At 34.2% G+C, this 134,943-nt stretch overlaps 13 protein-coding genes and 1 long non-coding RNA gene across 28 annotated transcripts; 10 read left to right on the top strand and 4 right to left on the bottom strand.

Moving 5' to 3' along the window:
* Positions 1 to 3,523: 3,523 nt before the first annotated feature.
* LOC140955286 (uncharacterized) lies at positions 3,524 to 4,431 on the bottom strand. The gene is made up of 2 exons (XR_012169215.1): positions 4,120 to 4,431; positions 3,524 to 3,788 (listed from the first exon to the last, which is right to left on the bottom strand). It is a non-coding gene; the product is annotated as an uncharacterized lncRNA (long non-coding RNA).
* Positions 4,432 to 4,702: 271 nt separating this feature from the next.
* On the top strand, positions 4,703 to 8,964 carry LOC118056200 (uncharacterized). Its single transcript, XM_035068348.2, has 5 exons — positions 4,703 to 4,957; positions 5,259 to 5,320; positions 5,400 to 7,730; positions 7,874 to 7,973; positions 8,212 to 8,964. Exons 1-5 carry the CDS (start codon positions 4,849 to 4,851, stop codon positions 8,820 to 8,822), a joined length of 3,213 nt encoding a protein of 1,070 aa, XP_034924239.1. The 5' UTR covers positions 4,703 to 4,848; the 3' UTR covers positions 8,823 to 8,964.
* A 1,514-nt stretch (positions 8,965 to 10,478) lies between these two features.
* LOC118056201 (glucan endo-1,3-beta-glucosidase 7) lies at positions 10,479 to 12,792 on the top strand. The gene is made up of 5 exons (XM_035068349.2): positions 10,479 to 10,637; positions 10,741 to 11,405; positions 11,497 to 11,820; positions 12,075 to 12,363; positions 12,477 to 12,792. Exons 1-5 carry the CDS (start codon positions 10,568 to 10,570, stop codon positions 12,518 to 12,520), a joined length of 1,392 nt encoding a protein of 463 aa, XP_034924240.1. The 5' UTR covers positions 10,479 to 10,567; the 3' UTR covers positions 12,521 to 12,792.
* LOC118056202 (deoxyuridine 5'-triphosphate nucleotidohydrolase) lies at positions 12,763 to 13,853 on the bottom strand. The gene is made up of 3 exons (XM_035068351.2): positions 13,429 to 13,853; positions 13,241 to 13,332; positions 12,763 to 13,150 (listed from the first exon to the last, which is right to left on the bottom strand). Exons 1-3 carry the CDS (start codon positions 13,740 to 13,742, stop codon positions 12,906 to 12,908), a joined length of 651 nt encoding a protein of 216 aa, XP_034924242.1. The 5' UTR covers positions 13,743 to 13,853; the 3' UTR covers positions 12,763 to 12,905.
* Positions 13,854 to 23,997: 10,144 nt separating this feature from the next.
* LOC118056198 (protein ESSENTIAL FOR POTEXVIRUS ACCUMULATION 1) lies at positions 23,998 to 33,413 on the top strand. Its single transcript, XM_035068346.2, has 10 exons — positions 23,998 to 24,162; positions 25,402 to 25,490; positions 25,699 to 26,586; positions 26,665 to 26,785; positions 26,879 to 27,070; positions 27,408 to 28,178; positions 28,329 to 31,077; positions 31,973 to 32,166; positions 32,242 to 32,301; positions 32,686 to 33,413. Exons 1-10 carry the CDS (start codon positions 24,093 to 24,095, stop codon positions 33,057 to 33,059), a joined length of 5,508 nt encoding a protein of 1,835 aa, XP_034924237.1. The 5' UTR covers positions 23,998 to 24,092; the 3' UTR covers positions 33,060 to 33,413.
* A 646-nt stretch (positions 33,414 to 34,059) lies between these two features.
* LOC118056199 (uncharacterized) lies at positions 34,060 to 36,347 on the bottom strand. The gene is made up of 3 exons (XM_035068347.2): positions 35,744 to 36,347; positions 34,850 to 35,188; positions 34,060 to 34,720 (listed from the first exon to the last, which is right to left on the bottom strand). Exons 1-3 carry the CDS (start codon positions 36,029 to 36,031, stop codon positions 34,223 to 34,225), a joined length of 1,125 nt encoding a protein of 374 aa, XP_034924238.1. The 5' UTR covers positions 36,032 to 36,347; the 3' UTR covers positions 34,060 to 34,222.
* Positions 36,348 to 43,462: 7,115 nt separating this feature from the next.
* Positions 43,463 to 45,610, top strand: LOC118056197 (outer envelope pore protein 24A, chloroplastic). Its single transcript, XM_035068345.2, has 3 exons — positions 43,463 to 43,767; positions 44,129 to 44,488; positions 45,268 to 45,610. The coding sequence occupies exons 1-3, from the start codon at positions 43,570 to 43,572 to the stop codon at positions 45,346 to 45,348; spliced, it is 639 nt and encodes a 212-aa protein (XP_034924236.1). The 5' UTR covers positions 43,463 to 43,569; the 3' UTR covers positions 45,349 to 45,610.
* A 3,809-nt stretch (positions 45,611 to 49,419) lies between these two features.
* LOC118056196 (uncharacterized) lies at positions 49,420 to 53,964 on the top strand. Its single transcript, XM_035068344.2, has 11 exons — positions 49,420 to 50,154; positions 50,247 to 50,301; positions 50,408 to 50,507; positions 50,610 to 50,850; positions 50,979 to 51,032; positions 51,116 to 51,255; positions 51,584 to 52,184; positions 52,368 to 52,482; positions 52,740 to 52,789; positions 52,985 to 53,128; positions 53,470 to 53,964. Exons 1-11 carry the CDS (start codon positions 49,564 to 49,566, stop codon positions 53,743 to 53,745), a joined length of 2,367 nt encoding a protein of 788 aa, XP_034924235.1. The 5' UTR covers positions 49,420 to 49,563; the 3' UTR covers positions 53,746 to 53,964.
* An 8,408-nt stretch (positions 53,965 to 62,372) lies between these two features.
* LOC118056195 (uncharacterized membrane protein At1g75140) lies at positions 62,373 to 64,847 on the top strand. Its single transcript, XM_035068343.2, has one exon. The coding sequence runs from the start codon at positions 62,696 to 62,698 to the stop codon at positions 64,661 to 64,663; it is 1,968 nt and encodes a 655-aa protein (XP_034924234.1). The 5' UTR covers positions 62,373 to 62,695; the 3' UTR covers positions 64,664 to 64,847.
* Positions 64,848 to 68,012: 3,165 nt separating this feature from the next.
* On the top strand, positions 68,013 to 78,946 carry LOC118056191 (probable serine/threonine protein kinase IRE4). Of its 7 annotated transcripts, none has more exons than XM_073407469.1 (18): positions 68,013 to 68,164; positions 68,480 to 68,786; positions 69,969 to 70,063; positions 70,173 to 70,388; positions 70,786 to 72,069; positions 72,759 to 72,931; positions 73,024 to 73,276; positions 73,991 to 74,083; positions 74,289 to 74,429; positions 74,513 to 74,605; positions 75,096 to 75,288; positions 75,369 to 75,454; positions 75,590 to 75,678; positions 76,499 to 76,550; positions 76,679 to 76,735; positions 77,506 to 77,655; positions 78,170 to 78,244; positions 78,367 to 78,624. In XM_073407469.1, exons 1-18 carry the CDS (start codon positions 68,162 to 68,164, stop codon positions 78,388 to 78,390), a joined length of 3,384 nt encoding a protein of 1,127 aa, XP_073263570.1. In that variant the 5' UTR covers positions 68,013 to 68,161; the 3' UTR covers positions 78,391 to 78,624. The 7 variants fall into 7 exon arrangements, 5 of the variants coding, with proteins under 5 accessions (XP_073263570.1, XP_073263572.1, XP_034924227.1 ...); XM_035068336.2 differs by lacking the exon at positions 78,367 to 78,624 and adding an exon at positions 78,631 to 78,946 and having other exon boundaries at positions 68,023 to 68,164; XM_073407470.1 differs by lacking the exons at positions 68,013 to 68,164; positions 78,367 to 78,624 and adding an exon at positions 78,631 to 78,946 and having other exon boundaries at positions 68,192 to 68,786.
* Positions 78,947 to 79,097: 151 nt separating this feature from the next.
* Positions 79,098 to 83,390, top strand: LOC140954147 (uncharacterized). 2 transcript variants are annotated; one of them, XM_035068340.2, is made up of 4 exons: positions 79,098 to 79,912; positions 80,941 to 81,043; positions 81,160 to 81,232; positions 83,145 to 83,390. In XM_035068340.2, the coding sequence occupies exons 2-4, from the start codon at positions 80,959 to 80,961 to the stop codon at positions 83,155 to 83,157; spliced, it is 171 nt and encodes a 56-aa protein (XP_034924231.1). In that variant the 5' UTR covers positions 79,098 to 79,912; positions 80,941 to 80,958; the 3' UTR covers positions 83,158 to 83,390. The 2 variants fall into 2 exon arrangements, with proteins under 2 accessions (XP_034924231.1, XP_073263575.1); XM_073407474.1 differs by having other exon boundaries at positions 79,098 to 80,547.
* Positions 83,391 to 83,746: 356 nt separating this feature from the next.
* On the bottom strand, positions 83,747 to 88,061 carry LOC118056192 (COP9 signalosome complex subunit 4). Its single transcript, XM_035068337.2, has 14 exons — positions 87,892 to 88,061; positions 87,653 to 87,804; positions 87,359 to 87,462; positions 87,184 to 87,244; positions 86,646 to 86,738; positions 86,450 to 86,550; positions 85,752 to 85,860; positions 85,622 to 85,666; positions 85,408 to 85,476; positions 85,230 to 85,321; positions 85,093 to 85,135; positions 84,612 to 84,671; positions 84,171 to 84,230; positions 83,747 to 84,049 (listed from the first exon to the last, which is right to left on the bottom strand). The coding sequence occupies exons 1-14, from the start codon at positions 88,019 to 88,021 to the stop codon at positions 83,975 to 83,977; spliced, it is 1,194 nt and encodes a 397-aa protein (XP_034924228.1). The 5' UTR covers positions 88,022 to 88,061; the 3' UTR covers positions 83,747 to 83,974.
* A 646-nt stretch (positions 88,062 to 88,707) lies between these two features.
* Positions 88,708 to 102,612, top strand: LOC118056194 (uncharacterized). Of its 8 annotated transcripts, XR_012169165.1 has the most exons (8): positions 88,708 to 88,974; positions 89,160 to 89,232; positions 90,245 to 90,332; positions 90,697 to 90,799; positions 91,494 to 91,566; positions 100,351 to 100,967; positions 101,235 to 101,950; positions 102,047 to 102,612. XR_012169165.1 is itself a non-coding variant. In XM_073407473.1 (7 exons), exons 3-6 carry the CDS (start codon positions 90,321 to 90,323, stop codon positions 100,385 to 100,387), a joined length of 225 nt encoding a protein of 74 aa, XP_073263574.1. In that variant the 5' UTR covers positions 88,708 to 88,974; positions 89,160 to 89,232; positions 90,245 to 90,320; the 3' UTR covers positions 100,388 to 100,967; positions 101,235 to 102,612. The 8 variants fall into 8 exon arrangements, 1 of the variants encoding a protein (XP_073263574.1); XR_012169161.1 differs by having other exon boundaries at positions 100,875 to 100,967; positions 101,235 to 102,612; XR_012169162.1 differs by having other exon boundaries at positions 91,482 to 91,566; positions 100,875 to 100,967; positions 101,235 to 102,612.
* A 9,412-nt stretch (positions 102,613 to 112,024) lies between these two features.
* LOC118056190 (zinc finger protein GAI-ASSOCIATED FACTOR 1) lies at positions 112,025 to 115,368 on the top strand. The gene is made up of 4 exons (XM_035068335.2): positions 112,025 to 112,761; positions 112,866 to 113,262; positions 113,362 to 113,555; positions 114,312 to 115,368. Exons 1-4 carry the CDS (start codon positions 112,608 to 112,610, stop codon positions 115,070 to 115,072), a joined length of 1,506 nt encoding a protein of 501 aa, XP_034924226.1. The 5' UTR covers positions 112,025 to 112,607; the 3' UTR covers positions 115,073 to 115,368.
* Positions 115,369 to 134,943: the final 19,575 nt, after the last annotated feature.

The following is a 134,943-nucleotide window of genomic DNA, read 5'->3' as shown; positions in this document are numbered from 1 at the left end:
GTAAGTTAACCCGAGTTAACTAGAGTTATTTTTTGATTTGTTTTCTACAAGTTATCCTGGTTTTATGAACCTGTGAGCCATGATTTGGTGGATTAACTCATGTTATCTGTTTTGACCTTTTTTTAATTTATTTTTTTAAAAAATTTTATCATTCAACATTGGGTTAATTAAGAATTGGATTTCATAATTTTTTTTATTTACTTTTTATGATGTTATCCTGATCTCATGATCTGGGATGTGGTTTTAGCAGGTCAATCTAGATTGACCATGTTTTTTTTAATATATTTTTTTTTAATTTCATCATTCAATGTTAGGTTGATTGAAAATTAAACTTCAAAATTTCTTACAATTTACTTTTTTGATGGGTTGTCATGATTTTGTGATTAGGATTGTAAATTTAACAAGTTAACTAAAGTTGATATGCATCGATCAATCTACTATGTTTCTGGCTTAATATCTTTAAAAATAAGACATCATTTTGAATTTTGTTTTTCTCAAACTACTTTTTGACTAATCCTTTAGTTTGTCATTAGACTCATCGAGTTGTCATGATCTTGTAACTAGGATTGTAAATTTAACAAATTAACCAAAGTTGATACGAATAGATCAATTTAATATGTTTTCGTTTTAATATCTTTTAAAAAAAGACATTGTTTTGAATTTTATTTTTCTCAAACTACCAATCTTCTGGTTTGTCATTGGACTCACCACATCAACCAAGTCATATTAGGTCAACCTCTATATAGTTTAATTTATTTTCAATAAAAAAACATTAGCAACACATAAATATTTTTTGACATTAAAATAAAATTGATCTCACATGTGACGTAGCCCAAACCAATGATCTAATTTTTCCTAACACAATTAAAAAAGTCACACGGTGTTTTAAGATCCTATTAAATTAAGGGATGTGTTATTTGATTTGTTTTTAGATATTGACTAGATTGGTGGCCCGTGCAACGTTGCAGGCCAGAAAAACAATTTTAACTCAAAAAAAGAGAAGACAATCATTTTTAAAAGAAGTAAGAGAAATTCAATGATTGATTTAAATTTTAAATAATTTGATAATACAATAAAAACAAGGTATCAACAACAACAAAAATAAATGAAAAAAAATATTGCTATGGATAAATTTAGGTTAACACGTGAAATCCATGACCTGAAGATGAGATAAGTCAAGATTACATATTTATTGTGCATAATTCGATAGAAAAGGAAATTGATGATTAAAAAAATGAAATTGCAATAATTAAAAAAATATATAAATCAAGATATTTAATAGCGCAACACGGGTCATTTACCCGATTATGTTTAATGAATTTGTTAACTAAAATCAATTTGTAATAAAAATTGATAAACATGTGAAATTTATTGAATAAAATATAAGGAAAAAAAAATATTATGTAAGGTTGCACATGTTAAAAATATCAAGAAAAATAAATACTTGTAATTTATAAAAATAAATTTGATATATATATATATATATAAGTTACAGATAAATTGTATTAATCTTATAAGAGATTAAAGACACCCAATATAATTAATAAATAATCGCTATTTAAAAAAAAGGCTAGATAAGCAAACAAAACTTAAAAAATATTTTAAAAAGACATTAAAAAAGTTATTAATTAAACAAAAAGGAAAAAAAGTACCAAAAAAGGAAAAGCTTAGGCTCGCACTCCTGCGCTTGTCTTTTTACCTATTATTTTTGTTACGGGTGAGCAAAAAAAAAAAAACTGATTAAACCAAGAAAACTGGAAAAACAATAATAAAAAAAAACCAAACTATGAAAAAAAAAACAATTTAAAATTTTGAAAAAAACCAATCGGTTCGTTCGGTTTTATAAGCATAAAACATAAAAAACTGACCGAAAAAAAAACAAAAAACAAACCGAGCCAAACCGGGAAAAAACCAAGGCAAACTGGTTTGAACCAGTTTTTGTACTAAAAAACCAAATCGAACTGAAATCGGTTTTGGTTTTTTTTTTTAATTTGGTTTGGTTACTTTTTTTTTTATAAAAACCGAACCGAGCTGAAAATGATCACCCATAATTTTTGTAAAAAAAAAAATAGGTAGATGACATGTCATCCATTATGGCAACCGACATGTCGTTTGTCAGCCTAGATTTTGATCATATCACCATGGTAGCAAAAAAATCAGGCCAATGATTTTTAAAAAAAAAAAAAACTTATTTTTAACTAATTTTAACAACAAAACACTCTAAAACACCTCTGGAACACAGAGAAACCAACTTATTAATCTTTTAAACTCAAAAACAGCCTAAACCACTAAATCAAATTGGAAAAAAAATTGTATCCTTTACCTAAATATGGCTTTTTAGGCTATATTAAGGCTTAAAATAACAACCATAAGACTCCTCTCGCTTAGTGAAACCCGTTTACACTAATTTTAATGTTTTTGGTGGTCAAAATTGTCACGAACAAAGAGCTTTCTTTATCTTCACCAGAATTCGATGATTCTGTCTCTCCTCCCATGAAAAAAAAGACTTGAAATAAAGATTGATATCAAAATTCATATTTTATATAAATTAAAGAGACTAGTCACCTTATAGGAAAAAAAAAAACCTATTAAACTTAAATATTCTTCATAAACAAATTTGAAAGCGCCCCTTATATCACATGTGTTTTTCATTTCAGTTCCCTTGTTTTTCAAACTCAACCTTCCCTCTTTAAAATAATAATAAAAAAAAAAACATGCAACTAGGTGTTAATTTTTGTTTAAAATGACTCAATCATGTAAAAAAAAAATAAATTCAAAGATCAAATTGAAACTTTTCAAGAAATCATTGCTCCAATCCATAGTAATTTTTGAGATAGCGAGTAGTGATTTTATGTATAGTAAAAACACCACAAGCTTTAGTTTTTTGTTAATATTCAAATTGCTTCTATCTTAAAAAAAATGATAAAATTGATATTTTTTAAAGGTTTTGATATACTATTATAAAAAAATTTAAAAAATGATACAATTCAATCAAAAAATATTTTTAAAAAGCACCCTACACTATCTTACTAGACACATTAGTTTTAATTTTTTTTAAAAAAAACAACATATTTTTTTTATTGATCTAAATTAATTTATCTAACTTATAAACTAAGAGTATGTTTGGTAGTGCGGTAGTGGTTGCTTTTCAAATAACTTTTCGTGCCGAAATACATGTCAATGATTTTTTTTATTTTTTAAAAATCATTTTTAACATCAGCACATCAAAACAATCCAAAATGTACAAACCGTATTAAATTTTAGCAAAAAAAAATTAAATTTTATAGGAACGCGGTTTCAACCGGGTTTCCAAACGCACTCCAAGTTTTGTATAGGTTTTGGATAAGGCTGGATTTAATAAACTATGTTTATGCTTCTACCATGTATATAAAACAAAAATACTGAAATACCTCTACTCAAACCCATTTATTTGTTTTTACATTTTAAGGTATTTTGATTACTTTACTGTTTTGAATTGACTAAAATATTTAAAAGAAATCCATAATATTTAACTAACCGTATAGAATGACAAAAATATCTATAATTTAAAGGAAGTAAATTTTCATACAAGGGGGGAAATCACCACACTACATTGGTGAATAGAAAACCACGAGGCCCATCAATTTTAATGTATTTATTGCAAAGAAGAGTTTCATTTGTGAAAGTAATTGCTACAATCGCCCAGGTAACGCTTTAGCTGGAGGATGACCGATTTACCAAATCGGGCTGTCGTGTAATCCCTTTGAATGGTTGATCTGATCTCCATGATACTCCCTCCGCACCATCTCCTTAGAAATAAAAGTGAGGAAAAAAATTAAGAAATTAAAAAAATCAAGAAAATAAAAAAAATAATTAAAACAATCAAATTATGAAAAAAACCAATACAATTGTTTAAAATTTTAAAAAACTAGCCAGTTTGGTATCGGTTTTATAAATCTAAAATCAAAAAAACCAAACCGAACCAAAAAACAAGAAAAATCCGAGCCTAAAATTAAAAAAACCAAGTCAAACAAATTTAAATCTATTTCAGGTTTTTTTTAAAAAAAAAATTTAATTTAATTATTTTTTTAATAAAAATCAAACCAAACCGAAAATAATAATTTTCCAAACCGTACGTACAAGGGTGGATGCAACAAATCCATAACGTTTGTATTTCCACGGCTCCACAATCACATGTTGCTTGCCCATACCTTGCATGATTCCTGACAAGCATATATTCCAAGTCACTCAACGCACTCTAAAATGGAAGATGCCGATTTCGTCTTCATGAATGTGATATCCATGTCATGTGCCATGGCCATGCTCCCATGCCACTTTTAGACACATCATCTCTTGCTTTAACCCGAAGCACATGGACAAAAAGGTACACAGTAGCTTCTCTCTCAAAATATACAAACACACCCCTTTGTCCCTTCAATTGACAGGAACGAATCATCCTGAACTATATGAATAAATCGAAATATAATTACTGCATTTTTCCAAGAAGCGAGCATATCAAAAATGGAAAAAAAATAATGAAGAAAAGAACACGCAGTGAATGCTCGAAAGAGAAGCCCTTTGAAACCTCTGCCATTGCTTGGATTAGAATCAAAGTCAGAGAGGGTTGGGGGGAGAGAGCTAACGTTCATGTCAAACTTTCAGGGTAGAAATTCAAAACTCCATTCCATTGCTTTCCACTGGACATCCCACCTCACCCACCTCCGAAAGAGGCCTCTCAACTAGAAAAGAAACAGGGGAACATCCTCTTCTGTGTAAGAAAAACTACACAACAGTGTAAGGAGACTCTTAAACTTCTCTATCTGAAGAGTTTGAGGGCACTGGAACTTGGTTCCAGCGCAGAGGAACAGTATGGCTAAGAGGTCGGAATTTGCACAGAAGCTGTTAGACGATCTCCGGTTGAGGAAGGAACGAATGGCTGTGTCTCAGAGCTCAAAACGTTCGAAATCAGCTGCTCCAGGTTAGCATTCCATCAAATTTCACTGTCCACTAGTTTTGTTTAATGTGCAAATTGAACATTTAGAAGGCTTAAACAAGTGAAAAATTGTGGTCTAAACAATTCAGAATACTGGGTGCTTCTATATTTAACTTGTGAATTAGAAATGATCATCTAAAACTAGGCAGTGGCATCCAGTCTTGTAGAATACAAAATTCCTGCCTATTTTCAAGATCAAAGGACAGTATATGCGTTGTAGTAGGATTAGGTGCTTGGATAGTTTGAAGAGTGATTGTTGTTTTCTCTGCATCATGTGCTTGTGCAGATGTATACGCCAATTCCAAGCAAACTCACAGAGGATCCATGGAAATGAAGGCCCATAAAAGTGTGAGTATCATGGCTCAATCTCATGACAGTGGTAGTTATTATGGATTTCCAATTTACTCAAACTGCTCCATGACCACAGAATGGCATTAGGAGTGGAAGCGCGCACAATAGAACTAGTGGAAGCAATAGAACACTCTCCCATGGAGAAGCTTCAACAGAGATTGTTCCTTATGGGAAAGGTCGAAGCTCGAAGCAAATAGGAGATCTGTCCATGGCACTGGCTTTTGCCCTTGAGAATGGTGGAAAACTCAGAAGAATGGATTCGTCTGGCAATGGTTCAATGCTAGGTTTCCTGCATCAAATTGGCAGAAGATCAGTGGAAGTGGGGAGGATGGAAAGAAGTGGTATTGATAGACATGACTCTTCAAACAACCGTTTCCCTACCCTCTCCCATATCCACATCAAAGAAATATCAAAAGGTGCACAGAAGTTGCATCAGATCCTGAGAGCTTGTTCAAATGGCCTTAACTTTGAATCATATTCAATAGAAATTGGCAAGGAACTACTCAAAGGGGCCATGGATTTGGAAGAGTCTTTGAGGATGCTTGTAAACCTGCAAGAAGCTTCAGAATATATGATCACCCCACAGAGCAAAACTCGTATCACGTTGCTTGATGAGGATGACGACGACGACGAAGACAACTTCGTCAGAACAGCTGAGCATAAACAACTTGCTCTGCCAAGGTTCTCCTTTGACAAGCCCTCAAGAAATTCTCATCACTTTCAGGAAGTTGCAGGGACTGATCTCAGGCAGAGGCTAATGGCTCTGACTTATTCATCAGAAGCTACAAATTTCAACCATGATAAAAACATTTTACGCACCTCAAATTCAGCTTCTCACAAGAAATCATCTAGCCATGGCTCCACGTCAAAGACTTCAGCAGCATTATCTGAACAGAAGAACCAGTCGAGTTCATCAAAATCCAAACCAGAAAAGGTGAGAATTCCAAATGTAATTGCAAAACTAATGGGCCTGGAGGAGGTTCCAGAAAATGCAGATTCAAAGCACGCAAAGAAAGAGCCAAGTCCCAAGCAGAAAACTGAAAGGAATGTCACAAATAAATCTGTAGAAGGGAGCACCACACGAGAACGCGGGACAAAAGATGCTGAGAATTCAGTGTTCACAATAAGAAAACAAAAACAGATGCAGCCCAACCAAATTAAGATGCTCCAGGACCCAAAAAATGCCTTGCAAGCAGAAAAGAACCTGCCAAATCACCATGCTAGCTTTGAAATGATTATGCATGATGGAAAGCCACCCAAGAAAGAGGTGGAGGGGATGAAATCAGAGAGAGGCTCGAATAAAGCTAATGTGAAAATGGATAGGCACCAAAGCAACAACATCCAAACGAGCCAAAGCACAGGAAAGCGAAAAACTGTTCAGGATAATACTAAGACCAGAGAGCAGAAAGGGAAAGATCGAGGTGAAACAAGAGAATTAATCCGAAAGCCTGAGCTGCATCAGATGGCATCACTGGCACAAAATGGAGCGGGATCTGCACTTACAATGCAATGGCAAATAGAGCACAACGCAAGTATTCTTGAAACAGAAAAGAGAGATGAAAACAGGTACATTTACAACGATCAACCGAAGTCCTCCAATGATACTGGATCCCGACAGCCTCAAACATTCCAGAACTTTGAACAACGAGACATAAAACATCATGCTGGAGAGAGAGAGTGGCAGATTGCTAGACAGAAGATTCAAGATAAAACTCAAAAGGCAAGCACTGAAGTAGTGTCCAAGAACACGACTGCCCCCATGAATGATATTGTGAGTTTCCAAAAAAGGCATTCACAGGCAAACCAGGCAACTCCTAGCAGTAGAAGTTCTAAAGAATCAGTTGATGGAGTGCCATCCAAAGGGTTTCCAACTGGCAGGCAACATGAAGATCTTGTCTACGGAATAAGTTCTAATAATAACCAGGCTAGCTTGAAAGATTCAAAGACCATGAACTTGAATCAACATTGCTCCCCAATCGATCTGAAACATGATATGATGAAGAAAATCAGCAATCCAACTATGCAAGAAAAGCAAGCTCATCCACCAGCCACGCAGAATGTGATGAATACCAAGGGACCAAAAGCTAAGACTCCTCGAAGGATTGATGAACTAGTGACAAGAAAAGGCGGAAACCCACACAGCTTGGCAAGGCCACAAAAACATCAGACTTCTGCATCGCAAGATGGTAAACAGAAAAGGCGCGAAAAACTTGGTGGATCCAAAGTTGAACAAGTGAGAGCCATCAGGTCTAGAGAAGCAGAGGCACGCATTGTTAAATCCAGCAAATCAATGGAAATCATCCAGCAATCGGATGTGTTGGAAGATCTGCATAGTAAAGTTGAACAAGCATCCAACTATTACAGCCAAATCCTCGAAGGACCAAATATGCTAGTTCAAACTGACAGTGTAAGCGCATTTGTTACTGCAATCTAAGAAAATATTCTCAGAATACCCTTTAAATTCACACAAACTATAAGCCACTTCTTCACAGGGGACAATTCTTGCTGCTTGGTAGTGAGCTAACACAAGCTCTTTTCGGTCTGATGCAGTGTCAAAGCACAATCTCAACGGTGACAAATGAGCAACAAGGTCAGAAATTGGGCAGGGATCAACAGCAATCTCACAACTTTGTTTTGGATTCACTTAATGGTAGGTACAACTTTGCCTCTTGAGTTTCACTACCCAGAGTACTGCTTTCCTCATTTGCATCATTCCCCAGATCCTACCTCATGTTAATCTACCACGTAGAATTAGGTTTTCCATGTAAAATCTACCTGTAAATCCTTGTTTGCTCTCAAACCAACTTCTATCATTAAGAGCATGAAAAACAGACACCCCACTATATTATATTATATCATTCATTCTTCGTTGTTGGAAATGTATGCAGGAACTCGTCAAAACAGCAAAGATATTGCTGACCCCTCACAAATGGAGAAGCAAAAAGCATCGAAATTGGTGGCACCAGAGCCACTAAGTGAAAGTGAAAACCACCTGAAGCAGATCCTGATAAGAAGTCAACTATTCCTTAACACAGCAGAGGCACTGTTCAAACTCAACATCCCTCTGGGCATTCTCCGTGCTGGTAGTGAAGAGTATCACGACGAAGAAAGCAAGCTCATATTAGACTGTGGATACGAGATAATGAAAAGGAAAGGAAAAAGGGAAGAGCTCAGTGTCCATCCATTGATGGAAATATCTACAACCTGTGTTAAGGTGAAATCTTTGGAAAAGTTGATCAAGGAATTGCACAAAGACTTGGAGAAGTTGAAATTCTACGGTAGAAACGGTAATGCAGAGTGTCTTGTTGAAGATTACCTGCCAAAAATGGTGGAATGTGATGTGTACAGCTGGGATTTAGATGTGAACTGCATGTGGGACTTCGGTTGGGACAAGATGTTTGGATTTCTTGAAAAAGATGATGTTGCAAGGGATGTTGAGAAGTCCATGCTCAATGCCCTACTTGATGAAGTTACCAGAGACCTTCTGCCAGTATTTTGATTGGACTGAAGAATAATTATTTCTCTATAAAAGAGAGGGGAGAGGGGACGCATTTTCTACTGATTTTTTTGGTTCAAATGTAATGCTTATATGCAGGATTTTGTGTGAATAATACATTTCTACTGCCAGAATTCTGTTCTCAGAGTAAGCTCGTTAGTTATCCATTAAAAATTGTTGGCAGATGACATCAATTCATCATTTAATGAATTGGAAAGTAGATAGATATTAACAAAAGTAAAGCACGCCTGTTGAAGTTTCCTTTTCTTTTCTTGTTTTTATTAATATTAGTATCCACATATAATTTTTCGTATATTATGATTAATTCTGCTAACTCTAAAATTAATATCTAAATAAGCTTTTACCTATACTTTGATTAATTCTACAGGCTCTAAAATTAACAATCATGTAAATTTTTTTAATAATTTTAAAAAACCTCAATCTTGTAATTATTAAAACCTAATTAGTTAAGTTATCTTTCAAAGTTTCCTTCATTTATTTTTAAAGATAGCATATAGTTCTTTTCTTTTCTTTTCTCAGGCTACATAAAGGGGCACAAGAGTTAAGAGGAAAACAATCAGCCTCCCCACTTGTTTTTGTCATTCACGTGTATTTTAATTAATTCTACATGCTCTAAAATCCATGTAAATCTTTTCAGTATCCTTAAAAGAACTCAAATTTATTATTATTAAAAATTAAATTTAAAATTTAATTAGTTGAGCTATCTTTCAGTATTATTATTGAAGTTTCCTTCGATGTTTTTATTGGTAGCATATAGTTTTTTTATTTTCTTTTCTTGGGTACATGAAGGGGCTAAAGGGTTAGGAGCCCAGGAAAACAATCGGCCTCGCCACTTGGTTAGCAAGAAATGAAGCTTTTTCAAAGCTTTGCTTTAGCATTGCATTATTCTAAGCATTCTTGTGCCACCAATTATACACGCATTTGCCAAAGTAAACCCACCTTCTTTAACTTGAATATGCTTTACTTTTCTTCACTGGGAAAATATGCTTTCCGTTGTGAAAAAAGAGGCACGTTGTTTCGTAATAGCTAAGTTTTCCTCCGGTAAGGTGATTTGCCGACACGGGCATATCCTTTTTCACAAGGGCACTGGTTTCTAGACCAATGTCACATAAGTTTTCTTCCTTGATTTGTTAAAATTTATGTTCATTTATCATATATCATATAGTTATATCAATAAATAAATATATAAATTTGGGAGTCGAGCTAAAAAAAAACTATATTTCTGTTTAATTTATCAAAAATAATGATGTTTAACTTAATCAAATAATATCTTATAAACAATATGTTCCTTGTACCTAGTTTTTAAATTATTGATTAATTGATGGATCTAGTGTGTTCTATGTTGTAAATTTAGAATGTGTTTAGGAGTGCGGTTTAAATTTTATTTTTAAATTGTTTTGATAATGATTAATAAATTAAAATAATTTTTAAAAATAAAAAAAAATAAAAAATATTTTAATATATTTAAAAAGTATATTTTAAAAAGTTGTAATTACAAATATACTGTTAGAATATCATGCAATTAAAATAAATAACATTAAGCGAAGCTAAGTAATTAGCAGCCCCACCGCTCCAAGTGAAAAACATACGAAGTTTCAGCTTCACACCGAAAGTTGTTTTTACGGTTCTACCATCGACCTTAGCATATTCTTCTTCTATATTTATCGCCCCCCGCTCCACTTTCTTCAAAATATGCAAAACAGAGAGACATAAGCTCCTCCTCAGTCATGGCGGTGCTTCCTTCTGCTGTTGCTTTCCTCCTCCTCGTTTCCTTCTCACTGACTGTAAATATTGCAAGTGAGTTTAAATTACGTCTCTTTCCATTTTTAGTAAGCTTGAAATATTATATATTAATTAACTGTTTGATTCGATCACCTGCTTTTAAATATCTTGGTGCTAGACTCGCAATCATTTATCGGTGTAAACTACGGCCAAGTTGCTGACAACCTTCCACCACCATCAGACACCGCAAAGCTTCTCCAATCCACTTCAATCCAAAAGGTTCGATTATATGGATCGGACCCGGCCATCATAAAAGCCTTAGCCAACACCGGAATTGGAATTGTTATCGGCACTGCAAATGGTGACATTCCAGCACTAGCCTCTGATCCCAGTTTTGCCAAGAACTGGATCAGCACGAACGTGCTCCCCTTCTATCCAGCTTCCAAAATCATCCTCATCAATGTTGGAAACGAGGTGATGACTTCCGGTGACCAGAATCTCATGAACAAGCTCTTACCAGCCATGCAAAATGTACAGAATGCTCTAAACGATGTGTCGCTCGGGGGGGAAATTAAGGTCTCTACTGTTCACTCGATGGGAGTGCTTAAGCATTCGGAGCCGCCTTCTTCTGGAAGGTTTGATCCAAGCTATGAGGATTTGATGAAGGGCTTGTTGGGGTTTAACAATGCGACTGCTTCGCCTTTTGCCATCAATCCCTACCCTTACTTTGCTTACAGAAGCGATACAAGGCCCGAGACTCTTGCTTTTTGCCTTTTCCAGCAGAATGCGGGACGGGTGGACGGAAACACTAGGATTAAGTACATGAACATGTTTGATGCTCAGGTGAGATGGAGCAAATCAAATTGCAACTCAACTACTGTCTTTTTGAAAAAAAAATTGTTGCTTAGAAGCAGTGGTTGTTTTTGAATTGCAGGTTGATGCAGTTTTTTCCGCACTGAATTCTATTGGATTTAAGAATGTAGAGATTGTGGTGGCTGAGACTGGATGGCCATACAAAGGAGATGACAACGAAATAGGGCCAAGTATTGAGAATGCCAAGGCTTATAATGGCAATTTGATTGCACACCTCCGATCCATGGAGGGCACTCCTCTCATGCCAGGAAAATCAGTGGATACATACCTTTTTGCTCTATATGATGAAGACTTGAAACCTGGACCTGGTTCTGAGCGATCATTTGGACTCTTCAAGCCTGATCTCACCATGGCTTATAATGTTGGGCTCTCTAAAAGTAGCCAGGTAATTAAGAGCCAAATTTTATTATATTTCAATAATATTTATAATTCAACTCCAAGCGTTTATAGATTCTACTGTTTTGATTGTTAAAAAGAATGGGCAGTTCCCTTTCAAGGTTTATGAGCTAGTTCATGCATGTGGATCAGCTAATTTACAGTTTTCATGGTGCATTCTTTCCTTAATGCAATGGAATGAGGGAGGGTGTACTGTAATAGTAGTTTATGGAGTTTTATTAACTTGAGCTGTTGTGCTTTAAGACTCCGGCTACACCAAAAACTCCGACGAACCCATTTCCAACGTCGAACAAAGCAACATGGTGTGTGCCTAAGTCTGGTGTATCGGATGCCCAATTGCAGGCTAATCTGGATTATGCTTGTGGACGAGGGATTGACTGTAGTCCGATCGAACCAGGCGGGGCTTGCTTTGAACCAAACACACTAGCATCACATGCTGCTTATGCCATGAATCTCTTCTATCAAGCTTCTGATAAAAATCCTTTGAACTGTGATTTCTCACAATCAGCCACTCTCTCGTCCAACAACCCCAGTAAGTTCCCTCAGAATACTTTTACTTGCTGGACTTGCTAACCCCTCAGCATTTTACTGCATTTACGCGTAAACTACAGTCTCTGTAACGTTCCTTTATTCTTTGTTCTACAGGTTATAATGCTTGCACCTACCCCAGTGGCAGTGGAAGCAACTGAATAGTAAGCCTTTTAGGGTGATGGCGCTTTATGGTTTGTGCTGTTCTTATCCCCACTTAAAGTGGAGAAGGCATTATCTTTTTTTAGTAAATTATGGGATATTATATATATGAGAGGAGCATTTCATGCCAGGAACACCAATTCTCCATGTATTTGTGGAATTAGCCAGTTCAATTTCTAACACCTGAGTAATTTTAGAGGTTATGGAGCAAGATAAATCTCCATAGCCTTGTTGCTAAAGGTGAATAAAAATACCATGTTTTCATTGCAAACCAAGGTTCGTTACCAAACCTAAAACATTAACCACTAATCCGACAATCTGTTCACTAGATTTACCAGCTAAGAAACATGAGTTTTCAAGAAAGTCTTATGAGGCACGGGAAGCTCACACGCCAGTGGATCCAAACCCTCCAGCACCTCTCACAGTTGCGTCCAGATCCTCGACTTCCATAACATTCGGAGTCACGATCTTCTCGATGATTAACTGCGCAATCCTATCGCCAACCTTGACCTCAAAATCAACATCAGAATGATTAAACAAGATAACCCCAACTGGGCCTCTGTAGTCTGCGTCTATGACACCAGCACCCACGTCAATTGAGTGCTTCCATGTCAGTCCCGATCTGGGTGCTAAATCAACAAAACCCGGCTTCAGAAACAAAATCAAACCGTATGTAAAACAAACATATATAACATTTAAAAATACAGGGTGAGATTTACCAATGCGAGCATAAGTTCCTTCAGGTATTGCAATGCTCAAATCTGTAGGGATAAGGGCCTTTCCTCTAGCTGGTACCTTTGCCTTTGAGGCACTGAAAAACATTTAAATAAAAAACCATAAATTTGCTGATAATCCTGCGCTGACCTTGTGAAAAATGAAAGGACTGGAAGAGGGTTTTGCTACATACCTGGAGAGATCATAGCCAGCGGAAAGGGGAGAGCCTCTAGAGGGCAAAACAGCATTTTCAGAGAGTTTTTTCACTCTTAGGAGATATGACGCGATGCCATCATGTTGGAGCTTGGGGACTTTAGGAGAAGGCTCTTTGATATCAGGGCTGTGGTTTTGTAGATCTGCTGGAGGCATTTTGAGGACTCGAGGGTTTCGACTGTGACAAAAACGGGAGTTGAGAAGACGGAGGGGAGCAGGGATATGGTGATTAAGTAGAGAGAGGCTCGCCAGTGGCGGGAATTTCGAATTGATGGCGCTAAATGTTCCCGCCATGATTTTGGGGCGCAATCTCGAAGCACCTCTGGGATTTTGACTCCGACTGCTCTGCTCTTCCAGATCTTCTTCCTGCTGTAAATGGGCCTATGGGTTAGGTGGTAGTCTAGTTGCGAGTGGTGACTGGAATTGATATCAGGGCTGTGGTTTTGTAGATCTTCTTGTTGTTGTAAATGGGCCTATGGACGGGTATTATGGCCCATTAAAACGAGCCCATATTATTGGTCGTTCGGGCTTTCAATAGGCTGGTGTTCTGGTCCATGGAGTCTTGCATATTTGGGCTTAATGTTTCGCATGATGGTCTAGGTTAAAAAAATACAAGTGAATCATTAGACAAGTGATTATTATAAAAATATTTTTCAAGAAAGAAATGTAAAAGATGTTTAATATGTTTATAAATTGAAAGGTTTGTTGAGCGTTTGTTTTTGGCGTTCCAAATGTTTTTTCAAATGTATTTTAAATTATTTTTTACTAGAAAAAATATCTAATTAATGGTGTTGCTAATAATAAAAATAGCTAAAAATATTATTTTATTATATATTTTAATTAAAAATTATTTTTTAAAAAAACAAACATGATGTACTCACTTGATATTAGGCCCCGTTTGTTTGTTGAAAAGTGAATTACGGGGAAAGTGAATTCCGATATTTGATAGTGTAATGGAAAATAGATTGGAAAACACTTTCTAGTGTTTGGTTATGTTATGGAAAATGAGCTCGAAAATAACTTATTAATATTTTATTTTTCTCAAGTTTGTTAAAATAATGAGAAACAAATCTTACAAATTAAAAGGTTGAATGAGAATGAAATTGAAAAAAAAATATAATTTCATAAATTATCTCAAATAAAATAAATAATAATCAAAATAATAGAGATCAAATCTAAAAAATTAAAAAAATAAAAGATGAAGAAATTAAAATAATAATAATCAACATTTCATAAATTATTTCAAATGAAATAAGTAACAATCAAAATAATGAGGATCAAATTTGATAAATAAAAAATTTCAATAAAAAAATGATAAGAAAAAAGCAAATAGCAATTATAAAAATAAAGACCAAAGTTAATATAAAATAAAATTTTAAGAAATAAAATTAAAAAATAAATATTCAAAACAAAATATAAAAAGTAATAAAAAGTTTGAGGATCAAATTTGATATAATCAGCAAATAATGACATTTCTAAATTTTTCACAACTTCTAAAAAGTGTTTTCCCCCCAAATTTTTCAGGAAAACACTTTCCTGAAAACCAAGCCAAATTTTTCTTTTACTGGAAAGTATTTTCCGTTGATCAACTATCCTACTGGCAAACAAACACAATAAAGTTTGGAAAGTGATTTTCCGGAAACCACTTTCCAAAAAATAAACACAGTAAAGGAAAAACACTTTTCTAAAAACCAAGCCAAATTTTTCTTTGGCTAAAAAGTGTTTTTCATTGACCGAAAAGTATTTTTCGTTGACTAGAAAGTGTTTTCCGTTGACCAACTTTTCTAATGGCAAACAAACACAAAAAAGCTTGGAAAATGGTTTCCCGGAAACTACTTTCCAGGAAACAAACATGACCTTAGTCATGTTTGTTACTTCCTATTAGCAATGGTAACATGACAATCCTCCCGTGATTATTTATTTATACTCCTAAGTACGTATAAACATTCAACAATAAAACAATCATAATTTAACTTTTAGGGACATAGCTCAACTGATCAGGTCCTAAATTTATTTCTTAGAGATCATTAGTTCGAGTCTCGTAGACCTAAAAGTCGCTGGAAGCTTACATGGTCTTAACTTCAAGGCCCTTGGGATTAGTCAAAGTGCACATAAACTGATAGGAATACTCATATTAATATATAAAAAAAAAAAACATCAGAATTCAAAGGAAGAGCTACCATTATGATAAATGGATATAGCCATGTATACGATGGATCAAATTACTTGCAAGTTATATGATATCACATGTACAGAAACTATATAATAAGATGTCATTTTATCTATGTACGAAAAAAAATTAAAACATCAACAAAGTATGCAACTTTTATTGCTTAGTATATAAAAATTAGCTTATTGTACGTGCTTCGCCAGATGTCGAGCTAATTTTTTCATAACATAAAGAATGAATATTAAGAGTTTGTTTGTTTTTAAGGTAGTTTTTATGGTTGTGATTTTTTAAAAAAATTAAGTTTTAAAAAAGTGTGATTAGTTACATTTAGATACGTATTTAATAAAAATTATAATTGAAATTTATGTGTAACAAAAAACATGTATAATATACTTGGTAGTTGTATTTAGATGTGTGGTTGCGGTTGCTTTTCAAAGTGCCTTTTACTTGTAAATGTATCAAAATATTTTTTATTTTTTAAAAATTATTTTTGATATAAGCACAATAAAATGATCTAAAAGCATAAAAAATATTAATTTGAAATAACAAAAAAATAAAAAAAATTCAATTTTTTTCAAAATCACTTTTGAAACTAAAAAACAAAAAGGGTTTTATGAAACTCAATTTAAAAACATGTAAAAACTACTTCACAAAAACTGCATTTAACACTTAATTTTATAGAGGGCCCTGCAGTACAAAACATAATTTGGTTTGTTACCAAACATCTTGTTGCGTTTACTGCACCACAAACCCAAAAGCAATTGCAAAAAAAATGGAGCCTAGGAGTGCCAAGATTTTTTGTTGATGTTTTTAAACTCAAACAAGTGGATAAATCTTGAAAGTTCTCTACATGACTCCTAGCTTGGCGAGAGTTTCTAATTAAACTGCATAAAAGCAAAACCGATAAAAGCATGACTTAACCTATGAAAAAAAAATCGTCATAGAGACTTTTTTAAAGTATCGAGACAACAATATATTAAATGACCCTAGTTACCCCTCAACTCGATTTACGGACCCAGCCGGGTTTGATAACTTTTTTTCAAAAATAATTTTTACTTTGATTATATGATGAAAAATAAATGCTTACAATTTCAAATATCAATCATAAAATAGAATGTTTGTTTGAGACTATAATAACCCTATATAGAAAAAAAATCAAATGATAAAATTGAAAAATAAAATAAAATAATTTTTTCAATTAATATTAATGTTAATTAAAAGACCAAATTACCTCTAAGATTACAATTAAAAGACCACATTATCTGCGATCTGGTCTTGTGTTGAATTACTTGACTCGAATATCATGATTAACCACCTTCTCCTTGATTAAATGATAGTCAATTTTAATGTGCTTTGTGCATGAATGAAAGACATGATTACAAGCTGATGCAATGGCACTAATGTTATCGCACCATAAGTGCGGGGCAATAGACAATTTGATTTGTAAATCTTGAAGAAGAAGCATACAAAACCAGTACATTTCAGCAATTGTATGGGCATGCTTTTGTATTCATCTTTTATGCTGGAGTGAGAGACAACTCACTACTTTTCACCACTCTATGGCCCCGTTTGGTAACGTGGCTGCGGGTGAGGTTCACCCGCAGCCACCAAATGCTGTTTGGTTAGCAAAAGAAAGTTGTTTTCTGATGGTGGGACCCATCAAAATCCCGGCTGCACCGCATGTTTTGGAGAAGCAGCAAAATGCTGCTTCTCGCAAGGAAGAAAAGCAGAACAGTGGAGCATGGCTCCACTGTTGCAACTTGCAACAGTGCGAGTGAATTAATTGCGTTTTTTTTTTTAAAAACATTGCGTTTTTTTTTCTTGAAAAACAAATACAATTAATTGATTTTACTTTTAAAAAAAATTAGTTTAAGGTGAATTAAATTTATTCGTACTGTAATCTCAATTTTATTACTGGTAATATTTTACTTAAATTTATTGCACACTCAAAAAATTATTTTTTCTATAGTTCTTGTCGAATGAATTTTGTACATAATAAAATTTTAATTTTTTTAAAAAAATTATGTTTTACTTGAAAAACTAGTATTTAATATTATTTAATAACACTACATAAATTAGAAATATATCGCATGATAACGTAGCATTTGGGGGATTTGATCGCAATTCCAATTATGTTCTTGCCGGGTCCGACCCAGTTAAAAAGAAATTCAGTTTTTTTTTTTTAATTGTGTTTTATTTATAAACTTAAAAGGAGATCGCTTAATGACGTAACAAAAAATTCAGTTTTTTTATTGCGCATTTAAGAAACCATGGAAAATATAGTTCTTGTTGGATAGATTTCGTATGTAATGATATTGCACATAGTTTAATAGAATAATAAAAAATATTTGATATCAATATTATTTATTTCATGATATAATAACAGTGGTTAAATCTACAATATTTAAATAAAAAATCATTAATATTAATATTAATATTAATATTAATATATATGTATATATATTTTTTAATTATTTTATAACCTCAATTTGAAAAGCATTTTTTTACCAAACACATTAAACTACTTTTTGTTCAACCTCAATTTCAACCACAGTTTTAACCAAACATATATTTTTCCAAACTAACCTCAACTAAAAGTACTTTTTATAAAACAACTTTTTTAAAACCACAACCACAACGGCAACCTCAATACCAAACACACCCTATGAAATAAGATTAGGGCCAAGAAACACACTATAACTAATAGTACTGCGCTTGTCATCAAGATTGTTTGTCCAATTGGAGTCACAACAAGCATTTATTGTGATTTCTCTTAGAGCATAAAGAAAACCAAACTCGACAGTGCCTTTTAGATAGCGTAAGGCACGCTTCACAACCATTCATTAATTTTTAAAATTTTATTTTTTATATCATCACATCAAAAAAATACAAAAATATCAAAAAATATTAATTTGAAGTAAAAAAAAAAAATATTTCTAAAACGCATTTTTGAAATGAAAAAACAAGCATGCTTTAATAAGAAAATTCAACCCAACCTGAAATGAAAAAACAATTATCATCACCCAACTTTTGTATAATATAAAAAAAATCACATCAATTTGTTTCATCTTTACAATATGAAAAGGAAAACTCAATAAGAAAAAAGGAAAAAAAAATCAAATTGGAAATGTCTTAAAAGGAAAAAAAAAATTAAGGGAAAGAGATTAGTTGTTGGTGTATTGAGCGCTCCTCTATCATACCCTTTTCATGATGTTATTGTTGAAAATATTTTATTTGAAGATAGTGATGATGCAAATATATTTTGTGCATTTAACACCACCTCAAACATTTTTACATTTTAAAAAAAAATTGTTATTGACTCGTTGTAAAGCGCGAGCTAATATGCTAGTTATTATATTATTACGTAATGATTATTTTTTAAAATATATTTTTTAAAAAAATTATAAAGAGATAATATTTTTTATTTTTTAAAAATTGATTTTTTATATCATCACATCAAAATAATACAAAAACATCAAAAAATATTAATTTGAAGTAAATAGAAAAATAATAAAAAATATTTTAAAAAAACATTTTGAAATGCAAAAACAAATATGCTTAATAAGAAAATTCAACCCAACCTGAAATAAAAAAACAATTATCATCACCCAACTTTGTACAATATAAAAAAGTCACGTCAATTTATTTCATATTTATAGTATGAAAAAAAATTCATGAGGAAAAAAAATCAAATTAGAAATACCTTAAAAAGAAAAAAAAAACTAAGCGAAAAGAAATTAGTTATAGGTGTATTGGGCGCTACTATGCTATGCATTATTCATGGTTCTAATGGAGAAAAAATATTTTATTTGAAGACACTGACGGTTTAAATACATTCCATGCTTGTAACTCAACTCAAATATTTCTACATTTAAAAGAAATAAATATTATTAACCCACTATGAATCGCATGTCAATATGCTAGTTATTATATTATTATGTAATGGTTATTTTTCAATACATATTTTTTAAAAAATATATATTAAGTTAATTTTTTTTTAACATTTATTTTTTTATATTATCACATTGAGATATCGTTTTCCTCACTTTGTTTGTTACTATAAATCTTTCCTACTTAGGTAATCAAATCTTGATAATTATAATGGGTAAAGCTGACAGCAAGGCCCAACTCTACTGGGTCCTGCTAGACAACAACCTTACTTTACTGGGTCTTGCTAAGCCGTATGGCTCAAGACTTATAGGAAAAAAAAATTCAACCAATCCAGTCTAAAAAAAAAGTAAAATTATTATCAATTAACTTTTGTACAATACAATAAAAACAAGTCCCATCATTTATTTTTTCTTCACCGTATAAAAAAACAATTCAATAAGAGAAAAGAAAAAAAAATCAACAAAGGCAAAAAAACTAAAATTTGACATATTTGGGTTTGGCTTAAAGTCGGATTTAATAGTCTTGGGTATAGATGAGAATCAGACTTTATAACGTTGAGTGTAACTGCCAAGCCAGACCTAATAACTCTTGGCACATAATATACAAAAGACAACGCCTCCCAACTATATTTTTTGACTAAAAAATAGAAAGACAACACTCCTTGCATTATAGTGTGATTTACCGTGCAAACACTCAATATCTATAGTGTGATTTACAATACAATAAGTTTATATCTACAATAACTATATAATATTTTCACCGCATCTTTTAAAATATGGTATGATATTTCCTAATCTTACTTTTGCAACTTACCTTTCAGTATTTATTGGTCTTAATGTGTCTTTTAATTTCCTGATACAGTCATTCGCTACTCAAGTTATAAAGCAAATTCATGCATCTTGGTTTTTTTTTTTTATACAGATGAATTTTATTTTTTAAAATAATAGTTTTGATATATTCAGCCATATATAATATTTTTTTTACAACATGAGTTTATTCAATCAATTTCATTTATTTTTAGTTTTATTATTTGTTATTGATTTAAATAAACAAGTTCATTTAATATAATCAAATAAATATTTTATTTTGTATGATTAAAATATTATTGGTTAAAATCATGTTAAAAAATAATTGTAAATTTCAGATAAATGGTGTAACAATTTATCATTAAATGAACAATTTTTGTTTGTTAATTTAAAAGTGTATAATTTATTTATTTTAATCTAAGGATTTTATACTTTTTTGTGATAGGTTCCAGGAATTTTAAATCAGGTCCACGTAAATTTCACATAAATTGTAAATTTCAGATAAATGGTCCTGAGGTGGAGGCTTAATCAACTAATTTTAAAATTAAAAAATTATCAAATGTTTCTCTATTTTTTAGATATGAAGTTATTTAGTTTTTTCATCTGGCATGATTTGTGTTTAGTCCCTAAGGGATGTAGTGTGGTGGTAAAAGGCTTGAGATCTACAAAGCAGGTATCGAGTTCGAGTCAGGGCATGTATCTTTTGTAAAAGCCTGGGACAACTGAGGTTTTATTCGTTCATCTTGACCCACAAAGTGCGCTTTCCGAGGGGTAGGGTTTCCTCGAATAAAAAAAAGATTTGTGTTTCTATTTACGAGATTATTTTGTTTCATTAGATTCCTTTTTTATGATTTTTTTATATATTATTATTTTTTATATTAATTTATATTACCTCGATCCAATATATCTGCTCAATTGAAAGTTTTTCAGACTTCAAATATGTTTATATTACCTTGTATTATTAATTAAAAGAGAGATTAAGGATAGTAAGATTTGAATTTATAACTGTTTGGTAATCAAGACCTTAACATCATATCAAAGAACTTTATAAACATAAAAACTTAAATTATTAAATGATATCTCAAGATATAATTTATATTGTTCACTAATACACCCCCACAAATGAAATTTATTTGAGCTTGAAATTTGCATTGGCTCATACTATACTATGTATAATTTTTATTAATTAGATTGGAGGTGATGAAATTTAAATTCATAATCATTTGATATCTTTAAACTCTTTAGACTTTAAGTGTGTTCACATTACATTATATTATTAATTAGAAGAAAAAAATAAGAATACTTGTCACTATTTAATCTTAAAACTTTAATATTATATATATATAAAAAATCAGCTCACCTAAAAATTGAAAAAAATGAAGTTACGAAGTGAGAAAATTGGAGTTACAGAGTGAGGTCTCAGTGCAAAGGATGGATAGCCGTTAAGGGCTTTAATTTCAGCACGGCAAACATTCTAACAAAATATCTAGAGATATGTGGGAATATTATTAGTATTTAACTGGCAGCAGAAAAATATTACTTTAGGAATATATAACTCTGTAATACAACTTCTAAAAAGATGGCTTATTTTCTGAAAATTTTCCTCCTTTCCAACACAACAAGGCTACAACGAATACCTACAGTTAGACTTGCAGGTTCTCGCATGACTGTCGAGGCTATCATTCTACCGAACCAAGGCCCCTTCTGGGATTGCTTCTCAACCTCCTTTTTATATATAGAAAAGCACGTTGAGAAGCGATTTCAAAGAGGCAACACAATCCCGCTGCTCCAGGGAACCTCAGTCTTGCGTTGGAGCTTGCGGTGCCACATTATTGTTTATTGCCGACACAATGACACTTGCCAGGTCCAACTACTACGTTTTTGAAGGGCTTGAAAGGCAATTGAATTGTTCTTGAACCCACCTGTGAAATCCAGAGAAAGAGGAGCAAGGTTTGGATTACACTTGGACTGTTGTGATGTGTACTCGAGTCTGGATCCATCCCTCATGACATAGTCCAGTCACAACGCTAAACTTTTATCAAATCAAATTCAAGACTCATGGTCTTCTCTGCCTTGACTCATGAGTTCCAACATCCCATCCTCGCCTTTTCTTCTTCATTTTTTAAAAAATCCCACAGGACAGGAATAAAGCAATGGCCTGTGGCCTAAAATTCAACAACAGGCTCAAACAAAAACACCCCCACAAAGCAGAGTGTCCACGATCCCTGATCCGGAGCTCTAGACTGCCACTAGACCATCCAATCTCAGCCCTCTCCGCCAGCAACTCCGCCTTTTAGCTGGCTCCAGTTACCGTTCTTGCACCCATCTTTAACTTCAAATTATACCCAGTTTTTCTTTTCTTTTCTTTTCTTTACAAGAGAACCGATCATCATTCATCTTTTGCACTTACGATCAAATCTACAAACTGAAGGAACATCAGCGGCTGGGAATATTGGAGACTGAAAACTAGCTTTGGGGCTGTCGTTAGCCATGGATGTCGGTGGTGCTAGACATAGTTGCAGACAAAAAGGGTGCGGTGCGAAGCAAGAAGAAACCCATTTTTTGAGGTTTTCGACTTTTTTGTTTCTTTTGAGACAGGGAAACAGAAAAAAAACGGTACACAAGTTAAACCTAAGCTAAGCCTGGCAGCGCACACTATGATGTCTACTGGTCTGCTAGGGTTATCTGCTCCTCTCTATCTTCGACACGCATTCTATAATGTCGTTTTGGTAGAGTCGCCGTAACTTGCGCGTCTCGTGGGTTCATTACGCACCCTCAGCGAGGGAAATGAAGATAAACATCGCGATTACCCCTCTACCACGTCACCATATCTCACGTGCAAAACACGCAAGTAAATCTATCTCAAAAGAAAGTCTTTTATTGGATGATGTGTATTTTATTAATTTTTCCATTCTGGGTTATTACTGTTTTGCATCATAATAGCATGCTTGAATGTGTTTTAAAAATATATTTAATTTTAAAAAATATTAAATTAATATTTTTTATAGTAATTTTGAATAGTTTTGATATGCTAACGAGTATAATACTAAAAAAAATAAAAAATTATTTTAATATATATTTAAATAAAAAATATTTTTAAAAAAACATTAACAAAAACAGAAAATACCATCCTAAAACAAGCACTAAATTTTGTTAAATCTCAAGCTTCAACCAAATATTAAATTTGGATTCTAATGAATAAATACCTAATTTATATAAAAAAATAGTTAATTAAGATTTAACAAAAAACCCCTACTTCAACCATTAATCCCCTTCATTTTTTTTAAAATGTCTTCTAGTTTTATTTATAAAATAATCTTGAAAAATAAAATAAAATATTAAAAAAATAAAAAATAAATCAACTTTAATTTTTTATTAGTTTTTTAATGAATTGCTTTTACACTTGTATGACTAAACTAATTTCGAATTATGACTAATTTAATCAAATTTAAAGTTTTTTCCTTATTGTTAAATCTAGAGAGACTAAAATATTCTCCATCTTAGTAGTATTCTTCTTTCCTTTTTTTTAAGCAAGAAGAAAAGAGAGCGCGTGAGCATAATTAAAAAGGTTTAAGCAAAACAAAATCGGACAACCAAATATGTAACTAGCCTTATGCTAACGTACGCCGGGTAGGGATATCATTTTAACCTCCCCTTTTTATATTCCCTCTTCTCCCCTCTTTGCCCCCATTTTCTCACCTCGCTCAAACAAATCAAAAGCAGCACCCAAATATCTCTCTCTCGACGCTCTGCTTGTGTTTCGGTCACCGATCATCCATGGCTAATAATTCCGTCTCCGATTCCCGTCACGGCCTCTCCCTAACGCCTCCTTTCCAGATCTCCAAAGGTGTTAACGATTTCTCTCTCTCTCGCTCCTCTTAAACCTCTTTCAGTTTCTTCTAGTTTAATTTGGCCTTTTCTTTGGGGAGAAAAACAGAACCCTATCTTTTCCTTTTCTTCATTTGAACCTGTATTTATTTGTGGATTTTGTGGCTTTCTTTGACTGAATGTTGGTGTTTGCTCTTTATTTTTTTAGGGTTTTGTGTTTATTTTTGCAAATGCGATAATATTATTGGGTTTCTGTTTAATTTTGGATTACGTTGGAAAGGAGTGAAAGTGCAGTGAATTTGTTAAATTTTCTGTCTTTAGCTTAGTGTTTTTTAATTATTTTTTTCCATTTGGGTTTTCTAGAGGATAAACTGGAGTGATAATCATTTTTGAATGATAATCATTTTTGGAATTTTTTAATATTTTTGAATGATAATATAATTTTGTTTGTGGTGTTTTCCGCTGCTTTTATTTTTTTGCTTTCAACCCCTTGCTATTGTTTGTTTTGTTCTACATGTTAGGGTTTGCATCAGAAGACTTGATTTTTTTCACTATCCTTGCGGATAAAAGCCAGTAAAATGTAATTTGAACCAGAAATGGACTTTCTTAAATTTGCATGATTTGGATTACATTTGTTCTGTTTATACATTGGGACCTGTTGATTAATACATGTTATTAAATTTCTGTTTTTGTGATATTTCGCCTAAATGTCAGAAGCTTCGTGTGTTAGGTCATCCATTAGAATTTATGACAAATAGGTCTAGCTGCAGGAACTCTTTCTCTAGAGAGTGACAGTTTAGCTTTCACATTTGGTCCAAAATCGATAATAATCTGGTGACAGAAGCTCTAAGTGGAGCTATGTCGTGCTCTCATAAACAAATGAAGAAACACGGATCTTTCAATTTTTTGTCTAGTTGGTTGTTGTTAAGCTCTCTTTTTGCTATTTCTATTCCAATTGTCTCCCATGGAATGCTCTGATTTTTTAAGTTTGAAGGTGTCTTTGGATTTAGTAAAAAGTTTCATGGGATAAGATTTGTAATCATTTGCTGAATGGAAGTTGACTGTTGTTTGATCCAAGAAGCAACGGGGGCACCGTTGCCAGTTTCTCAGTAACTATGTTGCTTTGGCTAAATCAATGGAGTTCACATCAATTAATTCCAGTCATTCAACGGAATAGCTGAGCATACAATTTTAATTATTGTTTTGAAAACGCGTGGAAAGTTTTTTTTTATTGATTCCTTCTGTTTATTACATGCAGATGCTCAAGGTTCTGACAATCCTATTCCGCTGTCACCGCAGTGGCTTCTGCCAAAACCAGGCGAGAGTAAACCTGGAGTGGGAACAGGGGTCTGATATCACAACCTTTTTACTGTATTAATGATCTTTTACCATCAGAACTTGCTTATTCATGGACCAATTTTGGGTTTTTACATTATATTCCTTAGATGAATCTACTCTCTTGCTGTCACCATGCAATCCATGCAAACTCTTTGATGTGATTACTTTAGCCTGCAATTTAATCCTCTTCTTTTTGTGCTGTTGATGGGGTATACAGGAAAGCAGCCCGCTTCCAGCTTATGTCAATCGCTCAGATAGCATGAAGTCATCAGGAAACACCGAGGAGATGCATGACCAGAAGAAAAAGGATGTTTTTCGGCCTTCCTTGCTTGATATGGAAACTGGTCGTCGTGATCGTTGGCGTGATGAAGAAAGAGACACCAATTCCACTGTGCGTAAAGATCGCTGGAGAGATGGAGATAAAGAGCTTGGCGATAGCCGGCGGATGGACCGCTGGACAGAGAATTCATCCACCAAACACTATGAAGCACGCCGTGCCCCTTCCGAGCGCTGGACTGACTCAAGTAACAGGGAAACTAATTATGATCAGCGGCGTGAGAGCAAATGGAACACACGCTGGGGGCCGGACAACAAAGATACAGAAGGTTCGCGTGAGAAGTGGTCAGACTCTGGCAGAGATGGTGACACACCATTTGAAAAGGGGCTGTCTCATCATTCTGCCCATGGAAAAGATGAACGGGAGGTTGATCATTATCGTCCATGGAGATCTAGCTCCTCCCAAGGTCGAGGGAGGGGAGAGCCACCTCATCACCAATCTTTAACACCGAACAAGCAGGTTCCAACATTTTCGTATGGTCGAGGACGTGGGGAAAGTACTCCAACATATCCCCTAGGTCGTGGAAGGCATAGCTCTGGTGGAATCTCCACGAACAGCATTTCTACTAATTCTCAATATTCGGGAGGTATTTCAGACAAAGGAGAAAGTGGTCAGTTAAGCTATAGTAGGACTAAATTGGTAGATGTATACAGGATGACTGACATGAAATCACGCCAACTACTAAATGGGTTTGTGCAAGTGCCTTTGCTTACACTGGAAGAGCCCTCGGAGCCACTGGCACTCTGTGCACCCAATCCTGAGGAATTGGTAAATTTTTATATATTGATTATCTGGGTGGATACTAGCATTGCTTTATATTTATTTGATTTCTTATTGCCTGAGTAGGTAGTTTTGAAAGGAATTGACAAAGGGGACATAGTAAGCAGTGGTGCACCTCAGATATCAAAAGAAGGATCTCTTGGTCGGAACTCAATTGATTCTACACAACCAATGAGAGCCAAGCCTGGTACTTTATTTTTCAAAGCTGTTTTATTCCATTGTACTTGCACATATTCTAGAGTAAGGAAATAATTCTGTTTGGATTGGCATGTCTTTGCAGGTGGCAAGGAAGATGTGCCACACTCTTTTGATAATGGTAAAGATGAAAGCCTCGACATTTTGACAGGCGGTCATGGAACATATTCTGATGGATTGTCTCATGAAAGACAGACACAATATCATGGGTCGAGCTCAAAATTGGAAATGATGCAGGAACCTAAGATGTTTTCTGATGACAAGTTCAAAGTTGAAGGTAACTGGCACAAAAGTGGTTTGTGCATGTGTTTATTAAGCTGAGCTGGCTGCCTTTGAAATCATTCAATGAGCTATGAAAGTGGCCTGTTTTTTTTTTCAAACTTAACAAGGCTAGAAAAATAATTATCTTGAACTCAAATTAAAAATTTGTGGTTTGTTGCTTGTTATAATTAGGTTTTTGGTTCAGATAATTTTCATCTGTGCTTTTACTGTCTGCCCCCTTTTACTCTTAGTCCAGTCTGTAAAACTTTGGTATGTTACTGTATGAGAGTGTGCTCCATTTAAAGTGCCCATAGTCGTGGTGCATTATAATAATAATTATTTTCCATATGCAGCTTTTAGAGAAACCAGTCCTTACAAAAAGGATGATGAGGTGCCTAGAAGTAGGGAATTGACTGTGGAAGGAAATACTTCTGCGCATTCTGGAACTCCATGGCGAGCCCCATCACTGGTAGAGCAGTTCAATACTGTCTCGCATGACTGGAGAGATGCTTCCAGTGATGTCAGGTCAAGGGCTGCTGATATGGCCCGGAATCAACCCCCAAAAGATTCTGAAAATCCATGGGAAAGCAATGCAGCCAATCCATCATTCTCTAGAGACGAAGCAAAATGGCAGACCAATGAGGATCCCATCATGAAAAGGCAGCCATCTGCTGCTCTGGACAGGGAGCAAGAGGTCAAGAAGTTTTCACAACCCTCTCCTGAGAACCTGGTTCTGTATTATAAGGATCCCCAGGGTGAAATTCAAGGTCCCTTTTCTGGCAGTGATATCATTGGGTGGTTTGAGACTGGATATTTTGGCATAGATTTGCAAGTTCGGCTGGCAAATGCATCACAGGACTCCCCCTTTTTTTTGCTTGGTGATGTCATGCCTCATTTGCGAGCCAAGGCAAGGCCACCACCTGGGTTTGCTGGGACAAAACAGAATGAATTCACTGACACATCTAGCAGGCCAAACATTAGCAGCTTTGGAAACATGCATCCTAGCTTAAAGGAGTTTGATATTATAAGAAATGATCCAAGGTCTAAACCTGGTTCAGCAACAGAAGCTGAAAACCGATTCTTAGAGTCACTGATGTCTGGAAACTTGGGCCCTTCATCACAAGGTTCGGTTACCCCGCTTATTTTCATTTTTAACAAATGGACTCTGTTTTATTGAGCAGCCCTATGCTTTGGGCATTTCCCCTTGGTTTTTAAATGTAGTTGTCATCTTGTTGCATCTTTATGCGAACTTGATGGTTATGTTTTCTCTTTAGGTTCTCAAGGATTTACTGGAAATAGTACTGGTGGTGTGCCATCATTGGGAGTTGATGGTGGGAATGATCTACACCTGATGGCAAAGAAAATGGCACTTGAACGACAGAGATCATTACCTGGTCCTTATCCATTTTGGCAGGGAAGAGATGCTCCATCCATAGTTTCAAAGTCAGAAGTTCACCCAGACTCCCTGATGCAACATGCAAAACTCCTATCCTCTTTGCCTGACAATCCACATCAGCCTCCTCATTCTCAAAATGCTGATTTGATGTCCATTCTTCAAGGCCTATCTGACAGGCCTGTCCCAGGCATAATTAATGGCGTTAGTGGTTGGTCAAATTTCCCTGCCCAGGAGAGCTTGGATCCACTTCAGGATAAGATTGATTTGCTCCATGCTCAGAATTTTCCACCACAAGTTCTCTTTGGGCAACAACAGAGACTGCAGCGGCAGAACCCACCTTTAACAAACCTGCTTGGTCAAGGTATAGATAACCCGTCTGGTATTTTGACACCTGAAAAATTGTTGCCCTCAGCTTTACCCCAGGATCCACAATTACTCAACTTGTTGCAACAGCAGTACTTGCTGCAGTCACATTCCCAGGCTCCTATGCAAACACAGCAGCTTTCAGTGTTAGATAAGCTTTTGTTACTCAAGCAGCAGCAAAAACAGGAGGAGCATCAACAGTTGTTGTGGCAACAACAGTTACTTTCCCAAGCTATGCCAGAGCACCATTCTCATCAGCGTTTTGGTGAGCCATCTTATGGAAAATTACAGACTGCTTCAATAGCTACAGGAAATGCTCCTGTGGATCCTTCTCGGCTTCAGCTGTCTAAAGAATTGCTTACAACTGGTCTACAGTTGCCTGTTTCAAATGTTCAAGATGAACACACTACCAGTTTATTGAATTTGCCACCTCAAGTTACCCATGATGTCACTTATAATGTCAATTCTGAAGCATCTTCTCTCCATCTTCCACATCAAATGTTTGGGAATGTTAATCTTCAAAAAAGCTGGGGTACAATTCCCGGAAAACTAGGTGATATTCATCCGAAAGAATCTTTACCAGCATCACCATTTGTTGATAGCTCACCCTTGCCAGGGCGGATGAACAAATCTTCACATGAGGCTTCTGTTGCATCTGAACCTGTCCCCTCTTCTGACTTCCATGTTCCTCTTTCACTGGATCATACATCAGAAGTCCCTTGGAGAACTGAAGAAAGTGCAAAGGTTTTGGTATCTGAGGCTACTGCAGATTCTGTTCATCAGGATTCTCATGAAATCTCTGATCCAGTAGCGTCAGCAGGAACTGGTGAGAATGCAATTTCAAAGCCCGAACATGCCAGTGTTCTAAAAGTTGAACTAGATAGCTCACTTGATGAGCAGCAGGTTGATAGAGATCGATTGAATACTGAGCCTGAAGTGGCAACAGTAGTGAAAAACATTGAAATTCGTGAGACAAGAAAAGCTTCTGAGAAGAAATCCAGAAAGCAAAAATCTGCCAAGTCAAACTCCTCTTCTGACCAGGCAAAGGTAGCAATAAAGGCTTTGTCTTTGCAGCAATCAAAGCAATCTGAAAATGAGGGGCCAAATGCTGGTCTAACAAGATTTGAATCACATGATGGAACTGGAGAAAATCTTTCCGGGACATCTCCGCAAAAGGCCAGAGACACCAAGTTTGGGACTTCTGCAGAAGTTGTCGAATCCCAGCAGGTTACTAGTTCATTACCTGCCATCAATTCTGGAGAGGGTGAATCAAAACTGGCTGGGTCTGTCCCGGTTCTTAGTGCACAGATTCAATCAAGTCAACGTGCTTGGAAACCTGCTCCTGGTTTCAAACCGAAGTCATTGTTGGAAATTCAACAGGAAGAGCAAAGGAAGGCTCAGGTTGGCATGGCAGTTTCTGAGACCAGCACTTCTGTCAACCACGCAAATTCATCAACTCCTTGGGCTGGGGTTGTGGCTAGTTCAGACCCAAAAATTTCTAGAGATATTCAAAGAGAAATGAGTAATACTGACATAAATGTGGGAAAAGCAGAAATTTCACTCTCTTCTAAGAGCAAGAAAAGTCAGTTACATGATCTATTGGCAGAAGTAGTTTTGGCAAAATCTAATGAAAGAGAGATGGGAGTTTCTGAATCTTTATCTGGGTTGACTATTCAACCAGATGCAATTAACAGTTTAGAATCTGTAGATGATGGAAACTTTATTGAGGCTAAAGACACTAAAAAGAATCGCAAAAGGTCTGCTAAAGCAAAGGGGGCTGGAGCTAAGGTGGTAGTGCCTGTACCTTCTACTGAAATGGCTGTTAGTTCAAGCCCCATTGAGAAAGGGAAAGGCTCTCGCTCTGTGCAGCAGGAGAAGGAAGTATTGCCTGCAATTCCATCTGGCCCTTCTTTGGGAGATTTTGTTTTTTGGAAGGGAGAGCCAGCAAACCATTCTCCTTCTCCAGCATGGTCTGCTGACTCCAAGAAGCTTCCAAAGCCCACATCTTTAAGGGACATCCAAAAGGAACAGGAGAAAAAGGTCTCTTCTGCCCAGCCTCAGAATCAAATACCAATTCCTCAGAAACCTCAACCCGCTCAATCCGCACATGGAAGTGGCTCTTCATGGTCGCATTCTGCATCTTCTCCTTCAAAGGCTGCTTCTCCTATCCAGATAAATTCCCGTGCTTCTTCTCAGTCAAAATACAAAGGAGATGATGAACTATTTTGGGGCCCGATTGATCAATCTAAGCAGGAGCCTAAGCAGTATGATCCTTTCTTTGCCTATCTAACTAGCTTTTAGTTTATCAAACATTGCTTCTTTAGTTGAACCATTCTTTCTATTCTTAGAGCTGCTCTTGTGAGCATACTGGTTTTCTGCAGATGCCATGTGAATTTGATCTGGTTTGTTATATTTTGCAGTATGTTTTTACCTGTTTGATTAGTAGATTTTTCCTGTTTGGGATTCTGCATTTCTTTTTGTTGCTGTTTACTCGCCTAAAAAAATGGCTATATTGCAAGGCTGCTGATTAATCGGTACCTCTTCAACCAGCTTAAACTAGTGATGGAATACCTTGTTGTTTCTGTCCACTTCCCATTTTGTCCTCCCCTGTTTTGGAGTCCCTTAATTATTCCAGTGATTCTCCAAAATGATAGCATTTGAGCTGTTCTAGTTGCCTAATAGAAAATAAATTTTAAGCATTTGTAACAGGAGCTACCATTTGTTGCCAAAAGAATTTCTTTCTTGCGGGAACCATTCATGTGAAGACATGGAAGTTAAGCCAGTGGTGCAGGGTTTAGTCAGAACAGTGATTCAGGCTCAAAAGTTAAAATGAATTTGTTGTGAAATGTTTGTGACTTACTGAAATAAGCTGGGTTGCAACTTATTATTAGTCCACATAAAAAGTTCAAATGTGAGAGTTCCTTTGTAAATTTCACATGAACAGGTGTACTAAGTTTAGTGATTGTTGGTACTTTGCTTTTGAACTAGGCATATTTTGCCAAAATTCAAAGGACTGTTAGATATTTTTTGTCGTTGTTTGTTGGGTAAGCCTCTGTCTATTTGTTGCTTTCTTTACATCATTACCCCTTGCTGTCTCCTCAATCAACGCCCCTGATGGGAGAAATTGAAAGTAAATTTTGATATCTTCCTTCTAAACAGGTCAGAATTCCCTCATATTTCAAGCCAGGGAAGCTGGGGAACCAAAAATACACCTGTAAAAGGAGCACCAGTTGCATCACTAGGAAGACAGAAATCTGTGGGCGGCAGACCTGCAGAGCATTCACTTTCATCTTCAACAGCCACTACTCAGTCGTCTCTTAAAGGGAAACGAGATACGATGAACAAGCATTCAGGTAAAGTGACAATAGGCTGTTCATCTTTAACCTGTCAAGAATTGCTGTTGACCCGTGATGTTTATTTTTTTTCAGAGGCCATGGAGTTCAGGGCTTGGTGTGAAAATGAATGTGTTAGACTTGTTGGGACTAAAGGTACCATTTTATGTTCTTTCTTCTTTTGCTTGACATTTATTTACTAGAATTGTGATTTTTCATCAACTTGATTTTAAGCATTTGGGTAACAAGCATCTATTGCAGATCGATAGATATACTTGTTACAGACTTTACTTTTCCCACTCAAAAGATTACGATCTTTCAAGCATGCATATAACAAGTACCATGGCTTTTAGTAGTATGGCTTCTCTGCCAGATAGGTCAAATTTCATGTATCGCAGAGATTTAAATAGTTTTCTGCTTTCCTTTGGCTGTAACCCATGGTTCAATACAAAACTCTGATCACGCATCTGACATGTTGACTTGAACACTTTTTGTTGATCTTTTAAGTTTTATCTCATGCAATGGAATCCCTTGTGATAGATACAAGTTTCTTGGAATACTGCTTGAAGCAATCCAGATCAGAGGCGGAGATGCTTCTGATAGAAAATCTTGCATCATTTGATCCCGATCATGAGTTCATCGACAAATTCCTCAATTGCAAAGAGATGTTAGGAGCAGATGTTCTTGAAATAGCCTTTCAAAGGCAGAATGATTGGAAGACCAGTGGGATCAGTGCCAAAGATGTGACTTTTGACAATGCAGGTGTTGAAGATTATGACCGTGAAGATGGGTCGGGGAAGGGTGGAAGCAAGAAGAAAGGGAAGAAGGGGAAGAAGGTCAACCCTTCTGTTTTAGGATTTAATGTTGTCAGTAACCGGATCATGATGGGCGAGATTCAGACACTAGAAGACTAGGAGTTTTGGATGGTAGTTGTAAATACGCTTTGACTACACTGTTAGTAAATGTTTTACATTAGGATTAAGTTTCTCTTCTTAGATCAACAGCAGCAGTATCAATTTGATCTGCTCAAGCAATTTTGTGGACTAAAATTCCTGCGGTAGAGTTACTGTCTTTTTGGTCAGAGAATAACGAAGATTTATCATAAACCATGAAGGCAGCCTTGACTGGTGCATTGTTTTCGTCGGTTCCCCGTTTTTGGTCCGTTCATGTTGTAAAGTCAGGAAGAAGGCAAATTAATTTTCTGCCCTAGAGTAATATATTTATTACACCCCTCGTCAGAGGCGTGGGTGGGAAAATTTTTGACTGAAGTTGGTGGCGTCATTTGTATGCATTTATGTCCAGGTGGGTTATGCAAAGCTGGAAATCGGTTACATTTGTTTCCATCGGCTGTTCTACTTTTGACTCTGTAGTCATTGACAAGGGGTCTGGCCTGGGAGGGGGCTCTTGGGGGGGTTTGGTCGGCAATCGATGCGTACCGCTACCCAAAATAGGTAGTTGCTCCACTAATGAAGAAGAAGAAGAAGTCCTCTTAATGTAGGTTGTTTGCTGAGCTAATCGTTAGAGCAATTTTGCAACATGAAAGCCCCTGCAAGTTGCAACCAAGTACCCTATTTGTACGAGGTTGTTGTTGTTGTTATGCATGGAAGTAGGGAACTTGAGAAACTAATCAAGCAAAACGCATCCAATGGTCTTTCACTTGACTCTTTCTTTGAGACAAGGCACCCACTTTTCCTTAAATCATAATATTTACCAAATACCATCTCATATTTATCACATTCTGAACGAATTACTTGTTGGGTTGGTTCCATTCAGGTTAGATGTAGAATAGATGCGTGTAAACATGTAAATTCAACAATTTATTCTTGATGTATTTTACAAGAAAATTAACCTGTTTCTTTAATTTGATGGAATAAAAAAGATGTTTCAGAGATAAATTTGTTGGGTCGTCTTCTTCTTTCAATGAATGGTTCTGTATATTTTAAGAAAAAAATATTTCTCACTTCCTACATTCATAACCTTTTTAAGAAAACTTCTCAGCTTCCAACTCACCTATATATACAGGGATTTTCCTTTGAGTTACATTTGTTTCCCGTAACTCAAACAAATTGTAATATGGTCACAGCTCTCCACCCTCTTGTTCTCTCTTAAGATCAGCAGGGGGTAAAAAGCAATCCATCGACAACCCACATATGTTAAAATCAACTTCTTCAATCATCCATGTTTCCTCTATTTTCCTCTTATGATTATGTGATGCTCCATATCTGTAAAGTGTTGCGATGGTCTTTCCACTATGTGCTATATTGATGCCTTCAACGTATCTGTAATCTCCGATCACTGACTCTATACTTGTCTCCCAAAACACATTATCATTTCCTTTAATCGGTTTCATCTTCACTAGTTTCGTGTCCTCGAATTTGACAAGCAGTCCCGTTCTTTGGCTGAAGTAGCCCCATATTGTATGGTGTACGATTTCTGTGTTGGATGAACTTTGAGCTTTAAGGGTGTTTGAGTCGGTCTCAAGCTTGAGTACAAAGCAGTCTTCATTGTTCACTGCCTTCTCTGCAACGCATGCTGCTTCTAAGAACAAGTTGGCGGTGCACCTTGGATCCAATCCCTATTGGCATCACAAAGAAAACCATCTTCAATCATCTTGACATTCCCAAAAGATACGGAATCAATAGTCTTAGATTACATACAGCGATTATTTTGTCTCTAGAAGATACACATTCAGAGAAGGTTATACCTGGAAGAACCGCCGCAAGGGTCTTGGAGGACCTCTATTAGCATGAGACGCCTGAGACGAGGATTGGTTCCAAGCAACCTTTCCATCACTGCCTGCACTGACCTTGTAACCCGAAACAACTAGTTCTAGGTACCATAAATCAGGGTTTTTTTGCCATAGCACAAACCCTCCAACCTCGGACTTTCCTCCTGGGTGCACACTGTCATCACCTTGGTGCATTTCTGATGCACCCATCTTCACCTGCCCTACTGCATACATGCTTTTCACTGAATTCAGTGCCAACGATCCTCCAATTGCTGCTATATATTGTTGTACTATGTATTTCGCGGTAGAGGCTTCCTGTTCACGAAACAAGTCACTGTTAGTAAACTATCCATGCATTGTTAATCACAAGTAACATTTCCAGGTCCAGTTGAAGGCATCGAGCTGCGTTCTCATCAGCCTAGCTAATCAATCAAAAGTAGAATGAAAAGTTGTAGTTTTAGAAATGTTGAGGGTTAATGTTTCCCCTTTCATTGTTTCCTTTCTCTTCCAATTCTTTTTTTTTTTTTATGTTTTTTTCAGAAATGAAGCGTGATGTAATTAAGTGATCAACATCCTTATAGCCATAGCAGGCGTATAGGTGAGTTAATAACATGCTGAAACTGCCAATGATTCTCAATTTTGAAAATGCTGCGTGGGACCTTAACCTTTTCAGGGAATGTTTTCAAAACAACGAAGCATGCTCACCATTATAGCACACCAAGATTTTCAGATAATCTCTCAAATTACATGAAGTCCAGCAATGAATTCCGTACCTTAATTATGTACCTTCCATTTCCATGCTCAGATTTAACCAAAAAAGAAAAGAAAGGAAGAAAAACTTGAAGAGGAAAATGGAAGAGTCATACATACAATGTTACAATCTTTAAGAGGACGAGTGAGAGGCTGGTCAGGGTTCACCTGAAAAGGAATAAGAGGAGAGCCAACAAGCTTAAGCAATGCTATAAATTCACTATCTGATTTAGATTGGAGATGGGTTGATTTATCAGCAGCAGCTTGAGCTCTCATCAATGCGCGCATGTTTTGCCAACGAGAAGCTGAACTGTTGCCCATTTTTGTGAACATCTCTTCAGGTATAGGCACCTCCAAGACGGTGTCAAGTGCATGTTCCCTGTCATAATTAGGACACAACTTCCTCATAGAATTCCAGGAAAAAACCCTTTTCACTTTGATTGAATCCAAGAGAACAACCCAACAGGATAGAGAGAGTAGGAAATGAAATCTAAATCTTGATTGAAATGCCGGGCAATCAACGACAGGGAGATGAAAGACTGCGTCCTTTTCTTTTTCCTTTTCCTGTCTGGGGTGTTCCTTGCGCGTAGCAATCGTGGGTGCACGATTTCAGGGGTTTCTTCAATGTTTGCTAAATTTGGGGAGCAGATGGCACCTTGCTATTGGACTAGTTTCAACTTGCCCCCATCTCATCTAGCCAACCAAAACCCCACTTGTTGCTAGATTCTCGACCTGTTTGCTTCGGTCTCCTGTCTCAAACTAAATTGGCGATCATATGTTATCATATCGACACTCGATATTGGCCAAGTATCTAGCAACGCTATTTGTTTCTTTAAAGTTATATTAAATTTTTAATATAGCAATAATTTTATTTAAAATTAAAAAATAAAAAAATATTTGATATCCTCTAAAATACCTTTTAAATAAGATATATACATTAATAGTTAATGTTTTAGCTTTAATGAGGGGACTTGATAGACTGAACTTAATTCCATCATTTTTTTCTGTTTCTTAATCGATCAAATCCTTCAACTTTCGAAGTACACTTTTGTGACAACTACCATGAAAATACAATTTTTTTTTTTTTATATATATAACACAAAAATGCATTACATATTGATATAAAAGAGATCATCTGGATGATTTTCCTAAGATGATAGACTCCAAAGCTTTTAAAATAAAGATTAATTTGTCACTTAGACCCAATAAAGCTGGAGCACATCCAGATTGGATTCATGAAAATAAAGAGTTTCTAATCCAAAAATTGGGTTCCCAATATCCATAGTGTGAATATTTAGATCAAGAGATCGAATCTGGCTCATATATAACCCGCAGGCTTCAATCCTTGATTCACGATTGGATCTACACCAAGAATAAGGTTTTTTTTAGTGTAAACAGCTTTCCATCATTGTCAAAAAAACAAGAAGAAGAAGGTTGACAGCTGGTTTGATCTATCTATAGAACTTGGGTTACCTGTTTAGCCTATTTTGCAGTTCATATATTCTTAAAAAAGAGGTGAATATATATAATTGTTATTTGGGTTCAATTGGCTTACATTTTGTGAACCATCTTCACACTCCAGCTAATACAGTTAACCTGCTGCTGCTGAGCTAGAATTTTTCCTGGTTTCTTGCTTAGTGATGGGGTCAAAGATCCAAAACGCGTGTGCATGAACTGAGGCAGAAAACTTCCTTCGTTTTATATATTTTATTTTTGTATTGTAGCTTGTGCATTCTTGTCCAGGTGTTCATCAGATGGTGAACTACGTACGTGACTGCAAATTGCAAGGTCCTCGAGTAGAATGTAGGGTTTTTTTTTTTGCCATCTCAGCAATGGCTCCAGTACTGAAAATGACACCCAAACTTGGAAAGTGGAACATAAGAGCAATTGAAAAATGTTTGGGGGACCTGACTGCTATATTTTTTTTTTCGAGTTTGGGTCTGAGTGGGAATGAGTCAAGATAACTACGGCTGTATACAACCCTTGTCTCCTTGGCAATATTATCTCAACAATAGAAAACAAGAGCAGGATTTGCAGACTCGAGAGAGCTACGGCCAGGCCAAGTCGCAAGCCATGATCCAAATACATCTTGCTACCAAAAAGTTAACATGTCAAGCATCTTGAAACTATTTTCTAAACAATTTTTTGGCCCTGGGCAACAAGCATGGTCTCGACTGCTTCTTTCACGTATCTCTCAATGGCATTTCCTAAAACTTTCTATCTTGTCTTCGAGATCCATGGAAGATAATAGGAGGCATCTCTGAAAATGATGGTGGTTTATTCCAGCCATGTCTCTTTTTTTTCAACAAAACATGTCTCTGTTTTTTCTACTGTAAAACAATAATCAAACACCACCGGCTAGTAAACTTGCTTACAGGTTGTATTGAAAATTAATATAGGGAATTGAGTCATTTCTATCACTATTAGGGAGTGTGCTCTCTCATTTTGCATAAACATAGAAATCATGATTAAAATCATTCACAGCCTTCATTTTTATGCTTGAGAATTACTGATCCAACTCACTAATTAACCCAAATCTCATATATTTGAATGATACGTACGGTCACTCTGGAATTCCATATTGTAGGGCAATGACCATACATCATCACTTGGATGTGGTCATTCTAACCAGGCGTGCAGATCCTTTAAATTAATACTTTTGAAACCCAGTGGGTACAAGCTGTTGTCTTTCATCTTGAATGTCGGCCTCTCTCCATTATATATCCAGCCTCTTATAGCTAAGCCTTAGCACGTTGTCTCAAAGCTACAGACGTTCTCATGGTCATGAACTTCCACAAGATGCCTAATCGTCTCAAGCACAAGCTCTCTCGTATTATCACCTCATTCCAACTCTGTAGATCCAAAGATCCTTCTTGTCCCGAAGCCCCAGCTCCAGCTATCCACAGGCTCTCTCCTTTCAACCCTAAAGCACTTGACATCAATTACCCTTGTAACCTCCCAGCACCACCACCATCAACACCTTATTACAAATATTGCCAAGTGTCAAGGAAGACCATGTCCGTCGGCTGCAAATGCCAATCACGATCGTGCCCGCGCTGCTGCATGTCAGAATATTGGAGCATTGAATCGCCACATTTTGCATGCAAGGAAGAAGCCAGGCGGCAAGCCAAACCTCACCTAAACGTGCCCTTCTCATTTTCTGATGAGAGTGGGGACATGTCACCCTTTATGGTAACTGGAAAAAACAAAAACAGAGAAATTAATATCAAGAAAAACAAGGTCAAGACAGGTGTCTTGTCTGTTGATACTAGTGGATGCTTTAGCAGTACTGATGTTGCTGGTGAAGAAAATGAAACCCTACTTTGTTCTTCAAGAAGTTTCTCCTATGATTAGTCTTGTGAATTCAGCCATTCATTGGATACTATAGCCAGGCAATCAGAATATCATGAAGCGTTTAATAAGCCTATAGGGAACAAGAAAGTGAGTAACCTAAAGAACATTAAAAAGCTTGGACACCAAGTTTCATTGAACAGGTGGAAAAGATCAAAGACTGTGACGTCTCCAGAGATTCCTTCACCTATGAGATCATCCGTTTTGAAGCGTGTGATATCACGCAAGGTTGATGGGAGAGTGGAGGAGAGCGTGGCGGTGGTGAAGAAATCGCAGAACCCACACCGGGACTTTAAGAGAGGTCAATGTTGGAGATGATATTAGAAAGGCAAATATTTGAGGCCGAGGATTTAGAGGAACTTTTGCAGTGTTTTTTGTCCTTGAATTCGAGACAGTATCATGGAGTTATCGTGCAGGCATTCTCGGAGGTTTGGGAGATTGTTTTCTGTGATTCTCCTGTAAAGAAGAGAGCTTCTATCAGAAATTAAGATAGAAGAAAGGGGTGGGCAACATGATCCTCTTTTTCATTACATTTTTTTTTTCAATTAATAGGTAGCTCGATGTTATATTTGTTTGCAAATGATTTCTTTTTCCCACTTGATAGCGAGCGTGAGAAATGAAAGTTACAATAATGAACGCACTTCGCAAATTAACTATATGCTCTTTCTCTACTTGTGCTACTTTTTCCTATATGAAATCATGCTACCATCTTTCTTATTATTATAATTTCTTCCATTTAGGATGTATAATATATGATGTTTTTTTAAGGTGGTAAAAGTATCCTCTACCTTGGAAATGATAGAACACAAATTTGATCTTCCAAAAATATACTTGTTAAAAGAGCTTTTACATTCACGCTTCCACCCGAAAATTAATTTGTCTCGAGTTAAATAGACATGTAGATATTCTCAGTGAAAACCCAAAAAAATTTATTTATGCAGACATAAAAGGATTTTAAAAATATTCTTGTGTGTGATTAAGAAAATAAAAATCTTTTATACATTAATATTAAGATATCTTGTTAGTAATTTTTTTGGTTGATTGGTTATGCAATCTACAACCCACAAAAAATATTTTATTGTGGTTGATTATTTACTTGATGTATAAAATGTTGATACGATGCACAGAAAGTTGACGAGATCAATTGCTAGGCGATAATAATTAATGGCCAAAAAAAAAGAGGATTAATTCTAACCATGGTAGGAGGGATGAGAACCAGCTAAGCATCTTTTAATGAATAAAAGAGAACATGTAGGCCGAAAACTGGGATTCTCTTTCGTCTTGACATAAAGCTAACATCATTGGAAATTCCAAGCACAAATAAACATTTGTTCATTGGCTTGGGACAAGAACACATGATTGTTGTTACAACATGCTTCAATCTCAAGTAAAGAGGCAAGAAAAGTATAAACAAAGTTAATCCTATTCTCTAGCTCTCAGTGATCAGTAAACAAAGCTGAATTCATCTGTGTTATGGTAGCTTCACTCCTGATCTCAGGCACACCTTGCCCTAGATTTAGACGTGCCAAAACTATTCTATACATTCATTTTGCCGTTCTAGAAAGCATCAAACAGCCACTCAAATATCTAAAAGAATCACTCTCGAAAAGTGAAAAGAAAATGGAAAGATTTAATGTACAATGGATAAAAGCTTCATCCTTTGTTTAATCGAAATTTACCTGTTTGTTACTGCTAGACCCTGTAAAAGAAGCCCTGTCATTCTCGAAAGTCTTGACATCACAAAGCTTTCCGCCAGCCTCATCAGCAAAAACTATCTTTCTCTTCTCCTTGTGGACAGCATTCCCAGAAAAGTTGCAGAAGCCTTGTCGGTCAGTTTCTGAGATCAATCAAATAAAATATCAGCAAATAGCTCACATCATAATTAAGTATATGACTGCTGTAAGTTTTTCAAACGCATGCACTGAAACAAGTGTATGACAAGAAACAAACCATAATTTTACAAAATCGGTTGCAATCCCTTGCCAGGATGGAAAGCCATCTTCTTGCACTTTCTTCCACTCTAGTTGCATTTTGAATTCACCTCCCAAATCAAGAGAATTTACGCTATAGCATACTGTACATACCTGCAGCCATAAAGCCAAACGCAAAGAAAAGCAACCAAAAACATGTAAGAAAACATCGTCGTTATTAACATTCCGCACAGTTTGTATTTTACCATAAAAAATTTGAGCTTCCAATGATAGTGAAAAGAAATCGGTTTTACCAAAACTCTAATCAATTTCACATGCTAACAAAGATGTGCCAGGACTGCAAGGACACAAAACACAGATGATATCAAGTCAATTGTGTGGTTTTATCTAATATTATATTTGAGTTGAATACACAAAGGTTTTCAAATTGAGAAATTCCTTGACCGTTTGTCATTAAAGCCTCTATGTCAAAGAACCAAAAGCTTAAGCTATTAGATAATGTTTCTAAAAGCCGCCTGGCTAAACTGCGCTGAAGTGTTTATCAGAACTCAAAATCATCATTCTTAGCTTAGCCAAAACACCTTCCACTCTTACGAAAAACGGACAAGGCAAAACATCTGATTAAAAGAAGAGAGAGAGAGCAGAGTGTGACTGTATAATTTATTGGTCTAGACATGGAAGCAATCCACTGAGTGAATGGAAAAGTGTCACACAAGTATAAAGAGTTACAGTGAGTTCAGAACTCAGAAATATGGGCATTGCGGCAGAGAACTTCATCAAGATGCAAGAGCAAATATTGCAATGCAGGACTGGATGGAGTTGGAGGAAAGTTAATAAAAACTCCAAATCCACCTCGTACTCATGCTGTTATGTGATTAAAATAATTAACCTTAATTTCTCAAATTAAAATAAAAAAGAACTTGGGAAAAGACAAGAGAACACAAGTTTATTTAGTTTCTAAAGGCTGGTGTGTCATGTGTCAAAAATTTTAATAATGAATTTGAACTTGAAACTTGTATAGTCTCTAAAGGGTTTTTATTATTTTAAAAATAATAAAATTTAAATTTTTAACAGTTAATATTATATTAAAAAAATCATCTTTACCTTAATAAGATTATTATAAAGTAAACATGGAGCAGAAAAGGAATTTACCTTGATTCAAGAGTTTGGGCTAGCTCGAAAAGTGAGGGATCTGCACTGAGGGTAAGAGTTAGGTACCGTGCGATTGATAGATAGGGAGACCGGGGAGGAAGAAATGGGGCGCCCGCCTAATACGTTTTTGGCGCCAACTAGATTGTTGTATTTGATTTATCCTTGTATGTAATTTATTTTTATAAATTTATTATTTTTTGTTTAAGGGTTATTTTATAGATTTCCTCGATTTGAATTATTACTTTTGGTCCAACTATCCTCTTGTTTATTGCATTTCTAGACTTCAACTTGAACTTTTCTTTCACGCTTCATTTGAATTATTATCCTCTTGTTTATTGCAATAATTCACACAGATGTTGTTTCGATTTTGTCGAATGCTCCCGGACGGACGGCGGGCTTTAGAAAGGGCGAGTACTGTCGGGGTCGCAAAAGCCCGCAACCCCGCCATCCTGCCATCGCTACTGGCTAGACGATACTGGTGAGTTTATTACAATTTAGACCTCCATTCTATCATCTTTCTTTCTTCCTTTTCACTCCATGGTGACCTTTTTCCTATTACGTGTTTGCGTGTTGGCCAAGTGATGCTACTCGTAAAAAACTGAGAATAACCTCAAAAAAAAAGCGTCCAAGTAGTATAGCTAAATATTGTCAGCAGACGCTAGGAAATATTATACTTAATGCCAATGTGCATGAGTTTTTAATTAAGATTCTAACTCCATTTAAATAACAATTGTAATAGTTGCGTTAATAATGCTCAGCCCTATATAATAGTTAATGCATTGGTTTTTTTTTTTTGTATTTTAATCATTTATTTTTATGTTTAAAATTTTAAAAAATAATTTTTTTATTTTTTATTTATTTCAAATTATTTTTTTAATATTATCATATTGTTTTAATGTTCTGAAATTAAAAATAAAATTAAAATTAAATTAAATTTTAATATTTTTCCAACCAATCCCGTTATTAATACTTTTTGATTGTTGATTTCATTATCATAAAAGCTGCTAAAAACTAGCTTGGTTTTAAGATGAAGCATTGAACAATATTTTATTTTATAAAATGCTGGTTTTTCATCTATCTTTTTATCTTATCTCATTTTTTATTTTTTTATTTTAAAAAATAGGAAAAATAAAAAAATTGATAGAAAGGATTAAGTTATAGATGAATTTAAAAATATATATATATATTTTTTAAATAATTGATTAATAAAAGAATTAAAAGCATGTTTGTTTTTATATTTTAAAAATATTTTTGAAAAATTTTGATATTTTTTTATTTTAAATTAATGTTTTTAATATTTTAATATTTTAAAAAGTAAAAAAATAATAATATTTTAATAAAAAAAAATTTTAAAACATAACCCTCTACAAAGTACAAACTCTTAAAAACCTCGGTCATAACACTCTCTGAAACAATCCCGCGTATAAATAGAACTTTGCATACTTACCAACCACCGATTAATATTGCTGGCACTGATAATCCTCTTGCCTTGTGTTTCTCGTTTTTCACGAAATGAGAGCGTCTTTGAAGGGCAGGTACGAAAATGACAAAAGCACCGGCGCTGCTACTGTCGCCTTCAACACCGGCGATGTTAGGCTTCGGGCTTCTGTAACCGACGCCACCTTCGTCAACGGCCCTAGCTTAAACGGCTTGTCTCTAGCTGTCGAGAAACCTGGCTTCTTCATAGTAGACTACAACGTTCCCAAAAAGGTAACTCCTCCATAAACTCCATTGCTCTGCTTTCTTAATCGCATAAGGTCTGTTTGGTGGCTGACAATTTTGTAGGTAACTAGGGTTTTCGACTGGGCAGGTAGTTTGAACTTGCTTTGCTGACTTTGATTTCGTATCAATTGACTGCGAGTTTGGCTTCCTAACAAAATTAACTTCTTAGGGATTAGGGTTTTTGAATCTCTAAAATAAGGGATTCATTTTTAAAAATCTAGGGTTTCAGCTACTGATTAGTAACATGTTTTTATCCCTTGTAGCTGTGAAAATAAGGAAAGCTAGAATTTTTTTTAGTAAGATTTTGTAACTGACGTTGACTTGATTTTCGACTGGTTTTGTGGTGCAGGATTTTAGGTTTCAGTTTATGAATGCTGTTAAGGTTGGGGACAAGCCCTTGAATCTGACATACATTCATAGTAGAGGGGATAAACGTACAATTTTGGACGGGACTCTTGTGATTGATTCAGCGAACAAAATATCTGCTAATTATATGGTCGGGACGGAGAATTGCAAGTTAAAGTATACTTATGCGCATCGTGGGCTGATGACATTTGAGCCGTGTTATGACTTGGCAAAGAATTCATGGGATTTTGCGGTATCTCAGAAGGTCTATGGTGATGATGTGCTCAAGGCTACGTATCAAACGTCAAGCAAGAATCTGGGCTTGGAGTGGTCAACGAATTCAAAGCTGAATGGGAACTTCAAGGTAATCTCTTGAATTAATATGCTTATTGGCTAGTTGCTGGAATTCGGTTTCTAAATTAATGAGTAAAATCAAGAAGTAGAAGTTGAAAACAGCACCAGTTGAAATTACTGTAGGTTCTCATTCTAATTGATAGTAACTTGTATGAGCCTCATCTTGGAATTGAGCATAAATTTAGCAATCTATTGCATGCTTTAAGAATTTGATCCTCCATTAAACTGGACATGGTTATAGTTTTGGATCTTAAAGGTATCGGTTCATTGATAGGAATTGTGTTTCTAGAGTACTCTTGGTTTGCATGCTGTATCTCCATCTTATAATTCCTAGATGCATCTTATTGATTCTGCAACACAAGCATGTTTGTTTTTTCTAGGTTTTCAATTGAATTATAACTGACAATGTTCTGTTCGTGGAAAGCATAATATTTATATTTTGCTTCCATTTTTCAATCACGAAAAGGCACTGGCATGTTGATGTTCTTTTAAAGAGAATTCTGAATCAATGACTAGAGTTTTCAATAAAATACCTATACTTTTTATGGCTTGAAGCAATAGATGTCTGGGATTGCTGGTGATATCACAAAATGGGTGGTTACTTAACTTTCAGCTATTTGGATGCTAGGTTGATGCTTGTGAGCTGCTTAATTTTATCTGGTGGTTGTTGTGTGCTTTGACCTGTTTGGATAAGCCTCTTTAAGCATTTCTAGGATTCCAAAATCTTCTCTATTTTATGTGATTTTAACTCAAAAATAATATTCTAAACTTGGCCCTTCTTTATCCCAGTTTTCTGCATCCGTCAATTTGGCTGAGGAGTCAAAAATGCCAAAATTAAGTGCTGAGAGTATGTGGAACTTTGAGATGTGACATGTTTCATCAATATTCTTTCTTGGTTGTAACATTTACTGGTTATTTAAACAAACAGCTCCACCTCCGGCTGTGCCCTCATGTTTCATCAGTATTCTTTCTTGGTTGCAACATTTACCGGTTATTTAAACAAACAGCTCCACCTCCGGCTGTGCCCCAATGTTTTATCGGTATTCTTTCTTGGTTGTAACATTTACCAGTTATTTAAACAAACAGCTCCACCTCTGGCTGCGCCCCCAGTTGCCTTGAGCATTTTTTTTCCTTGAATATTGCCAATAGTTATAACTGAGCTGATCACCTGGCTAGGGGCAGCTCTGTAGCACCATTTTCCAAACTGTTAAATCTCTCTTTTGAGATATGCATTCGGTCCCTTTTGTTGCAATATCTTGTATCTTATGTGTGTTCTCCTTTTGCGAGGATGGAAGATTATGGTTATGGTGAGGTTAGTGACATATTTTTGCATGGGTATGGTATATAAGATTGGGTCTCATCTGAGGAAACTGCAGAAATGCTGAGTGGTTTATGCTTGCAAGTTTAGGAGTTGTTTATCAAGACATGGCTCAACCTGGTAGTTCTTAATCTATTCTAGACCTGGTAGTTCTTGGCCAGGTCATCCTCATCCAAGGCGCAACCTAGTTCTCGATCCAGGCATTCTCGATCGGGTTGAGAATGCTTGGGTCGAGAACACTCAGGTCAAAAACTACCTGGTTGAGAAAGTACAGGTCGAGAGTGCATGTGTGGAGAACTATGATATTGAGATTGCTCGTTCTGAAAACGCCTTGATTGAAAACACCCAGTTGAAAACTATGAGGTTGAGAAAGCCCCTCTCAGGAACTGTCAATAGTTCTTGACCTGGGGATTGTGTTCTCGATTCAATTGATACTTGTTTATAATTGTCATGATACTTGTGGAAATCGTGGAAGAATCTCAAACCTTGTCAAATCCTCTGGTCATTTAAGGGGATGATGTGGAGGTTGTTTTTAAAATTATTTTTTATTTGATGATATATTAAAATAATTTTTTTAAAAAATCATTTTATTTTATTTTTATAACATTAGTATAACAAAATGATTTTAAAAAATATTAATTTAAAGTGAACAAAGATTTTCAAAGGCGAGGGATGCCATATGTGACCTAGGCTTGATTGTCTTACCGTTGTAGTATCCTGTTCCCGCAACAGTGAACCTGGAAAGCATCCGTCAATGCTCATCTGTTGTGGTTATAAAAAGTTCAATTTTAGAAAATAAAAATTAAAGTTTCAAGAAAATCATTGACCAGTATGTTCATATTTTATTTTTTAATTTTTTCAAAAGAATTTGATTTTTTAAATGCTTTTCTAAAATATTTTCTTAAATATTAAATTGTTCGTGTATCTTTAATTATTTACTTTTTAAAATAAATTTATATATCTAAACCTTTGTTTTGTTATTGATTTTTTTATTAGATTCTTCAGTTGTGATATTTCTATAGTTCCTCTTTTCTCTTTTCATTTGCATTTTTAAGATGATAGGCTGTATAAATTCTTACAGTGGATGAAAAAATAAGGGGATAAGAGGCAAAATTAAATGTAGTTGAAATAATGAAAATCTCGTTCTCAATTTTAATCACATGTTAACTTTTTTTATTCGATAATTGTGTGTTTACTTTCGTTTTCTTGTTGCGTTTTAACAATGATCAGTATATTAGCCTGTGCTTTGCAATGGTTAATATTAAATTTTTAAAAGTATAAAAAAAAAATATTAAGAATGTAAAGAATATTTTAATGGTGTTATTAGTGGATTAATTTTTAAATTTCTATTTAATTTTTTTTCAAATCTAAGGCACTTAGATCTAGCTGCTGATATGGTTGCAAGACCCGTGTGTTTTTTTTTTTTTTTTAAATATAGAACTTCACTTGTAATTGTTCTAAAAACATATTTATTTTGTATTTTTATCTTTGTTTTTCTAACTAGATATATTTTTATTTTTTTTCTTCTATTTTAGAACACTAACAACACGTATTCCTAAAATTCATTCAATTAATTTTTTATTAATCTCCAATTTTAGTGAAGAAATCATATACAAAATTGCACAAAAATAAAATAGTTAAAATAAACAATATGTTTTTTTACATACATAGTATTTTTTTTTCTATAACATAATGTATCAATTCAAAATTTTCTCTTATAATTATGTATTTTATTTTTTTTGTATGTACTAGTTATAATGTTATCAAAATGTAAAATAAAAAAGAAACTGCTCAACACCTAGATGAGAATATAAAATTAATATTTTCTTGAAGAACTTAAATAAATCACTTAGAATTCAATATATTTTTTTCATTCTTTTCTTTTGAAATATAATAATTTTATAAATTAAGTTGTATAAACAAAAAAGAATTTTGCACTTGTATTGCGTACGAATGAAAAATCATGCTTTAATAAGGTAATAATTTTTTTCATTCTTTCTTTCTGGAATATAATAATTTTATAAAATAAATTGTATAAATAAAAAGGAGTTTGCAGTTAAGTTGTAATGTATACGACTAAAAAATCATGCTTGAATAAGACAGTGTTTATTTTTGGAGTCTGATCATACTTTTTGAAAAATTTTAAATTTTTTTTACTCAAGCGCGAGTCTGGCAAACCCTAATGCACGGGTATGGCATGATTATTAGGGTTGACGGTTGGGTTTATAAATCATACATGATTTAACAAATAACAAACAAAAAGGACAATGTACACTTTAGTTACCAGGAGAGAAAAAAACACAAACAATCTATTATCGGCAGCAATCTAATAATTGTCTATCTACACGCACCACACCATGTAAAAGAGAGCACGACTGCACATCTAGTAAGACGTTAGATGATCAAATTTGACCACTGAAAAGCATCACACATGCCTTTTAATGACATGGATGCTACTAATTCGTTCAAGAAGAAAAAAAAAGTCAAATAAACATCTCATAAAAAAATAAAAAGTTAAAAGTAAAACTACTATTACAATTCACAGTAAAAACTTCATTGATCTATAGTAATTTCCTCACAACATTTAGTTTTTGTTATAATGAATTTATAAGAAAAGGAAAGAAATTAAATAAACTAATCTCAATCTAAGTTATCCTGCGAGATGTATAACAATATAAAATTCTTGTTTAGAAATGCTTATTTTAGATAGTTACTGAGAGTAAAATAATTTTTAAAAAATTAAGAATTGAACTGATTGACCAGTTAAAAAATTAATGGACCTGGCTGATCTTTTAATTTGTAGAAATGACTTATAAGTAATTTTTTCCTGATTACTTTGTTGTCATAAAATTATCTCATCCACGTATTTAATTAATAAAGATTGCCTTCCTAAAAAGGGCCTGAAAAAGTTTATTGTCTTTTTTTTCAGTGCCTGCAATTTGATAGCGATGATGCCTAGTTCTTACTCACGCTCAAGTTTGGAATTATAGTCATGGATGGGATTTAAAATATTTTTTTGATTAAAAATATATTAAAATAATATATATTTTTAAAATTATTTTTAAAATCAACACAAAATAATAAAAAAATATAAAAAATTAATTTTTAATAAAAATAAATTAAAATTAAAAAAAAACAAAATCACATTTCCAAACAATCCTTAACACGGGTGAGTAGTTAAAAACAAAAAAGTAACTCTCTTGTAAAGAAACAAAACTATCTGGCAAGAGAAAAAAACAAGACAGAAGAGTCTTAAACAGCCCGTAGTTATAGAGTGCTTTTTTTAATTGTATATTTATACAGACAATTCTAAGAGTTAATTTAATATTCTTTTAATTGAAAATAAACTATTTTTTCTTTTAATAAATTTGTTTTAAATCAAATTCCTCATTCACTCCTAGCAATCTCCGTGATGATGAAATTTGTCTAGTAAATATAAACCATAAATAAACGCAAAGAGAGTAACAAAGAAAAAGTCTTCATTAGAATAATAAAAAAAAAATAGTAACTTTTGCTTTTTTAAAAAAAATTATTTGCAGTAAAAAAATAATAAATAGTCGATATAAATATTAAATAGCGAAGGCGACACTTTACATGATCCCCGCTCGCTAATTTTGGCGGTTCAAAATCAGAAAATCCTAATTGTTTTGAAGCATTTGCCGCCTAAATGAGATCCTGATCTCCTTAACAAAAAGAACCCACCCTCCATTTCAACTGGCACAACTAAAACCCTAGCTCTCCTCCGTTGGCAAATCCTTGAACAGAGAATGGACAGCGAAGAAGAACTCCTCCCATCCTCAGATACCGAACAGGCATCCTCTCCTCTCCCTCAAAGAAAATTCAAACGTCTCAAAAAAGCCACCAATACTGTCAAAATCTCTCAAGTTCCCCTCCTCAATCCTCCAAACGACACTCCACCGTCACCTTCACCTTCACCTTCACCTTCACCTTCCATACAACCAACAGACTCCCCCGATCTTGAAGTCCTAGACGCAGAAGAGCAGACCGGGGAAGATTTCATTGAACCGATTTTGAGATCTGAACCTGGTGATCTGGAAAATCTTGAGGAAGGAAACGATTTGGATACTGATTTTAGTGGCTCGGGAAACGAGGATAGTGTAGCTGATGTTAAGAGAGCTCTGGAATTTGATTCCGTGGATGAGGAATTCAATGGACAAGGAATGGAAGAGGAGATTGGGAATTTTAGGACCGAGGAGGATTTGTATAAGAAACTAGCTGATTTTGATGGTTTCGAGGAGCAGAAAGAGAAGAAGAAGAAGAAGAGATCAAAAAGTGGAGATGATGGCTATGGGGATGAGCAGTTTTCGGTTCACACCAACAAAAGAAGGGAAGCGAAGGTATGTGTGTTTTTTGCGTGGCTGTACCAGTAATGAATTTTTCCTTAGTTTTCTTCGATGGATTATTTATAAAGTTGATTTCAATTAAACAGGAAAGAAGAGAGAGACATAAGGAGCTCATTATCGAATCTCAGAAATTGTTGAGAGGTAGAAATTGGACTGTATTAAATTATGCAAGTCTTGTTGTTTCCTGAATATTAGTTACTATTTGGATGCTTTATAAACTCTTTATCTGTGTATTCATCGTGTTTAGAAACTAGAGAAGCGTCATTTAAACCAGTCCCAACTGTTCAAAAGCCCGTATCTTCTGTTTTAGAGAAGATTCGGCTAAGGAAGCGTGAGGTTTCAAAGAAGTGAGTTATGTTCTCTTGGTTTTGACTTTGTGTGAGTTTTTCTTAATCAATGTCTTATTTAATCAATTATTATATTTATTTTGCTACTCTCATGGGTGACAGATTGGTTTCTGTAAACACAAGTTCTTTTAATGAGTCGGATGATGCCTTTTCAAGAGAAGTTGTACTGGAGTGTGGATTTGAAAATGATCTTATTGAGGATATAGAAGTTCAAAAGGTTGCAAGAGCAGACAGTGAAACGAATGCGGATCCTTTTGACGAGGAGAACAGTTTAGATTCCTTGAGTGTTGAAGGTTCTAAGAGGACAGCAAATCACAGTCCTAAAACTATGGCTTCTCTGATGGTGAGTTAAAGACGTCACATTTACTGGTTGAATGTAATTGTCGCTGGTTGGAAGGAGCATGTCTTCTCAAGTTTTAGCTTTTTTAACTTGTTTGTACATACAAGTCTATTAAATCTGTTGAATTGCAGGATTTAAATGGAGAGTCAAAACAAACATTTCGAGCTCCTGTTGATGATACTCAGGTTTCCATCACATTTTTGTTTTGTGGTTGCCACTCTTTAAATGGAATTCCTGTATGTAATGGTTTTTAATATGCATGTTTTAGGATCTGAGGTTTGATTCCCAAAAAAGCACCTCCAAAGATGAGATTTCAGATGATCCACCCAGCAGTCCTATGGAAGGAGTTCAAGCACCGTCCTTACCTGCAATGAACTTGAAGCTCGATTCTGCTCCTTCTGATGAGTTGTAAGTCCTAAAATCTTGCTTCCTTTGCCGTTGCAAGCATCTTATCATCAAACCTGATCATAAGCACGCTTCTAGAGTTTGATTGCTAAAAGTGAGCGTACAAACGTTTTTATCTACCAATGCATGTCCCCAGAAATCACTCCTTGTGTCTAGCACTTCAAACAATCTGTACATTCTATATTCATTTGTCCTGATGCAGGCGCATTCCTTTCTATTTTTGAATGGAAAGTGACTGAAATCTAGAATTATGTAGCTTACCTTGTGAACATCTGATTATTTAATAGCCCACTCTTCTAAAAGTGAAATTGTTGTGTTTTCTGTTAACTAGTTCTGATGAAGAGGACAATGATAAGGAGAACATCGATCCAATCCCACACGGGTTGGCTGATCTATCTTTATCTCCTAAAGGTGATCCTATGAAAGCTTATATTGATGAAGAAGCTGAAGTAGAAGATGACAGTGATCATGATCTAATGCGATTTGGAGATTCTGAGGAAGATGAGGATGACTTGGACTTTGAGGAACTTAATGATATGATAGAAACTGGTTACAAAGAAAAGCCATTTGATAATGAAATTCGCAATCAGCTTCATCAAAAGTGGCTTGAGAAACAGGATGCTGATGGAACAGAAAATCTGTTGCGGAGACTGAAATGTGGTTCTAAACAAAGGGAAACGACTTTGCTTGAAGAGAAAGAATATGAAGGCAAAGAAGATGAAGAAGCTGAAGTAGATGAAGAAGCTGAAGCAGATGAAGAAGAGTTTCTAGATGAGGCTGCAGAAGTTACAAGACATGTTGTCAGGATGAACTTAAAGAAAGCAAAGGAAATGATTTCTCAAATGTTCACAGATAAGGATGATGTATATATATCATCTGATGACGAGGAAACAGAAACGAGGCTTGTTAAGGAGCAACTTTCTTATAAAGCAGTGAGTTTTTAGCAGATCTATAATCATGTTCTCTCAAGAGTTGTGGTTATATATATTCTTCCAATTAGCAAGTCCTATGCTGATACAGATCTTCTGGCCCATAGGTTTTATATGATTTTATGATTTTCTTCTGAATATTATGGTTTCAATTGCAAGATGGTAACTGGTCATGATTTGAAACAGGAAGATCAGGCTACATTCTTGTCACCAGCAGAGGCTGAAGGATCCAAAGAAATCTTTGGTCTTATAAAGAAGCTGAATGGTGTGCATGACACAAGAAAGAAAGCTAAGATAACATGTATGATCTTATATATTTTTATGCATGATCATTTATATATCATATAATCTCTTGGTATCGAGGCAGATTTGGTATATGATCGTGTGGAATGGCATAGAAGGATCCATATAGCTGACCCCAATTAATTTGGGATTGAGACTTGGTTGTTGCTATGATCTGTCACGTCATCTAAATTGTTGACTCATTGCTTCCATGCAACCGAGTTTCAGTTTTACTAGTATGGTTCTGATCTTGTATTCACTATACTTATTTTGCAGCCTATTCTCATATGCGATCCATAACAGGAAATAGGGATATGTCATCAAAGGTAAATGGTTTGCTTTTTTGTCACGATTGATGTCTTGTTGTCTATGCTGTCAATGGCGCATCTTATTTACAGAAGAACCCTAGCACCCTACTCCTTAATGAATATCGCAAATTTGACCATATCAATGTTAATTGAGTCATTTTTTTTTTCTTGCGAATTCCACCGACAATAAATTTCCTTTGGAAAATATTGCAGTCATCTTTTCTAGGGCGGGGGTCAAAAAGTTCTTTGCCATCGTCCCGGAAGCATGGATCAAGCATGGTTCGTTCTTTTGTCTTCGAAAGAGATGATGGCAGTAGCAGGAGTGCAATCTCAATGCCAGAGGATTCTTCAAATTTGGTAAGCTTTAGAAGTTTGCAAAGCTTTAAATAAGCAGAAACGTTATCATAATTTGCTTCATTTTTTTTTGAAGTTATTTTTTTGATTTCAATTTCTTGGGGCAATTCAGATTTTACCATTTGATCCTTATGTAACGTGAGAACAGAAAGGTGGTTCTTCTGTTTATCTGAAACGAGAGTAGAACTAGTTTTATCATTCAAAGCTGCTATAATCCAACTTGGTGATAAACTCAATTTCTTTATCGTGGTCTTCATTTAATTGATGCTGTAGTGCGCAGACATGAAAACATGACGTTGTTTGTTTATCTTTGCAAACTTCAATGGGTTTTATCTGATTTGCAGATCCAGAGTGAGAATAGACCAAGGAAAACTGTTTCGGCCAAGTTCAGTGGCTCGCAAATTAGATCAAGCACCCAAAACACACAAACTGCCACAGAAATGAAATCTGGTCCGTCGCTACACGAGATATTAAGGTGCCCTTCTCTGCAATCTAGCCACCACAAAAGTAACATTATGGCTGGCCAAGTTGAAGCCATATATGATGCTTTCAAATTGGATCGGAATCAGAGAAAGAACGAACCTAGAGTATCTATAAGAACGGCGTATAGTGTCACCTGAGATTATGCTGCCACTGGATACTAAATGCTGTATGGATGTTGATTAGTGTAGACTTCTTTATTGGTGAAATAATACACCTACACTTTTGGTGCTGCTTTGATAAATTATGTGATGCATCTACTTTTGGCAGACAAGTGCAGTGTTTTCTCTTGAATCCCAGAACACGCGATTAGAAATTTGCTCCGGGTCCTACATGAGGGACGCCCATCATTTTTTGCCCCTGAAAGAAAGGATGTGACCTGAGTTATTTAAAACTAAAATCCTGTTTAATTTTGTATTTTAAAATATTTTTAAAAAAATATAATTTTTTTTTAAATTAATATTTTTTTGTTTTTAAATTATTTAGATATGTTGATATTAAAAATAATTTTTTAAAAATAAAAAAAAATTATTTTAATATATTTTTGAGTGAAAAACACTTTAAAAAATAATTACAATCATATTTTTAAAGATGCAGTAAATGATGAATACATGCATTTAAGAAGGTATATAAATTTCTTGTAATAAAGAAGGAAAGCTTTGCCCTAGATAAAGTTCAAGTCTAATTGTGTTTGGTGTTATGGTAGCTTTTGTGGTTGTTTTTTATAAAAAATATTTTTAGTTAAGGTTAGGTTGTTGAAATATATATTTGGTTAAAATTGAGATTTAATAAAAAGTTATTTAATGTGCTTGGTTAAGAATATTTTTGAAATTGAAATTATAAAATAACTAATATGTGTGTGTGTGTCTATATATATATATCCTGCCAGTATAAAATAAACAACATATTACAACAAATGACTGTATAAAATAAATAAATTTGTAAAACAGATTATAACATATTATAAAATAAACACTCAGTACGTGACGTTGTTATACTTGAGAATGATCTAAAAGATTGGATTACAAGTTTCCAGCTTACTGATTTTATGAAAAGATCAAAGAAATATATAATTTAGACAGATTTCTGATGCGAATAAACAAGGTAAGACCAACAATGTTAGGATTCTTGATCAAACACAGAGCATACTTAACGTACATAAAATATAACAAGAATGTAAATAATGAAAATAGAATCTTACTTAAATTTGTAATGTAAATTAATACAAGAGATATTGGGTACATAGGAGAGTGGATATAGGTTACAAGTATGAGTTACAAGGGAAAATAAAATTTTCTCAAGGAAAATGATAGTCTGCCTTCTGAAGATTTAGGAGTCCCTTTTTATAGACGAGTTGACATGGAAGAGGCCAAAATGTCTTGTTGGGAAAGCTTGGAGATTCTGTTAGAACCCATGTGAACCTATGAGGTATTGCTGTGAACCCATGTGGTATTGCCTGCCATGATTGGGTGACGACAAAATGGAAAATGCCCATGTTTTTTGTGAGACTTTCATCTGTTATCTTCATCTGCCATGATTGGGTGACGATAAAATGGAAAATGTCCATGTTTTTTGTGGGACTTTCATCTGTTGTTTTCTTGCCACCGACACTGGATTTATTTATTTGTAGTAGCAGGTAATATTTGTAAAAGAAAACCTAAAACAGACAGGCTTAAAATAAAAAAAGGACTTAAAATAGGTGAGTCGAAAAGATATGACTCTAAACAGATGAGTTTAAGAAAGCTTGAAAAATACTCTTTTTTTTTTTTAATGTTGCTTGATAGGTGGTAGGATACCAAAACAGTCATCTTCATTATCATCTCCAAGAAAAATGGCAGGAGATATCGATCCAGATGAGCTGGATTGGGACAAGACCATTTTTGGGTCTTGGCTTTGTATAATGCTTTGGACTATTTATGGGTATTCTTCTTCAGTTCTAGTAGAGGCAAGGAGAGCTGTCGTTTGAGCCTTTCTGGCTATAAACTTTGATTGAGGATGATGATCAATGATGGGAGCTGTTTGATGTTTTTGTAACCATTCCGTAACAGCTAATTTGGAACTTTTGGATTCAGCTGCAGAAGAATCCCACCATTTGATTTTGAATTTACAAACAAGAACTAGATGTTCGTTTTGTAGATTATAATCACAGAACCTTGAACATACCCATGGCACAAAAAATTTTGTACAGAAAATGAGTAGGGAAGAGAACTTCCTTCCAGGAGGAGCTGGTTGAAAATTATTTTTGAAATGGAGGTAGCCGTTTTCAACTAGAGAATGGTCTTTGAGGTAGTCAACATGACAACCATAGTAGTCCCACCATTGGAGGAACCAGAGGGGAAGATTTGTAGTATTCATGTCATTATGGAAGTAGAAAAGCCAAGAATGACTATGGTTTGGATTTTGCAGGAGAAAGGCATTGAACTATGCCTGTTGGTAATCCCAGCACGTATATGAAGTATTGAAGTCCTGGGGGTTTGTACGAAAGTGTATGGGGAAGGAAAGAGGTTGATATAAGGGTTGTCCCCAGTCTTTAGGGTGAATGACTTTATAAATGATACATGTAGAATATGCCGGTTCAGTGTGATCAGAATGAAGTTTAAAGTGTTTGAACTTGACAGAATTAGTAATCTCAAGGATTGTGGTTTGGCTAAATTCTAGGGTTTGTAGTACCAATTTGAAGGGAAAATTTTTGAAGCAGCAATGGAAGGGTTTTCATGATAAAATCCTTCTTCCATAGTTACAATATTTTGGAAAGTAGTTTTGAAAATATATTTGGATTTGGTTTTTGAAAAATTGGTTTGTTGGAAAGAAAGGAGGGGTTTTGAAGTAGAAATGCCTCCTTGAAGTTTTGAAAGCGGTTTAGAAATACTACCTGTTGAAATACGGAGTCACCGGAGGTTTGTTGAGACACCTTTTGTAATGCCAGGAGTAATTCTGGTGATTTCGATATAGTGTCAACCCAATGTTGAACTGCGTCTGTTTGTACCTATTAGGGTTTTATAGTTTCTTCTTCTTTAATAATTGCCTCATACCAGGATTTGATTGGTTTGACAGCTAATATAGCTGAAGGCATGAGTTTTGTAGAAGGGTTGGGGCTTTCTGGTTTTGTAGGCTAGGTTTGAGGGGCTTTCCCCTTGTCTTTGGCCTTTGCTTTTGGAGGCATCAAGACCTGTTTTGAAGGAATTATTGGGTTAGGAAATCAGGAATGAAATTTGAATGTCCTTTAATGTAGACAATATCAAAATAAAAAATGCTTAAAATAGCTTGCCATCTGGCAAAAATCTGTTTTGAAGCAAGATTTTGGACATCTTTTTTTAGAACTTTTTTTGCGTATTTGCAGTCAACACGTAAAAGAAATTTTTAATTAAGTAAATCACTTTGAAATTTTGTAATATAGAGAATAATTGAAAGGATTTTTTTTTTATATAGTAGAGTAATTTTTCTGGCAATCATTCTAGTGGGCGGATGTGTATTGGAGGATCTGCTCTTTGTCATCTTGAACTTGTTTAAGAATTTCGCTATAACCTAGGTCAGAGGCATTGATCTCGATTATCTTAGGAGTTAACGGGTTAGCCAGATGGAGGTGGGGAATGGTTTGGACCTACTTCTTAATCTGTTTGACTAGATTGGTATGGAGGTCGGACCAAGGAATGAGATTTGTTTTTAACCCGTCATGTAAAGGTTTGGCTAGACGGCTAATATTGGGGTAGTAGTCTAGAACATAATTAAGATTGCCTAAAAACCTTTGCAATTGGGTTTTATCGGTGATCTTATTAGGAAATTTGTTTGTAAAGGTAAGAGACTTCTTTATTGATGATATAATGCCTTGGCAATTATAATGGCCTAGGAAACGGACGCGAGTTTCGAAGAGAGAAATTTTTGTCTTAGAAACAACTAAACCATTTTGTTTTGCAATATGAAAGAAAGTATGTAGATGTTTGAAATGTTGATCTATGGAATGTGAAAAAATAAGCACACCGTCAATGTAAACAATGCAAAATTTTGAATGTGCATTGAAAATGTCATTTATGGTGCATTGAAATTCAAATGGAGTATTTTTTTTAGTCCAAAGGGCATGACATTCCACTCGTATTGGCAAAAAAAAACTGTAAAAGCAGTTTTGTATCTATCTTTGGGATCAATATGGATTTACCAAAATTCAGATTTCATATCGAACTTAGAAAATATGAATGCAGAGTGCAATTTTTGTAACAAATCTTTTTTGTTGGGGATTGGATATCTGATCCATTTGAGAGCAGAATTTAGAGGTTTGTAGTTGATCACAAGTCTTGGTATGCCTTTTTCGATTTCAGAGTTTTTATTTACATAAAAGGCTGCACACGACTAGGGTGATCGAGACTTTTGGATAAGACTTTTAGACTCGAGATCATGGATTTCGAGTTTGCAATGTTGTTCTAAATCAACATTCATTTGTATAGGTCTTGCTTTTGTAGGTATTAGTTTTTCTGAAAAAGTATCTTCACAGGGAAGATCAACGATGTGTTGTTTTCTTTTCCAGAAAGCATTAGGTAATTCTGAACAGATTTATTGTTCAATTTTATTTTGTAAATCAACGTTTTTCTTTTGTAAATCAGAGTTTTGTAGTTGTTTGTTTATACGATAAAAAGAAACATTGTTTTGTAAATCATGTAAATGGAATTGTTTTTCATAAATTAGTGCATTGATATGATAAGTATGTATGGAGCATGCTTTAATTAAATTTAAATTTCTAGTCTTAGACTTCTCTAAAAGTGGAAAAACAAGTTTGATGCTATTGATTTTAGAAGTAATACAATTATGATATGCCTGATATGGAGTGATCATGTCAATGAATGGAGTGCCAATAATGATGGTATGATTGATATTTTTTGTAACAATAAAAAATGTTCTGAGAGAAATGCCTTTGTTGAAAACAGAGGCTTAAGTTTTTCCTGCAATATATAATTTTGAATTATTAGCAGCAGAGAGTTTTTTAGAGGTATTTTGTAAAAATCATTTTGGAACCACTTCTTTTTTGATGCAGTTCAAATCTGCACATGTGTCAAATAAGACAATGGTGTCAAGTTTGAAATCTTTTGAAAAAATAAGAGTAATTCTAATTAAATATTTTTTAGAAGATATTTGTGTTAATACGTTTAAGAAATCATCTGGAATATGTTTAATATTTGTAAGTGTATGTGGTAATGCATGAGATTCAATGGTTTGATCTTCTGTATCAGACTCAGTATCAGACTGACTTTCAATTTTGGACAGAAGATGTTGTAATATGGCAGAGTCTTTTTGTTGGGCTTGTTTGAGGGATTGCAATTTGGATTTGAGAGGTTTTTATCTCAGAATGTAATTCTGGAATGGTAATTGTGGTTTTGAATTTCTTTTTGTTAAGGATCTTTATAAAGTCATAGGTATTGGTGCTGGTAGAAGGTAATATAGAGTGATTTGGAGGGTGCTCTGGTTGGTTGAAGTCTTTCAACAATTTTTCCAAATAGGTTTTTTGAAGGTGAGGATCATCAAGTTTTTTGATAGCCTCAAAAATGAATTCCTGGTCTTGGTTCAAGACGTTGATTTTTTTGGAATTTATAGAGGTATCTGAAGTAGCACTGGTGGTTGCTATTTCATCGATTTGAAATTCTTCTTTAAAAGTGTCTGAAGGAGAGTGGTCAGTGTTTGTAGCTTCAATGTAGAGATTTTGTATTTGGTTGATGGTATCTTCATCTCTTTGGAGCTTATGGAGTTTGGTATTGACTTTGCAAAAACGAGATATATGTCCTTTCTGGTTACATTTGTAACATGTAATGTTTTTGGGGTCAAATTTTGTTTTGGGTTTTGACTGGAAAGGTCTTTGAGGCTTTGTAAATTTGTAGGGCTTTTTGTAGTAAGGTTGATATGATTTGGAATAAAACTGCTGTGTGTGTGTATATATATATGTTATTATTGATGGTTTTAAATTTTAATATTGTAGATTTAACTACAACTATTACATCATGAAATAAACAATACTTTATAAAAAAATATTGTTTATTGTTTCATTAAACTATGTGTAATTTCATAACGTATGAAATCCATTCGACAAGAACTACAGTTTCCATGGCGTCCTAAGCGTACAATAACATCAGGTAAAATATCATCAGAACAAAATTGAGATTGCGATCAAATTCTGTAAATATTACGTTATCATGCAATCTCCTTTTAATGTAATTATATAGTGCTATTGATTAATGTTAAACACTAGTTTTTTTTAATAAAACACAATATCTGGAAAAATGTTTTTGGATTTTTTATTTTACTAGGTCGGACCAGTCCAACGCATTTAGGTTTGGGTCAGATCGGTTTGGCCATGAACAGTGAAGACACTCTCCACTGTTCACATGCAACGTGAACAATTAAGAGCAGCCCAACAATACATGGTTGGCTTTACATGTCCTTAACCAGAGAGAATCAGTTGTTTGAGTTTTTGAAGTGTGTAGAATGTGGTTGAGTTATTTTTTAAAATATTAATTTAATATATTTATAAACAAAAAAAAATAATATTTATAAAATCTTGTAACTTGGGTCTCGCTTGTGTTTAGAATATGTCTATTTAGCTCGATCTCACAAGGGATTCTTTAAATTATAATTTGCATTTAATGCTTGATCTGCTTTCCCCATTGTTTGTTCATATGGGCATCTTTATTATTATTACGAGTTATTTCCAAGATGTGTGTTCTTGTTTTCATGGGGTTTCATTCACCAGTCTCTTAGCACTGCCACGAGTTTCATTGAATATTGCTTTTCTAGATTTGTACTTTTCAAATAATTTTTTGTGTTAAAATATATAATGATAATTTTTTTAAATTTTTTTTTTAATATTAGCACATTAAAATAGTTAAAAAAAATACTAAAAACATATTAATTTGAAATAAATAAAAAAATTTAATTTTTTTTTTAAATACAAGTAAAATTTATTACCATCTTTGGAGGTTGGGAAGAAATACAAGTTTGGATTCGATTCAAAAATGGCTTCAAGAAAATGGTTTGCTATGGTTGGTGTCTGGATAAGAGATGCAGGGCAATTGAGCAAAATTAATTTGAAGAAGACCATGGAGGTTGAGCAAAGATAGCGTTGAAATATAGTATTTGAATTTCAATCTATTCAAAAACATAATTATAAAATATGCATGACTCTTTTAAATACCGTGCTATGCTGCGGGTCTCATAAAATAAAATTAATGTATTTTTTTTAGATATTGCTAATAATTATTTTCTAATGAAAAAACATTTAAGTTGTATGCGAGTGGACCTGGTACGATTTAGTTGATCTTGTATATCGAAAAACAACCTAGATTACCTATAAAATTATAATTTAACTAAAAACATTCAAGATAATTTTTCTTTTAATATTAAGATAACAATATAGTTGATTCACTTGGATTACCCTAGGTTAACATGTCAAGTCCCCTATCCAGGTTATAATATTATGATAACCCCATAAAAAATAAATCAAACTAAATTATAAAACCTTCTTCTTAATTAACTCAATGTTGAAGGAATAAATTGGAAAATAAAATAATAAATCTAAAAAAGTGATATGAGATAACTTGTCAAACCCGTGATCCGAATCATAAGACCAAGATAACCCTATAAAAAGCAATCGAAATAAATTACAAAGTCTAATTTCTAATTCATCCAATGTTAAATGATGAGATTAAAAAAATAAATTAAAAAATAACCTGACTAAATCCACCAAACCTATGATCTGGGTTATGAGATCAAGATAAACTCATACAAAAAAAATAAAATAAAAAAACAACTTGATTTAACCTAGGTTAACCTTCCAGATACATGATTTTGATCGTGAGACTGAGATAACCCTATAAGAGCAAATCAAAACAAATTATTAAGTTCAATTCTTAATTGACCATGTTGAATCCAATGTTGAACGATAAAATCTGTTAAAATTTTAATTAAAAAAAAACACAAAAATGAACCAAGTCAACTTGGATTAACCTATTAAATATTATTTCTGACTCATGAGGTCGAGATAACTTAATAAAAAATAAATTAAAATAAATCATGAAACGTAATTCTTAATCATACACAACATTAAATGATGAGATTCAGAATTTTTTTTTAAAAAAAACGAGTCAATTTACTTAACCTGTCAAACCTATGACCCGAGTCATGATATAAAAACAATCCAATAAAAATCAAATCTAGTGTTGAAGGACTCGTGACCCAGGTTATAAAATTAAGATAACTTTTTATAAATTAAAATTTTAAAATCAACCCGATTTAACCAGGATTAAAATATCAAAACTCGCAACCCTAATTATAAGACCAAGATATCCTTACATAAAGTTAAATAAAATAAACTATGAAACTCAATTTCCAACCAACTCAATGTGAACGATGGAATTGGAAAAAAAATCAATGAAAACAAGGATATAAAAAACAACCCGATTCAACTTGAGTTAACTTATTACGCACTGTTCTCGAGTGTTGAGGCCAAAATAACCTAATGGAAAGAAAATAAAATAAATTATAACATTTAATTCTTAATTAATCTAATATTAAATAATATAATTTTTTTAAAAAAAGTTAATTAAAAGAAAAACCTAAATTTATTAGGCTAATTCATTAAACTTGCGATCTAATAAGAGAGGATAAAAACTAATAAAAATAAATTTAATATTAAATAATAAAATTAGAAAAAAGCATTAACTTAAAAAAAAAAAAAAAAAAAACAAGGAGAAGTGCTTCTTCTTTTAATTTGTTTTTAATGTTGATAATTTAGCTAGATTGCTAGAAATCAGCTAACAAGGTCGTGGATGCTACAAGTCAAGAATAACCTAAAAAAAAAAAAAACCATCTTCTGATCCGAAATATCTTATGTCTCGCACCTTAGATTTAGCAAACCTAGCGTAGATTCCAGCTAACAAACCATCTTCTGATCCGAAATATCTTATGTCTCGCACCTTAGATTTAGCAAACCTAGCGTAGATTCCAGCTAACTTCCCTACAATATTAAGATCCAGACACCAAAGATCTGCAATTCCACTGTACAAAATATGTCAACAGCAACACACTGATACACAACTTTGTCAAGCTTCTTCAATGGCAAATACCCACCAAGGCAAGTTGTTCTTTTTCCTCTATTTGCTTTTCATTTCTTGTTCCCCGTCAAGAATCTTGGCAGACTCTAGCTCCGTCTCAACCCAAAAAGAGCTGGAGCATGATATCCACTATGCTCCTTATTGTGAACGCGAGACTGACTCTAGAATTGAGCTTAATCAACAAGAAGTTTTATTAAATAAACTTGAACAGCTAGTGAGGAACCTCAGTGAAATAGTTGCTAAATTAGAGCCTAAATTATCTGAGTTACCAAAAGTAGCATCTGTTGATAGAGAACAGAATCAAGAGCCAGAAAGGGTTAATCAGGGAAGTTTTGATGGTAAGAGATTGGTTCAAAAAGTTGAAGAAGAGGGATTAGAGGCCAAGACTAGAGATGGAGAGAGAGTGGGGGCTGTTTCAGTTACAAAGTACAGTCCATTTTGGTCAGAGAGGTTTCAATTCGTGTCTGCTGTGAAATTAGATTCTGATGCAACGTGTATCCATGTTTTGCCATTTAGAGATTACGAGGGGCTTAGCAAGTATGTAGCTGTTGGTGATGATAGAGGGAGGGTTTATGTGTTTTTAAGGAATGGGGATGTTGTGGTTGAGTTTTACACAATGTCTTCTTCACCAATTACAGCTATGGTTTCGTATTTATCGGCTTATAGGAATGAGAGTACTGTGGTAACAGGGCATCAGAATGGGGCAGTTTTGGTGCATAAACTTCATGATGTGTCGAACGGGGAGGAGTGGAGCACAATTTCTATGGAAAATGTTGGCAAGTTTGCGTTCCTTGAGAATGGGGAACAAGGTTCCCCTATAAGTATCTTGGAAGTGCATCATGTCGGCAGATCAAGGTATATCTTGTCATCGGATGTTAGTGGGGTGATTAGGGTTTTTAGGGAAAATGGGACTGTTCATGGTTCTGCTATTCCCACAAGCAGACCACTTGCATTCTTGAAGCAAAGGCTTTTGTTTTTGACAGAGAGTGGTGCAGGGTCAATAGATTTGAGGAGCATGAAAGTCAGAGAATCTGAATGTGAAGGTTTGAACCAAACTCTTGCTCGGAATTATGTTTTCGATGCCACTGAACGGTCTAAAGCATATGGATTTACATCAGAAGGGGATTTGATTAATGTATTGTTGTTAGGGGATATAATGAACTTCAAATGCAGGGTCAGATTCAAGAGAAAATTCGACATGGATGAACCTCTTGCCTTACAATCGATTAAGGGCTACTTGTTTGCTGTTAACGAAGAGAAGGTTTTTGTGTACAATGTTTCATCTCAGCATTATGTTAGGGTTGGGGGGCCTCGCCTTCTCTTCTCTGCTCTTCTGGATGAGATCAAATCGTCATTTCTGAATTATCAGCCGGCAGATGCAAGCATCGAGAGAAGAAGGGTGATACCATTGATTGCGAGTGACCGTGAAAAACTTCTTGTTCTTGGCCTCGGGAGTGGGTATGTGGGAATGTATCGTTCTAACCTTCCAATATTTAAAGGAGAATTCAACACAATGCTATGGACAAGTCCTGTGTTGTTCTTCATACTCTTTCTGTTTGGAGCATGGCAATTCTTTGCCAAGAAGAAGGAAGCCCTTACATCGTGGGGGCCTGATGATCCTTTTAGCTCCACATCTGCTACAACTGGAGCTCCATTAGGGTCGTCGGCCACTGCAGACAGGTCATTTGTAGATTCTTCTTCAAGAAGTAGTGATATAATGGACTTAAGGGCTAGTGGATTGAGACCTCCACCAAGGAGGTATCCTTCTCCTTCGCGATACCCCAGCGGAGCAACCGGTTCCTTCAGGCCGAGTTCTGCTGATGCCAATGCTAGATCTACTTCTGTTGACCCCAATTATAGAGCATCTTCAGATCTAAAATTTAGGGGTCCAGCCCTGGAATCTACAGGCTACCCTAAAAGAAGGGAGAATCTATATGTAAACAATCAAGTTGTGGATGATAGCAATTGAGTTGCAGGATAAATTTTGCTGTAACATTCCAACTTGTGGTGTTGCTTTTTCTTTTTAGATTCGTCCTTGGACTGTTCTTCTGCATTACCAGCGCCGTTTGAGCCTTCAGTGTTGTAACTTAATTAGCCTGTAGTCGCACTCGCACATGGTTAATAATAATGGATAAGATGTTATTCCCATGTCATTGAGACTAGTCTTTACCTGTTCTAACTTGCCCCCCAGCACAAGATTAAAGATTTAAGCACTGTTTGTTTGTGAGCTTGAAACTGTATTTATATGTGTTTTAAAAGTATAGTTAGCTTGATAAAGTATTAAATTTAAATTGATATTTTTTAATGTATATTTTTTAATAATTTTGTAGTTCTAATATTAAAAACTTTTTTTAAAAAATATTATTTTAAAATATTTTTTAATAAAAAAAACCTTTGAAAGATACTTTAAATCACAACAATAATCATGTAATGAACCTTTAAATTTAGATCATATTTGTTTTTTTATTTTTAAAAGTATTTTTTAAAAAATTAATTTTTTTTATTTTTTTATTTGCTTCAAATTAATATATATTTTTAATATTTTTAGATCATTTTAATATATATTAATATCAAAATTAAATTTTAAAAAATAAAAAAATTATTATTTTATCTTATTTTTAAATAAAAAATACTTTAAAATATAATCACAATTACACTTCCACGTACATACTTAATACTACTGGCGAGCATCCTGATTTGGATTTATAAACATATCACATCCACAATCTTCAGAGGAATGCGAGTTGGAGTTTGCTCCTTCCTCAAACACTGTACTTTAGTTTAGTGTTGTTCAAGAATTAAAAAAAAAACATTTAGTTTTTATTTGAATAATTAATTTAGAAAACGGCAATTCTAATGTTATCTTTTATGAAAACATCCTATTTATATATTTGATAATGTGATGTAAGTTTTTTTTTTAAAGTATTTTTTAATAGAAAATAATTAATATAATATTTTTTAGATTTTTTTAATTTTAATATCAATACATTAAAATCATCTAAAAACAATTAAAAAAAATATTAATTTAATAATTTTTCAGTTTTAAAAAATTAGAAAAACAATTGTAACAAAAAAAAACTCGCGGATAATTATAAAATACTAGATACTTGACCCGTGTTTCACTGCGGGTCAAATAATTGTTTTTTTCAAATTTAAAATATTGTATACATAGGCTTTTTCGACATGCTTTTGTATTTTTTTAAAATAAAAATAAAAAGGATTATGCATATATGTAATCAAATAAATAAAAAAAAACTATATATATTAATAAATGAAAAAAAAACCATAAACCATAAACAATAACTAAAAATAAAAATATAAATAGAAAAATTAAGAAGCAGATATAGAACAAAATATTTAATCTCTCAAAATAAGACATTTATTATGTTGTGTTTGCTAAATTTATTTATTAAAATAATATTTTTATTCAAGCAAATAATAATAGAAATAGAGACATAAATTAAATTGATTTAATAAAATAAAAGGAGAAAAAAACACAATGCAAGGCTGCATATCTTAGAAATATTATATGAAAAAATATTTTTTTTTTATTTTAAAAAATAAAGTTCATATAAACAAAAGATAAAAAAAAATATAGATGAATCATAAAAATTCTTCAAATTTTAAATGCATAACTAGAATTATAATTGTCATTTAAAAAGATGCTTTCTAAACAAAATAAAAAAAAAAATGTATTAATCTAAATATAAATAAATAAAAAATTAGATAAAAGAACCTAATAAAAAAGCATTGCTTTTAAAAAAGAATAAGAAAAATACAATTTAAAAAAAACAAAAAGAAATAAGCAAATGCCATGAGCTGCTAGGCGTTACCCATTTTGTCAGGGCCACGTGTGGGCCTTCTTTTGCAAGGCCATGCAATTGTGCCTTTATTTATTTGTTGTTGTATTGGGATGAAAAACATGTTGTCCCACCCATTTTTTTAATAAAAAAATTAGATAATGCGTCGTTTGATTTGATCAGATTTTAGCCGATGTGATAGTTGAAAGATCATGGCTTAATTTTTTTGATAAAAAAACTAGTATTTCAACCCATTTTTGATCAAAAATATCTAGAAACACATTTGAAACCATTATAAACCTATGGCCTAAATAAACCAAGAAATTGTATTAAAAACCAAAATCAACTCAAAACTAAAAATCAAACCGAACTCATATATTTTTTTCTTGAACTTTAAAGGTAAAAAAACTAATATGAAATCTCCTCATCAAATGAAACCATTTGACATAAACAACGATTATTTTGGTAGTATAAATCAGTGTAAACAACATTTTTCTTTTTCTATCACTGAAATTTAGTGATCCCCTCTCTCAATCAGGAACTAAAAAAATAAAAAAAAAATAATTTTTATACTAAAATTAAATTTGAAAAAAATTGAGGCATCAAAATCATATGATTTGCGTTCTTTTGAAAATTAAAAGACTAAAATGTATCTTTATTGAAACTTTTGAACGCCATCCATGTTTGAAGTCTTTTTCATTTCAGTTCCTATTCTTCTAATATTGTCATTGACTAAAAAATTATAAGCAATTGGACCTTAAATTAAGATCAAATAACCTAAAATAAAACTTTAAAAACCAAAATAAATTGTCCAAAAATACTCGGTGGGTGCATGAACAGTGTTGGTATCCTTGTGTTTTAGGATTTGTTTGGGAACGCGGTGCAAATTGCGTTCTTAAAAATTTTTAATTTTTTTTTTTGCTTAAAATAATTTTTTTTATGGTTTTAGATCGTTTTGATGTGCTGATATTAAAAATAATTTTTTAAAAATAAAAAAAAATATTTTAATATATTTCTAAATAAAAAATACTTTATACCATTAACAACATGCCTATGATATATAGAATAGTATGTGTTCGGTGTTAATTACTGCACATGTATAATCTCCTCCACCGATGAATCCACGTGTCCTCCACTTGATTTTGAGAGCACTAAGAGAAGACTCTATCCAATCCAAGTGGAAGAATTCCAATGCCATGCTCAGCGGACCAGGATGTAGATAACTCAAGGAAGAAACTAGAAAGTGATATTTATACACTAAAATTAAATATCTTGTTTTTAATTTCATATTATGAGTATTTTTTTGTTGATAAACATAGTAAAACTAATTCACATTTTATACCCTAAAATTAAATACTTGATGTCGAACATAACAAACTAGATATTATTTCCACCTTCTCAAAAAGAAAATAATTAAATTCTTTTCCGTCCTAAAACGAACGATTAAAGCGGATAACGGGTTTGAATGGGATCTAATCTAATCTAATCCATAATCACCCCTCATATTTAAACTCTGTGTTTCTATATATATATATATAATAAAAAAAGTTGAGAATTTTCTCTCAAGTTTCTCTCTTCTATGGAAATGGAATTTCCTTGATTTCCAGCAGGTAGAAGAGAGAAACTCAAACTTTTTACAGATCGCATTTCCACGGATCATCGATGACATGGTGAGAAGCTTTGTATCTTTATTTCTGATTTATTTAATAATTTCAATTATTCCCTTTTTCAATTATTTCCTAATCATAAAACCGAACTCCACAGTCACAAAAAAGATTTTTTTTTTTTTGGTTTAAAAAAAGGGATTGCCTTGCAAAATAATAATAATACATTATTTTTTGACGCTCTCTCTCAAAGTTTGAATAGAACAAAGCAAACCATCGAACCACCAGAAACGACCCCTCCTTGCTCTTGCGTGGGCGTATAAATTCAATCCTAACTAGCCTTGGCTTGTATCTCCACTGGCTCTGTCCTTTTTTTTTTAGTTTCCGTTACAAAAAGATCACAAGAGCAAAACGAGTGTCAACTGGTTTGTTATTCTTTTCCTCGAAGAAATTTCTAAGATGACGGAACCGAGCAGCCAAGAATCAACAGCAGAGGCTAATAATGGAATTCCAACGGGGTTGAATCGGATTAAGACTCGGCGAGTATCTTCGAAGGAGCAACTGAGTTCAAAACCTGACGAGTTGATTGAGTCTAAGACTCATGTCGTAGCTTCTTCGAGGCCTCCTGTGAAGGATAAACAGAAACCGATGGCTCAGGGTCGTGGAAAGAGCGCTTCTTTCAAAGCAGGTTCGATTTTATTTTATTTTAAAGTTCAGATGAATCTTAATTAAAATTAGTAGTCAGTAAAGAAGGATAAGCTAATTTATTTACTAGAGATAGAAACGAAACGAAACGAAACTCAGCTGTCTCTCTCTCTCTCTCTCTCTCTGATGAAGGAAATGAAAGCCAGCTCGTTATTTACTATATATATATATATATGTATATTAAGCAGTTATACAATTAAAATAGGAATCCAACTGGCGGAACTGTGTACAATTGATTTGATCAATTCCTAGTTGATTGAGATTTTTCAAGCTGCAAAGCAATTTTCAGGGTTAATAAGTTGCGCAGGTATTAATGATGGCAACTCATCTCAACAAGTTATAGGGAATGCTCAACTGATGAAATTTTTGGAGAAGAGAATGTTACTGTAATAAGGTGATAACGAGGAAAACGTGAGGGGATTGGTGTGAGATTTTAGTTTTTGTATTCTTTTATGGAGTCCCACTATAGAGGCATGTGCTTGTGTGAAATTATCAAATGTTTAAGGCTCACGAGAAGTTAGGTCAAAATAAGAGTTGACAGCATGGCTTATGGTTCTTTTCTTGATGGAGCTTAAAGAAGGTACTGATGATGATTTTTATGGATAAGAACTAATTGTGAAGTATTTTTTTTTCTTCGGTGATAAATGAATTATTTGGCGAGGGAGACACTGCTGAGCTGAAGGAATTGATTTAAGGTCTAATTGGATTCTGTTAGTTGGATATCGAGCGTAATCTATAAAGATGGATATGCCTGCATAATGGCTAGTTAAAATGATGTAGTGATGTCCTTGTTTGCCAAGACCAAGTTTTTAGTTTTTGTCCTTGGCACTAGCAGGATCAAATATATTGTTCTTCCTCCTGGAGTGGTGGTAGGTAAACCATATCCCCTTCCTTTCTTATTAGGAATGAACGAGATATGGTTTCCTTTTAAGGTTATGCCATATGGTGACATCTGTTCCAATAGATTGGAATCCTATACTTGTTGGTGAAAAGCTAATATTTTAGTCCAGGGAAATTTCTTTGAAGGCCTTCTACAGATTCACTTTCCTTCTGTGATCATTTGTGTAAAATAAGATATCTGTTTTTAGTGAACAATTCAATCTGATATCACACTGCTGTTTATTTCTTGAATTGAAATAACTTTCTAATTTCATGTTCTTTGAAGATTCCCGTAAAGGAAAGAGCATAGCTCAATGGATCACATCTTATTTATCAAAGGAATCCATTCAAGTTATTAATGATGTTTCTCCAAATGTTGAGGTGAGCTTGGGGTTAGCATCCTTCTGAGGTTTGTTTGTAGTACTTCTATGCTTGATTGGACTCTGTACTTTAGTGGAAGCACTAATTAAGCACGCATCTTCTTGGGCAGGGGGGGAATTTGGAAGCTAAGACGCCTGATAAGAAGGAGCGTGCAGGAACTGAATTTACCAGTGGATGCGATTATTTAAATGAGGAAATTTCTTCATCAGAGAATCCAAACCGGAGTAAAGTGTCAAAAGGCTTAAAAAGCTTTTCCCATGAATTAGGACCAAAGGGTGGCATTCCTCCTGCCCAACCACGGGCTCATAGCTACAGTGATTTGAAGGTATACTTAAAGAATAGTTGATTAGGTGATACATAATATTTTTTTTAATGGTAGCATCAATCTCTTAGTCATATTTCAACAGCCTGTTACTTCAACAGGTTATTAACTTCCCCTTTACCAATGGGCCATTGTTGATCTCTTATGATCCATATATTCTAAATTCTCTCTTTGAGAGACGCAGGTTATATCATATAAAAAGTGACTACTGTTATGCCATAAACGGGTTAAAACCACATTCAAAAGATTCTTGAATTATTTGCATTGCATGCGAAACAAAAGGAGACTTCTCTCTTATGTATGTGCTTCTTTGATGAAAATCTTAATTCACTCTATTGATTCTATGCATCAAGAATAATTTTACTACTTTCTTTCTCTCTATCTCATGAGTTGATAACAGGAGCTGTTGGGTTCATTGCATTCAAGATTTGATGCTGCTAAAGCAGTAGCAAACACAGAGCTGGCTAGTTTAATCGGGGACGCCATGGATGTCCTTGAGAAAACTGACTTCTCCTTGCAAGAAGAACAGACATTGGCTGTAGATCTTCTGACACTGTCTCGATTCTGTATGGAGATGAAGTGTTCACAGTTTCGTACGAAATGTGAAGACATTGTTCAAGATCTGACAGAGAAAAGGCAACAGTGTCAAACAGGAATCCTCAAGTGGCTGTTTACTCGCATGCTTTTCATATTGACACGCTGCACAAGACTATTACAGTTCCAGAAAGACAGTGAACCAATTGATGAGAAATCTCTTCGTAAATTGAAAAAATGTCTGGAAAGTGTCCCTTCTGTTGAAATGAGCTGGGCTACCAAGCGTGGGATTGCTGATTCTGATAGTGATTATGCTTTAAATCAGAAAGTTGATGTAAAGCAAAAGTTGCAGGAACAAATTACTGTGTCTTCTCTCCCTGCAGAAATATATTGCTGCTCTGTACAGCCAACTGATCAGAGTGACTTAAATTCCAACAAGGATTCTCTGTTTTTGGAACAAAAGTTGCAGTCACAAAAATCCGAAAATGACTCAGTTTCACAAGTGCAACATTTTTGTCAGGGCAGTAACAGGTCTGCTGGGAATATTAGTTACAATCAAAACTGTAGTTCGCTTCATGAGCAGGGACAAAATTTAGATGATCCTATTGACAACCAGGGGCGAGTTCTAGACGGATCTGATTTAGTAATCTGTAGGATATGCGAAGAAATTGTTCCAATTTCTCATCTCGAATCCCATTCTTATATATGTGCATATGCAGATAAATGTGACTTAAATTTCCTAGACATAGATGAACGCCTTTCAAACCTTGAAGAGATACTGGAGCAGATTATTGACTCTCGCAATATTAATTTTCATCCATCATATGGCAGTCCTGAAAATTTGAGAGTACATAGTACAAACTCTGTCATTACTGAAGGTCAGTCTCCCAAAATAAGTGAATGGAGAAATAGAGGCGTTGAAGGGATGTTTGAGGACATACATGAGATGGACACTGCCTTTATAGATGATTCTCACTCCCCCTCTGTTAACTTTAAAGGCCACTTGGGTGCAAAGTTACCCAACCATGGTGCACCCTCATCAGCTGGGAGCATGACATCGATTTCCTCTGCAAATACCCCCAGGGCTGGTCATTTTGATTCCTTTTGGTTAGAGCACAACAATCCTTCTGAGCTAGAAGATGTCCAGCAGGTTAGTTGGTTCTAGCAGAAGTTTTTTATTTAGAAAACCTTCTTCTATCGCAGAAATGAAACTTACATAGAGAACAAAGTTAGATTCTGAGACTGCACAATCTACTTCATCAGCAATATCATTTATCAAGAATTGGTTTTAGTTTCCATTTTAGAGGTTATCTTGTGCCACTCACTTGTTGCCATTGATTCAACTGCTTAATCAAGCTTTGAATTTGTCATGGTTACAATTGAAAAAAACTAATTCTAGAGAAAAATGTAGAAAAAATCTTAAGTTGGTGGCCAACACCCTTCACTTGTTTGAAGCTCGACCTGGTTTGAGCATTTGAGGTTTGTAATCATGTCATGGATGGTTATGTTACTTTAATGGGGTATAAAACTTTCTTTTTCTCCTAAATTGGATCATTCATGGTAGCCAACTCTCCATGATAGCAGTTTTTGAAAGTCACAACTTGTGCTATGCATTTAGTGTTAAATGATGGCATCCTTATCAATTCTTTTCTTTTGAGATTATTTTTGGCAGTGAAACATGTTAACTATTCTTTCTAGTAATTTATTAGCATTTCTTTTAGTATATTTATTAGTATTTTTCAAGCATTCGGTTCTTGTTCCTTATAGACATAGTTATTCTTACAAGGTTAAATGAAGACTGAATCTGCACTTTATCATATTCATTTTTTTTTCTGGCAGATGATTGACCTAGCAGACATAGCACGCTGTGTGGCAGGCACTGATCTTTCAAAAGAAGGGTCATCTGAATTTTTGCTCGCTTGTATGCAAGATTTGCAGGATGTTTTACAGCATAGCAAACTCAAAGCTCTTGTAATTGACACTTTTGGAGGTCGAATAGAGAAACTTCTGCGGTAATTCTAGAGTATTTGAAAGAGATTTCTTATATTACTACAACCCTCAAGTTGTTGAATTATTCATGTCAAATTTCCTATGACATATGCAGGGAAAAGTATATACTTGCTTGTGATTTGATGGATACAAAAAGTCCAATTATTGATGAGAGATCTAAGGAAAACTTGAGACTTCCATTTGATAATGCATCTCAAAGCAGTGCGGCATCAACACCTGTGCATGTATCAAATAAAGAGCGGACAAGCATTGATGATTTTGAAATCATTAAACCAATTAGTAGAGGTGCCTTTGGAAAAGTCTTTCTTGCACGCAAACGAACAACAGGAGATCTATTTGCAATAAAGGTAAAAAATCAATGCCACCCCCAGTTGGTTTGCAAGTGAGGCATATGCAACTTCTTTGCATGGAAATTTTGCAGCAAGCTCCATGTTTCTAATTGATTTGTGCTCAATGTTAAAAAAATAGAGGCCTATGCATAAGTACATAAGCTACATGTTGGTACCAGTTTGATGAGTTGAGACAGAAAAGGTCTGATGCAGCACTTGATTATATAAATGAATCCGTACCATTGCAGCAAAATGAATTTTTTTTCTTGAACTTGAAGGCACTACAGAGTGTAGAAAAAGGCTAAAAAATCATGGATCAAGTTGGGGAGGTTAGGAGAACTAGCTAAGCTATGTGGTAATTAAGGTTTAGCTGTATGAGCTAGAAATGTGACTTTAATTTGTGCATTCTAATGTGTTCTCCACCTTATTGCTAATGTAAAACAATTATCACCTATCAGCTCTACCAAACAAAGCCTTCAATCTTAGCAGTTTAATTCTACCCATATCACTTATTGAACAATGGGTCATTATGGAAGCTACGCAGCTTGGTGCAATCTATAAACCTTTGTGTTCTTCATAGGTCTTTGTCAAACCACTAAAAAGCATCTCTATTTATCCATTATTCTCATGGAATGTACCAGCAAGTAATTTCTCTACAAATTTTGCATTTCTGTTTTCCATTATTGGTCAACTATTTTGGTAAATATTCTCATAATATAATGCCTTTTGTAGGTGCTCAAGAAATTGGATATGTTACGCAAGAATGATGTTCAGCGCATATTAGCAGAGCGTAACATATTGATAACAGTTCGGAACCCATTTGTGGTAATGTTCAAGTCTTGATTGCTTACGTATTTACATTGAACTTCAGCACTTCCACAGCCCCTTTTATTGGTTGTTTCCATACCTTCTTGAACCTGCTTTCTATCATTAGCTAGCTAATTAAAAATGATGGTCAATAATTTCTTTCTAGAACTTCTGAACCTCTGTATTTGAATGGGCTATAAAAACATGGGTCTTATTATTGCAGGTTCGATTTTTTTATTCATTCACTTGCAGAGATAACCTGTATCTCGTTATGGAGTATCTTATTGGAGGTGATCTATACTCTTTGCTGAGAAAAGTTGGTTGCCTTGAGGAAGATATAGCCCGTATATATATTGCAGAACTGGTTTGTTAGAACAAAATCATGAATGTCTTTATATGCTTATTTCAGTCCTGTATCTCAACTTAAATAGCTTATATCTGTTCCAGGTTCTTGCTTTAGAGTATCTCCATTCTCATGGAATTGTGCATCGTGATCTGAAACCAGACAATATATTGATTGCACATGATGGGCACATCAAGGTCCGGTCTTTAAAGTTCACAATTTCTGTTTCTACATATACAAATTGTTAAAATCATTAATAAGCCATATTTGCATGTGTCTCCTTAGAATGTGTGCATCTGTGCAGGTGGTGGATGTGAGCACATACACTGTGTGCATTTTTGATGATGCGCACTTGCATAAATAATTGTTGTTCTCAATCTGCTTGCATGGGGGATAATAGTTTATATTTATATATATTCTCTTGGTTGCAGAATTGACCTAGTGCACTTACAAAGTTGCTTTTGCACATATATCATTGCGCTTTTTAGGAACTGGAGTATTGAATGAATCTATTGGCTAAAACATTTGGCAACATCCTTTTAGTTTTCTTGCCAGATAGGTGATTCCCGTCTAATATGCATCAAATAAAATGTCCATATTTATCCCTATGTCTTGTAGTTTTGAGTGTTCTGCATCAGCTTCAGTTCTTGCTAGTGGTGATGTACTAATGATTACGTATGTGACCAGCTTACAGATTTCGGATTATCAAAAATTGGCCTTATAAACAGCACCATTGATTTATCAGCACCCGATACAGATAGAAATGCACCTTCAGACCCTCCTAATCCAAATGCTCAACAAACAGAGGACATAAATCGGCACTCAGCAGTTGGGACTCCTGATTATCTTGCCCCTGAAATTCTTCTTGGAACTGAGCATGGTTACTTTCTACCTAAACTAATATTTACATTCATCTCAACTTTACTAGGCAAGTGAAGTTGCCTTCTGGCATTCATGCAGGTTATGCTGCAGATTGGTGGTCTGTTGGAATAATCTTATTTGAATTTATAACTGGAATTCCACCTTTCACTGCTGAACGTCCCGAGGTATGTTTATATTTAATGTTCTCTTGATTTTCCTCGATGCTGTTAATGGACATAATTTCTTTTTATTACTCTCAAAAAAGATACTCTGTGCTCAAAATTATTTGTGTTAAGTTTTTTGTCTTGTCATGGCCACAGATAATCTTTGACAACATTCTTAATAGAAAAATCCCTTGGCCTTCTGTTCCTGATGACATGTCATATGAGGCCCAAGACTTGATCAACAGGTTGGCAATCAGCTTTGAATTTGTAAGATGTCGATAAATGACTTATTTTCTCAATCCCTTGACACAATGGAATTTATCCTAGTTTAATTCACCTTTTTTTTAAGAAAATGACAAGTGTTCCTATATATTAAGTAAGGCCTGGAACTATTACTGGCTATATGGGATGCTACCACCAGAAGATTATTGATAGCTCAAATAGATAGAAGTCCTGGGCAAGAAAAGTATTGATTATTTGGGTAAACATCAATCATAAATTGCAGGGTGATCTTCTCTACTCACTTGATGCTTAAAAACAGGAAGTTGCAGATTTGCAAGTTCAGATCTTGTGCATGCACGTGTTTAGGACAGTGCTTGATAATTTCAGAAGCTTGTATCCTGTAGCTTTAAATAAATTACACTGATAATGAGACTTTTATATACCCTTACATAATTCAGTGTCAACTAAGGCTCCAATATAATGCCAAAACCGACTTCTTTGTATAATCATTATAATCATTCTCATTTTTTTCTCCAAAATTTATGATGTCCAACCATTTATAATTTTTACTCATGGAAACCTGGCAACACCATACCTTAGCTTCAACATCACCCTCATCAATGTTATTTTCATATTTATTTTTCATCACCTCATAGCTTTTCAGGTAATGAAATGCAAATTCCACCATTTTGATGTGATGGAGGATTTGTTTAGCATTCACATTTTACTACCTATGCCCTAAAGCTGCTATTTGTGTACACTGTAGTATAAGTTATCATCAAAGAATGGACTCAACTTTACACTGCCATATTACTCATTCAGCTTCAATTCTTTTCTATATAGGTTGATTATTCATAATCCAAGTCAACGGTTAGGAGCAAATGGATCGACAGAGGTTGTATTTTACTGTATACCTTTGTTGATTAATAATCAAATATTTTCCCCGGGCCACTAAAACTCGAAAGATGACCTAATGAATTTTCAAATTGGCTTTTATTGTGCCTTGCTTATGAAATCTTATAGGTCAAAGCACATCCTTTTTTCAGAGGAGTTGATTGGGACAACCTTGCTCTGCAAAAGGTGTGAATTCGTACCATCATATTCATAATGGGAGGTTTAGATTCATAGTTCTCAAGTTCAAAATGACCAAAAATCATGCTGTCACTCTATTCCCCCTACATTGTCACTTGCATCCTTGCAAGCAAAAGTTTTTGTGGAGTTTATGAGTTACAATTACCTTATTCAAGTCATTTGATTCTGGAACAGGAATCAAAGTTACTCAAAAAAGTTGTGTGAAGATTAGGTCAGCCAGAGAATATTAGTAATCAAGAATGTGCTGTCTGAAATCTGATTGTATCAAAATCAGCCCATTATAATCTCTTCTGGGCTTTTCTTGCATTGTAGATAATCCAATATATTCCAAGTGCAAACACCTGACATCATTTGTGCATAGTGAAAATACTTTCTTCTGAGGCCAAGTTCAACAAGTATACAAGTCCGTTTGCTTAGTGGAGCTGTGGCATCAACTAGCTCACTCCATCCTGTTTTTATGTTTCTATATGTGCATAAAAATATTATGCATGCCTGACTATAAAACTTTGAAAGACACCAGCAAGATTTTTTTATAAATGATTTCGCTGGAATCTGCTGTTTGTTGCTAAGTGGAGCTGTGGCATCAACTAGGCCACTCCATAATGTTTTTATGTTTCTATATGTGCATAAAAAAATTATGCATGCCTGACTTTAAAACTTTGATAGACACCAGCAAGATTTTTTTTTTTTTTTTATAATTAATTTCACTGGAATCTGTTGTTTATTACTAACTTTTCTATCACTAATTTTGTCCATAGGCTGCCTTTGTTCCAAACCCTAACAGTGTAGATGACACAAGCTATTTTGTGTCAAGGTTTCCTCAAATGCCTGTTGGAATGCCAAATGATAAAGCTAGTAGCCATTCTGACAGCGACATGCATGACTCATCTTCAAATTCTGGTGTTGAGGTAGGAAACCTAATTTATCTTCATGATTCTGCTAAGTTCTGGGATCTTGCTTGTACTATTTGAATCAATGGATTTGGTCTGCCCCCCACCCCTCTGGCACAAAACAGGGGACAGTTGGCTGGTCTTTGAAAATATTAGCGGAAGTATGTCTTATATTTATATTTGCACTAATAGTTGGTTTGATAATTTATATGGATACTACATCAAGGAGTTATATGAGAATTGGGCATTTATCCATTGCATGATATAGTATTTTCAAGATTTTTACGGCAAAGTCTTTTCATGACAAATTTTATTATCAGCTACAAGTGTTGTTGCATAGACTTGAGTGATTGCATGGAGATTACTTTATCTGTCATTGCTAGACTTGCATTAATGGCGCTAATCTAGTCTCCACAACACTTTCCTCTTTTCTTTTTTCTTTGGTCGAGAGCTGATGTCTCTTATCCATTTTCATATGAATGCTAGAGGTCATGATTGCAATTGTTTCATTGTCTTCTATTTCTTTTGCCAGATGGATGAATGTGGTGACCTTGCAGATTTTGATTCTTCTCCACTTGATCTCTCATTGATAAATTTCTCTTTCAAGGTAAGCTAACTTGCAAGTTGCTAAAGATGAAATGTTTTAATATATTGAATTCCTGTACATCGTACGACCAACTTTGAGTGGATATCCAAAAGTTTTAGTACTGAAACACATGCTTTGCTCAGTCACTCACACGTGCTATCCACTAGATGGGGGAAAGGGCAGAATAATCATGGACCTCGTTGGATTATCATGTTCCTGGGTGCTGCTGGCTATAGGGTGTTATCTTTTACACTCTAATTTATTGCAACTGCTGCTATAGCTTGTTTAAACATTTGGATGATGTAAATTTTCATGTTGCAAGAGGCTTGTGAAACATAATTTCAGACTCCCCATGGAAGGTTGTTTATTTTTTAAACGAGGTAATTGAAGATGTAATTTTGATGCAGAATCTGTCACAATTGGCGTCCATCAATCATGAGGTGCTCTTAGGAAAGGATCCTGCAAAGTTCTCTCCATCTAGAGCTGCGCCAGACACATAGTTTACGGTAGTGTTCCGTGATGGATACATTCTTACAGGTAACAGTGTTCATAACGATTATTTGCTAGGGAAATCAAGTGAGAGGAGCAGCAATTGTTACTCAGTCCTCTCCCCCTCGTATAAATCGCAGCTCATAGCTTTATCATGTAGGAATGAAAGGGGAAGATGTATTTTCTTTTTGTAAATATATAGTCAAATCAAAAGAAAAGCATTATTCTTTTTCATTGCTTTAATTTAGTTGAGAATTCACCGACTGAATTTGTTGGGACGAAAGCAAGCACTCCCTAGAAATGCCAGGATTCTCTTTTTTGCGTTCCTGTTTGAGATCGTTACTGAAATCTCTACCTGTATTCTTCTTTTCCTGCTGCTCCAGTTCCATCGATTCAACAGAACATGGAAGGGGGGAGGTGGAAAGGACCTAGATGAATGGAACATCAGGGTTTTTATGCAAACTCCATTAACAGCAAAGTCTCCAATGGCAGTAGTAGTTGAGTTGAAAAACATTTGAAATGACATCGGAAAGTGCTATGAAGCCATATGGAGCACAAAAGGTCGCAAACAAGGACTTTAACAGCAAGAAGAGTAGAATAAGAACTCTATTCATCTTTCAGTCGATAAGCTAAACACATTGCAAAGAACTGCAAACATAATTACGCTTTCAAGACATCTTATACAGTAATAACGAAGGCTGCTAGAAAAAGGCCAAACACTAACACATGTTAATCAATGAGTTGAGACCGGTGACCAGCTCGCCAGTGTACCTCTGGCAAGAAAAGCATGATGGGAATATAATAAATTAACAATAAATTACTCAATTGCTGTAAGTTTTGCTGCTAAAAGGAAATGCAGAAACTTCTTGACAAGATTAACAAGCAGATAAAACTCGCAAAATTATATAAATTAAGAAATCCGATTTGACCGGGACGGATGTAGTGGCGGATAGAGAATTTATCCGAACCATCTCCCAACCGGGTTTCTTTTGTGGGGAAAAAACACGACCAGATTCTATTTCTAACACTAAACAGCCAATCCCTGCCTCCCTCAAGCTCACAATCCACTCGTCACAATCCACAGCAGATCCCTCTGGTTGAGTGCATTCGCCGGCCACCCACCGCTCTTCACTTCCCTGTCCTCATTCCTATAACCTCTTCACCAAAAACAGAAGCATCCAGCGTCTCCAGCACCAACAGGTACTCAGTTAGCGGAATAACATTTTGATATTCAATGTTATGGGATGACGGAAATTTTACATGAGTTTTTTAGCGCGCTTGAAGTAGGTTCTTTGGTAATTATCTTCCAATTTGCCGAGAATCCTCGCAAATCTTCTTTTCTGTATATGCAAGGCCGAGGAAGTGGATTTTTGTGAAATTGTCTTTTAATACTGAATGTGTATTTTACGACACAATTTGAGATTTTGTTGGATTACTGTTTAGTGTCTATACTCAACAGAATCTGCAATCAGTAACTTGTCTTACTGATACTAATTGATTTTGCTTTAATGTAGCACAAGTTGCGTTTAATTACCAGTTTCTTGATTTTCGATTTGTTTATAGAAATCTTATTTTTATGATGCTTGGAAGATTTTAATTTTCAATATAATGCGGAAGTTTCATGGAGGATTTTAATGATTTTATACAAGGATTTGAAGTTCGAACTATATTTGATGGTCTTATGATCTATAGATGGAGATGTAATTTAATTTAAGATTGGACTTTATCTTTGAGAAATTTATTTAAAGAAAACCAGATCAGGTCGGGTGCCCAGCTACTAGTTGACCTGGAGTCGGAGACGGCTGGTGGATGCAAATATTCTGAGTCAGAATTAGGTGGTGAAAAACCCGTCCCCAATCCGATCCATTGCCATTCCTAGTTGAGGAAAGAGAATGGCCCGCTTAATTTTCTGATTCTACAGTTTCTGAATATTTTAATTTCTTGCTTGAATTTGCTTACGTTTGTCTTTAATTTAATTTTGTTTTTGGCTGCTTTTATTTTTATTTTTTATGGAATTGAATCAGTATCCATTTTATTTTAGACGTATCAAAGTCAGCTCTTTCAAATATTAACAACTTAATAACCTCCCATCTTTCTCAACAGATCTTTTCAGTATCCTCTTTTCTTTGAAGTGACTTTAGCAAAATCAGCTCGACTCTAACTGGTTATTTGAAATGACTTTAACAAAATCAGCTCGACTCTAACTGGTTCCCACAAACCTCCTGTAGTTTTCAGGTTCAAGAGCTATGAACTGGGTTCAACGGAAGATCTACCTCTATAATGTCACTTTTGGTCTTTTCATGTTGGATTGGTGGGAGCGTTACCTTTTCAGTATCCTCTTTTATTTTATTTGATCAGATAGATCTGTTTTATTTCATCTTTCTGTTTTAATTCATTTTGAATTTTGAATATAGAATTCGAGTTTGCGAGTTCCTAAACTTTGGCAGATATTCTGGTGATCGTGTTGATGTGGTTCATTTTCTACAATGGATCGCGATATGTCACTGACTTTTGCAAGAGGTAAGTGGCATCAATACTCTCACCATCTTTGAATTTGATGGCCAGAAATTGAACTTTTTGAACTTGGAATTCTTTCAGATTTAACTTCTTCAAAACTCGATCAATCCCTGCATATCTAACTTGATTTTTCTTTAAAGATTCGATTAAACCAAATCCGAGTCCAGTTGATTTAATATCATATTGGGGGCAATCACTTGTTTGTAGCCACCATAGTTTAGTTGTGTTGTAGAGAAGGGATTGGATAAACTGGTCGCAATAGATAGTATACACACCCTTTGAGCTCTGGATATTTGGCATGCTTGAAGACTTCATAGACTGGATTTAATACATTCCTTTGCTAGATTGGATTATTATTCTTTCCACTTGGCTAAGGAAAAGGGTACTAGAATACCCTCATAGAACCATACAGATCTTTACCCAGATTTATGCTTCCAGTGAAACTGGAAGTTCTAGACTTTGCATCTGGACCTCCCATTGAGTTTCTTTCATCGTAGCCCTTATTTTCACTCTGTTAAAAGCTGGGGATATTAGAAGCTATGCCCATGTATGTTTACAGCAGTACTAGGCCAGTATCTTGAGATTTAGCTGTCACCTGGGAAGTTAGGGCTTGAGTACAAACAATCTCGCTGGTCCAGTATCCATTTTGTCAGGATTTAATGACTTCGGCTCCAAATCCTCAAAAGACAAACCTTTTCTATTATTCTGTTGTCTTTGAGTTTTTTACTTCTTACTGCATTCCACACCCCTTCCCCCACTCTAGTGAGTAAGTAAGTTGATACACCTACAGATCATTGCCTTGTATATTGAACTAAGCTTTTGTGTTATTACAGTGTTGTGGATTTTAGAATTGAAATAGCAACCTGTAACAGCCAACACGTGTTGTTGGTGTTTTACAAGGATTATTCATAGTAGTAGAAATTTCAATTATATCAGGTTGTCAAGCAATTCCTCGCTCCCAGTACAGGATGCTTTTTCTTCAAGTACATCCGTTTTCGATTGCCTGAAGTGTTTTGATTTTCCATGCATACATTGCTTTTAGTGTAGTGTTAGAGATCTCTTTGCTTAGTGCTTGTTGCAAGGTAATGTTGCAAGCTAATATTATGTGATTGGAGGCCTTTTCTTAATCCTTAACAATCAAGAAGTTCCGCTGCTTCCAATTTCCCTCTCTCTGGAATGAAGACTAAACTCCTTTCCCTATGCATTCTGCACTCTGCTTGTCTTCTCATACGCCTGACCTTTAAGAGCTTTTCTTTTTGGCCAGTTTCATCAATTCTTCTTGTAATCTTCGTTTATTGTTTTGATCCCCAACATTTGTTAGGTTTCCCCATACTACTCTGAATTACTTGCTACCTGTCTAGAATGGAACTGCACTGCTCATGGCAATCCATGCACATCTTACATCAAACTTTATTTAAGAATTACCTGTCTACAATGGAACTGCACTGCTCATGACAATCCATGCACATCTTACATCAACTTTATTTAAGAATTCATTTGGATCAGCAAATGTTTCCAGAAATCCTGGATCAGTGCTACTAGTGATGGTGCATGAGTGAACAAAATATTTTTCTTGCTTCTTTATTTCAAAATTTGAATGAGTTGGCATGTGGGAATAATGAACTTCCAGATAGATATCTACTTCCGATCTGCAACTTTGATTTGTAAATAATCTTATTCTGTCGTTTGGGTAATCGTTCTGTGTCCCACTCTGCCATGAAATGAAAACATTCTAGAGGATTCTTTGGGCCGACGATATATCCTTAAAAAAATTGGGGAACATAATGTTGCTGTCCATTCAAAATATTCAAGCAGGCACTGTAAGATGATATTAAAATGCTGCTTCTTGTACCTAAATTGATTCTTTTTTCTAAGAAATAGAAAATTGCAGCCTGATTCCTCCCCTTGATTTCAGGCACCTAGGGTGAATCCCGGTAATGTGATCACACAAGGGAAAAAGCGATAGTGGAATGCTCCTGGATATAGTCTGGGATGAAAATTTCACCTTTAGTGCTCTTCTTGGGCTTGACCATGCACCATCGTTGTAATGATTACAAATCTCGTCTTAAATTTTTGCCAGGATTCAAGAATGTATTCTTCACTATAGTGATCGTGAAACTTTTCCGATCAATTGCAGTTGATGGAATTTTGTGTTCATGTATCTTCTTTTTGTTTTTGGTACTGTGATGCAAATATTTTTTAAAAGTATTTTATGCTTTAATACAGTTGAAAATACATTAAATATACTGTACATTAAAATTACTAAAAAATAATCAATTTAATATTTTTTAAGATAAATATATTTTTAACCACTGCAGATTCAAAAAATAGACTGAAAAACAATTATGAATTATAGATTATAATTTCTAGAAATTACCAGATACATGATCGTTACTAAGATCTGTAAGATTAGTTCAAGTGTACTAATAAAAAAAATTAACATTCATGTTAATAATTAAAAAAAAAAAAAATCAAGACGGTAACCAACTAGCCAGTGTACCTCTGGCAAGAAAAACATGATAGGAAAAGAATAAATTAACAATAAATTACTCAATTGCTGTAGTTGTGCTGCTAAGAGTAAATACTGAAATTTCTTGACAAGATAAACAAGCAAATAAAACTTACAAAATATTCTAACTTCACAAAAATAATGAGAAACCCATGGAAAGTTAATTTCTCTGCCTTTGTGCATATATACGTGAAGTCAACCATCTCCATCTTCTAACTTGCTATCAAAAAAACCAATCAGACAGGAACAGACAAGCCCTTCTTTGCCATGCTATCGAGGACATCATTCAGCGCTTGACACAACCCAACAATCTGCAAAATAATGTAGAAGACAAGGGTTAAGAGCTGCTTATATGTAGTATATGAAGCATATTGAAAAGCAACCTAGCACTGGTTAAATTCCATGAAATTTGTAATCATGGCAAGGAATCACCTGTTGATCCCATTGTTGCAGCTCTTCTGTGTCATCCTCAAAATGTATGACAGCTTCGACCTAGCATAAAAGGTATATATATTAGATGCAGCAGTGCAAAATGAAGGAATACGAGGTTCCTAAACTTGCTTGGAAACAGCTGGAGAGCGAGCCTAAGCCTAAAAGAGCAAATAAGATTAACCCCAGGACAGTTTAAATTTGATGTGATGGGAGCAACACAGTCCCAGTAGAACTTATTAGTTTTGTTGCAACACAGATGGTCACTAGCAGGGAAAAATGATGAAATGAACGAGGCAAGCCACAACAAAAGCTCAACTAAAGTGTAATAAAAAATAGGATAAAAATGATCCCAAGTCCATCATGGTCCTCAAAATGATACGCAGTCTGAATATCAGAACTGTGAAATTTAGAAAGCCAGAATCAGAATTTCATAGTTCATACCTGATCAATCGTTCCCCTCATCCTATCCTCGTAAATCATTCTTGATGCTATCTTCTCTGCCTGCAAAGCAAAGTAAATATGTTCAAGCTCCAAAAATGATATGCACTGTTAAAGCATATTCTGAGGAGGAAAAAAGAAGAGGAAAATGAAAGGACAGAGCCAACACTAGCAGAGACTTGATATTCAAAGCACGACCCAAATAAGCAAGCATCATAAAGCATTGCAGATAAAAAAAATGAGTAAAACAAGATTAAATAGGCACAAAATTTCTAGTATGCATGCTCTTATCATCTGAGACGCACCAGTCAATGGATGGATCCAAGCATATGGAAAACCCATGAAAATGCATAGGAAGACCGAATTCCCATCAGATTTCAAAACATAACATCAAAGGAGGAAATATTTAAGGAAAACATGGCATGCAATATGATCAGTAGAACATCAATTAAGTGAGAGCCTTGGCAAATCATGACAAACCAACCTTGTGCGGAGGGATTCCCAGCAAGGTGCCCAACTCATCAAAGCTACAGCAAAAATACAGTGGAAAACAAAAATAGTACAGATGTTATGCCAGGGAACCTAAAGGAAAAGGTAATCCAAGACCATTGCATCTCCAACCTAATATTTGTGTACAGTTTGCTTGCACTCAAAAGATTGTGCTCAATCATAGCACGATCCAGTACAGTGAAATTGTCTGGCAGAAGTGCTTTCTGTTGAATAAGCAAAAGGTTACCAATCATAAATCATAATCAAGTGAAGGTAGCATCAATAAACAGTGTGGAAAAGATGTTTTAACCTGATGTGCTTTGAGTTCCTCAGAAAATGCATCGATTTCAGGTTTTCTCAAAATTCTCTCTAAATACACCTGGTAAATTCATACAAGGTTTCCATTAATAAAACTTGGGAGGCATTGAGGGTGAAAAAACATAAAAATGAAAACAGATATATTGGTGCAGTATGGTGAAAGTGTGTGTGTGTGAGAGAGAGAGAGAGAGAGGGAGAGAGAGAACCTTTTGTAATATAGGATAAATTTTTAACTTTGAGCATCGTTCATCCTAGACCATGCCTCAATATATCAGTATATCTCCCAGCAGTATAATGTGAATCAATTTCTCATGCGCATATGCTAGGATTGTTTACCTTATACAGAGTAGCAAGAACACGTGATCGTTGAGGACCAGCAGCAGCCAAGATTGTACATGTCACAGCAGCAGATAGAGCTTGCTCCAATGCTTCCTCATCAATAGTTCTATGATGAACACAACAGAATAATGTAAATAACTATGTATATCAGTGTATCAACACACCAACAATTTTTAAATAGGAACAGGAGAGTGGATGTGCACCATCTCTTTGCAGATAATAAATTTTATATATTAAAAGTTGAGAGCAGCAGCAATTTTTTGTTGCAGATGATAAATTTTATATTTTAAAGCTGAGCACAAAGATAACCATATAAAACAAGCTGAAATATTCAAATATGAAAGGCTATATTAAACGATATACTTTCACATGGAGTTGGATAATTCATAAGCATAAAATGCAAGGTACTGCATTAGTTACAAGTAAACAGTCTTCTGAATTATGTTTCCAAATCCAAAATTTATTTAAGGTAATTTGGAGAGAATCATAGCAGATGTGGCATTCAGTGCTGCTATAAGGACAATCACAGGTAGTGCAGAAGCAGGAAAAGATTCAATGCTTGAATAACAATCTATATGACTAAAAAAAAACTAGAAAAAAACGATTGGATAAAAATCTAAGATTCCACAGAGAATGTAAACAAAAGAATAAATATACCAAACAATCATGATAAATATAAACCTAGTTTTACGTACTCATCTCCTATTTGTCTCTTCTCAATTTGAGAGATGTTATAGTAACGCAGTGCTGCTTCCAAAAACTTCCTCTTTAAATCCAAAATTCTTGCATAACACACCTGACAACATGAAACAAGAAGCAAAAAACTTAACAAAACAAAGAACTTTTCAGCCTTGTATTAAATCATCCTTGGAACCAATTGATTATCTGAACCTTGTATTGCAAGTTCAACACTTCATGTTGGCTGCTGCTAACCAAAAATGAAGCTTTATTGATGAAAGCTTCTGCATTAACTGCATCATCATCCTGCATATATAAACAGCGGGAAATAACAGTAGCAATCACAAACTGTTTTATGAGACCTATAAGCGAGAAAATTCCCTCAACTTAGCATTAAAATAAACTCAGATTTTGGAACTTGGAGGCACAATTTCATCCAGATGTGGATTGATCTCAAAAAATAAAATTCACTCCTCTGACTCTAAAATTTTAGAAGAAAATCAAGTGCACATGCTGATAAGAGCAGGTGCACCCGAACACAGAATAATGGCAAGTACTACAGCAGTCAAGCCAACAAAGGTGATGGGTGAATGTGTTCACTTTCATATAAATAGCCAACAGTCTGGCTTGACAACTGCCTTTAATTTCTAATAAGCATATAAAATCAAACAATATCCACTGAAGTCCAGTGACTACCAAGTTGTTGACTATTGATGAGTTCATCATAATGCATGCATGAGAAATTCAATACCTCGAGATACAAGCGAGCAATTTGGACACACTTAGATAATCTGAATGTATCATCAATGATCCTGAAGGACAAATTATAAATATACATACATACATATATATATAGAATGTCAAATAGGGGTATCTCAATAATCAGTGGAAATGCATACTCTTATAGTTAAAAATATAACTCAGACCTCATTCCAGAGTCTAGATCAATGCCACTGAGCATCTGAGCTGCCTTTGACCATTGCTGTTCTGACTCGAATAGTTCAGCAAGTTTCTCTCTAATTATTAGCACCTGTTACTCATACAAGAAAATAAAAAATTTCGTATCACCAATAATAAAGGAAGTGACTTTTGCTAGCAAGAAAAATCATACAGTCAGCCCATCGGACTGTCAAGTAGCAAAACGCCTATGAAGGAAACACATTCTCATAAATTCAGCCTAGTTAAAAGAAAATTAACTTCCAAAAACGTAAAAAAGAGACCTGCTCTTCGAAAGAAACAACTCGAGGCTGAATCTGAGCAAGGGTATACATGGCAATCTCCTTTTCCGTCTCCGGCTCCAACCTCCCTAACTCATGAGCAAAAGTCTGCAATAGCTGCCTCGACACTACCAACGGTACGTCGTCCGACAACACTACATGTCGTTTTTCAACAATAGGGTTAAGGCCATAAAAGATTAAAAGGAAAAAAAAAAAAAAAAAACAGTTGAAGGAAAACCTACTGTGATCGATGAATTTCTTGGATTGAACGATGTCGTTGGAGGAAAAAACGGAGGAGAGAATGTGCTTGTACTGTTCGATCTTTTGCCTCTGGTCAGTAATAGCCGAGGCACCGGCGAAGGCACCCTCCATGTCTTTTGTCTGTCAATTTTCTTTTCTGGTTGAGACCTAAGCCCCAATTTCTTTTATATTTAGCGCTCCTTCTCGGTTTCAACAGTGATTCCAAAAATAATTATTTTTTAATTAATATTATAATAACAATTAAATTTTATAATATTAAAATAATTTTTAAATTTTTTTTAACATTAAAACAGCTGACTATTTAAAAATATAAAAAAATAATTTTTTATAATTTCTTAACCACTAGAACAATGGAGGACTAAGATGTCATAAAATTGTGTTTTAAACACGTGTGATTACAATTTTAATTTTTTAATTTAATTTTTTTTTTATATTTTCATATAAAAATTACATATTTAAAAATAACAATGTGATTTTCACTTTAAATAATAAAAAAATCAAGGTTATATTTGTTTATTGTTTTAGAATATAAAAAATATAAAAGAAAAAAAAAAGTGTTCAATTTTTTAAGTGATTTTCTATGAGTTTTCTTACATTAACAAATATATAGCACATACATTATCGTTTTATAGTAAAAGGAAAATTAATAACTGAATTGTGACACAACTTTTGCTTTTATTTTTTTGGGATAAAGCCGAAAATAACATTATTAAGACAGGAGATGACAATTCTATCCATCCGTTTTTCTCCTAAAAAATCAAACAACAATTGGATTGAGAAAACCATCAACAATTAGGCAAGACGTCCACACGTACAAAGCATAACGGCTAGAATTTCAAGATAAGCTTGACCGGTACCAAACAATAACATATAGTAATAGGCTAGGCAAACCGTTAGAACTTGCAGCCGACTAAGCTTCCAAAATCACAAGACATTTCTTTCTCTGAGATCCGAACTCAGCTCTTTCAAAATTAACAACCTCTCTTCTTTCTCAACAGATCTTATTACCTGCTCCCACAAATCTGTTGTTGTTTTTAGGGTCAGAGCTATGAACTGGGTTCAACGTAAGATCTACCTCTATAATGTCACTTTTGGTCTTTTCATGTTGGATTGGTGGGAGCGTTGCCTTTTCAGTATCCTCTTTTATTTTATTAGATCAGATATATCCGTTTTATTTCATCTTTCTGTCTTAATTCATTTTGAATTCTGAAGATAGAATTCAAGTTTGCGAGTCCCTCAACTTTGGCAGATATTCTGGTGATCGTCTTGATGTGGTTCATCTTCTACAATGGATCGCGGTATGTCACTGACTTTTGCAAGAGGTACGTAGCATCAATACTATCATCATCTTTGAATTTGAATCTCTGGAAATTGAACCTTTTGAACTTGGAATTCTTTCAGTTTTTACTGTTTCAAAACTCCAGCAATCCCTGCATATCTAAATAGATTTTTCTTTAAAGATTCGATTAGACCAAATCCGAGTACAGTTGATTTAATACCATATTGGGGGATAATCACTAGATTGTAGCCCCCCCATGTTTGAATGTAGAACAATAAAAATTTCAGTGTCTTGAGTCACAACGGAGAGCAACAAGAATGGAAAAGGATTGTAAATTAGAGAGAAATGGATTGAGTGAGTGTTCTGATATCCCATGCATACATTGCTTTTTAGCGTTAGAGATCCTTTTGCTTAGTCCTTGTTGCAAGATAATGTTATACGACTGGAGGCCTTTTCTTAATCCTTGACGATCAAGAAGTTCCATAGCTTCCAATTTCCCTCTTTCTGGTATGAAGATTAGTCCTTGTTGGAAGAGCTTGTTCTTTTTCTTCTCTGCTGTCAGTTTCATCAATTCTTCTAGTAATCTTAGTTTCTTGTTTTATCCATCACATTTTTTGACACTGTTCAGTCTCCAAAATCAATTTCTTCGATCTATTGCCTCTACCCTTAATTGACTGATTCCCACCACCGTCCTTCCAAGACTATCGTCTTATCTTAGATTTCCCATGGCTAACCTGAGTTACTTTGTCTAGAGTGGAACTACACTGGCTCATGGCTATCCATGCATATCTTACATAAACTTTATTTAAGAATTCTTACATTGTTTGGTCAATCCTTATGCATCCCACTGTGCCATGGAATGAAGACATTCAGGCGATGTGTTTTGGGCTGATGTTATCTCCATTGAATAACTGGGGAATATATTGTTACTATTCAATCAAAATATTCAAGCAGGCAGAACAAAATGATACTGAAATGCTGCTTGTTGTCCCTGAATTGATTATTTTGTCTCAGAAAAAAGAAAATTGCAGTCTAATTCCTCCTCTTGATTTCAGGCATCTGTGGTGAATCCCAATCATCAAATGTTGCAGTCATGTGAATTATCACAAGGGAAATGCCAATGTGGAATAAATGAATGATATAGTAGAATTTCCTATCTTTGGTTCTTTTACTGGACTTTATTCTGCACCATCCATGTAATGATTATAAACCTTGGTCTTAAATTTTGTAAGGATTCAAGATGTATTCTTTCTTATTGCAGTGATTGTGACACTTCTCCGACCAATTGCAATTAACGGAATTTTGCATTTCATGTAGCATCAAAAACTGAATCTTCCTCCCTTCTCTTTTCCCCTTTAACACCATATTCATTCTGCTTTGAACCTTAAAAAAGAGGGTTGCAGTGAGCGAAGCAAGTGAATGATTTCTTGGGCTGAAACTATGGCTTCACCATTAATCCAGTCATTAGTTGATTATGGTTTTTTTCCGTCCTATCTTTTTGATGAAGGACCAAATGATGCACCACTCGGGTCTCGGGCCTGCTCCTCTCGAGGCTTTTGTGAAAGTTCCAAAGTTTCTGCGCGTCCTCATACTCAAATTTATTGTACAAGGTATTGCTGTCAGTTGCTTCTTTACATGCCATTTACATATGTTTGTATGTGTGCATGCTGCGTATATATGTTACTTTGCACACATGCATGCATGCCATTTTATATACTCGTGTTATCAGCAAGACACTTGTGCTATTTTATTATCAATGTGGCTTGTATACCCCCATCAATACATCTCCATACTTAAGGAATGTTATGTCTCCCCATTGCACTATACAAATCAATATATAAAAGTTGCATCAGATTCAGAATCATATGCATATTCCATTTTTTATGGATTTTTCTTCCTTCCTTTTTTCGGTCAAAGCAGTTGATGCATGGTTATGCAATAGTAAGTGGCCTTCTTTGCAGTCCATATGGATTCAAAAGCTTATCAGTGGGATATGGACTGCCATGGCTATTTAGATCTAAGAGGCTGATAATTTTTTCCGTTTTTTGGAGGGAACTCCAATTAAGAGTATGTTGATGTACGTACCTCACATGTTGTGCGCCTAAGATAACAAGTTGGACTTCTACTTTGTTGGTTGTCAATTATCTTAAATTGACTTTCATTTAGTTGCATAAGGTTATTTGGGACATGCTAGTATTATTTCATATAGCTAAGACCTTCCAAGTGTTCTCAATGATGTTATTTATTTATCATCAGCAAAAAAAGGCGGAAGTGGTATGGTTTATTTGTTAGTTTTCTGTGCAGTGAGCGGGTGCTTGGTAATCAAGAGGATCTGGCCACGGAAACTGTCGCTGAACTGCAGCCAGAGAATGGTGAGGTAATTCTTACCAACGTCGTGCTTTCCCTTAACAGAAAAAAGATATAATAAACATATCCTGGTCCTTATTGTGATTCCGTCAAGATGAATGATGACATTTGTATTTTAATATCTGAAATATAGAGCTTTTAATTTAGAGCATGCCTACATGTTCTATGTCCAGCACTTGGGATTTAAGGCCTTCTGGCATTACATGTGCCTTGCTCTTTTTGGCAATACTAACTTTGCAGCTATCCTGGTTTTAGTACATTTCTTTCATTGTTTGGCCTTGCATAAACCAATGCTTGGGGTAAATTGGTGCTTACAGAACTGATAGCACATTAATGCAGTTCAAATGAGGTTTGATTTTATCTCGTGAGTTTGAAGGCCAAGCCGAGGCCTGGGATAAAATTATTAATTTATTAAATCTAATAATCTAGTTTCTCCTTTTTTGGTGAAATGACTGATAGATTATGTTCAATACTTGCAAAAGGTCCCCTTCTTAGAGTTTTGAGACTTTTTAATGATTAAGTGAGTATCATATGAGAGAAAAAAAATATATTTTTTAAAAGAAAACTCTAGAAATAGATATATGTCATTTGTAGTAGAGAAAAATCGAATATGCCTCATGGAGATTATCTTGGTCTCTTTTATAGCTCTTGAGGTCCTTTCATTTCATGAAAGGGGAGAAATGTTCATTTTTATATGTCCCATACAAGATTGCTGGGATCTTGCTTATGGCTTTTCTTTTACTTTCATTCTTTGTTTTTTGAAAATCTACTCCTGTAATAAGACCCCAAATTATTTGTACTTAGAGTAAAAATGGATCCTAGAAACATCAAACATATCTTTAAAAATAAAAGCACTTCATCCCTTGAGGAGGAGTTTTAACCAAAACCTGAAAGAAGTGATAGGGGACACGACCCCCTTAATTTGGGACCTAGGGCGATAGAAAGTGCTACATTGGTGGTCTCTTTTGGTGGGGAAGAGGGGAGAAAATCCCCTTGTAGGAGTCCATCTTTTACCCCTTTCAAAGACTTTTAGAAGGGAGGGAGGTTGTCTTGGGTCTCTTAAAAATGATGTCCCTAGCAATATATGTGTTGTGGACATGGAATTCATGACTCGTTAATAACATGACGAGTATATGGCACAAGTGTCTCACCCTGATAAGTGTATCGATTAGCTGACCTTGAGCACCTCTCAGGGTTATTTTGAAATTACCACTCTCATCTTTTACCTTTTTCAAAGACTTTCAGGAGAAAGGGAGGTTGCCTTGGACTTTTAAAAATGATGTCCCTAGCAACATATGTGTTGTGAACATGGAATTCATGACTCGTCACTAACCTGACGAGTATGTGGCACAAGTGCCTCACCCTGATGAGTATATCAACCAACTGACCTTAAGCATCTCTCAGGGTTATTTTGAAATTACCGCTCTCATTTGCATGTATGCAATGAGATACTCCTTCCCCTTTCAAAGATGGATAATCGTGTCCTCTTTTGAGAAATTCTGTAGAATGGTTGGGCTCAAGCCCATGATAAATGTCTTCAAAATTTGCTACCAACTGGTCACCAACACTGATGGTGGCAATTGTTGCTGGTGCGATGTTGGGGGCGTTGACGAGCTGTTCATGCCTCCTAAAAAGGTGTTGTTGTTGGGGAGGAAAAAGTTTTAAGTTTAATCATAAAATTATGATTAAGGTTTAGAAGTCGTTACCTAGTATTATGGTTACTAGGAACATATGATTTGCAAGAGTCTGGATAAATGACTGGTTGTGCAAGGGAAAGACACATCCCCCAGTGCACCCTACCTACGGTAAAATATATTATTGTATGATTTTTTTCTAGATCGGGTTTCTATTTGTTAGTTTCATCCAAGGTTCAAGGTAGATCTTCATTTGCGAGAGAGTCTTTACCTTATTGAATGAAGTCCTAACTGTTCTAAAATTCAAATTCTAACATTGCATTTATATTATACCTTGTATCTTTAGTACTTGAAAGTGTATTATACCATACAGTTTTACACCTTCAGATACTAAAGTCTACATTACAATCCCTAAAAAATGATTAGTGAAGGGTTTTCGAAATTTTGATGAAATCCCAACAGATAATAATAAACTATTTATGATATCCACATTTTTTGGATTTTTATAACATAAGAAAGATGTATTTTTTTGTCTTTTTATGAAAATATGCTTAGAAAATTTTTAAGATTTTGCTATATGCATGAAAGCAAAATATTTTTTTTTTCTTTAAGAGAAATTAATTTAAAAGTTTTGAGATTTTTTTCAGAAATATTTTGAAGAAAACCAGGTATTATAATATCGAATATGTATAGTATTTTTTTTTTAAAAAAAAATATACAACCTAATATTATGCAATATTGATAGAAAAACATGCGAGAAAATCATAATTTTTTTTTAAAAAAATATTTTTGATTTTTTTAAAAAATATATATATTAAACACACACACACAAGTTGGGTCGAGCCTAGCTGGGTTGGGTCAAGATTGGCTCAACAAATTTGACCATTTTTTTCTTTTTTTTAAAGGGTGGGCATGACACAACCTAGTCACCTGTGCTAGGTTGACACGAGTCCAGCCCATCTTTAGGAGTTAATTATTTTGCCGTTGCATGCGGTCAAGATTGGCCCAACAAATCTGACTCTTTTTTTTATTTTTTTAGGAGGTGGGCTAGACTTAGTCTGTCCACTTATGCTAGGTTGACACGAGTCTAGCCCACTTTTAAGAGTTAATTATTTTGTCATTGCATGTGGTCAAGATTAGCCCAACAGATCTGACCCCCCCTTGTTTATTAAGGGGGTGGGCTAAACCCGACCCAGCCACCTGAGTTAGGTTGACACGAGTCTAGCCCACCTTTAAAAGTTAATTATTCTGCCATTGCATGCATAATATCTCCTACATGCAATGGCTATGAGAACCAGGGGAAGGAATGGGGGAAGAAGATAAAAAAGGCCACCTAATGCAAGTGGGAGGAGCTGCTAGTTTGGGTGGATGCAAGAGGCTGGTGTTGGTGTTGGTGGAGAGTTTGGTTGCTACCACAGCTGGAAGAAGAAGAAAAGGAAGAAATCCGCAAAGGGAAGAGGGAGGAGTTGGTGGTTGTTGCCCTTATCACCGGTGAGGAGATGAGTTCACAGGGAGGCCGAGCCTTCGTCTGTAACGACATGAAAACGGTTGCAATGGAAAAAGAAGCAGTAGAGAGAGAAAATAAAGAGAGAGACATCGACTGGAAAAATTAGGAAGGTTGGTTTTTGGCCAACTTTTGACTCGATGTTTTTCATGCTCAGGCCATGAAATCCATGCTTATTTATAGGGGGTGGAAGAGGAAAGTTTTGTCTTTAATTGCGCCAAATCTTGGTCCTTGTTTTGGCTAGGAAGGATCTCAACTATTTGTTCAAAGTAGGCACTATGAATTGTCAAATCTAACAGTTCAAGTATCCCTGAGTTGGTCATTTTCGGTTGGCATCGCAATAGTTGTGGTGTCAATCAGCTTGAATGGCCATACCTGATTGTAGTCAGATGTCGCATAATCGTTTTTAAGCAAGTTTTGTCAAGTTTGGTGGACATATGAAACATTAAATGTACCTGAAAAGTAGCTTTTTGAGCAACCTTTTCAGGCAAAAATTGAATAAGATAATGAATAGTAACCATATGACGCGTTGTCTAGTTATTTTTTTTAATTATTCAATACGACATTGTTTTGGGGTTTTTAAGGGTTTTAATTTAGGGTTTTGGCTAAAGTTTAATTTAGTCCTCTGACTTTAGATTTATTTTAATTGCACATCTAATTGACCATAAAATTTTGATTAAATGCAATTTAGCCCATAGAAAACTTCAATTTTGACCCCGAATTTTGATGCCTTTTCTATTTTGGTCATAGGTCTTGGATTTCTTCAATTTAGCCTCTAATTGACCATTAAATTTTAAATTTCTTCAATTTCACCCTTGGTTTCAATCAATTAAGCCCTATAATTCAGCATCTTTAGCAAAATGGTCATTGGTTGTGAAGTTTTTCAATTTAACCCCTAATTGACCTCAAAACTTTGATTTTCTTGTTATTTTGCCCCTGATTTCAAGTAATTGACTGATAAAAATTAAATTTGGTCTCTTAAAATTCTAATTTTCTCAATTGGGCTTTCAAACTTAATTTTCACCGATTAAGCTCATAATAAAATTAATTTGACCCTTTTAAAGTATAATTAAGTCATTACACCTAATTAAAATTTTTAATTGGACCTAAATTAATTCTTAAACGTAATTAAAATTTAATTTGGCTTATAATTAAATCAAATTGGCTTATTAAAAATTTAATTATGTTCTTGGACTTAATTTTTATATAGATTCATCCAATAATCACTTAATTTAACTTTGAATTTTCATTGTTTCTCTATTTTTGGGCATAGTGGGGTACAATTAGGCCTCAAATTTCTCCCAAAATTGCAACTTGATTTTTATATGTTTTTTGGAATCCTCTCCGACCTACTTTCTCCATGTTGCTAACCTTTATTTTATTTTTTGATTTTTATTTTGAAAAAAAAATGAATTTAAGGAATAACCTAGAAATAGGTTATGACAGCAACAATGTGTGATGGTTCTTAACCTTTGCTAACATGAGCAATGGTGCTATGAAGAACATGGTGACTAGGAAGCCAATGTCCATTAAGAAGTGAAGGGGAAGATAGTTGGTTATAATATATGTTAGGACGATCAATCATCGGAAGGCATTGCAGTTAATTTAGAGTTATTCTCACTATTGGAAGGTCACCCCCACAAAGTAAACAACAAGCCTCGAGGATAAATATTGTGTCGTGTTGGATTCAACCCGCATTGGCTATGAAGTTGATAAGATGATCAAGGGATATTATCGGGCTATTTTTCAAGATATAAAGTCGCCTTGCCATTTTCCTTTGTTTTTGCCTTGTTTCAAAATCTAACCTCTATTTATCCTTACAGGGCTAATAGCTGAAGGAGGAGGAGATGTGTCATGGGATTTCCTGTAAAGAGCTTGCCCAGGGGTTTTTTTGGTCTCGTACCACTAGTAGAGCCTGGGGTGTATAGGGGAGGGGAGACTCCCCCATCCTCATCAAAGAACTTTTTTTTTTTTTTTTTCTCGAGAGCCTTATCTCTATAAAGACAATAATGGGGATATAGCCCCTCTAGAAGTAGAGGGTCGTGATCTTCCCTTATCTCAATAATAAGTAAGCTTGGCATCTCCTGCCGTGATTGCGGATGTGACCATCTGTTTTAAGAAGAGAAAAATCTCTACCCTAGTAAAAAATTGTGTTTTAGTCCCATCGACAGAGGCTCTTGCAATGGTGTTCTCTTTGCCTCAACTTCCTGCGTTACTAGAGGTAGCACCAAGGAGTTTAAGGGTGTTTTCTCTAACTTGGCTCTAGGTCGTAATTTGTTTGATTTTTCAACTCTGATAAGTGAGGAGAGGCAATTCATGAAGGCTATGTTTGGAGGGAAAACAGGCCTCGAGATGGTGAGAACATTGGAGAGGGTCTTTATCATCCCATTAGATATCTCAACAATGTCTGATGAAAGCTTTCATCGTCATTTGGCTTTAACTAGCCAAATGAATTTTAATGTAAGGAAAAATTAAACCCCTATTTCTCTTTTGCTTTGGTTTGATAATTATATTTTTTAACATTTATCCTTGGCAAACCTTTATAATGTTCTTGGCTATAGGTTGAAATTCATTTGATTTTTCAACTTTGATGAGTGAGGAGAGGCAATTCATAGAGGCTATGTTTGAAGGGAAAATGGACCTCATGGTGGTAAGAACATTAAAGAGGGTTCTCACTATCCTATCAGATATCTTAGTGATGTTTAATGAAAGCTTTCATCATCACTTGGCTTTAACTAGCTAAATGACTTTTAATATAAGGAAAAAATAAACCCCTACTTCTCCTTTTGCTTTGGTTTGATGATTATATTTTTTAACATTTATCCTTGATAGACCTTTATAATGTGTGCCCACTCTTAAGGGTATTAGTGACCGAAAGGGGTTATGTAAGGGTGGTCGTGGCTGCGAGCAGGGAAAGTCAGATTGCCTTTGAACAACTACAAGAGAAAAAAAAAAACTATTATGGAGGCCAAGCTACAAAGTATTGAGGTGGCCTATATCACGCTCAAACACCAAGCTCAAGGCCTTGCCCTTCCAAGCTAAAAGACCAAGCTCAAGGCCTTGCTCTTGAGTTGGATTCTAGGGAAAAAGCACTTAAGGCCTTATACAACAAGGTGGTTCCCCTGAGGCAGGAGTTTCTTGAAGCTAGGGCCTCCCACGTTAGTCTATGAGGTGAGCTTGATGCCACATGAGCTAAGCTTGCTACCAAAAAAGTTGAGCTTATTGATACTGTTAAGGAAAAAACCCAGCATTCCCAGACGAAGTTGAAGGCCCTAAGGGACTCTCCTGAGAAGTTTTAAGAATTTTTAGGGGTTTAGCAACTTTGACCGAGATGATGGGAGACAAGATTTTCCTGGCCATGTCAAACTTGCACTTCTTCAATCTTTCAAGAGGAATACATGTGGATTTCATTGCGGCCTTCCATTTAGTCCCATTCCCTAATTTCAAAGATGTATTTCCGATCAAGGCTGTTGTAAACTAGTGAGAGGAGTATCTAGCAGGGGAGCCTAAGCTGAATTTTTAAACCCCTTTGTATATATGTATTCTTCTTTCATATACATCATTTATTTTATATTATAACTCTTTTACCTTCACATTACTTTCCACGAGTTTAGAGTCCCTGTATGGGTTCAATGCCCATACATAGAAAATCATTTATGGGTCCAACACCTATACTTAGAAAATTGTTTCTTGGTCTAACGCTCATACTTAGAAAATTATCACTAGGTCCAATGCCCATACTTAGAAAATCATTTATGGCGATGAGCGATGAATCATCTAACCTTATAAGAGTTTAGGATGGACATGCCTTTTGGGAACCGAAAAGGGATATCATATGCAGATGTTTGTTTATTGCTAATGCAACATTTATCTCATCTTTAGAGAAAAGTGTGATCGTATTAGGGAGAACATGTCAATCCATTTTAAGGTAAAATGTTATAGCACTGAGGAGATGTTCATTACTTCTAAAGTAAATGTGTTATCGCACTAGGGATAGTAAATTCATCCTATCTTTAGAATATTTGAGAGGCTTGTGTCCTAGAGACACCATATCCATCCTCGTCATTGATGTAGCGTTTATCCATCCTTAGAGAAAAGTGTGATCGTACCAAGAAGAACATGTTAATCCCTTCCAAAGTAAAGTATGCCTTAGCACTAGAGAGACGTTCATTACTTCCAAAGTAATTGTGTTATTGCACTCGGGAGAGTAAATCCATCACATCTTTAGAAGATTTGAGAGTCTTACGCCCTAAAGAGACCATATCCATCCTCGTTGTTGATGCAACGTCTATCCTATTTCTGGAGAAAAGTGTGATCGTACTAGGAAGAACATTTTAATCCTTTCCAAGGTAAAATGTGTTGTAGCCCTAGGAAAAAGTTCATTACTTTTAAAGTAAATGTATTATCGCATTGGGGAGAGTAAATCCATCTCATCTTTGAAAGATTTGAGATCTAAAGAGTATAAAACATTTGTTATTTTGAACAATATAAATTATATACAAGAAACTTACATTTCTAATCATTGACCATAATACATTTCTATCACGTTTTGGGGCCCTAAAAAAAAGAGGGGATTGCCTTTCTTCGATGAAAGTTTTATAGGTAGTCGTTAAAATGACTCTTCCTAGTTAAACATAGTTCTTTCAATTATTATGAACATATAACTAGCGAAAGAGAGGGTAACCTCCCTACTTAGGGGTCATTCACTCTGTAAGGTCCGCAAGCTTAGTAGGAGTCTTTAGTTAGCAATAATTCATGAAGTTGTATAGATTAAACTAGCTCTTTATTTGTACTCATTGAAGGCTTTTCGAAACCTCAAAGTTCCAACCATGATAATAATTAAGGATGATAATGGAAATGAAGTCATTAGTTTTCAATAACTTCTGAAGTTACGATTTGAACCAATATCCTGATGGTACTTGTCGAAAATTTTCCAAAACTTCAAGGCTTCAAATCCATTGGTAATTATGAATGATAATGGCCTGGCTCATGAAGAAGATATCAATGACTTTTTGATCATTTTTCCACTAATAGTGCCACTAACGAGGTTTGATTTTTCTCTACTACAAATAAATATATATATATATATATATATATATAATATATATATATATATATATATATATATATATATATATCTGTATCTAGGGCTATCTTTTAAAAAAAGATTGTTTTTTTCTCTTATATGATATTGATTTAATCATCAAAAAGTCCCAAATGGAGGAACCTTTGGTAGATATTGAGCATAAACCATTAACCATTTTGTCAAGAAAAATGAACCAAATTGTCGAAACAAGGAGATTAATAATCTTATCACAAACCTGGCTTGGCCTTTAAGCTAAGAGATAAAATCGAACCTTATTAAGTTCTATCATTTTAAGAACTAAACAACTGTATTGACATTCTTCTGTATAGGATAAATGCTTCTTTTTGTTTCTACAAATAGAATTGTGACATCATGACTAAAATATTAAAAACAAAAAGGGAATCTTTTCTCCGCAACTGAAAAGGGGAGTTCCGTAGGAGGTCCATAAGTTCCATACATAATATATGAGTTACTAAGCATGCATATTAATTGGGCCCGGGCATGCGAAATCATTCCCATTTAGTTCAAAGCATGACACCCATAGTTCTCTCATCAGCTTTGTAACTGCAGGCTAGTCTATGACGCTTTTGTTCTTGCTGGCATATAAAGGGAAGGAGACAGATTGTAGTATTTCAGTTTGTTAATAGAAGCACTAGTTTCAAGTCTCTGCTACTATATAAAGAAACAATGTAGCTTCAATCTGATAATATGATGGATTCTAAATCGCACAGGGTGTTGTTATTCAGGACTGCTTAAGTTTTTTGGCTTACCATTATTATTTAGAAGCAAGCATGCTTTACAATAAGTATTAATCCCCGGGGTTCTAGTTTTTATTTTGACTGTTATTTCTCTGAAAGTAACATGTTTTAGAACTTGGATGTACAGTGCTTGTTTTCAGTGTCATGTATAGTTATTCTGAAGCGAGGTGAACAGCTATAAATCCTTGCTTTCCTTTTCTTTTTCTCCGACAATGAAATGTTTGCCTGCGAGCAGATAAGATTTTGGCGTTGCCTACTGCCAAGTGATGGATTTTGGTTATAAATCCTTGCTTCTTTTTTTTTTTCTCTGGCAATGAAATGTTTGCCTGTAAGCAGATCAGCTTCAGGTACTATCCAGGCTAGGTGTTCTCATCTTCCCGTCAGCCAGTTGCTTCTATTATGCTAGAGCGCACGCTTAGTGGCTTGCGGGTAAGAAAAATTGAAGTGGTCATTCATTTGTTTAGAGTAAGGGCAGTACGGGGTTCGATGCTATGTGAGTTTCTAACAAGATTTCCAGAATTTTTATTTTCAAAATAAAATCCTTTCAAATCTTTTTTTGTATTATCGATGAAAGCAATCTCATTTCATGCTAGGATCAATATTTTTTAATTGGTACATGAGTATTCCAGTCCTTACATTCGACTCGAATACATCTCCATCAATTTGTCAGGCTTGAATCCTGTTTTACCATTGCAGACATTTGTCTTGTTTTGGCTCATTATGGACAATTCAAAAATTCTCCATGCTAAACTCGGAATCCCACACGAGTGCCATCGATGTGGTAATGGAGAATTATCAATGCTTGGCGCACTCTTTCTAGCACGCGCCCACGAGGAAGCTAGGAGTTGTGAATGGATGGATGGTGCTGGGTTTGTCTATGATACATGTTTCATGTTTTGATTATTTTTTCACCTTTTGTTATTCTATCAGGATTTTTCGAGTACTGCAGATCTGTACTTCGAGATATGGGAGGGATGAAGGGCTTGCTCTTCTGGAAAAGACAGGGATGTATCTAGGTCCAGAGCGTTATACGGTAAAGCACATGCCAATTGACGTCATGCGAGGTGGGATCTTCCATGCATGCCGATCATAAATATTAGCAGTCCTCCATGCATTGAGTATATTGTTTTTGTAATTGTCCATGGAAACTTTCTGTAATGTAAAGATGAAATGGTTTGTCCACCTGCATGAACTGCTTTACTGGTGGTGCTGGGGCAAAGGAAGTAATTCTGGACGAGAATATAACGGTACATTCAAAGAACCATCGCTAGGATTCTCTTGGCATGACGTTAGCCTATCAGCACCTGGCATTACCCTTCCAAGTGGCCAGGAGTGTGCTTTCTCCCCGCTGCTTGAAACTAAGGACTCGTAACCATCAGCAGTATTATGCCATATGTAGTAGCAGCATAAATGTAAATGTTGTCTGAAGTGAACGTCATTATATTCTGTTCATAATGTACCTGACCTTTTGTTTTTTGTTTTTTCATAAAAAAAACATACAAATATAGAGAAGGCAATGCCTGCGGCATGACGTCTGACGACCTTCAAAGTGGAATCCGTGTGTTTCATCTTCTGGCTGAGATTCTTTTGGGATATTTGAGACGAGGCTTAAAAGAAATTCCTGATGCTGTGCCCGATGAACACTTAAGAATCCCATTTCTCCTCAGTTGGAAATTATCAAAGTTACGCAATCAACTCCATGTACTGGAATCGGAATAGCAAGAGTGGGGCAAACCTTTTTATAAAGGAGAAAAGGTATGGAGTATGGGAGGGATGAAACCATCGGGATTAAAGGTGTGCCTGCTGGAATCGGAAAAGCAACCTCAAGATAATCAAATTGGCTATCATTACTTCGTGGACCTGTCACCCTTCTCTGCCTTTTGTTTTGTGCTTTGCTCGCTGACTTGTAGTCTTATTCTTTATTCCCTTTGGTCCATCAACTTTGTTAGTATGCAGGTTTTAGAAATGTGTAGTGTAGCGTATGTGTTCTCAGATTTCCCTCAGTACTGCCAAGCTTGTTAAGATCAGTTGCAGATTGCTTTGAAATTGAATTAGTAAAGGATGTTTTCTAATCTATTCCATTGGTTTTCAATAATTGCAGCCTGATAGAAAGAGAGAGAGGAAGGAGACTACATTCCTCGGACACCTCGTTTCTTTTCTTTCAGCGTCTGTGTTTACTTCTAGGTTATAATCTGTTTTTTTTTTTTTCTGGAACGAATTGTTTTTTTTTTTAATATTAAATTAATATTTTTTAATGATTTTGATATGTTAATATTAAAAATAAAAAAATAAATTATCTTAATTTATTTTCAATTAAAAAGCACTCTTCACCACAAAATCAAACATACATAACTTACATTTTTTTCCAGATAAAAAAACCAATGATAGGTTTTTATTAGAAACTACTAGATTTGTAACATAATAATCCATGCAAATACGTAAATGAGTATACACAAATGAAAGAGAGATTAAGAATATTTGTTTTCATGGTTGAATATGTTTTTAAATTATTTTTTACTTAGAATGATAGATGTTTTTTTTTTATATATATATAATCTTAACATGTTAATATAAAAAAATTAAAAATAATAATTTTAATATATTTTTTAACTAAAAAATATTTTAAAAAGTACCAACTAACAACAAATAAATTTGTAGTTTGTAAATAAGAGTTTTTTTGTTTTTGCATTTTAAAAAAATTTAATTTTTTTTATTTTAAATTATTATTTTATATTTTTATATCGTCTTAACATGTTGATATCAAAAATAAAGTTTAAAAAATAAAAATTAATATTTTAATATATTTAAAAGTAAAAATATTTTAAAAAATAATTATTATCATAATAAAAAATAAAATCTAAATCTCGCAAAAAAAATCTAATGATAATATGATGTTTATATATATATATATATATATATAAAAGTAACTAGGAATAAAAAAAATATTCAAAAATTTTTAAAACAAAATTTAACCACAACATCGAATACCACTTAGCTCTTAACACTTTGATTGTTGCTTATCAATAACTAGCAAATTAATGCTACCTAACGTGACCTAATTCAATTCTCTGTGTTTTCTCCTCCATTTTTTTTTAAAACATAATGATACATACACTCGTGAAAAAGATAAGCTCGAAACCCTCATAATTAAGCTCGGATAAGGGTCAAGACGAAAGAATATAAAATATTTGATATTAAAACAGAGATTCGACTTTTTGAGTGCGAGTACGATTCTTTCCACATAACCCCATCATGGATTCTTGCTTGTGTGGCTCGGCATCTTGACATCAGACAACTAATTTCCCCGGAAACTTCAAAGATTTGCTGCGCTGCCTGGCCTCATGTTCACACATGATTATTATGTATGTGCGTGTGAGTTATCTCCTTATAAATTGTTAATAACTTGAGATCTAATGTTCTACTGGTAATTATTTGTTGATGATCAGTAGCTAGAAAATAACATAAGTGGTGAGATGGTCTGTCTAACGGTGGCCCATCCTAGCACCCGTCAGATCAGACCGGCCATATAGCATCTAGTCTTAGACCCACAGTGATGGGCCACACAATAGATACACCTGGACTAAGCAAGTGGATACATTGAAGTTGGTGGAGGCCAGAGTGGCTTTAATTGGCACATGCAATCTCAAAAGTCGGAAGTACCCCTGCACGTGGCAGCAATCATTTTAGATTTGAAACTGTGCCCCCCTCGTGGCGGCTCCTCCAATCTGATAGTCTATGCTGTACCCCCTTCACGTAAAAAGACAAGCTACTTTTACCAGTTCATGTAAAAAAAAAAGTAAGATTACGTAGGACAACCAAATCTAATCTCTTTTTACTGCAAATACTGTTTTCACCTCTATTTTCCTTACTTTTATTGATTTGTTCTGGAATAAGAAAACATATATATATATATATATATATATATATATATATATATATAATCTTAATCAAAGTATTTAAAAGTCCTATTTACTTAAGAAATATAATATCTTGATTGTTGCCTTTTTATGTGTTTCTTATAATATTTGTATGCTTTTAAATCATAAAATTCATTTTTAAGCTGTTCATTTAGTTTTTTTTTAAAATATTTTATTTATTAAATGAGGATTTTAATTATGTTTCTAATGGTATTTTTTAATTTAACTTAATTCACTCACAACACAATAATTCATTAATAGAAATATGATTATTTAACTTTATAGCACAACACAATAAAAACAACATTACAAGCATAACAAAACAAAGGATAAATATGGTATGGATGGCTTGGATTGCAGTCATTTAAATTTTAGAAATTGACTGATATATATTTACTGTGATGAAAGATTAAAAATTATAAAGGTGATCAAAATCACCTATTAATAAGTTTGTTAGATAAACAACTCTTGCGGATCCAAAAATTGAACCAATTTAAATAAGAATTGTAATTATATTTAGAAATACATCATCGTATTTCGGGATGATTGATATAATTTATGTTTCTTTTTTTAGGTGTTTTTCAAAAATATTTTTGGCTTGAAAAAACTAAATTGATTTTTTTATTGTTTTATAATGATTTTGATGTATTGATATATAAAAAAAAAAAAAAACTAATTTTGATGTATTTTTACAACAAATATCTAAGGTTTTTTCTTTTTTCTTTTAATGTTACCATAGATAAAAGTGACTTCAAGGAAATTTTTTTTTTTTGGTTTAAATCACTCAATTATTTTTCTGAAGTTTTTTACTTATACTGCATATTTGATAAATCTAAATTTAATGGGCTAAAAAAACCCTCAGGACCATCCTTCATTGAACTCAACCAATGGACGAACCTATCCTCCCTAGGGCTCAACCATAGAATGGATTCATCCTTCCTTGAGCACGACCAAGGAAATGATGTTTTTCCCCTTGGGCATGCCCTAGGGATAAACCCGACCTCCCTTGAGCTCATCCAAGGAACGGGCCCAACTTTCATTATGCTCACCAAAACACAAATTGATCATCATTTGGACCTAGCTAATGGAAGGACCCATCTCATTTGGGTCTAGCCTAATGGAAGAGCTTTGCCTTCATGGACTTAAATACATTTGACATCTTGAACCTTAATTTTTCTATACATTTTAGGTGTATAAAAATCCTCCAAAAACTTACTATATTTCCATCAAACATTAATATAGATATAAGAGATATGTATCCCTTATTAAATGTTATCAGAGTAAAATACCTATTTAAGCATTGGAAAGTCCTCATCCCCATCAAAGTGAATCTTTTGTAGGTACTAGTTACAAGTCACATTGATCTACCAAGTACCAAGTATAAGCTATCAACCACCCTAGTCAAAGAGAAATGATGGGATTGCTACAACCAATTGATTAGCCAATTATCCAACTCAAGAGCTCTATTTCTAGTCTACTTGAATTTTTTGACATATCATTAATATTAAATATAAATACTCATTTATATCCATCCTAATTTTAGATTTTTAGCCACATTGGATAGTCTATCTAGACCAAATCTAACATGTAACAAGGGAGAGATTGATTGAGCAAGTGACTGCTAGAGTTTGTGTTGGCTACAATACCAAATGTTGGTGCAGTTTGTAAGTGAATAAAGAAGAAAAAAGATTTATATATCATATTAGAAAGAAACACTCTCTTCTAAATGTTTATTAGTGTGAGTTTTTATTGTGTAGTAAATTAAGTGAGGATTCTTGTAGATGGACTCTCCTAGTGGGTTTTCTAATACTATTATAGGGATTTATAATATCAAAAGACAAGACTTGGTACTTGAAACTTATAATTTAATTTGCCAGTAAGAGTAATTTTTTATTGAGTTAATTTCTTTTAATTTTTATAATTAATTTTGACATTTATGATTGTTGAGGTAAAAATAAATAGCAACTATTCAACTTAAATCAAAATATAATTGTCTTACTAACAATCATATAGTTTCATTAAAATATTTTAAAACTATATAAACTTGTTATTACACCAAGAAAAAAATATATACAAAAAACAGTATTTCATGTTTTCTGTCTTTTTTTCTTATTTTTTAGAAATTTAGATTACTTAATTGTATCTTGGAGGGGTTGTTTTTGTGTGAGACAAATAAACACCTTAAAATTAGTGTTTTTACATTTTTAAGCCAATTGATTTTACTCTTTATTTGTTTCCATATCCAGAATCTTAGTAGCACCATATAGCAAGCAAACACAATAAAAAGGTAGAAATAATGGGATCAACACTCGGCTATGATGAGTTGAGTATGGATCTATAAGCAATGGATGGCTTGAAGGACCATTTGTCATTAGCTAAAAGCATTATCACGAACATCATACAAATTAAATTAAATAAAAAATTTTTTTTTTTTAAACATGCTTTTAAAGTGATTTTAATTTTTTTAATCTAAAAAAATTAAATTATTGCTTTATAAATTTTTTTGATCTTTTTTTTTGTGCTAACATAAAAAATAAAATATATAAAAAAATATATTATTTTAAAGTATTTTTAATTTAAAAATATTTAAAAAAAAAACCATACACCGCATTACCAAAAAGATTGATTATCTATTTGATATTGTGATGCATTACGATTGAATATGCTAGCCACAACTTCAAAAATTGTTTGATTTTGATTGTTTAAATCTATGTTTAATCATGAATTACAGTAAAAAAAACTTGGATTTTAGAAAAAAAATTATAATTTATATATAAAAAATTAAACCTGTTTTTTTATACAATCGTTTATCGTAATATTAAACACGTAAATTTATTAAGTAATTTTTTTTATCTTTCAATGGAAATTAAGCAATCACATTGAGCAAAATAAATGTAAAAATACCCTTTAACCTCTCCTTTTATAATAATGACTGATATATTCCATGAAAAAGACTCTCCTATCCCTAAACCCAAGCTTTGTTAGTTTGCCCACCAAAGGATAAATTCAGCATTTTATCGTATGAATTCATAGTGAAATGCTGATATCTTGCAGTGTAGGGTACTAGATTTATTTGCCTGCACTACGCCGCGAGGTAGGTCAATTTTTTTCTAACAAAAAAAAAGATATTTAAATAGTGATAACCTAAGTGAAACTGAGTTAACTTGATTAACCCACGATCCGAGATAACCTCAAAGGAAGGAAAGAGAAAAAAATAGAAAACTCAAGTCCCAATAGCCTAAAGTCAAAGGATAAAATAAAATAAAATAAAATAAATCAAGGTTAAATTGGGTTAATCTTCAAAATTAGTTACTTTTGTCATGAGACCGAGATGACCATACAAAAGACCAATAAAAAATCTAGAACAAATTCTTAACCATCAAAAAATAAAAAAAATAAGCAATCAAAACAATATGGACCAAATATAGTATAAAAACTAATGAAAGAAAATAATGAGGGACTTAATTGAAAAATCAAATAAAAAAGAAAAAGGATAAAAAAAAAGAGTAATTAAAAGAAAGATAACCAAGACTGGATATAAAAATGAAATAAAATGCTAAGGAAAAAAATTGAAAGAAAAAATAATTAAGAGAAGGATAAAAAATGAGAACTAAATATGGGAAAAAACAAGTGAAATAAAAAAAAACCAAGAAAATGATTAAAAAAATAAAGAGAATGAATACCATATTTAATATCAAAACAAAACAAAATCAAATTGAAAATGATGAAATTGAAAAAAAAATCTAAACAAATCAAGAGAAAAAAAGACCAATAAAAAGAAAGAGGATCATAATTGAATTTTTTCTCCGTTATTTCTTTATATCAAATTAAAACCATTTTTACTTTTTAGCTGAATAAAACATCAAGCGATTAGCTATAAGAAAATCATGTCAACACCCGTTGATTATTTTTTTTAATCAAAATAATGTCATTTTTATTTCATGCACAATAAAAAAAATCCCTGATTGAATCTCGATAAACCTAGTTATTCAACCCAACCCGGGACCCAAAACATGACAATGGTCAACTCTCGGGTCAAATTTTAAAAGCACGATAAACAAATAAGCACTAAATATAATATGAAAATTCAATGAAATTAAACAATGAGATATGATTGCCACTAAACAATTAATCAAGAAGATAACTCAAAATAAAAGTAATTTCAATCATAAGAATGTGGATCAAATTAAAAAAAAGAATTAAAATTAAATGATTAAGGATTAAATTGAAAAATAAAATCCAATAAAAAAAAATATTAAAAGCAAAATAAATAGGAATCAAAAGAATGATTATCAGATTTGATAAAAAAAATATATAAAAAAAATCAAATGTCAATTGATGAAATTAAAAATTTAAAAAATTAAATTTGATATAATTAAAAAATTTGAGGACCACTTTTTAATTTTTCAAGGTCAACATATCTTTTGAGGTAGAGGAGATAGAAAAGAAAGGAAGGAGAAAAATTATCGCCAAATCTCCTCCATGCCATGAATGCCAACATGCACCGCCCTACCATGTAGCGGGTGGTGTGCTACTTCAGACACTGTCTCGGAGGCCACCATTGGCCATCGGGATGCGCCACACATGCTGTTCAAAGGGCACAAACCCCTCCCACTTGCAGACGTGTGCTCTATACACATCATTCATTTTTAAAAAAAAAATTATAGAAAAACTAGAAAACCCTTGATCTTATGGGATAATTGCAAGAAACTCATGGATAAAAACCAAAAGTACTTCCTTGACTTTAAGGAAAAAAAGGTTGACCCAGGGGTTATATGATAATTAAACTACATAAAAATGTGAAAAATCCAAAATAGCTCCTCATACATTAGCTTTGTTGTTGTTTTTTTTTTTCTTTTGCAATAAATATGTGAAAATACTATTCTAATTTTAAGTATGTGTTTATTTTTTTTATGTTATTCAAGGGCTTATTAATCATTTTATTTATTAATTGTTTTATTATAAATTATACTATGCACAATCCACAATAAAACAATAATAAATTTTAGTTTTATTTGTAATAATTTTGTTAAACTCGTAATATACGTGCATGTTGTTAACCCTAAAGTGGGTAACCCAAGTGATCAAATAGATTTATTTCCTTGTATCACCTTTTGACTTGGAATTGTTTTTTTATGTCAGCATTCATCATAATTTATTTAATCAAAACTAGTATGTTTATATCAACATGGAGGATATATGTTAGAAATTACTAGAATAAATTATTTATTCTCGATCATGATTCAAACTTTGAATGAAAAATATTCTGGAATGTCTAAGAAAAATAATTATTTGTACAACTTAAATAAAATAAGTTTAATTTTTAATCAAGGTATAAATCTATTTGCATAAATTTAATGGCATCCCATTTGTCTTTGAAATATATAATTACTCTCCAACCTATTTTTTGTTCATTTTTTTTAATTTAAATTGAAAAAAATACAGCTATTTAAAAAAAAAATCCCACTTGATCCACTAATAAATAAATAAATATAAAAAATCCGAGTTTTAATATGTCATGATTCATTTTTTTTCAAGTATTTTTTTTATAATAAATCAGATTGAATTTAAATTTATTATCTAATAGGTTTTTCTTTTTATTAATTTAGTTGAGAATGTTGAGAGATAAAAAATAAAATAAAATAAAAAACAAATTAATGAAGATTAATTAGATATGCAAGAACATGTAAAAATAAGTTGAGATAATTATTATAAAATTCAATTAAATTATTTTAATCTTAAATTGTACAAGTCTCAAGAATTTACAGCAGCAGAATATACATTTGAAATTTTGAACACTTTTTTTTTTTAACCTAAATTAAAGTTGTGAAATGAAAATACTCGGGTGCCATGGAGACGATGCAAGTTGGCCGAAAGAAGCGTGGATATTCCATCCTCAAACCCATTTAAAGATACTTTGTTTTTTTCACAACTAAATGCAAACACATAATATACATTTGAACACCTTTACTGTATTCCATCAGCTTTTAAACAATTATTAAATATTATGCATGCCTGGAAGTTGTCGTGGACTTATAAAAATAAAACATAAAAAAAATTATATGGTGAAAGACTCATATAATCTATAATATTTTCAAGAAAAAACTATAAAGGTATTTTTAGAAAAAAAACATATGAAAAAGAAAAAAAAAATCATGTAAAGGAAAAATCATGTTGTAATTCTCAACTAGCTCAATATTAAAATAAAATAAAATTGAAAACAATAATTTTGAAAAAAATCATAACAAATGTGAGGAATGATTGCAGTAATTCATAGTATTTTTTTTAAAAAAAAAATACAAATCTAAATTTTCAACCAGCTTAATATTAAAAAAATAGAAGCAACAAAGACAATTTTAAAAAAAATCATATAAAAAAACAAGAATCATAAAAAAACAAAAGAAAAAAAAGAAAAAAGATCCATGTATGGAAACTAGCAATCCACAATGTTTTATGAAGAAAGCTATAGTTGTAATTCTCAATCAGCTCAATATTTAAAAAATAAAATCAATAAAAAATATTTTTTAAAAATAAAAATAAAAAATATAAAAACTATGTGGAGAAACACTGTAGCAATCCATAATGTTTTAAAGAAAAAACTACAAAGTTAAATTCTTAACTATCTCAATATTAAAAAAATAAATTCAACAATGATAATTTTTGAAAAAAACATGTAAAAAAAATACTATAGCGAAACAAAAATTATATGAAGAAACATTATAGCAATCAACAATGTTTCAAAAAAAAAAAAACTATAAAGCTAATTTCTCAACCAGTATAATAGTAAAAATAAAAAATAAAAAATATAATTTAAAAAAAAACACAAAAAAAAAATAATAAAAAAAGAGATAATTTTAGGAAAAAAAACATGTGGGAATGAAAAAAAAAACAAACATAAAAATCATGTGAGTAACTTTCCCCACATATTTTAAAGTATTAGTTAATTTATTAAAAAGAATCACATAATTCATTAACAACATATTACATATTTATTTAGTTTAAGAGAATGTTATTGGGAGTGTGATTGAACTATATTTTTAAAAGAAATTATATATTTTTTTAAAAATTAAAATTAAATTTTTTTTTATTTTTATATTTAAAAATAAAAATATAATTTTTAAAATATATTTAAAAAATACTTTAAAAAACATGCTATAAAATTATTAACCTGCTAAAAGTAAAAAACAAAAGAATATTAAAAGTATTTGCCGATAAGCCGAACAGTCATGGTAGTTTCTTTCATGAAAAATCTTAACCGAGCATGGGTACTAATGTCTTTCCGTTCTGCTGTTTCAAAAAAAACTTGCGGGGAGATATGATTAAAATATTGTTTTTTCTACAAAACGACAAGCACCGCCTAGCCCGATTGTTCCGACAAATTTCAGCAAGCAGCATAGCTTGACACGTGGACGGACGAATTTGATTGCGCAGGGCAGCAGGAGAGACTTGTTGCACCGGCTAAACGCATACATATGCTCTCTTAACTATAGTTAACTAAATCCAAAAGGCCCAGGTTCAAAGTTAGCCATAGTTAACTGGCGCCGCTTTAACTCAATTTTTTCTTCTTCTTCCTAAATTTACTTTCTCCACTTCATTTAAAATTCCTCACTTCTCTTCAAAGTTATCCATGTCTGTATCTGCACACTCTCTCTCCCCCACTCCGCGAAGATGAGTATGGATTCAAGTAGCCGCCTTTTAGGACGACCCATATTAAATCTCTTAAATGGCTTCTGAACACTAGCTAGCTCTGGACCATGAAACTCAGGGTAACGAGTCACAGAATGAGTCAAAACGGTGCCTCATTCCTCTCCATCGTGATCGATAGCTGATCAAAGAAACACAAGCCAAAAATTTTTCTGAACATACATAGTTGTTTATCTCTCTCTCTTGAATTCTAAAAGAAATCAGAATCTCAGCATTCAAACACACCAGTTCAAGTGATTTGGTTTTCTGGTGATTTCCAAGAATTCATGTCAGTTGTAATCATCCATTTCTCTCTTGTCAGTTGATCTTTTAAATCAAAAGCCTAGAACAGTACTTTTACTACCCCATATATCTTTTGTAACCTTAGAGACTTGGAAAAGTAGAAATTTTTCTTGGTGACTTCAAAGAATTCGTTTCATCTTAACTAGAAGTTTCTGAAAGAAATAGAATGGTGGGTGGTGAGAATTTATCCAGAATGACAGTATCTAAAGCTTCTGGAGAAGACACAATTAGCAATGTTTCTTCTTTGGGTAACCAAGGCATGCCACACACTATTACAGTGCCACCACCAAAGAAGAAGCGAAATCTCCCTGGAATGCCAGGTAATTAACTTCTCAACACCAGTAACAAGACCCCAACATTTCAAAAACTTGGTAATAATTTTGTAAGCTAATTATTAATAGACTCAATTTTCTTTCCTTTTCAGATCCAGATGCAGAAGTCGTTGCGTTATCACCAAAGACTTTAGTAGCCACAATCAGATTCGTGTGTGAGATCTGTAACAAGGGCTTTCAAAGAGACCAGAACCTCCAACTTCACAGACGAGGCCATAACTTACCATGGAAGCTAAAGCAACGAACCAACAAAGAGCCAAGGAAGCGTGTCTATGTTTGTCCAGAGTCATCTTGTGTACATCACAACCCAGCTAGAGCTCTTGGTGATCTTACTGGCATTAAAAAGCACTTCTACAGAAAGCATGGTGAGAAAAAGTGGAAGTGTGAGAGATGTTCGAAGAAATATGCCGTCCAGTCTGATTGGAAAGCTCACTTGAAAACTTGTGGCACTAAAGAGTATAAATGCGATTGTGGCACTTTGTTTTCAAGGTGAATGTCAACTAATTTTGTTTTTTATACCTTGTGTTTTTTTTGTCATTGATTTTAACTTAATTATGTTATGTTATTTGGTTTTGTTTTGTTATACAGGAGGGATAGTTTTGTAACACACAGAGCATTTTGCGATGCGTTAGCGGAGGAGAGTGCAAGGGCACAAACCCTAGCGATAATGGGAAAGGAAGGGAATGGTTGTGACATCAAGCGTGTGGTTGCTTCACCACCGCCTCCACCACTTACGCCGTCTACTAGTGTGGTGTCTCCGGGTTTATCAGTTCAAAGCTCAGGTAATTAATTTAGCCTAAGCTTGCTAGCTAGTGCGTCCGATCCGTTATTAATAATTTAATACATTGCATAGCTATGTTGGCCAAGACAAGTATTTGACTTGCCTAAGGTTCATGAATCATGGCTGTATTTTTTATTGTTTTCTTGTGGCCGTGGACAAAATAGATTGAAGTTTATGGTTTTGGGTAAACAGGTTAGGTTATGTTCGAGTGTTTTGTCTCTTGTTGATGTCCTTCTCGTGTGGATGTTGGGCTAGAGAATATTAACAGATGTGGTAGGGGTGTGTGTGTGTGTGAGGAGAGAAGGGTTTTACGTTGTGTTTCACGAGTAGCTGCTGCTGCTGCCACCACAGTCAATAAGGTGTTTTTTCGTGGTCTTACCATGTTTTTGATTTTTTTAAATAACTTTTTTATATTTTCATATGTTAATATTAAAAATAAAATTAAAAAATTAAAAAATATTATTTTAATGAGAACCAATAGTTACTATAATACCAGTACTACTTAAATTATAAGCTAAAAAATAAAGTGAATTGAGATTTGGAGAGATATGGATAGAAAGGACTCCATAATTGCTTGGCTTTTACAGCAGTTTCATCAGCACACCCCTCATGTTCCTCCAAAAAGTACATTCTTTTTGCTAGTATATCCTTTTTCTTTGGTATTTGGGATCATTGGACTGCATTGTTCTTTTTTCTTTTCAAGTCCCTTTTCTTTACTTTGGGTTAATGTTCGTTTTCTCTCTGTTTCTTGTCACAGAATTAGCAGAAAATCCAATTGGACTTTCACCACCACCAACAGCATGTGCCACGGCTACAAGCACAAGCTCAACTAGCTCAACCAGTAATGTATTTGCGACTACGTTTGCCTCTTCGACAGCAACACCAGCTGCTATCCCACAACAAGCATCAGTACCATCCTCATTCCCAAATCTGTTTTGCGGCTTAGCTCGCTCTGATTGTCCCACTACTATGCCAACACCTAGAGCGATAGAACCCCCATCACTCTCTCTCTCACCATCCTTTTATCTCTCCAACAATACTTCGTCTCTCTTCAGCACAGAGCAAGACCACTACCATTACACCCCATCTCCGCAACCAGCCATGTCTGCCACTGCATTGCTTCAAAAAGCAGCACAAATGGGCGCAACGACATCAAACCCATCGTTTCTCCGTGGTTTAGGATTGCCCCGTTCAACTAATCAAGACAGTAATTGCAATAAATGGGATGTGAAGCCAGAGAACAACACCACTGTCGCAGCTGGACTAGGCCTTGGGCTTCCCTCCAGTGATGTTATGATGGGTTCATCTTCATTGTTTGGAAACAAACCAACGACACTTGACCTTCTTGGGCTTGGCATGGATGCTGCTAGTTCTGCTTTGCTAAATTCCTATAGTGGTGGCTTTAATGTTGGAGCAGCCACTGCCGCAGCATATGGTGGAGGAGGAGGGAGAGGGACTTCTGAAGAAACATGGGATGGTGTGCCTGAGAGGAAGCCTTATGGATCTACAGGAGCTTGAGCTCCCAGCTCAATTCATGTACCCTCACTTTTCCAAGGTGTTTTTTGTCACGGGTGGAAAAGCTGAGCTTTCACGGGCGTCTCTCGTAGCTTTATATATAGATACACACCTCTGTGTCTCCATACCGAAGGTCTAAGGAGGTGTTTGTATATTTTTTTGGCTCGATCGTGCGTGGTTGCTTTATTTTTATTTTTTTTGAAGGCAAAGTCAAGAATCGAAATCTATTGGTCGCAGTGTACAGTGAACTTGTTACTGCCTACTCCTACTAATTAATACCCTAGCAACCATCTTAAATATTTGCTCTCTTTTGAATTTTGATCACATCTTTGAACTTTAGTTTGTTTTTAAAAGATAGGAAAATAAGAGTTTAGTGCGGACTTTGAGTTTGGATGGGACATTGATTACGAGGGCCGCAGCTATCCAAGGGAGCGTTTTCACACATGAGCAGGGGGGGACAAGAAAATGATATGAGATGGAAAACGGTGGCCTCTTTAATTGAATGATGGTTGTACTTCGTAAAGGGCCGGTCAACCGGGGTCATGCACTCAACAATGGTAACTCTGTTTAGTGTTCTCCTTCCTGCACAAGTCTTTAGGGTGTTTGATTACGTTGTGATAACGTGTTTTTTTTTTTTTTTTTAATTAATTAATTTTTTTTAAAGATTTTTTTATGTGTTTATATTAAAGATAATTTTTTTTAAAAATAATAATAAAAATATTATTTTAATATACTTACAAGCAAAAATTATTTTAAAAAATAATAGTTATTATAATGATAAACATATCTTAAAATTAAAATATAATATAAATTATTTTAATTTTTTATTTGGAAGTGTATTACAATAATTATTTTATTAGCACTTTAAAATAATAAAAAATACTAAAAAAATATTAATTTAAAATAAAAAAAACTCAATTTTATTTTTTTTAAAAAAGTGCGTTAATGTCAGCGAGTAGGCAGCTGCTTTTGTGTCATAATTTGTGGCCTTGTGGGTTGCCTTACGAGGGAAGGTTGCTATTTTCAGCTTTTGTTTTCTGCTCCGCTCGTTTGAGATGGCCGCTCAAATTATTCTCACTGTCATTTTCACCGAGTTATTAACCCCATTTACAAACACATCACAATGCAAAAACATATTTGACGTAAAACTTATAAACAATTTGGAGATGGATTGAAGTTAGTTCCAACGTGTGACCCATTAGTTTGGGATTTTCACATACGTGAGCTAAGTATTCCACTAAGCACATGTTCTTTCCCTTTACTTGTAAACAATTTAATCATTTCTTTGCTACTAATTTCCGGCCATAATTGACACCTTACGCAGCCCACGATTTCAATTATTGCCAACCGAAGTCAGCAAACGAAATCGATCAACTCTAAGCTATACAAACGTAAAATATTCTATTTTTCAGCTACATACCCACATAAATACTAACTAAACACCATTATCACTTCAAACACTAAACACTCCTTCAGCCCCCCCGCCGCTTATTTTTAAATTCACTCTCAAAATCCATTTCAAGAAGCAAGGCATAAGTGGCCCCAAATACAGTCTTGTCTTCGGCAACTTGGCGGAGCTCCGACGTTCATATGCTGCTGCGGCAGCCAAAATCAATGCCTATCAATCATGACGTCCTTCACCGGGTGGCTTCATTGTACCACGAGTAGGGACGCAAGTATTTGAAGACTTTTCTCCACTAGTTTAGATCGTATATGGCCAATCTAGTTTGGATCGTATATGATTAAGAAGATTTTAATAAATACAGGTGAGAAGACTCCATTTAATCAGCGGCTTGTTGGGCTTGAGAAATAGGCTCGTCATAGGATGATCACAAACTACGTTTTTAAGGTCACCAATTTTTGTAATTGGGTTTAATAGACCTTACTCTTTTGCGATTATTATTTATTACACATTGGGCCCAAATATCTTATTACACTGGGCTTACTTGTCCGAAGAAAACAGGGTCTTAGCAATTAGTTGGGCTGCAACCTTCCAAATCTTTACTATTAGCTTGGAATTTACAGAGTGTTTTAAAGTTTGGTTTGGATCATGTGAGCGTAAGTAGTTAAAAAATATTTCACATTCAATTTAAATTGAATCGACTTGACAAAACATAACATCAATAATAATGGAATATTAATATGATAGAGAACTCAAATCCCAAATTCAAAATCACTCACTCATCTAAGCATGCAAAATCTTCTTGCAATCCTTTGGTTTGTCATAATCTTTGCAAATTTGTTACTAATCTCAACACCAATATCTGGAAGGGTTGGGTGTCACCATTCGTAACAATCTTTTTTTTATTTTGAAAACAAACAACATCACCATCAACTGAATAAAAAAAATCAGTGATTGTAAAATTAACATGTTAAAAGTTGAATGCGTTCAAAATACATTTGAAAATTTTAAATTCTTTTGAGATAATGTTGAAAATGCTAAAAACGATTCAAATATATCAATAATGTATTTTTTTTGGGTTTTTGTTGTTTTTTTGCTATTTTTTTATTTTTAAAAATTTATCAGGTCAAAAATTGAATTTTTTCTCCCCCCTCTCCAAAATTTCTCTGCCACTCCCTTCTCCATCTCCCTCACCATTCTCTTCCCCATAGAGACGGGCCTCTGCATTTCCTCTCTTTTCCTTCACCCTTCCCTTGGCCAAAGCAGCCGTCGCTTGCCTTTTCCCATCTCCACTCGACAACCCAAGATCAACCCGCACATACCACTTTCTAGCCTCACTTCCAGCTGAACAGCCCCACCACTACTTAGCCTCCCTACAGACCGACCTCCACTTAATTCCCTTCCTTTTCCACTTACAGTGGCCATGGACAGCCTGCGGATAAATCATCGAACCGCTCTCTCATCTAGCAGTAGCGGTCAATCCCTTAAGTTTATTCCCCCATAGTCCCATCATCGCGTGTGCAGACACGCCACTAGCCACAACATCTTCTTCTCCCATCTTCAACCATTTAGATGGTAACAAGAAATAACGACGTTGGACCCAAAAGAAGAATGGATTAACGGAGGGAGGGAGATAGTGGCAGATCTAAAAGAAAAAGAGGAAAATAAAAGTGAAATCTATTGTTTATGTTTGTTGGGTTGCCTTGCAGGTGTCTGGGAGATTCATCGTCGGTACAATCAGGAAGAAAAGAAGGAGGCGATCCCGATCCACCAGTTTGCTGGTCCTCATAAATTAAGATACGAGGGATATCTAGAACTAATATAAAGGTATTTGTTAGATGACATGCACACTGAACTGATCCGCATGAGAATTCTATATGGAGAGATCATGTAATAGTCTCAATTTTTGGGACAACACAACAGGTAGCTGGAAATTTCAAGAAGTTTCTTTTTTTTTTTTTTTTAAATCCATCAAAATTTCTATCGAAATATCGGCGGAGTCTTCCCTATACTGGGAGGTCCTAAGTTATCGACAATACCAAATTTACACTTTCTATGTCATTTCACAACCTGATCCAATCATCATGGATCTCAACCAAACTCATCATCATCATCATCAACACAATATATCTTATTCAATAGTATTACAAAATTCAAGTTCACAAAAGAAAACAATGCATAATTTAATTTCTACATATTATCATTACATAAACTATATCATGCATAATAATTTCATATAATGAAATTCAAGTGAAGGATCCAATTTTAACTATAAACATGCATGGTTAAAATATGTATTTAGAATTATATAATTAGATTAAAGTCATACATCTGAATTTATGGGTTAGTACTACATGTTAAGTTTAAGAGATAAGTGTCTTGAATTACAACATAATTACATAGCAAAAGATAGCTAAACTAAGATCACTTCTGACATGACCCTGATAGACTTGGAAATAACAAATAACATTTACATATAAATATAAAAAAGGTAATAACAACAATAACAACAATAGGTAATGATTTTCATGACATTTCTTTTGACACATTAAATTTAGATTTATACTTCTTTATAATATGCATTTTCTATCTAATATCCTAATCAATTACCAATAATAATTTTATCTTGAAAATCACAACATAACTAAAATGATTTTGAACGCCATTTCTTTATGGATCAATCCTTATTTGATACCAAGATATTCTTCTCTCAATATCATTAACTTATATTGCTATTTTAGAATAACTAATTAACACTTCTTGTAACATCCAAAGAAAAAAAAAAAAACAAGAAGTGGAACCGAAATGACTCCACCATCGCTGCTGATTTCTGAATTGGCAGCGACGCAGTTTCAGGCTATCGATTTCTGAATCGGCAGCGATGCAGTTTTGGCTGCCGATATATGAATCGGCAGCGAAGCAGTTTTGGGCTGCCGATATCTGAATCGGCAGTGATGCAGTGTTGGCTTTCGATATCTGAATCGGCAGCGACGCAGTGTGGCTGTCGATACCTGAAGCGGCAGCGATGCAGTGCTGGCTGCCGATTTTTGAATCGGCAGCGACGCAGTTTTAGGTTGCCGATTTCTGAATCGGCAACGACACAGTTTGAGGTTGCTGATTTCTGAATCGGTAGCGACATAAAAAAAACATAATAATAATAAAATAAAAGGTTTTAATGTGGGACCCACCTATCCTAGGGGGGAGAAGGGAAATGAAAATCAGCTCAAGGATAACCCAAAAGGAGGGTTAGGACAACCTTGTCCAACATCCAAACACCCCCTTTTTTGCTTTTAGGAGGGGTATAAATGCAGCAAGGAGAGATAGAGGGAGACACCCTCCCCAAAAAATGAGCTGGTCCCCTTCCCTCTCCCCAAAGTGAGCTGCATGCTCTTGTCCCCTTCCCTTTCCCCCAAAATAAGATGCTTGTCCCCTTCCCTCTTTCCCTTTCCAAGGAAAGAGCTTGACCAAACCCCAGCTGCTAGTGCCTCCTTAGACGTGAGAGAAAGAAGGGAGAGCTTGACAGGAGGCTGGACAGCTGCAAACATGAAGGAAGTAGAGGCCTAAAATTGATGGGGAACTAACAAGAGGAGGCAAAAAACTGAAAGAGAGGAAGAGGAAGAAACAATCGGGAGCAGAAGGGGAGAAATGTTGTCAAACCCCTTCCAAAAATGCTAAATCCGTGAGGTATGAACCATGTCTTTCTCCACCTGTTCTTAAGGTCTTGAAATTGAAAGGAAGAAGAATAAAAATCTGGATGCATGGCCTGGGAACTTTACTCCAACTGTTATGGAAAAGAACTAAGCTAAAAGGAGGGACAAAACGGGGCTGGATGGGGGATCTGATTTCAGAATAATTAACAAAAGATTTTATGCTGAAATTGATGGGTTTAATATGTGTATGCTGTTGGAATTTATTGAAAGATTATATGCTGAAATTGATGGGTCCAAAGTGTGTATGCTGCTGGAATTTATTGAAAAATTATATGTTGGAATTGATGGTTTCAATGTGTGTGTTCTGTTGGAACTTAGTGACAATTTATGTACTGGAGTTGTTGCAACGTGTGGTGTGTGTGTGTTCATGCCAAAATGTGGGTTGGGCAGCGAAATTGTGATTCGCTGCCGAAACTGAGTTTTTTGCAGCGAATTAGTTTTCGATGCTGAAATGTGTCTTCTGCAGCGAATTTGTGATTCGTTGCCGAAGTGGAGCTGGCTGCAGCGAATTTGTGATTCACTGCAGAAATTTGTGTTCTGCCGCAAATTTGTGATTCGCTGCCGAAATTGGTGTTCTGCCGCGAATTTATGATTTGCTGCCGAAGTGGAGTTGGCTGCAGTGAATTTATGATTCGCTGCCAAAATTTGTGTTCTGCCGCGAATTTGTGATTCGCTGCCGAAGTGGAGTTGGCTGCAGCGAATTTGTGATTCGCTGCTGAAATGTGTGTTCTGCCGCGAATTTGTGATTCGCTGCCAAAATCTGTGTTCTGCCGCGAATTTGTGATTCGCTGCTGAAATTTGTGTTCTGCCGCAAAATTGTTATTCGCTGCCGAAGTGGAGTTGGCTGTAGCGAATTTGTGATTCGCTGCCGAAGTGGAGTTGGCTGCAGTGAAATTGTGATTTCGCTACTGAAAGTTGTGTTCTACCGCGAATTTGAGATTCGCTGCCGAAATTTGTGTCTGCCGCGAATTTGTGATTCGCTGCCGAAATGGAGTTGGCTGCAGCAAAATTGTGATTCGCTGCCGAAATTGAGTTGTTTGCAGCGAATTAGATTCACTGCCGAAATTTGTGTTCTGCAGCGAAATTGTGATTCGTTGCCGAAGTTGAGTTTGCTGTAGTGAAATTGTGATTCGCTGCCGAAATTGAGTTGTCTGTAGTGAATTAGCATTCGTTGTCGAAATTTGTATTCTACAGCAAATTTATGATTCGCTGTTGAAATGGCAACCCGCTGCAAACCAGTTTTCGTTGTCGAAGTGGCAGCCCGTAGCGAACCAGTTTTCGCTGCCAAATTGACAGCCCGCAGCGAACCAGTTTTCGCTGCCGAGTTGGGCAGCCTGCAGCGAGCCAGTTTTCGCTGCCGATTTCTACAAGGCAGAAATGACTTAAATTCTAGTAACAATCTCATAGTATGATGGTGTAAAATGTGGAACACTTGAATGTGAACATATGAACTCTTGAAATAAGTGTGGGATGAATGTGAATTGAAGATACAAATGAATTGATTGTGGTCTTTGGTGTCTTAGGTGTTGTGGCCGAGATCAGACCATTGCTAGGACAAGGACAGACCACAAGTGGAGCAGGTAGGTGGTTTCCACCTTTTTCCCATTTTGATGTTTATGTTTTGAAATGATTAACTTGTGATGATATTTTATTAAATCCCTGTTGTGAGAGGAAACGACGAAGAAGAGTTGGATTAAATTCTTGATGATTGTCGAAACGACTATGAAATGTCGAACAAGTTCTTGATGAATGTTGAAACAATGGTGAAAATGTTAGAGTTCTAAACTAACCCATTTGAGATGAACATCTTATTGAATTGTGATGAATACTAAACCGAATGTGATGTTGGGGCTGTTATAATTTGGGCTACTAATGAATGGTAGTATGTGTCGTACGAAGGATCTACTTTTATATTCTTATTGAATGTAAGGGTGAAGAATGATTGTATGAGTATTATGAAGGATCTACTATTTTATTGTATTGAATGTAATTGTAATGAATGTGTTACCAAGGATCTATCATTTATTATATTGAATGTAATGATGATGAATGATTGTATGAGTGATATGAAAGACCTATTGTTGTATCGTATTGATGGTTAATTACCACAAATGGTGGTGTGAGTATTACGGGGAATTTATTATTGTGTTGCATTGAACATTAGCTGTCAAGAATGGTTGGATGAGTGATACAAAGGGTATTGTTGTGTTGTGGGATGTTTGGTTCTGCATTACAAAGGATCTATCTTCGTGTTACGGAATGATAAACTACTAGGAAATGGTGGTATGAGTATCCCTAAGGGTTTGCTGTGATGTTGCAAGGAATGTCAAATTGTCATGAATTGTTTGATAAAACAATGATTAGCTTCGACTAATGGCATCCGAGTGGATGATCGGAACAAACGATTGATTAGCTTCGGCTAATGGGATCCGAGTGGATGACCGAAACAAACAATTGATTAGCTTCGGCTAATGGCATCCGAAGGGATGACCATGGTAAATGATTTATTAGCTCTGGCTATTGGCATCCAAAGTAGATGATTGGGATGAATAAATGCTTAGTTTTGGTAAGTGGCATCCTAAATGGATAATCGAGATTAATAAACGATTAACTATGGTAATGACACCATAGATGAATTACCAGATTAATAAATGATTAGCCATGGTAATGATACCATAAATGAATTACGAGAATGAATAAATGATTAGCTATGGTAATGGCACCATAGATGAATTACCAAAATGAATAAATGATTTACTTTGGGGTAAATGGCATCCTAAATGGATCATCGAGATTAATAAATGATTAGCTATGGTAATAACACCATAGATGAATTACCAGAATGAATAAATGCTTTACATTCGATAAATGGCATCCTAAAGGGATCATCGAGATTAATAAATGATTAGCTATGGTATTGGCACCATAGATGAATTACCAAAATGAATAAATGATTAGCTTTGGTAAATGACATCCTAAATTTAACTATGGTAATGACACCATAGATGAATTACCAGAATGAGTAAATGATTAGCTATGGTAATGGCACCATAGATGAATTACCATAATGAATAAATGATTAGCTTCGGTAAATGGCATCCTAAATGGATAACCGAGATGCATGAATTACTAGCTTCGGCTAATAACATCCTAGGTGGATAATCGAGATGAACAAATGATTAATTACGACTGATGACATCCTAAATGGATAATCGGGACAAATAAATGACTACCTTCGGCTAATATCATTCCAAATGGATAATCAAGATGAAGAAATGACTAGCTTCAGCTAATCGCATCCTAATGGATGACCGAGATTAAAAAAAAAAAAAGGAAGAAGAAGAAGAAGAGAAAGAAGAAGAAATAGTTAATGGCACCCTAGTGGATGGCAAGATGAATAAATGATTGACTTCGACTAATGGCCTCCCAAGAGGATTGTCGGATTTGAGTTTATGAGTTAGTTTTAAGAAGAACTGATGTGGTCATGTATACTACGTTTCGTATATACTAAGTATATGAAAGCATTATACTAGTTATGCTTTAACCAAAGAAAAACATTAATTCGGCTAACGACATTCGAGAGGAATGATCGGGTTTGAGTACTGAAATTAGCCTCGTTAATTGATGGATTATTAACGGTGGTGTTTACACAAGTAAAGGGAAATTAAAGAATTATGCTTTTTGGTCCATGAATGAAATGTGACTTTAATCTTGTTTTATTATGTTTCTTAAATGGTCTATAATGCTTAAAATTACCTTGTGTTGGAACAGAGACATCATACCAATATGGTGCATAAGGAGATTCATTTCGTGGCTCACACATTTCGAAAAAGAATTATATACTCGTATATTATGGGTGATATGAGTTCTGCATGAACGAACATGTAAATCACTTAATTAGTCATTCGATTCCTTTTGTAAAAACTAGTAATTAAATATTGAAATGGAATACGAATGATAATGTATGAACTCATGATAATACGAGATTAGAAAAAAAATGGAAATTATGAATAAGTCGAGATGATGAAAAATAAAATAAAAAATCCAGCGACTTTGGCCTTGAAAAGGTTGGGTCGTTACACTTCTCCTCTCATTCTCTGAAAGTTAATTGTTGATATTAATGAATCTCATTAGTATCATTAGTCTCTTATTACCGGGTTAGACTAATCAATTCTATTTAAGTGCCGATATCAATCCAATCGATTGATATCATTAACTATTCCTAACATGAAATAGTTAATTAATTTTTATCCACATCTGGTTTACCATCTAAGTTGCCAATGTCAAGAACCTTCGACATCATTAGCTTTTTTGCTCGGAGTAGTTAATCACACCAAAAATAGTTGCCGATACCAATGCAACCCATTAATATCATTAACTATTTTCAACCCAGAATAGTTAATCAATTTATCTTTCTCCCTTAACCGGGAGTAACCAGGTTGATATTAGTAATCTTTACTAACATCATTAGTCATCCAATTACTCGGGATCGACCAATCAATTTAAAGAATGCTGGCACCAATGAAACCCCATTGATTCCTTTAGAAATCTAAACCCAGATAGCTAATCAATATCATCTGAAATGCCGGTACCAAAGAAACCCCATTGATACTGTCACGACCAAAAGATTGATGTCTTCTCCCAAGTGCAAGAGTGTCGAAGTAATAAATAACCCGGCAAGACCGGGGTCGAACCACAGAGAGGTTAATTGTATAAATTATAAATAACAATACAACAACAACAACAACAACAACAACAACAATAATAATAATACTCAGTACGTGGCGTTGTTATACCTGAGAATGATCTAAAAGATCAGGTCACAGGTTTAGCCTATATACTGAGTTTATGAAAAGATCAAAAAGATATAACAAGAATGTAAATAATAATAGTAGTAGTAGTAATAATAATAATAAAAAGAAGAAGAGGAAGAAATTAATGAGAACTTTGAGATGGAAGATTAATGTAAGGATTAAACAATGATAAAAACAAATGTCAAGGTTAGAGGATCCACCAATGGTATTTCAAACAAGTATAGTATAAACTCTTATTACTCAATTTGGAAACCACGCACGAAGTAGGTTCCAATTGGATGATTTATCATTAATAGCTCATTATAAATTGTTAACATGATCATATTAATTATCTTATTTACATAACACCAAACTTTTAAATATTATCAGGAATTCATGATGTTAATTGATGTTAACAACAAATCAAGTTACTTTCATAGCCCAAGTGTAGGTAATACCATACGGTTGGGTTATGAGAGTGTCAAGCATTTGTTGTACCAAGTGTTATACAACACAAATCTAGATTAACCATTTAACAAGCAAGGTATTAATAATTAGTAAGATAAAAAGATAAGACATGTTAATATTAAACATTAAGGTCCATGTTGAGTTTACACCATACTTATTCTTACACCATTAGTGTAACCTTTTCACCTTGACATAATAAACTTAGCTAAACATAATGAAGAAGAGAAACATAAATAAACAAAACAAGAACATAAATAAGATACAAGTTAACTAAGGAAAGGAAAGGAAATGAAAAGCATAAACAAGATATTAATGAAAGCAAAACTTAAGAATTACAAAAAAATATAAAGAGAGAAATAAAGAGCATGAACTTGATCTGAACAACCAAGCTCCTACATACATGGCAAATGCCTTCTTTTATAGGCCAAAATTCGGAATTATTGATTTGATAAATAATTGTTGAGTGGGTGGCCAACTTTTGACTTGGTGAAAATCCTTATCTTCTTGTCTGAATAAAACAAAAATTCTACCATCCGAACTGGGTTCATTGGAAAACATGAAAGTTGTAGGAAATTGACTCAGCTTTCCAGAAAAAAAAAAATGGAGGTCATTTGGGCTTCTAGAACTCCAGATATGGGCCAAACACTGAACAATATTAAGGCTGCAGGACAGATTCAGACTTCTCCGTTGTTGCTATAATTTGGACTTGAAAACGACCTTCTTAGATGTTGATGAAAACATGAAAGTTGTAGGCCTATGTCTTACTAAATCTGTGTAAAAATGTGAGGTCATTTGGACATTTAGAACTCGAGATATGACCCAATTACCGAATGGTGTTCCAGTTTGGACTGCACCAACATCTCTTTTCTAAGTTTCACCCTCTCTTTGTCCTTTCAATTTCCATACTTGAACTCATCAATCAATCCTTTGATTTATATGATAGGCCTGCATTTAAGATGAACATTTACCATATATTAAGGCATTTTATAGTATTAGACTTGTTATTATAAAACATGCTTTAGTTAAGGAGTTATTGATACTTTAAGTGCAAAATGATGATATAAAATCTTGATAAATATGCACTTTTAAGTACTAATCAGATACCATTATCTATTCTAATTTCTGGGATAACTAATCAATGTCATCATAATATTCTATTCATACCCATCATATAGACATAGACTATCAAATTTAAATCATATATATAGATCACAAAGTTCAAATAACTTATATACCCAGCAAATTAAAATGGTAAAAAATAAAAAGACTTAGGTGTTAGGCACCTACCTATTGTAAAAGCTTGACTGGTAGTCCCCCGCTGTTATTTGGGTCTAGTGGATCACCCTATATTAACAGACATATACCACGTCATTACTCACACGAGCATTTATTCTTTCTAAATCAATAATCTATTGATTAGTACTTAAAAGTGCATTTTTATCAAGGTTTATTTTGCACTTGAAGTATTAATAACTCCTAACGAAAGCATGTTTTATAATAACAACTATGATACTATAAGATACCTTTAATTTATGGTAAATATTCATCTTAAATGCAGGCCTATCACATAAATAAAATAATTGATTGATGAGTTTAACAACTGAAATTTAAAAGACAAAAAGAGGGCCAAACTTAGAAAAGAGATGCTGGTTCAGTTCAAACTGGAACACTGTTTTGTCATTGGGTCATATCTGGAGCTGTAGATCTTGGATTTAGGTCTATTCTATATGGATGGAAAGCTAAGACATATGCCTAAAACTTTCATGGAGTCCAAGATTTAAAAAGGCTATTTTTAAATCCAAAGTATAGCAACAACAAGGAAGTCCGAATCTGTCTTGCAGCCTAGACACTGTTTAGTGATTAGCCCATATCTCGAGTTCTAGAAGTCCAAATGACCTCAATTGTTTTTTGTTGGAAAGCTGAGACAATTTTCTAGAACTTTCATTGTTAAGTCTGTTCAAATTCCAAAGTTATCAATGATGTTTTGTTCAGACAAGAAGATAAAGATTGTCACCAAGTCAAGATGTGGCCACCCACTCAACAATTAGTCATCAAATCAATAGTTTCAAATTTTGGCCTATAAAAGGAGGCATTTGCCATGCATTTAGGCATCTTGGTTGTTCAGATCAAGATCACTCTCTTTCTTTGTATTTTGTAATCTTTATTTTTATTTTATGTTTATGCTTTTCATTTCCTTTACTATACTTATGTTCTTATGTTGTTTATTTATGTTTAGCTAAAGTTCATTATGTCAAGGTGAAAAGGTTTCATTAATGGTGTTAGGATAAGTATAATATAAACTCAATATGGACTTCAATGTTTATATCCAAGAAAGTTTGTTATTAACATGTCTTATCTTTTTATCTTACTAATTCTTAATACCTTGCTTGTTAAATGGTTAATCTAGATTTGTGTTGTATAACACTTGGTACAACAAATGCTTGGCACTTTCATAGCCAATCGTATGGTATAACCTACACCTGTGCAATGAAAGGAACTTGATTTGTTGTTAATATAAGTTAGCATCATGAGTTCTTTATAATATTTAAAAGTTTGGTGTTACTTAAATAAGATAATTTATATGATCATGTTAAAAATATAGAATGAATTATTAAGGATAAATCATCTGATTGGAACCTCCTTTATATGTGGTTTCCAGTTGATTAATAAAAAGAGTTTATACTTTACTTATTTCTAATACTATTAGTGGATCTTCTAACCTTGACATTAATTTTATCATTGTTGAATCCTCACATTAATCTTACATCTCAAAGTCCTCTTTAACTTATTATTATTATTATTATTATTATTATTATTATTATATCATTATTTATAATTTATATAGTTAACCTCCTTGTGGTTCGACCTTGGTCTTGCTGGGTTATTTATTACTTCTACACTCCTGCACTTGGGAGAAGACATCAATCTTTTGGTCGTGTCAAGTTTTTGGCGCCGTTGTCGGGAGGTAAATTTCTATATAAATTATAAATTTTGTTATATTTTTCTCCTTTCACTTTTCTTTTATTTAACTTTTGTTTCTTGAGTTTTGTCTCCTTTTCTTTTTCTTTTTATTCTCTTCCTACACGTGCATGAGAGTTTGGTCATGTACATTGAATGATAGACTTTGTAGGGCATCCTCATCTTCTTTAGGAAACATGGTTGAAGAGGATAATCAATCGCTTTATAATGAGAATAATCAGGTGAGAACATTTAGAGACTACATGAATCTAATAAGAACAATTGCATGATCATGTATATTTTTTCTTCCTGATGCATCTCATTTTAATTTTAAGCCAGGCATTATTCAATTTGTACCTTTTTTTCATGGTTTAGATCTAGAAAATCCATACTTGTATTTGAGAGAATTTGAAGAAGTTTGTAACACTTAAAATGACTCAAATTGTAGCATGGACACTATCAGATTAAAGCTTTTTTTCGTTTTTCTTTAAAAGATAAAGCTAAAACATGGCTACAAAATTTGAGACCAAGATCCATTTGTGCTTGGGATGAAATGCAACAATAATTTTTAAAGAAGTTTTTTCTGTCTCACAAAACAAACTCTTTCAAAATACAAATCATCACTTTCACTTAAAAACCAGGAGAAACATTTTACCAATGTTGGGATAAGTATCGAAACTTGCTTAATACTTGCCCTCATCATGATTTTGAAACATGGAGATTGGTTTCACATTTTTATAAAGGATTAACACCTAAAGATAGGCAAATGGTGGAATTGATGTGCAATGGAACTTTTAAAGATAAAGACCCTGATGAGGAAATGAAGTACCTAGACTTGCTAGCTGAAAATGCTCAAAATTAGGACACTATAGGCACTTATGAGGCACTGGGTAAAACTCAACCTCGTACATCTAATGGAGGTATGTACAACCTTAGGGAAGATTATGACCTCTAAGCCAAATTTGCAATTTTAGCTAGAAAAGTCGAGGCACTTGAATGTAAAAAGAGTGGTCAATTAAAATCTGTTCAAGACATTATATGTCAAATTTGTGAAACAAATGAACATGCAACCAATGACTGTCCAACTTTGCGTTCTTTCAAGGAATGCCTTCATGAACATGCCTATCCTTTAAAAAGTTTTTAAAGGCCTAATCATAACCCATACTTGCAAACATACAACCCTGGTTGGAGAAATCACCTAAATTTTAGTTGGAAAAATGATAACAATAATGCACAAACTTCATAGCCACCATTTCAAGCACACCATAATTTCCAAAATTCTTATGGATATGCACCTCATTATGCTCTACCTCCTAGAAGAAATCTTGAGGAAACATTGCATGCATTCATTGAAAATCAAGAGACAATCAACATTAACTTGCTCAAAGCATGACAGATTTTAAAGATGCTCTTGCAAAATTCACATCTGCTCTTAGTTTTCAAGAGAACGGTAAGTTTCCATCTCAACCACAACAAAATCCAAAGGGGCAATACAATGCAAATGCAAGTAGTTCTAGAAGCCAACACATGGATCAAGTCAAATCAATCATCACTCTTTGCAATGGTAAGGTTATTGAAAAACCCACTCTTGAACCTTGTGAGAAAGATGATGAGTCAATCTCTGAGGGTAAAGAAGGGGTTGAATCTAAACATTGCAAAGAAAAGACTGATTCTCCACCAGCACTTCCTTTTCCTCATTCCATGACCAAATAGGAAGAAATCGAGGATGAAAAAGGCACCGAAAATGTTATTGCAGATCATTTGTCAAAATTGACAATAGATTCGACATCTAACATCACACCATCGATGATTACTTTCCTGATGAATCTTTTCTTTCTCTTAGTTCAATGCCTTGGTTTGCTAAAAATATCAATTTTCTTGCTTCAGGATTTTTGTGAGCTCATTTGGATTACCAAGACAAAAGAAAGTTCTTGAGTGAGGTGCAAAACTTTTATTGGGATAACCCTTACTTATTCAAATATCGTACTGATCAAATATTTCAAAGATGCATTCGTGACAATGAGGTAAGTAATGTCATTAAATTTTGTCACTCTGAGGTATGTGGGGATCATTTCTCGTCAAAAAAGACGACTGCAAAAATCTTACAAAGTGGATTTTACTGGCCCACCATGCTTAAGGACTTATATGCATTCTGTAAAATCTGTGAAAATTGTCAAAAGGTGGGATTTATTTTAAAACATAGAGTCTTTAGATAATCTTCTATTGATTCTTAAGTCTCATCATAGTGGAGATGTGCATCATGTAATTCATGATTTATGGCCTCATTTTAAAAAAAAAAAAACATGCCCATCATAGTCTTGGGAATCTGACTAAAAAAAGACCATATTTGCCAGTTTTTAAGAAAACTGGATGGGAAGCCTATCCCCGATCCATAGAGGGCGTTTAAGCCGTTCTTGGACGTAAAATCAAGAGAAGATGTGAGCCACAATCATAACTACCTGTACACATATATGTTTTTTTTTTTTTTTAAAAAAGAACAAAAAAAAAAACAAAAAAAAGGGGAAGATAGAGAGAGAGACTATAGATGGTTTCCATATAAGTGATATGATTGCATTTTCTTTTTCTCATCTAGAAAACCTTTTTCTTCTTCCCTTCATTTCTACTCAACCCATACATTCTACAAGTATAGACAAGTCTTGAAATGGCAGGATCCTCAGCTTTTAAAATAAAAAATATTTGTGTTTTTTTATGGATCCAGTCCTAGGAAAGAAAAAGAGTTTATAGAATCCGCAAATCATCTTGGTCAGATACTAGCTGAGAGAAAGATTCATTTAGTATATAGGGGAAGTAGCCTTGGGTTAATGGGGAGTGTGTGAACAACTGCATTCTTAGGAGGCAGTCAAGTTTTGGGTATCGTTCCAAAAGCTTAAGCAAAAGGGGACATTATTGAAAAAACAATTAGAGAGGAATTACAAGTCTCCACAATGTCTAATCGAATGAATACAATGTTTAACCATGCTGACGCCTTCATTGCCTTACCAGGTGGTCTGGACACATTGGAAGAGATCTTTCATATTTCTTATTGGCCCAAATGCACATTCACCATAAACCTATAGGTTTGGTAAATGTTAATGGTTTTTATGATAATTTGTTGTCTTTTCTTGATTAAGTTGTGGAACAAGAATTTCTACCATCTCCGGCACAACAAATCATAACCTCTACTGCTACCGCTGAATAATTTATTGACCAACTACAATCTTTCATCCCTGTAATTAATCCCTCCACAAGTCGCATAAATTGGTTAACTAAGGAAAGCAATAAAAAGCTTAGATTGGATTTGAGCCTTCGTTTGTGAAACCTTGTGTCTTTTGGTTTTATTAATAGCTTATTATTTTGTGTTGTTATTTCTTATATTTGTTTAAGTGTGTTTCAGGATTTTCAGTGTTCGTTGTTTCAGGTGATGTTTTCTATACTCTATCTTTCTACCTTAGGACATTAAGGACAATGTCTCTTTTTTGTTGGAGGGAGGGTAATAATTGATATTAAAAAAAAACTTACCAACTATTTTTGCTATTATTAAAACCATTTGACAAAACTGTTATTACTAGGATGGTAGAGTAAGGGAGAAATTTATTGACTCTTGAAACGCATCTTAGTAAACATTTGCCAATGGTTATTTGCAATATTCATAACAAGGTCTTTCACATACTTCCCTTGAAATATTCAGGTTTACAAACTCTCGCATTATTATCAATTGATTCTGCTCATATACTCATTTAACAAGTATTCTTAAACCTTTATTTTCACACACACACACACACACACACACACACACACACTTTAACATATGATTGTGGGTTGCACATTGGATTATTACATTATTTATGTTTTTTTGTTAAAGGTAACACCTAAGGGAAATGGATAGTATATAATTTGCTAAAAAAAAATAAAAATAAAATTGATGATAATAAAAATGTAGATAAGTTTTGTTTTGTAGCCTCCCTAACCTAAGCAATTAAGCTCAAAGGGGTGTTTTAACACTCAATACCCTAAAGTCAACTGACTTGGGAGCTATTGGCCCAGTGCTTGTTACATGGGTTAAGGAGAAAAGCTTAAGGGAATCAAACATTGCACTATCTACGTATTAGTATCTGCAACTCGAGTTATTAAGCTCGTAGGGGTGTCTCAACACCTAATGCCCTAAGACTAACTAGTCTGTGATTCATTAGCCAAAAGCTCGTTACATGGGTTAAATATACATTGTGTTTTAAGTTATATGTATATAAATTAAAAAAATAAGAAAAAAGGGATAACAATCACAACCCAAGGAAGTTAACCTTAAACATTAGAACATAATATTGTTTTCTTCCAATAAAAGCCCCATCATCTATGTTTTCATACATTGAACACATAAAAAGAAGGTTTATTAATATCTTGTTTCAATAGTATGAAGCAAATATATAAATTTAATGAGAGTTTGTTTATTTGGATAGATTAATGGAAGTTGATTGATGAATGCCTTGCTTTGTAGAATTTGCAAATTTTTTTTCTATTTTAATGCTTTAATTACTAGGGACTAGTAATAAGCTGGTTGGGGGGTGTGATTATACTTAAAAGTGCATTTTTATGAAGGTTTTATATCATCATTTTGCACTTGAAGTATCAATAACTCCTTAACGAAAACATGTTTTATAATAACAAGTCTGATACTATAAGATACATTTAATTTATGGTAAATGTTCATCTTAAATGCAAGCCTATCACATAAATCAAATGATTGATTGATGAGTTTAACTACTGAAATTTAAAAGACAAAGAGAGGGCCAAACTTAGAAAAGAGATGCTAGTTCAGTCCAAATTGGAACACTGTTTGGTCATTGGGTCATATTTGGAGCTGTAGATCTTGGATTTAGGTCTGCTCTATATGGATGGAAAGCTAAGACATAGGCCTAAAACTTTCATGGGAGTCCAAGATTTAAAAAGGCCGTTTTCAAGTCCAAATTGTAGCACCAACAAAGAAGTCCGAATCTGTCCTGCGACCTAGACACTATTCAGTGTTCAACCTATATCTCAAGTTCTAGAAGTCCAAATGACCTCAATTGTTTTTTGTTGGAAAGCTGAGACAATTTCCTAGAACTTTCATTGTTTTGGTCATGTCATCTATGCGATTCCTTTTTTTTAATAATCTCATTCGTTATTATCTCTATTTTTTAAAAAAATTTACATCTCATGTTCCCATTAAATATTTTTCCTCAAGTTCTTTAACAAAAATGCAAATCAACATTACAATCGGTGTAATTCCTCATTCAAATACTATTTTGTGTTTCGTCTATAACTAACATTATATTGTTAGGTTTAAGGCATGGCTTAATCCTCTAGAAAGATAAGACACAGGGATATAAGTCCACTGAAGGGAGAAGAACCCAATTCTGCTCCTAAAGCTCTCAAAATTACCTGTTATCGAGAAGATGGCCAACTGCCTATTAGGGTCTATCCTCACCCCCTCTTGGTTATTATCCCATAACTAGGGTTTTAAAACTCTAAATTTAGCAAGGTCAACTCCCTTGGATAACTAACATCTAAGGGTATATTTTTTATGAAGATACTTACGCCAAATTCCCTCATTTCCATGCTCGCTTTCCCTCTAGAAGACCAAGAGGCGAAATTGTCCATTTTCGTCGACAATTTCATAAACATCCATACATCACCAATTTAACTTATCCTCATTAAAACCAATTCCTTGCCATGTCATATACAATATAATGATGCTAAAAACACCTTTTAAGAATTTTTTTGCCTATTTTCATTAATCAATCAATCAACACTTTTCTCAACCCTCTCTAACACCTTCAATATTATTCCTTCATGCATCTCTCATCATTTTAATTCATATAAGCACATATCATCAAGTCAAATATTCAAATAAAACACCCTTCTTCTTCCTACATCAATGGTCGGCCACACAGTTAGTATGGAGCTATAAATTTTCTTTTAAAATTACTTGTTATTTCAACTCATTTCAATCCTATTCTATATCATAAGCATCTATTCAATTCAATTCAATTTCTCATTTCCCCTAAAATTCATCATGAACCCTAATGTCAATTTGATGAAAAATTCAATGGAAATTTAACAATATTGTAAGAACTTGTCAAATGGATGTTGAGACACCTTATCAAAGAGTAATCTAGGCTTTAATAGCTAACCAATCAAGGATTTCCACCTCTTCTCCTTTGCTTGTTGTTGTCACCACTTTCTCCTCACTCTATCCCCAAATTTCTTCTCTCAAAACACTTTAAATCTAAAGGATTTTGTTGCCTAAATCCTTTAGTATCACAAACTCTCTTCTTTTTTCCTTGTTTTTCTAAAGAATTTTCAAACAAAATGGAGTTTTTCCCTCTCTTCCTTCTCTATTCTCCATGGCGGCCACAACAAGCCTTATATAGGCATTTATTAGTTTATACCCTAGTACCTTTTTTTTTTTTTTCTCATAAATCACTTCCGTTTAAATTTAATTAATATTTTGATCTTTTTTTTTTTCCGAGCATTTTTTGCACTTCTATTTTAAAACTTTATTTGCTA

This window comes from Populus alba, chromosome 2, assembly GCF_005239225.2.
Source record: "Populus alba chromosome 2, ASM523922v2, whole genome shotgun sequence".
Taxonomy (NCBI): Eukaryota; Viridiplantae; Streptophyta; class Magnoliopsida; order Malpighiales; family Salicaceae; genus Populus; species Populus alba.
The sequence above is the reverse complement of the archived record's forward strand: the minus strand, read 5'-3'. Positions and strand labels throughout refer to the sequence as shown.

Excerpts from the sequence above, each read along its gene's own strand:
- LOC118056200 (XM_035068348.2), top strand. The coding sequence starts at position 4,849 with ATGGCTAAGAGGTCGGAATTTGCACAGAAGCTGTTAGACGATCTCCGG. Across the intron at positions 4,958-5,258 it reads TTCGAAATCAGCTGCTCCAG|ATGTATACGCCAATTCCAAG; the intron begins GTTAGCATTCCA and ends GTGCTTGTGCAG. Across the intron at positions 7,974-8,211 it reads TGTTTTGGATTCACTTAATG|GAACTCGTCAAAACAGCAAA; the intron begins GTAGGTACAACT and ends AAATGTATGCAG.
- LOC118056201 (XM_035068349.2), top strand. The coding sequence starts at position 10,568 with ATGGCGGTGCTTCCTTCTGCTGTTGCTTTCCTCCTCCTCGTTTCCTTC. Across the intron at positions 11,821-12,074 it reads GGCTCTCTAAAAGTAGCCAG|ACTCCGGCTACACCAAAAAC; the intron begins GTAATTAAGAGC and ends TTGTGCTTTAAG. Across the intron at positions 12,364-12,476 it reads TCTCTCGTCCAACAACCCCA|GTTATAATGCTTGCACCTAC; the intron begins GTAAGTTCCCTC and ends TTTGTTCTACAG.
- LOC118056202 (XM_035068351.2), bottom strand. The coding sequence starts at position 13,742 with ATGGCGGGAACATTTAGCGCCATCAATTCGAAATTCCCGCCACTGGCG. Across the intron at positions 13,333-13,428 it reads GCTGGCTATGATCTCTCCAG|TGCCTCAAAGGCAAAGGTAC; the intron begins GTATGTAGCAAA and ends AATGTTTTTCAG. Across the intron at positions 13,151-13,240 it reads AGGAACTTATGCTCGCATTG|CACCCAGATCGGGACTGACA; the intron begins GTAAATCTCACC and ends TTGTTGATTTAG.
- LOC118056198 (XM_035068346.2), top strand. The coding sequence starts at position 24,093 with ATGGCTAATAATTCCGTCTCCGATTCCCGTCACGGCCTCTCCCTAACG. Across the intron at positions 24,163-25,401 it reads TCCTTTCCAGATCTCCAAAG|ATGCTCAAGGTTCTGACAAT; the intron begins GTGTTAACGATT and ends TATTACATGCAG. Across the intron at positions 31,078-31,972 it reads TCTAAGCAGGAGCCTAAGCA|GTCAGAATTCCCTCATATTT; the intron begins GTATGATCCTTT and ends CCTTCTAAACAG.
- LOC118056199 (XM_035068347.2), bottom strand. The coding sequence starts at position 36,031 with ATGAGGAAGTTGTGTCCTAATTATGACAGGGAACATGCACTTGACACC. Across the intron at positions 35,189-35,743 it reads CTCTTAAAGATTGTAACATT|GAAGCCTCTACCGCGAAATA; the intron begins GTATGTATGACT and ends TTTCGTGAACAG. Across the intron at positions 34,721-34,849 it reads CCTTGCGGCGGTTCTTCCAG|GGATTGGATCCAAGGTGCAC; the intron begins GTATAACCTTCT and ends TGATGCCAATAG.
- LOC118056197 (XM_035068345.2), top strand. The coding sequence starts at position 43,570 with ATGAGAGCGTCTTTGAAGGGCAGGTACGAAAATGACAAAAGCACCGGC. Across the intron at positions 43,768-44,128 it reads ACTACAACGTTCCCAAAAAG|GATTTTAGGTTTCAGTTTAT; the intron begins GTAACTCCTCCA and ends TTTGTGGTGCAG. Across the intron at positions 44,489-45,267 it reads AGCTGAATGGGAACTTCAAG|TTTTCTGCATCCGTCAATTT; the intron begins GTAATCTCTTGA and ends TCTTTATCCCAG.
- LOC118056196 (XM_035068344.2), top strand. The coding sequence starts at position 49,564 with ATGGACAGCGAAGAAGAACTCCTCCCATCCTCAGATACCGAACAGGCA. Across the intron at positions 51,033-51,115 it reads CTCCTGTTGATGATACTCAG|GATCTGAGGTTTGATTCCCA; the intron begins GTTTCCATCACA and ends TGCATGTTTTAG. Across the intron at positions 53,129-53,469 it reads CAGAGGATTCTTCAAATTTG|ATCCAGAGTGAGAATAGACC; the intron begins GTAAGCTTTAGA and ends TCTGATTTGCAG.
- LOC118056195 (XM_035068343.2), top strand. The coding sequence starts at position 62,696 with ATGGCAAATACCCACCAAGGCAAGTTGTTCTTTTTCCTCTATTTGCTT.
- LOC118056191 (XM_035068336.2), top strand. Across the intron at positions 74,430-74,512 it reads GTATATATATTGCAGAACTG|GTTCTTGCTTTAGAGTATCT; the intron begins GTTTGTTAGAAC and ends TATCTGTTCCAG. Across the intron at positions 75,289-75,368 it reads TCTTCTTGGAACTGAGCATG|GTTATGCTGCAGATTGGTGG; the intron begins GTTACTTTCTAC and ends GCATTCATGCAG.
- LOC140954147 (XM_035068340.2), top strand. The coding sequence starts at position 80,959 with ATGAACTGGGTTCAACGGAAGATCTACCTCTATAATGTCACTTTTGGT. Across the intron at positions 81,044-81,159 it reads GTGGGAGCGTTACCTTTTCA|ATATTCTGGTGATCGTGTTG; the intron begins GTATCCTCTTTT and ends AAACTTTGGCAG.
- LOC118056192 (XM_035068337.2), bottom strand. The coding sequence starts at position 88,021 with ATGGAGGGTGCCTTCGCCGGTGCCTCGGCTATTACTGACCAGAGGCAA. Across the intron at positions 87,245-87,358 it reads GATCTAGACTCTGGAATGAG|GATCATTGATGATACATTCA; the intron begins GTCTGAGTTATA and ends TTTGTCCTTCAG. Across the intron at positions 85,667-85,751 it reads TTCTTGCTACTCTGTATAAG|GATGAACGATGCTCAAAGTT; the intron begins GTAAACAATCCT and ends GGCATGGTCTAG.
- LOC118056194 (XM_073407473.1), top strand. Across the intron at positions 90,800-91,493 it reads ACTCAAATTTATTGTACAAG|TGAGCGGGTGCTTGGTAATC; the intron begins GTATTGCTGTCA and ends TTTTCTGTGCAG. Across the intron at positions 91,567-100,350 it reads TGCAGCCAGAGAATGGTGAG|GCTAGTCTATGACGCTTTTG; the intron begins GTAATTCTTACC and ends TTGTAACTGCAG.
- LOC118056190 (XM_035068335.2), top strand. The coding sequence starts at position 112,608 with ATGGTGGGTGGTGAGAATTTATCCAGAATGACAGTATCTAAAGCTTCT. Across the intron at positions 112,762-112,865 it reads AAATCTCCCTGGAATGCCAG|ATCCAGATGCAGAAGTCGTT; the intron begins GTAATTAACTTC and ends TTTCCTTTTCAG. Across the intron at positions 113,263-113,361 it reads TGTGGCACTTTGTTTTCAAG|GAGGGATAGTTTTGTAACAC; the intron begins GTGAATGTCAAC and ends TTTGTTATACAG.